The 138833-nt window shown below is 53.3% G+C and overlaps 5 protein-coding genes, 1 long non-coding RNA gene and 1 other non-coding gene across 9 annotated transcripts; 3 read left to right on the top strand and 4 right to left on the bottom strand.

Annotated features, from left to right (window-relative positions):
• The first annotated feature begins 1363 nt into the window (after positions 1-1363).
• Positions 1364-5860, top strand: LYNX1 (Ly6/neurotoxin 1). Its single transcript, XM_089775978.1, has 3 exons — positions 1364-1689; positions 3920-4024; positions 4965-5860. The coding sequence occupies exons 1-3, from the start codon at positions 1638-1640 to the stop codon at positions 5171-5173; spliced, it is 366 nt and encodes a 121-aa protein (XP_089632104.1). The 5' UTR covers positions 1364-1637; the 3' UTR covers positions 5174-5860.
• Positions 5861-9309: 3449 nt separating this feature from the next.
• On the bottom strand, positions 9310-9500 carry LOC149525225 (small nucleolar RNA SNORD17). Its single transcript, XR_016349002.1, has one exon. It is a non-coding gene; the product is annotated as a small nucleolar RNA SNORD17 (small nucleolar RNA).
• Positions 9501-25417: 15917 nt separating this feature from the next.
• Positions 25418-39136, top strand: LOC102458620 (ly6/PLAUR domain-containing protein 2-like). Its single transcript, XM_006125935.5, has 3 exons — positions 25418-25576; positions 36942-37061; positions 38669-39136. The coding sequence occupies exons 1-3, from the start codon at positions 25525-25527 to the stop codon at positions 38878-38880; spliced, it is 384 nt and encodes a 127-aa protein (XP_006125997.2). The 5' UTR covers positions 25418-25524; the 3' UTR covers positions 38881-39136.
• Positions 39137-50960: 11824 nt separating this feature from the next.
• Positions 50961-60517, bottom strand: THEM6 (thioesterase superfamily member 6). The gene is made up of 2 exons (XM_075920011.2): positions 59794-60517; positions 50961-53406 (listed from the first exon to the last, which is right to left on the bottom strand). The coding sequence occupies exons 1-2, from the start codon at positions 60298-60300 to the stop codon at positions 53293-53295; spliced, it is 621 nt and encodes a 206-aa protein (XP_075776126.1). The 5' UTR covers positions 60301-60517; the 3' UTR covers positions 50961-53292.
• A 5422-nt stretch (positions 60518-65939) lies between these two features.
• LOC102459241 (ly6/PLAUR domain-containing protein 2-like) lies at positions 65940-73975 on the bottom strand. The gene is made up of 3 exons (XM_075920012.2): positions 73827-73975; positions 68877-68996; positions 65940-67909 (listed from the first exon to the last, which is right to left on the bottom strand). Exons 1-3 carry the CDS (start codon positions 73876-73878, stop codon positions 67704-67706), a joined length of 378 nt encoding a protein of 125 aa, XP_075776127.2. The 5' UTR covers positions 73879-73975; the 3' UTR covers positions 65940-67703.
• A 1779-nt stretch (positions 73976-75754) lies between these two features.
• On the top strand, positions 75755-102385 carry LOC102458457 (uncharacterized). 2 transcript variants are annotated; one of them, XR_012901176.2, is made up of 3 exons: positions 75755-75828; positions 101362-101444; positions 101829-102385. It is a non-coding gene; the product is annotated as an uncharacterized LOC102458457 (long non-coding RNA). The 2 variants fall into 2 exon arrangements; XR_012901175.2 differs by having other exon boundaries at positions 75763-75828; positions 100236-101444.
• Positions 102386-102525: 140 nt separating this feature from the next.
• Positions 102526-109714, bottom strand: PSCA (prostate stem cell antigen). 2 transcript variants are annotated; one of them, XM_014574990.4, is made up of 3 exons: positions 109506-109714; positions 106413-106520; positions 102526-102888 (listed from the first exon to the last, which is right to left on the bottom strand). In XM_014574990.4, the coding sequence occupies exons 1-3, from the start codon at positions 109579-109581 to the stop codon at positions 102674-102676; spliced, it is 399 nt and encodes a 132-aa protein (XP_014430476.3). In that variant the 5' UTR covers positions 109582-109714; the 3' UTR covers positions 102526-102673. The 2 variants fall into 2 exon arrangements, with proteins under 2 accessions (XP_014430476.3, XP_075776128.2); XM_075920013.2 differs by lacking the exon at positions 109506-109714 and adding an exon at positions 106874-107010.
• Positions 109715-138833: the final 29119 nt, after the last annotated feature.

Here is a 138833-nt window from a genome sequence, read left to right on the forward strand (position 1 = left end):
TCTTCTTCCAGCCTTTTCTTCTTTCCTTCTGCTTCTGTGGGGATGTCTCGTGTTCACTTCTTGGATGAATTTCTCGTAGCCCAGGCCATGCTCTGTTGCCTACAGAAATTCTGCACCAAGATGTCACAGTCCTGCTGCACGTGTGGTCGATATAGGCAAAGGGGTGCTCGGGACGACTGCAGCACCTTAGTCTACTAATAAAAGAAAGTTGTTCTTCACACAGCGTGTAGGCAACCTGTGGAACTCCTTGCCAGAGGAGGCTGTGAAGGCTAGGACTATAATAGAGTTTAAAGAGAAGCTAGATAATTTCATGGAGGTTAGGTCCATAAAAGGCTATTAGCCAGGGGATAAAATGGTGTCTTGGCCTCTGTTTGTCAGAGGCTGGAGAGGGATGGCAGGAGACAAAAATCGCTTGATCATTGTCTTCGGTCCATCCTGTCTGGGGCACCTGGTGCTGGCCACTGTCGGCAGACAGGATACTGGGCTAGATGGACCTTTGGTCTGACCCAGTACGGCCGTTCTTATGTTCTTAAGTTTGTCCTGCTGCCTATACAAAAGGGAAGGAGGGTGCTGGGGGGCCTTCCTCCCCTTACCCACTGTTGCAGGTGTGGGCTGAGGCTCAGAGGGCGGCTGTTGTCAGGTTTGCAGTGCTGCTGTGATTGGCTGGCGTCGTACGCAGGGGGTGGCCCTCTGGCACGTGTCTGGGAGTCAGAGCAGCTGCGTGCCACCTTTTGCACCTCCACCGAAGTGAATAGAAGTGAAGCAATTCTTCCTGGGGCTCTACGTCGAGGGAGCGCCTCCACGTTATCGGAGCCTGCCTCGGACTCATTTTGTGACTTCCCCGTCATGTGGACGCGCTAGTTGGAAATTGTTATGTCAGGAGTTTTTAATTTCGAAAAGTTATTTCACAATAATTTCCTAGCTGAGGCATGCCCTTCCGGAGAGACGATGAGTCTGTTCTACAGCCTGAGCTGGGAGCCACCTGGCTCAGAGGTCCCCGGTTCAATTCTGCCGGTCGGCCTTTCACGAAGTGTGCTGCTTGGGGCGAGGATGTGGCTGGGGCTGCACTGCCCAGTGGGAGGGCAGGAGGCACTAGGGCAGCCTGCCTAGTGCTTGTGGAGGCTGGGGTATTGGAAGATTGACTGGTGCCTGCCCTGCAAACGGGTGGGGAGGGGCGGCTTACCATCCACCTGTCCTGTGCTTGGGGGCTGCACTTGGGCCGCCTGGCACTTAAGGGTTAGGGCGAGGCTGGTGGTCATGGAGAGGGTGCTCCAGGCTCCAGTGGGGGGCGGGATTAGCTTCCCCCAGCTGTAGGTTCACCTGCCGCCCCTGATCATAATGGGGCCTTTCCTAAAAGGAAATGCAATGAAAACTGGATGTAAAAATCCCCTCTTGTTCCTTCTGCTCACCACAAAAGACAATAATGCAAGCCCAGGAGTCGTAAAAGGAGAAGTAAACAAAAGACTCACTTTATAGGCAGATACGTATGGATGCGCCACACCCTAAGGAACCACCCAGCGGCACAGCCCACCTGAGACCAAGCCTTTAAAACGGCTGTCGTTGTTTGCCGAGACAATCCATCGTCCCCACCGGAGCAGCTGCCGTTTCTCTCTGCCAGCGGAGAGGGACCCAAAGAGATGAAGGCTTTTCTCGTCTTTCTGCTGGCCCCCATCCTGTGGGCGGAGCGAGGTGAGACTTTTAAATGCTTTTTAGCACCAATCCCCCAAACACCAACACCGATGGGTTTGATCCAAACCCCGCTGAAGTCAGGGCATTTCCTTCCCCACAGGAAGAGTTTACAGAAGCTGGGACGGGGAGGGAAGGGACGGGTGAACCTTACGGGAGAGTTTCTCATTATTTGCACCTTCTGCCAGCTCCTCCTCTGTCCTCGGACACATGATTTCTGCAGCTCTTGCTCTTCTCTGTGCAGTCCGTGTTCAGTCCACCTTAGACAGCCGTATTCTTTATCCCCAGATAGAAATGCTCATCTTCTTGATGAAAGGTCCGTGAGTTTCTTTTGCCCCCTGTCCATTCTGGTATCTGAAAAACCACAGGAAAAGAAAGGTTTTTTTATAGATTTTAAAGCCAAAAAGGACCATTATGATCGCCTGGTCTGGCTTCTTGTTTAACACCAGAAGAAGAATTTGGACCCAGATGTGGTAATTGTACTTCTCATGTAGCATTGTTCCTCAGTCGCGCAGAAAGCGCTTTACAGAGGTGATCAGAATTATTGTCCCGGGGTGAAAGTAACTTAATGTTTCTTACAGCTCCTGCCCTATTGCAACCCAGGTCCCTGCCTGCTTTTTCAATAGCTCCCTGCTGGCTTCTGCCGCAGCGCAGCCAGCTCTTGCAAGAGCTGCTTCCTATCGCCTCCGCATTGTTCCCAGTGATTTCTGCATAATTTCTTTTTGAGCGAGAGCAGGTCTTTAGAGAGACCTCCAGCCTTGGTTTAAAGCATGGGATCCCTAACTGGGGGGCGTGCCCTCCTGGGGGGAGGGTGTGAAGGAATTCCGGGGGGGGGGTGCAAGGCGACCCAGCCCCCTCCCCCCCAATCCTTTTGCTATTTTTGTTTTTCGGCCCTGGTCAGTTCCTTTTTTTTCTTTTTTTTGCTCAACAAGTTTTGCTGCTGGGGGGCGCGTGGGGGGCGTGAGGGTTTCTCAAAAATCAAAAAGGGGGCATGATGCCGAAAAGTTTGGGAACTGATTTAAAGACACCAAATGATGGGCAATCCAACACGTCCCTAGGAAATCTGGTCCCATGATTGGTTATCCTCCCTGCTAAAAAATAGTGCCTTAATTCTAGTCAATTTCCAGTCTACAGTCTTCTTTCCATCCATTGCACCTTGTTATCCTTTTTACTGCCCGTGTAAAGAACTGTCTCTTCCCCATGTAGGCTCAGAGTCTCTGTTATGGGTGGACAGGATAGAGGTCTATAAAATCAGGAATGGTGTGGAGAAAGTGAATAAGGAAAAGTTATTTACTTGTGTCCATAATATAAGCACTAGAGGCCACCAAATGAAATTAATGGGCAGCAGGTTTAAAACAAATAAAAGGAAGTTCTTCTTCACACAGTGCACAGTCGACCTGTGGAACTCCTTGCCTGAGGAGGTTGTGATGGCTAGGACTATATCAGGGTTTAAAAGAGAACTAGATAAATTCATGGAGGTTAAATCCATTAATGGCTATTAGCCAGGATGGGTAAGGAATGGTATCCCTAGCTTCTGTGTGTCAGAGGGTGGAGATGGAGGGCAGGAGAGAGATCGTTTGATCATTACCTGTTCAGTTAACTCCCTCTGGGGCACCTTCATTAGTCACTGTCGGCAGACAGGATACTGGGCTGGATGGACCTTTGGTCTGACCCAGTCTGGCCGTTCTTATGTTTTTATGTTCCAGCCACCTTTCATTCTCTTGCATAAACGAAAGAGATCGTCTGTGTTCTTACGTCTCTCGCTGTAACCGCAGGTTTTCCGGACCCTGATCATTCTTGTTGCTCTTTTCAGAACCTTCCTCTGTTTTCTGCCCTTGGCCAGTTGTTACCCTGATTTGCTTCGCTCTTTCGTTTTTCTTTCCTGCTTTTCTTTGCGCATCTCAGTAACGTTACCAGCGCCACTTCGTTTTCTGGGGGTGACTCTGACCCCTGCACAAAGGTTCCGCACCACTTACGTCTCGGTTCTGTTCTCGGTTTTACCTCGGTGTGGCTCCCTGGATGGCAGAACACCGATTTGCAGCGGCTGCTGTTTGTGGAGAGTAGCGGGTCTGATCCTTCGCAGGGACATTCCTGCTGCTTTTTGTGCAATTCTAGCTGTGGGGCAAGCAAGAATGACATTTCTCTGGGAGAATAAGGCCGAGGTCCTAGCCAGTCACAGGGAGGAAACTGTTTCTCTAGCAGTCGGAGACGCCACGTTCTCTTCTTTCCACAGCTGACTCGCTGCATTGTCACGTGTGCAACAGCATGACTGTGGAATCCTGCACGAATCCCGTTAACTGCTCAGCAACCGATAATTTCTGCACGACATTTCTGAGATGTAAGTCCCAGCGTTAGTGGTGACTAGGGTCATATTCTGGGGTGGATCCATGCAGGCAGCTCCCTAAGCCCATGTGGAACTAGTTGCAAGATCAGAGCCTTGCTTAGTGAGCAGCTGATTAAGGGGAAGGAGACAAGAAAGGGGGCAGAAATGGTCCCATTAAGAATACCCCATGTACTGGGTGCTCCATCTGGTGCAAAAGTGGCATCAGGGATCTCTGCTTTCTGCTCCACGTCCCTACTGCAGAGCATGGTGGTGGTTGGGGGGGGGGTCATGCCCAACATCTCCTGCACCGTGGCTATTTACTTGTTCCCATAATATAAGAACTAGGGGCCTCCAAATGAAATGAATGGGCAGCAGGTTTAAAACAAAAGGAAGTTCTTCTTCATGCGGTGCACAGTCAACCTGGGGAACTCCTTGCCTGAGGAGGTTGTGAAAATTGCCTACACTACCCAGAAGTTCATGAGGAGCTGGGGCCATGCTGTGTGGCATCCTGGCAGCTGGGGAAGGCTGGGGCCATGTGGCGTGGCTCTCCGGTGGCCTGGGATGGCTGGGGCCATGATGCATGGTAGCCCTGGCCCTCAGCTGGGGTTGGGAGGAGCTTGCGGGGAGGATGCGAAGGGGCATGATCTCGGAGGAGGGGTGTGGCTTTGGGCAGAAGGGGCGGGGCTTCGGCTGCCTTCCCCAGCTGAGCCTTCACAGTCAGTGGTCACCAACCAATCGATCAGGATCTACCAGTAGATCTTGGAGCCTTCAACAGGGGATCCTGTCTAGTTTGGCTGGGAGGCTATCAAGCGCCGGTACTTCAACTGTCCCTGCCCATACTATCCTGCTGCTCCTGCCCAGAGCTTCAGAGCTGCCCTCTGGGAACCCCCTGCTCTAAGGAGTCACTTGGGAACTTCTAAATGCTGATTCCCACCCCCTTCTCTTTCTTATTTAGATAATTCCACTGCTCCCTATCGCCTGGAAAAGACGTGTTCCCCGACATGTCTGTTCCCCACAATCCCTGAAGCTGTCGCCAGGCTCAAGTCTTCGTTTCTCTGCTGCCAGGAAGATTTGTGCAATGGGGCGGGCAACGTGAGACTTGCCTGCCCGGCGCTGGTCGTGGCCTTCCTGTCCCTTGTCCCCTTTGCCGGGACCGGCCTGTGACTTGGTGGGCCGAGAGAGGCTTTCCTGGCCCCACGAGATGCGACCCCTACTCTTTGCAACGCACCCCTCTGGGGTCGACACTGGGCCTTGCCTACCAAGCATCACCTCGGATCCCATCACCCATGTGCTTCTCTACCAGCTTTCACGGCTCGGTCGCCGGGCGGAACCTCACGCTGCTCGGGAGACCGGACGGTTTTCTCTCGCGTTCATGGGGTCACACATGTAGGAACTCAGCTGGCGTGGGTGCAAGGTACTGTAGGCAAGGGGAGGCATTGCCTTCTCCAAATTGCCTACACTACCCAGCGGTCCATGAGGGGCTGAGGCCATGCTGTGTGGCAGCCAGGGAAGGCTGGGGTCATGCAGCGCAGGTCTCCGGTGGCCTGGGATGGCTGGGGCCATGACGCATGGTAGCCTTGGCCCTCAGCTGGGGTTGGGCGGAGCTTGCAGGGAGGCTGTGAAGGGGCACGATCTCGGAGAAGGGGTGTGGCTTTGGGCGGAAGGGGCGGGGCTTCGGCTGCCTTCCCCAGCTGAGCCTTCAGTCGGTTGGACTGTGCTGCGGCACAGCCATTTTGGATCCATGATGGGTAGCCGGGACACACAGACCAATGTGATCTAGGGAAGGTTCCTTTATTGTATCCCGTATGATCTGGTGAACTTGCTGAAGAAATAAAGCTTGGGTCTCCCTGATGTTAATGCCCCCGGAAAATGCCTGATGAAAATAACGGCCGCTCTTGGTGATGAGTTTCATTCCGCTACATTTCTCATTAATATCCCAGCAGGGAGTGGCGTGTGGTTGATTAACAGGCGTGTACGACAGAAAACGAGCCACACGGTCCTAGAGATTGGGCCCACGCTGGAATGACTCATCGGCCGCCCCCCTTCCCACAACCCTCCTCCGACGTTCAGTGTTTTGGAGAGACGTGTACCCAAATCCCAACGGTTACCACAGCAATACAGCCGCCCCCGGCTTCCGAGGCAGGGATGGCCTAGTGGTTAAGGCACTGGATTTGGGAATAGGGGTTCAAATGCTGGCTCTGACCAGAAGCACCCTAAAAGTGGGGAGGCCCTAGGGTCCCAAACTCTAGCCCTGCTCCCAGGGCTGCCTATGGGAGACCGAGCCCTCACACCACTCCTGCTTCCTGGACCCCACCTTCACCCCAGCTCTTCTCCTGAGCCCACACTCTGCCTCTTCCCCCAGGGCCCTACCGCCATCTCTGTCCCCTCCCTCTGTCACTTGATTACAGCTTGTAAAAAGTGATGGAGCTACGGCCACTCCCCCCCAAGTCCTCCTTTCTGGCCCAGGCTCCTTCTGGGGCAAGTGGCTTAGGCCCAAATTTTCAGAGCCACTGACTATAGCAAACTGGGTAGGGCCGGCCCACAACATTTTGGCACCTGAGGCGGGGAGCTCAAAGGACGCCCCCTCACTTGGGTCAAAACTTTGGAAGGTCTCAATTTGTCCTTCTTCCTGTTCTACTCCTGTCGTGACACTCCCCCATCTCTGTGCATCTAGAGCAGAGAGACTACATCTGCACCAGCAGCAGATACAATTTTCTACTCTCTGGGTCCTAGCGGCAGCTCCTCACATCTGGCCCTGAGGCGGCCGCCTCCGTTCGCCTCATGGTAAGGCCAGCCCTGACTGTGGGGTAGCAAAGCAGCCGGGCCTCCTAGCTCTGGCAGAGGGCCCACAAGTGCAGGCTGTTGCCTAGGAGAAGGGGGGACTGCCACCCACAGATTGGGGTGGCGGGTGGCACACAGGCCCACCCACTCCATTGCATCCCAGCCCAGGGTCCTAGCAGTGGCAGTGTTGTAGCCAGAGAGGAGTCAGCTACCCCTGACTAATTCCCCCTCTGTAGTGAGCCATGCTGGTCATCGGGGAAGGGAGCCTCTGTCAGGGCTTGCAGCTCTTCTGGGGTCGGGTCTGCTAATGGTCCTGCCCAGTCCTCCGCTTCGGCAGCTCGTGGGAGGCGTCTGGCTCCTCCGCTGACTGGGCTCTCACTGAGATCTCAGGCCCACCTTTTATACATCCGGTCCCGCCCACTAGCTTCTGGTGGGAGGGTTGAGTGCCTCCTGGTGGCCGGGTGCGGTATTGCAATCCTGCTCTTGCTCCTGTGCCTGCTGGTGGCTAGGCTTGCCAGATGCTTTCAGCAAAAATACTGAAGAAGAAAAAAAAAAAAAAAAAAAAAAAGGGCGGGTGAAGAAACCAAAGCTGTTGAAAAAAAAAAAAAAAAAGGTTGCTGTGCCTTTAAATGGCACCGAGCTTCTCGTTCCCCCACACATGGCAAAGGAAAATTGTCCCTGCCCTCAGCAGAGGAAAAATGTCCCAGAGGGCTTCCGTCCGAGGGAAACAGGAAATACCGGACATTTCACATTTCCGGTGTTTTCTGGTTTTTTTTTTACCAGACGAGGGACCCAAATACTGGACAGTCCGGGCAAAAACCGGACCCCTGGCAACTGTACTGTTGACCTCGGCGGGTCTTCAGTGGCTTGGCCCTCTGGTCAAGGCACAACGTTCTTCTGGGGTACTAAAGAGACCAGTAAATAAACAGTCTGTTTGCCCTCGCTAGGGTCTTTAGCCCCAGCTCTGGGCCCTTTACATTCAGCCCTAAGTTCAGGGTCTCAGATAAGCTCCAATTCCTTACCCCCACCTGCCCCCAGCCCTTGGCCACAGTGCTGGAGCAAGAGAACAGGCCCTTCACAAGCTGAGGGGGACTGGAGTGGGGAGAAAACATACTCTTGGTGGCTAGGGAGGTTTGAGGGGAGAAAACAGACCCCTGGTGGCTAGAGAGGTTTGAGGGGAGAAAAGAGGACCCTGGTGGGCTGGGAAGGTCGGGGAGGGGGAGAGAAAACACCCCTAGCCCCCCCAGCTTCCTGCCCTGCCCTGAAGGACAAGGGCAACGCCAGTAAGTCTGCTAGTTTCACTGTAAGAGGGTCTATACGTATAACCCTCCCCGCACCACATTCTTTTGCATTTTGCATATGACAGAAACGTATTTACTAGTAGGCAGGCTCTCTCATGGGAGCAACATGGCAACCATTTTAGGTTAAAAACACCTGTTTCTTGGTTCATTTTCAATGAAAAAATATATTTCCTGGTTGGTCAGGGGTGACATGCTGTGATGGGCGAGTTTTGGAAAGTGAAAATGTTGGGGGAGGGAGGCCTAGGACGAGTGCACCTGGATGAGAATGGAGAACTTGTGAGGAGGAAAGAGAAAGAGGAAGCCCCAGAAAAGTGAACAGTGACAGAGAGAACAGAAAGCGTGGCCTTCCTCCAGCCAAGAAAGGAGACGGGTGGTGATGGGGACGCACACAGACACGGTGAAAGTGCTTCCGTTTGTTCCTCTTAATAATTTACCAAGCAAAGTGGGTGGATCGTGACGAAGAATCAAACAGCCTTTTGCGTTGGCCTCCTCATTTGAATACAGCATCTCCCCGAGTTACGAACGAGTTACGGACCAAACATTTGGCCGTAACTTGATCTGTTCATAACTCGGACCCCCTTGAGTTACATAGCGACCATGCTGTTCATAAGCCCGGATCATGTTCGCAACTTGGGGACCGCCTTTACGACCGCTCCGTGGGAGCTTTGGTCATCAATGCGAACGGTCGTAACTCAACCGTTCGCAACTCGGGGACCAGCTGTATATCGTTACTACGACCAGAATGGGCACAGGACTGGAGCCTTGTCCAGCCAGTCCCAATGATGAGACACCACCTTCATTTTCATTCCCCTTGGAGCAGGCTGGACTCCCTCCTCTACCCCACTTTCCCCTGTAGAATAAAAATGCTGAGTCTTTGAAGCTGACTGCATGAAGTGCATGTGGGGGGAGAGTTGGAAAGTAATTTAACTTACTGTAGAGACCATTAAACCACTTCTTTGTCTCAACAAATTGCTGTATGTGCAGGGATATCCTTCCATGTTTGATATAGCATGGGACTTACATTCACTCTTAGGCAAAACCCTCCAACAGGCTGAACCTCTCTAGTCCTGACTGGTGCCAAACCAGAGAATTTGCCGAACCTCAACGTCAACGGAGCCATGTAGATTTGTTGTTTTGGCAAAGTCAAATGAAGCTGCGATTTAAATGATCGCAGCTTCATTTAAATTTACATGGCTGCCGCGCTGAGCTGACAAACAGCTGATCAGCTGTTTGTCCTCTTAGCGTGCTAGTCCGGACGCTCCCCTGCCGACATCAAAGCCCTTTGTCGGAAGCCCCGGTAAACCTCATCCCACGAGGAATAACGGGGCTGCCGACAAAGGGCTTTGATGTCGGCAGGGGAGCGTCCAGACTAGCGCGCTGAGCGGACAAACAGCTGATCAGCTGTTTGTCGGCTCAGCGCGGCAGCCATGTAAATTTAAATGAAGCCGCGATCATTTAAATCGCGGCTTCATTTGCCTTTGCCTATGTGTCTAATCTACATGCCTCTGACGACAGAGGCATGTAGTCTAGACACAGCCTCAGGGTACATCTACACTGCAACGCTATTTCGAAATAACTAGGGCTGTTCTGAAATAACTTCATCCATGTCTACGCAGCAGGCAGTTATTTCGAAATAGTGTCAAAATACTGGCAAGCTGGAGGACTTCTTACTCTGACTCCTGTACCCTCCTTGTACGTGGAGTAAGGGAAGTCGGAGGAAGAGTGCTCTATTTTGAAATAAGTGTGGTGTAGACTCTTCCAATTTTGAAATAAGCTATTTCAAAATAAGATACACAATTGATGTAGCTCAATTTGCGTCGCTTATTTCAAGGGAAGCCCTGCTGTGCAGACGTGTCCTTAAAAGACAGTTAGGGGTAAATTAGAGCTAAATAACAGCACATGACACTGAGAACCAGGACTGGTGGCTGTCCACAAACTTTAGGGCTCATCTAGACTACGCTGAAGTTTTGAAAGGGGATAAGCAAATTCTGTGGGAATTTGCATATCGTCTTCCAATCTCACTTTTGAAAGCAGAGCTTTCGAAAGTGAAAGTAGTCAGGATGAGTTTTTTCCGACAACCCCCCCTTTTTCGAAAAGCCGCGTAAACCTCAAATGCCCGTGGAATTTGCATATCCTCTTTCGAAACTTCAGCATAGTCTAGACATAGCCTATGGGACTGCAGGAAACTTGGCCACACCCGTGATAAGTGGGCATTCAGCTAACTCCAATCATGCCGGACTGTGGGTGTTGTTGGATCAGAGAGTGCCAGACTAGAGAGGTTCAGCCTGTAGTTTAGGATCTAGTGTCATCGCAAATGGTGCATGGTAGGTAGGGCACAAGAACGGGTCACACCACGGCCAGCGAGGCATCTGATCCTGGTCTGGATGCCAGTGATCGAATTCCCATCAGCTTCCATGGGCGCAGACGCAGGGGACAAGGAAACACATCGGATGTGCAGAACTGAAGTAGAGATGCTACCAGCACTGTTCCCAAGGGCGTGGGTGGTGTCTGGCCCCTGAGACCAAGGTCCCATGGACATGTGGCTGAAAGAAATGAGCCCCTAATGTTCTGATCCAGCTGGAAGGGTCCTCCCCAGCTGACTGTTGTGGGTCGGTCCCAGAGGAATTTTTCAGAGAGCTACACAGCCCATAGGACTCACCCACGGACAAGTGATGGGCAGGAAGAGGCTGACGGCAGAGGAAGACAAATGCTACCGAATCTGATGCATTCTCTCTCCCAATGGGTTCTCTCTAAGGACAGGAAGCCCTGTCCCCAGCCACCGCATTCATTGGTAGACGATCCTCCGACCACTGCAACGTCCGCTCTTGGAGCAAAGTTGGTTCTTTTCCCCTTTGCACCAGACCAGCTTTCCCAGGACTAGGTTTGTGTGGTGGACAAACCACCTTATTTAGCTTCTGGGACGGGTATCCCACCGAAACCAGGCTATTAGCCAGGATTGCTAGCACTGTCTTGCGAGGACCTCTTACTTCCAGCAGATGGAGACAGAGGACAGGGCTTCAAGGCCGTGTGCAAGTTGCTCTCTAGCTGCCACCATGGAAAACGGTATGTGGTTGGTAGAATCGTAGACGCTACAGGCGGAAGAGGCCAGTTGGGTCATTCAGCTCCTCTTTCCTGGAGTCAGTGTGGTGTACTCTCTCCTTTTTTGTCTCTTCCTCTTTTATCTTTAGCAACGTGGCTTCTGCTGCTTCCTCTGGGGAACGATCCCAGAGTTGTATCGTTCTTACACATCTCCTGAGATTCAGTCTACATGTCCTTTTATCCATTTCCCACCCCCTTTGCTCCAGCTGTAGCCTCCCAAATCTATGTCGCACTCCCACCCCACCTACTCTTGTTAGCTGTCTACACTACAGAGTTTTGTCAGAAAAATGGCCGTTTTTCCGACAAAACTTGAGGAACATCCACATGGCCATTGCGCTCTTCCACAAGAAAATCGAAAGAACAGAGGGGTTTTTCTGGCATTGGTAATCCTCATTCTATGAGAAAGAAGCTTTTTTGTGAAAGAAGGGAAGAGGGAGGTTTTTTTCGGAAGACAAGGAAAGAGGAAAAAGCACAGGTGTTCTGGTGGCCATTCCATCCATAGCAATCACAGCTTACATGCGAGAGAGCGTCCATTCTGTCCGGACACTCTCTTTCGAAAAAGCAGATCCCTTTTTTTATACACTTTTGGGCTACGTCTACACTGGCACCCTTTTCCAGAAATGCTTAAAACGGAACAGTTTTCCGTTATAAGTATTTCTGGAAAAAGCGCGTTTACATTGGCAGGATGCTTTTCCGGAAAAGCACTTTTTCCAGAAAAGCGTCCATGGCCAATGTAGACGCACTTTTCCGCAAAAAAGCCCCAATTGTTATTTTCGCGATTGGGGCTTTTTTGCGGAAAAGAAATCTGTGCTGTCTACACTGGCCCTTTTCCGGAACAGTTTTTCCGGAAAAGGACTTTTGCCCGAACGGGAGCAGCTAGTTTTTCCGAAAAGCACTGATGATTTTACAGTAGATCGTCAGTGCTTTTCCGGAAAAGCAAGCGGCCAGTGTAGACAGCTGGTAAGTTATTCCGGAAAAGCGGCTGCTTTTCTGGAATAAGTGGCCAGTGTAGACACAGCCTTGCAGTGTGGACACTCTCTTTCAGAAGAAGTTTTCTCAGAAGATCTCCCAGCAGAGCCAGGCCCAGTAAGGCTGCTAATACAATCAATCCTAGTATCTTTATACCCTTAACCAAACAGTCTGAAGTCAGGGCATCCAATTACAGAAATCATCAATTAAACTAGGAAAAACAAAGCCTTATCAGCAAGATGGTGGACAGGTTCAAGGGAGTGAATCTTCCTTCTCAACCAGCCCAATTAACACATTCCAACAGCCCATCCTGTAGGCCTCTCTCTGGGGGTGACAGAAAGTTCACTCTGGTCTACGAGCTAAAGCGAGACGCTGAAAAGGTTTCTGTTATACAAAATGGCTTCTAGCTCAATATGGAAATGGTTTCCACAGAATCAAGTTTCGATCCTTATTGCCGGTATCTTTCTGGTAAGGCCGCACTCAGAAGCAAAGGTCAGTGTTCCAGCTACGGCGGCGCATCTTCCATCCCCAAGCAGCATTATCACATCACGCCCCTCCCGCCCCCGCCCGCCTGGTGTTTCTGCTCCTGAGTCTTCTGGGCCTTTCGTTGCACTGCTGCACCACGTCTAGAAGGCTGTCGGGGACTCCCCCCCAGAACAGCCTGTACAATAGGTGGGAAGCTTTGCCGTCAGCAAATGAAATTAATGGGGAGCAGGTTTAAAACTAATAAAAGGAAGTTCGTCTTCACACAGCGTGTTGCCAACCTGTGGAACTCCTTGCCAGAGGAGGCGGTGAAGGCTAGGACTATAATAGAGTTTAAAGAGAAGCTGGATAAATTCATGGAGGTTAGGTCCATAAAAGGCTATTAGCCAGGGGATAAAATGGTGTCCTTGGCCTCTGTTTGTCAGAGGCTGGAGAGGGATGGCAGGAGACAAATCGCTTGATCATTGTCTTCGGTCCACCCTCTCTGGGGTACCTGGTGCTGGCCACTGTCGGTAGACAGGAAACTGGGCTAGATGGACCTTTGGTCTGACCCAGTACGGCCGTTCTTATGTTCTTATGTCAGCAGAGGGTGGAGGTCTGAGAGCAGCGCCTGTTGCAAAAGAAAGAACAGCCCCACAACTCTCGGCCCAAGGAAAGGACAGCGCGTTTTCAGCATTGTTCTGGTATCCGTCCGCTGACACAAGCCCTCTCTGGCATTTTTTCTCGGACCCACCTCCGTAGCCACACGCTTCTCGGGATCGTGAAGGGCTTTTTATCACTTCTGCTTCCCTGTACTTGACCACGTGACTCCTGTTCCTCTTTTACGTTGAGGAAGAAAACCCAAGCCACTCTCCCGTTCCCCGTTTCGCTCATCTGTATCGCGACCTCGGCTGTTACTTGTGTCTTGGGTAGCCAGCCCATACACAGCTGGATCAGGAGCGTACACATGGTTTAATATGTCTGTAGCTGTAAGCACTGTTGGTTGAAATGAATAAGAACATCAGAGTGGCCACACCAATGGCCCATTGTGGCAGTGGGGAGGGATACCAGCCTCGCACTGTGAAGGCTGAGCCTGATCAAGCCCACCTGGCTGAAGAAGCCCCGCCCCCATGACTCTACTGGGCATGCTCGGACTGCAGCACAGGTATAAAAGCCTGGAGGGAGGCTCAGTCTGGCCTGACGGCCGGAAAGGAAGGACCTCAGAGAGAAGCTCCTGCCCAGCACCAGCCAGATGATCTGACGGGAGACAGCAGAGACTTGCGCGCTAGTTGGGACGTCTCCCCTGCAGGGTACGAGGGAGAAGCAGCCCCTAGGGAAGTAGTGGCCCAGTGGGCCCTGCCTCAAAGGGCCATCTGTTAACTCTGTTCAGGGACTCTGACCAGTGGGCCAGCAGACCTGGCCTTAAAGGGCCAGCAATTTACTTTGTATGGGGACGCAAGCTTGTGGGCCACCAGGCCTGGGTTTAAATGGCCAGCAAGCAATTCTATACTACGAGCTCTGGTTGAGCAGCTGGTTAACCTCTGGGGTAGAGGTCCGGCTACAGGCTAGAGGGAGCACGCAGGGCGGGCTGAAAACCCGCAACATGGGGGCAGGCGCCCCGTGATACCCATCTAGGCCAACATCCTGTCTTCCAACAGTGGCCAATACCAGGTGCAGCAGAGGGAGTGAACGGAACAGGAAATCATCAAGTGATGCCTCCTCTGTCGCTCATTCCCAGCTTCTGGCAGAGACTAAGACTACGTCTACACTGGCATGATTTTCCAAAACTGCTTTTAACGGAAAAGTTTTCCATTAAAAGCATTTTCAGAAAAGCACATCTAGATTGGCAGGATGTTTTTCCGCAAAAGCACTGTTTGCGGAAAAGCATCCGTGGCCAATCTAGACGCGGTTTTCCGCAAAAAAGCCCCCATCGCCATCTTTGCGATCGGGGCTTTTTTGCGGAAAACAGTACTGTGCTGTTTACACTGGCCCTCTTGCGCAAATGATTTGCGCAAGAGGGCTTTTGCCCGAACGGGAGCGGCACAGTATTTCCACAAGAACACTGACGATCTTACATGAGATCGTCAGTGTTCTTGCAGAAATTCAAGCGGCCAGTGTAGACAGCTGGCAAGTTTTTCCTCAAAATCAGATGATTTTGCAGAAAAACTTGCCAGTCTAGACACAGCCTAAATGTAAAAAGTAAGTTGTCAGGGATAAGAGGGAAGGTCTTCTCTTGGACTGATAACTGGTTAAAAGACAGGAAACAAAGGGTAGGAATAAATGGTCAGTTTTCAGAATGGAGAGAGGTAACTAGTGGTGTCCCCCAAGGGTCTGCCCTGGGACCCATCCTATTCAAATTATTTATAAATGAGCTGGAGAAAGGGGTAAACAGTGAGGTGGCAAAATTGGCAGACGATACTAAACTGTTCAAGATAGTTCAGACCAAAGCAGACTGTGAAGAGCTTCAAAAAGATCTCACCAAACTAAGTGGTTGGGCAACAAAATGGCAAATGAAGTTTAATGTTGATTGATATAAAGTAATGCACGTTGGAAAAAAACAATCCCAACTATACGTACAATGTGATGGGGACTCATTTAGCTACAACCACTCTTGAGAGAGATCTGGGAGTCGTTGTGGATAGTTCTCTGGAAACATCCACGCAGTGTGCAGCAGCAGTCAAAAAAGCAAACAGAATGTTAGGAATAATTTAAAAAGGGATAGTGAATAAGACAAAGAATATCTTATTGCATCAATATAAAACTACGGTACACCCGCATCTTGAATACTGTGTACAGGTGTACTTGCCTCATCTCAAAAAAGAGATCTTGGCATTGGAAAAGATTCAGAGAAGGGCAATAAAAATGATGAGGGGTTGGGAACAGGACCCATAGGGAAAGAGATGCAAAACACTGGGACTTTTCTGCTTTGAAAAGAGGAGACTACGGGGGGATATGATAGAGGTCTACAAAATCATGACCAGCATGGAAAAAGTGAATCAGGAAAATGTATTTACTTGTTCCCATAATATAAGAACTAGGGGTCATCAAATGAAGTTAATAGGTAGCAGGTTTAAAATAAACAAAAGGAAATTTTTCTTCACACAGCGACAGTCAACCTGTGGAACTCCTCGCCAGAGGATATTGTGAACCTTTAACAGGGTTCAAAAAAGAGGTAGATCGATTCATGGAGGTTAGGTCCATCAATGGCTATTAGCCAGGATGGGTAGGAACGGTGTCCCTAGCCTCTGTTTGTCTGGAAATGGTGCCTCAGGCAGAAAGGAGCTCTTCCCTCTAGGTGCAGCCATCCTCCAGGGGTGAGGGAGGAGACTTTGCATGCTCCACCGCTCTCAGGTCCTGATTGGCCTGAGGGCAGAGGAGTGGCAGGGTGGCCGTGGGCTGGATCAAATGACTTGGTGGGCCAGATCCAGCCCCCAGCCCCTATCTTGCCCACCCCTGATCCAGCACAATGGGACACTGATTTCAGCGGGGGCGGTCAAACTATCTGGAGCTTCAGAGGGGTGGCCGAGTTAGTCTGTAACAGGGAAAACTTTAACAAATAGTCTGGCAGCACTTTAAAGACTAACAAAACACGTGGATGGGATCATGAGCTTTTGTGGGATGATCAGATGCCAGCGATGATCTGGAGGGGATCTCTACAGCAGACGGGAGGTGTTCAGAAACATGTCAGCGCCGTATCCTCCGGTGGCAGAAGGTTTATTTGTGGTCGGCTGATATTGCAGAACCTTGGCATAGGTTGGGGGAGAGAAGGAAACCATCTCAGTGTGAATTAGCACTTCCAGTGTTGAAATGGGGCTGTGGGACTGATTCTGTTCACCTCCTTATGTTTCAGTACTCCCTCTCCCCCTTCCTATTAGACACAGATGAGAGGTGCCGAAACCACAAAACAAATACTATGTGGTCTCAACAAACAGAGGAGGCACTCAGCAAAGTGCCTGAGTCATTAAACTTCTTCCATTCAAAAAAGAGAGGCTTAACTGAGATCAAATGCCAGTCATGCAAATGAACCCGCCCATCTAGCCCGTGTTGTTCTAGACCTTTGAATCCCAGCACCTCAGTCAAACCGCCCTCTCCGTTCATTCTTTTCCAAAGAACGAAACTGACACCACAAGGGCATTTCCACTTTGCAGTGAGGGTTGTAAAGTTCTCAGCGTGGCAGGTGGGAAATCAGACATTCTGGAGCAGGGAAATTCTACACCCCAGTAAAGGGGACACTCATGAGGTCATCGAGTCCAACCCCCTGCTCAAAGGAGGAACAACCCCATTTCAATCATCCCAGCCAGGGCTTTGTCAAGCCGGGACTTAAAAACCTCTAGGGATGGAGATTCCACCCTCTCCCTAGGTATCCCATTCCAGTGCTTCACCACCTTCCTTGGGAAATAGTTTCTCCTAATATCATAGAATCATAGAACACTAGAATTTGAAGGCCCTCAAGAGGTCATCAAGGCCTCTTGATGACCTAGGGGTCATCAAATGAAGTTAATAGGTAGCAGGTTTAAAATAAACAAAAGGAAATTTTTCTTCACACAGCGACAGTCAACCTGTGGAACTCCTCGCCAGAGGATATTGTGAACCTTTAACAGGGTTCAAAAAAGAGGTAGATAGATTCATGGAAGTTAGGTCCATCAATGGCTATTAGCCAGGATGGGTAGGAATTTGCCTCATGGCAGGGCCAAATACTGTCTAGACCAGTGGTTCTGAACCTTTTTCGGTCCACGTACCCCTTGGTCTCAGCTAAATACATCACGTACCCCACTCAGTAATAACCTTTTCTTATAACTTAATGTGAATAATCAAAACTACGGGTATCTTATAAGACATAAATATCAACACATTTTCGTTTTAAAAATAAAACACTAAAAATTGCAGAAAATGTCCATTTACAAATGGACAAAGCACACTAGTCTCACTAAGGGTGTGTCTGGACTACCTAGTTTTGTCGACAAAAGTGGACTTTTGTCGACAAAACTATACCAGCGTCTACACTACCGCTGAGTTCTGTCGACATAACGTCGACAGAACTCAGCAGTTTTGTTGACGCTGGTAAACCTCATTTTACGAGGCATAACGCCTTCTGTCGACAGAACTCTGTCGACAGAAGGTGTTATTGCCTGTAACATTGCGTCCAGACTACGGAGTTCTGTCGACAAAGCAGCTGGCTTTGTCGACAGAACTCAATGTGTCTGGACGCTCTTTGTCGACGGAAGTTTTGTCGACAGTATCTGTCGACAAAACTTCCGTCGACAAAACGCGGTAGTCTAGACGTACCCGAATGCAAACATTGCTGCTGCTTACTATTAGCCAATATTTCTATCCTAGGCGTCGTTTTTGAGAGAGCCACACACATATCATGTTCTGAATTTAATTTGTTCCTCGCTTTGGTTTTTATCGAGGCAAGCACCGAAAAGCCTGACTCACAAAGGTAAATTGTGACAAATGGAACTAAAACTCGGTAAGCTCATTTTGTCAGAATGGGAAATGCCTCGCCACGTTTACACCATTATTGGTACAGTGTCATTGATTCGAAGTCGACGTGAAGTTTTGGATTATTTCTCAATTCGAGAAGTTTGTCTTTTGCCAGGTCGGTATCACTAATTTGTTCAAGAGACACTGTGAAGGGGCTCCTCACCCAAATGCCAGCTGCCAAACCAGTTAGGATAATTCCATCGATGGCGATTTTAAAGATTTTCCAAATGTATAATAATACTTTCACGAACTCTTGGTTCCACTGGAATTGGCTGTACCGGATTGGAAGTGATTTCATCAAAGAGAGGAAAACTGGCGAAGTTACCACCCTTCTTCCACAGAGAGTTAATTTCTCTTGAAAGGATTTGATCTTCTCTTTGGCCTCCAAAGTAATCATATTACAACCTTGGAATGAAATGTTCAGTGAGTTTAGGATTCCAAATACATCTGCAAGGTGATTTCCTCCACTGCTTGTTTGAGGATATCTTCTGATGTGTCCTTGATTCGATCATGAATGGTATCAATTGATAATGAGATCTCTGCTATTTTTTATTTTGCTTCTGTACTGAACATTAATTTGATCATTTCGATGGCACACGGTTTCACCAGGGTCTCGGCGATACTATGGGGCTTTTTTTCTTTGGTGATCCGTAATGCCACTGATAACTAGCCTCCAGGGCTGGTTTCTTCATGGGAGTAAATCAGTGCTGGATGAGAGTGCCTTGTGATTCAAATCGTGCTCGTTTGATTTTAAAAACAGCCTTTGGGTCATTAACATTTTGAGGATGAACAGTCTGCAGATGTTCTTAAAGTTTGGATGGCTTCATATACCCATTACTGAGTACCTTTGAGCAAAGGAAGCACGGGTCTCATTAGTAATAAATATATCAAGAAAGTGCATGAAAAATGTTCGAAAAAATGTAGCAGTATAAATAAAGATACTATCTACTACCATACGAAAAAACCACTAAACATAATACACACCTTTAAGTAACCCACACTGAATTTATGAAACACTTGTAGAATACACCTGTATGTGCCTACGTCTGTCATTAATAAGGAGCGTCTGACAGTTATTTCTGTGACAAGCGACGAAATAAGTCGACTAGTACAGATTAGTTTGCCAACGTCGGTAACTGCAACTACGCATGCCCACAGCTGATGCTACGCATCGGATCAGGCGACAGATTCAAAATAATTAGGTAGATGTTTACGCTATTATGAGTCAACTGTATTACTCACTATATTATTTTCTTAAGAAAATAATAAAAAAACCTTAAATTAATTTGTTTTTTTACATAATTTTTTAGTATTGTATGACTTTTTTATTGAAAAAATCAATAAATTACCTATACTTGAACCTTACATACCCCCTGACAAGGCTTCATGTATCCCTTGAGGGACCATAGACCCCTGGTTCAGAACCCCTGGTCTAGACCATCCCTGATAGACATTTATCCAACCTACTCTTATATATCTCCAGAGATGGGGATTCCACCACCTCCCTGGGCAATTTATTCCAGCGTTTCACCACCCTGACAGGCAGGAAGTTTTTCCTAATGTCCATCCTGAACCTCCCTTGCTGCAGTTTAAGCCCATTGCTTCTTGTCCTATCCTCAGAGGCCAGGAAGAACAATATCCAACGTAGACCTTCCCCATTGCAACTTGAGACCATCGCTCCTTGTTCTGCCACCTACCCCCACTGAGAACAGCCTCTCTCCATCCTCTTTGGAACCCCCCTTCAGGAAGTTGAAGGCTGCTCTCAACCCCCCTTGCTCTTCTCTTCTGCAGACTAAAGAAGCCCAAATCCCTCAGCCTCTCCTCATAAGTCATGTGCTCCAGACCCCTCACCATTTTTGTTGCTCTCCACTGGACACTCTCCAGGGCACTCACATACTTTATTACAGTCCCTTATTGAACTGACAAGAGTGGCTAAGAATTTACTGAAGACCCTTCAGAAATGTCTTTCATGAGCCCTGTAGGAGCTGTAGTTGGCGCAACCTCAGTCAAAGTGAAGGAGACTGCGTGGAGATATGTCACTTCACACCAGCGGACGTTCTGAGACTCATTGAAGTCTTGACTCTTTTAATAGTCTAGGGTATGTCTACACTAACCCCCTAGTTCTAACTAGGCAGGCTAATGTAGGCATTCGAAGTTGCAAATCAAGCCTGGGATTTAACTATCCCGCGCTTGATTTGCATCTTCCCGGACGGTCGCCATTTTTGAAATTTACAAGTCCGGACTAAATGCCCACGGCTACATGTAACAGGGACCCGGTAGTTCGAAATAAAGCGCTAGTTCGAACTACCTGTTATTCCTTCTGGAATGAGGTTTAGCTTATGAAATGCACCCCTTCAGCTTATGAAATGCACCCCTCATGTATCGGAACCCATGGACTAACGAAGGCTCCAGCTGTGTAGTTATCTGGCAGAACTACACAACCGGGTCTAGTAGCCAATTTTTGGAAATCTGTAAGAGGAACTCATGCAAAACAGAAGCAACGCACCTTCCGGACAGAAGATATTAAGTCCCAGCATTTTGCTTAGCATGACACTTAGGGTATGTCTACACTACAAAGTTAATTCGAACTAACAGCCGTTAGTTCAAATTAACTTTCATAGGTGCTACACATACAAACCGCTAGTTCGAACTTAATTCGAATTAGCGGAGCGCTTAATTCGAACTAGGCAAACCTCATTCTACGAGGACTAACGCCTAGTTCGAATTAAGTACAGGCAGTCCCCGACTTACGTGGATCCGACTTATGTCGGATCCGCACTTATGAACGGGGCTTTCTCGCCCCGGAAGTCGGGGCGAGAAAGCCCCGTTGGTAAGCTGCTCCGGTGCCCCTGGTCTGCTGGAGACCGTCTCCAGCAGACCAGGGGCACCGGGCGGGTTCCGGCGCTTCTGAGGCTTTGCCAGAGCAAAGCCTCAGAGGCGCGGGGAACCGCCGCTGCTGCCGCTTCAATCTGGGTGCCTGTGGTCTGCTGGGGACCGTCCCCAGCAGACCACAGGCTCCCAGACTGAAGCCTCAGCCGCGGCGGGGTCCCTCGCCTCTGAGGCTTTGCCAGAGCAAAGCCTCAGAGGCTCTGCTCCCCGTGTCCCTGGTCTGCTGGGGGGGGGCAGCTAGTGTGCTCCCCCCCCCCCCCAGCAGACCAGGCTTTTGTTTTGGACTCTGGGGCAGAGCAGCTGGGGCGCTGCCGATTGGTCCTGCAGCGCCACTCTGGGCACTACTGGACCAACCCGGCAGCACCCCAGCTGCTCTGCCCCAGGTCCTGATTCAGCCGCTGCTGGTCAGTTTCAGCAGCGGCTGAATCAGGACTCTGGGGCAGAGCAGCTTGGGTGCTGCTAGGTTGGTCCAGTAGCACCCAGGAGCGGCGCTACTGGAGCAACCCAGCAGCACCCCAGCTGCTCTGCCCCAGGCGTCCCCAAGTCAGCTTCTGCTGAAACTGACCAGCGCTGACTACAGGAAGCCCCAGGCAGAGTTGCTCTGCCCCGGGCTTCCTGGAATCAGCTGCTGATCAGTTTCAGCAGCAGCTGACTTGGGGACGCCTGGGGTTCTTAAGTTGATTCTGTATGTAAGTCGGAACTGGCGGTCAGTTTCAGCAGTGTCTGAATCTGGACGCCAGTTCCGACTTACATACAGATTCAACTTAAGAACAAACCTACAGTCCCTATCTTGTACGTAACCCGGGGACTGCCTGTAGTTTGAATTAAAGGCTGTGTAGCCACGTAATTCGAACTAGTGGGAGGCTAGCCCTACCCAGCTTGCCCTGGCGGCCACTCTGGGCACCACCAGGGAAACTCATCTGCCCCCCTCCCGGCCCCGGAGCCCTTAAAGGGCCACGGGCTGGCTACGGTGCCCGTGCCAGGTGCAAGCCTGCCAGCACCCAGCCAGCAGACCCTGCACCTGGCACGGCACGAGCCAGCCACCCGCTGCCACCCAGCCCTCTGCCTCTTCCCGGGACCAGGCTGGCAGCTCTCAGGAGCCTGCCCGGAGCCACAAGAGGTGGGTGCCTGCCTGGTCTAGTGCGGAGATCGTGGACCTCATCCAGGTTTGGGGGGAAGCCTCCAACGTCCACGACCTCAGCACTAGGCACAGGAAAGTGGCCGTCTAGGGCAGGAGAGCTGCCAGCCTGGCCACACAGGAGCAAGTCTGCATGAAAATCAAGGTTTTCCAGTGAGACCCCCCCAACCCTGAGCCCTGAGCTTAGAACATAAAAACATAAGAATGACCGTACTGGGTCAGACCAAAGGTCCATCTAGCCCAGTAGCCTGTCTACCAACAGCGGACCACACTAGGTACCCTGGAGGGGATGGACCGAAGACAATGACCAAGCCATTTGTCTCGTGCCATCCCTCTCCAGCCTTCCACAAACAGAGGCCAGGGACACCATTCCTACCCCCTGGCTAATAGCACTCCATGGACCCAATCTCCATGACTTTATATAACTTCTCTTTAAACTCTGTTCCAGTTCTAGCCTTCACAGCCTCCTGCAGCAAGGAGTTCCACAGGTTGACTATTTGCTTTGTGAAGAACAACTTTCTGTTACTAGTTTGAAGCCTGCTACCCATTCCTTTCCTTTGGTGTCCTCTAGTCCTTCTATTATGGGAACTAATGAAGAACTTTTCTTTATGCACCCTCTCCACACCACTCATGCTTTTATAGACCTCTATCCTATCCCCCCTCCGTCTCTTTAGCCTCTCTTCACATGGGACCTGTTCCAAACCCCTGATCATTGTAGTTGCCCTCCCCTCTCCCACCCTCTCTCTTCCCCTCTCCCACCTCCTTTTCCCAGTCTCCCCCAGTTTTGTTAAATAAAGAGCGTTTCTATTTTTTAACACACGTGTCCTTTATTTTGTACATCAGGAAGGGGGGCAAGGGAGGGGTAAGTGGAAGGAGGTGATGGAGGAATGGGGTACGACCCCCCGATGGGGAGGACTGGGCTGGCTCTGCGGGCTCCTTGGGGTGGAAACTCTCCTGCAGCCCCCCTATTGACCCCTCAGATGACAGCCTGCAGCAAGTGCAGCTGGGCTGATGGCCGAGTGCTGTGATGTGCCGAGTGTGGGTACTCCGGGCACTCCAAGCCAGGACTGCTTTGCAAGCGGGGAACCCCTGAGAACTGTCTGTCCGGGGTGGGGGTCGGGTCCCTTTAAGCACAGCCCTCGGCTAGCCTGAGACAGCAGCTCCACGCTCTGAGTCCTATTCTGATGCCCTGCCGGCACTGCTTCCAGCCATCCTTAACCCCAGTTCAGGGTCCACTCAGTGTGTACATGCTAGTTCGAATTAGCAAAATGCTAATTCGAACTAGTTTTTAGGTCTAGATGCACCAGTTCGAATTAGCTTAGTTCGAATTAACTAATTCAAATTAAGTTAGTTCGAATTAGTGCTGTAGTGTAGACATACCCATAGAGATGGTGCATGTGAGACACAGAGAAGGCAGAACTAGTTGAGAAGACAGGGGAGTGTGGTAGTCTCTTATCTGGGTAGGTCCTAAGCTAAAGGCAGCCAGTGCAGATCATGGGACTCTGGGTGAATATGTTCATAAGAAATTCCCTTTAACTGCAAGTCACTGCACTAGCATGAGTCACAAGGTGGTTTTATATGAGTAAACTGATCATTTTTTGTACCAGATAACCCAGGCAGTGCACAGTTAACCTGTGGAACTCCTTGCCAGAGGATGTTGTGAAGACCAGGGCTTTAACAGGGTTCAAAAAGAACTAGATTCGTTCTCGGAGGATTGATCCATCAATACTTACCAGCCAGGATGGGTAGGAATGGTGTCCCTAGCCTATGTTTGCCAGAAGCTGGGAATAGATAACAGGGGAGGGATCACTTGATGATTCCTTGTTCTGGTCACTCCCTCTGGGGCACCTGTCATTGGCCACTGTCGGCAGACAGGATCCTGGGCTAGGTGGACCTTTGCTCTGACCCAGTGTGGCCGTTCTGATGTTCTTAGGCATTTCAGCATCAGTCTTGTCTTTCTTAGCAGACCCAGTGTGTGAGTTGATAGTTGGGGGGAGGGGGGGGGGCGACGTTTCTTTCCAAGAGTGACATCTCAAAGTTGATAGCATAAGCTGTGGTTTACAGCCAAAGCTAAGTTCAACCCTCCGGCTATGTCTACACTGGCACCCTTTTCCGGAAATGCTTAAAACGGAACAGTTTTCCATTACAAGTATTTCCGGAAAAAGCGTGTCTACATTGGCAGGATGCTTTTCCGGAAAAGCACTTTTTCCGGAAAAGCGTCCGTGGCCAATCTAGACGTGCTTTTCCGCAAAAAAGCCCCGATCGTCATTTTCGGGATTGTGGCTTTTTTACGGAAAACACTACTTTGCTGTCTACACTGGCCCTTTTCCGGAACAGTTTTCCGGAAAAAGGACTTTTGCCCGAACGGGAGCAGCATAGTATTTCCGGAAAAGCGGCTGATTTCTTACAGTAGATCGTCAGTGCTTTTCTGGAAATTCAAGGGGCCAGTGTAGACAGCTGGCGAGTTATTCCGGAAAAACGGCTGATTTTCCGGAATAAGTGGCCAGTGTAGACACTGCCCCATCTAGCCCCTCTGAGGCACACGACCTCATGCTGGGAGTTCGAGCCCTGTTTAGGAAGCCTGTGGCCCGGGACAGCTATCCATTCAGCAACGCATCACGTGACCTTGATGCTGGAGGGATGCCCATTCTGTCCCGCCCGCTCCATGCCAAAGGAGATTTGGAGTCTCACACTCAAGTCTCCAGTTCTATGGGTGCAGCCCTCCCCCTCTCCCTCCCCCGCCCACCCGCCTGCCTGCCAGTCGGAGCCCAAGAGCTGAATTCTGGAGCAGAATTCTAGCCACCGATCGCTGGAAGCACAAATTCTGGGCTAAGGCCTTTTGGGTGTGTTTTAGAGGCTCAACGTAGAGGACGGTTGGAATTGAAACATCTGCTGCCATGTTCCCGGCCTTCGTGCCCCATGCGGGTCTCGCACTGTCTGTCACTTCTCCAGGGTCAAAAATGGGGAGGGAAGTCTTACGAGTCCCTTTTGTCTTTACAGACATTGCTCGGCTCTGCCGCTAGTTGGGAAAGAAAAGGAGAAAGCCAGCAAGGCAGGTAGTAAATTGGAGATTCCGGGGATTAGATAACGCCACCGGCGGATCATACCTTCTTGCAAAGAACAGGGGCCTAGTTATTGTGCACGGCTCAAATCCTTCTGGTCTTACCTAAGCGTGAACAATCTTTACCCAAAAATGCATAGCAAAGCAGGAGGCGGGGCTCGGGGTTTAGAGATTTAATCCCTTTCTTACTCAGACTCGCTTTTCCAGTACAGCTGGATCCCTGAGGTTAAAAAAAAAAAAAGATCAGAATCAGTGAAAGGAAAAACCCATCCAGAGGGTGCATTGAGAGAGACACCAGCAAGGAGTATCCAGCTGCAAGGAGCTACCTAAGATGAAGGGGCTTTTATCTGTGCTGCTGGTGGCCGTGGCGTGCATGGAGCTAGGTAAGATTCTGCGTTGCTAACCAAGCCCTGGCAGTGGCAGATTTGGCGTTAGCAAGGCCCTGGGCTCAGACTCCTTTTTGGGCTCCCCTCACCCTCCCGGACCCCGCCAAGAAAAAGAACGTTCACACTTTCTGGCCTCTGCATTCTTTTTTCTTCACCTTCTTTCTATATTATAAGTACTAAGAAGGAAATGAAAATGCGGGAGGTGCCTTTTTTTTTTTCCCCACAGACCTCTTGAAAATTGCGGAGGGTCTCAGTGGACGACTAAACGATCTTTCCAAATATTCTTTGGGCCATTAGCTAACTGCTGTGAAGGGCTTTGGAGAAGAGCGCTTTATAAAAAACGCAGTCTCCGTGGCTGCAGAGACAGCTTCAGGCGCCCCTGGGACCCTGCGCTGGCTGGCCTGGAGAAGTGGGCAGAGACCCACATGTCAGCTACCTAAAACTGAGGGGGGGGCACAGTTCCATCGGCTATCACAGCGCCCAATTCTCCTCATTATGACACCCTTTTCAATACCTGAAAACCTCTGTTATGTCCCCTCTCAGTCGTCTCCTATCCAGACTAAACAAGCCCAATTCCTTCAGTCTTTCCTCATAGCCCATGTTCTCTAGACCTTTCATCATTCCTGTTGCTCTTCTCTGGACCTTCTCCCGAGTATAACACGCTTTTATTTTATGGCGAGGTGCATGAGAAGAGTGTGACGTAGTGGGGGTACCTGGCTGGTTTCTATGCTGCTGGCTCTGGGGTAACCCCCACTGGCTGCCGTGGGTACCACGACCCAGCAAAACAGGATGAGTCACTATGCAAAGGGACCTCTCAACCAGTATGGCCAGACACCCCCCATGGAGAGGAACAAAGGAAGGGGGAATGCTGCCCTGGCTGGGGGGCAGGGCTGGAAGAGTGTGGGTTAGTTGCTGGCTGGGAGCATGGAGGAGACAGCCTAGGGAAAGGGGCTGGAATTTAGGGGCTCAGTCTCCCCCATCTTAAGGGGGCCTGAGGCATCCTAGCCCAGCTCTGTGACCAGGTTCCATCTGTGCTGTGCTGTATCCTGGAGAGGCAATAAACTTCCTCTATTCCACCGGCTGGTGCAGTCTGGTTGTGCCATTTCGGGGTGCAGGAGACGGGGGACCCCCAACGCGCCGTCTCAAAGAGTCAACAGCTGGTCTCACCAAAGTTTATGTTGTGTCTGGCAGTGCGGAGCTGGTGACAGGAGACTTTGTCTGTGTCTGTAGGAGGGAGGAGAACAGAGGGAGAGGAAAGGTTGTGGCTGTGGGGAGGGGGGGCAAGAAATGAGGACGGGAGGGTGGCAAGCCTGTTGAGAAAATGTGTATTTTGCTAGTTGAGGGGAAATCGAATAGGGGCGGTGTGGAGTCCATGTGATTCCTGGATCACAAGCCTGCAGGCGTTTGGGAGAGGCGACTGCAGTGGCATTCTGCTTTGTCCAATCTTCAGCCTCTAACTGGTGCGTGAAGAGGTTGTGATCTGCTGGCCGGGGTGGTGATCCACACAGGCAGAAAGGGTCAGGGCCTTGTTTCTCCCCTGCACGTCACACAGTGGAGGAGAGGTGGCCTGCATCGGAGCGTGGTGCCCGGGGGCTATGATCGCCGTCTCGGATCCGGGCCGGGTCTGAACCATCCCCACAGCGACAATAGGAAAGTTAGGACTAAGTGCTCCGTTGGAAGAACATGAATTGGGAAATTGGAGGGTTCGTGGCTGACCAGAAGAAACACGATTAGCCCGGGCACTTCCCTGCATCTATGGGAGAGGGGCCAGAGGAGTTTTCTCACAAACATAAACCTGTCAGCGATTTGGAGCAGAAACCCTGACTGGGCTTCCTCACGCCGGCCCTGCCTCAAACCCGCCCCTCCGACCATAGGTGCCAGCTCTGGGCTAGGAATGTAAAATCCATTTAAGTCGTTAACCAGTTAAATTTAACCAGTCCGGCTGCTTCCGGTCCCACACTGGACTGCTGGCTCCCGTGTGGCTGGGAGCAGGCAGCCTTGTGCTGGGCAGAAGGGGGCTGGAACCGGCAGCCTTGTGAGGCTGGAGCAGCGCTCTGTTTGTAGTGGGATGCAGCCGGGGGCTGTTCCCGGATAACAGTTTGAAGCATCACCCGTTACTGACTTATAGCAACGAAAATCTTGTCACTTTTACTCGTCGGGTAGCTAATGAAGGACAGTGGCTGAGCTGACATTGCAACGCCAGGTTTAGCGCTTTGTTAAATCCGGGAAGGGTATCATTTCGGTTTCAAAGCGAACAGGCAGACCGCGAGACGCACGGCAGAGTGGCGGGCTCTGCGTTTGAAAGCCTGGGGAGCAGCTGGGTTCACTTTTCTAGGGGATCTTATTGGGGTGGGCTCTGCCTGCGTTTATGGAAGCCTCGTGTTAGAAGCAGGGGGTCTGGCGGGTTGGCTGGTTTTCAGAGGGCCTTTCTCCTGAGAGGAAGTTTATCTAGAGCAGCGTTTCTCAACCTTTTTTTGGTAAAGTACCCCTTTAAAAAAATTATGAGTACCCCCAATGCACCCACCCCTCCCCCAGAGACAGGCACCCCCAGCCCCCCTTCTCTAACCCAATGCCCCTCCCCTCCCCCAGAGCCGGGCCGGGCTCACCATGTGGGGCTGTGCGCTCCCACCCCAGCCCGGCACCCCCCTACTGGGGTGCCTGGGAGCAACTCCCCCCCCCCCGCTGCACCACTGATGCAGGGGGTCCTTTGCAGCAAGGCTTATTGTGCTGCTTCACCGCCTCTTAGCTCCTCTCCTCAGCGCCATGGGGAAGGGGCGATGGGGATGCCTTGTACTGAGCTGCTAGTGGGGGTGGGGGTGATGCACATCTCCAGGGTCAGCCGCCTTCCCCGCTGGAGCACCCCAGGGAGGCTGCCGGAAAGGAAACGAACTAGGAGAGGCAGCCGTGGAAGTGAGGTTTTTTTTCTTCCCACCCAACCGCTTCCCCCCAACTTGGAACTGCCTTGGGTCTCACCGGAGCCGCCACCACGCGCTTTTCCTTCCAGCGCTGGGTAATGTGCGCAGAGCAGCTGTTAAAGTCCGGGCGCATGGCCCCGAATGTTCAATTTGACGGGCACGTGCAGCTGCCCCCTCCCTGATCCCCTTTGCAGGGCAAAAGCCCGGACGTTTTTTACTCATAGACTCATAGGGTATGTCTACACTACAGAGTTAGTCCGAACTAACATAGTTCGAATTAGTTAATTCGAACTAAGCTAATTCGAACTAACGCATCTAGAACTAAAAACGAGTTCGAATTAGCGTTTTGCTAATTCGAACTAGCATGTCCACATTGAGTGGACCCTGAACAGGGCTTAAGGATGGCCGGAAGCAGTGCCGGCAGGGCATCAGAGGAGGACTTAGAGCGTGGAGCTGCTGTCTCAGGCTAGCCGAGGGCTGCGCTTAAAGGGACCCGACCCCCACCCCGGACAGACAGTTCTCAGGGGTGCCCCGCTTGAAAACCAGTCCTGGCTTGGAGTGCCCTGAGTGCCCACACTGGGCACATCACACCACTCGGCCATCAGCCCGGCTGCACTTGCCGCAGGCTGCCATCTGGGGAGAAGGGGCAATTGGGGGGCTGCAGGAGAGCTTCCACCCACAGAAGCCCACAGAGCCAGCCCAGTCCTCCCCATCGGGGGCTCGTACCCCATTCCTCCCTCACCTCCTTCCACTTACCCGTCCCTAGTCCCCCTTCTTATTGATGTACAAAATAAAGATAACGTTTCTTCCAACATTGATTCTGTCTTTATTGAACAAAACTGGGGGAGACTGGGAAAAGGAGGTGGGAGAGGGGAAGAGAAAGGCTGGGAGAGGGGAGGGCAACTAACATGATCAGGGGTTGGAAACAGGTCCCAGATGAAGAGAGGCTACAGAGACTGGGACTGTTCAGCTTAGAAAAGAGGAGATGGAGCGGGGACAGGATAGAGGTCTCTAAAAGCAGGGGTTGGGTGGCGAGGGTGCATTCATAAAAGTTCTTCATGAGTTCCCATAAAGAAGGACTAGAGGACACCAAAGGAAAGGAATGGGTAGCAGGCTTCAAACTAGTAAGCGAAAGTTGTTCTTCTTCCCAAAGCAAATAGTTAACCTGTGGAACTCCTTGCTGCAGGAGGCTGTGAAGGCTACAACTAGAACAGAGTTTAAAGGGAAGTGAGATCAAGTCATGGAGGTTGGGTCCATGGAGTAGTTTTAGCCAGGGGGTAGGAGTGGTGTCCCTGCCCAAAGTTTGTGGAAGGCTGGAGAGGGATGGCACGAGACAAATGGCTTGGTCACTGTCTTCGGTCCATCCCCTCCAGGGTCCCTAGGGTTGGTCGCTGTTAGCAGACAAGCTACTGGGCTAGATGGACCTTTGGTCTGACCCAGGACGGCCATTGTAAGCTCAGGGTCGGGGGTCTCAGTGGACCCCCTTGATTTTCATGCACACCTGCTCCTGGGTGGCCAGGCTGGCAGCTCTCCTGCCCTAGCCGGCCACTTTCCTGTGCCTAGTGCGGAGATCATGGACGAGGTCCACGATGTCCGCACTAGCCCAGGTGGGTGCCCGCCTCTTGTGGTCCCGGGCAAGCTCCCGGGAGCCGCCAGCCTGGTCCCGGGAAGAGCGGGAGGGCTGGGGGGCATCGGGTGGGTGGCTCTGTGCCGTGCCAGGTGCAGGGTCTGCTGGCTTGGTGCTGGCAGGCTTGCACCTGGCACGGGCACCGCAGCCAGCCCGTGCCCCTTTAAGGGGTCCGGGGCCGGGAGGGGGGCAGACGAGTTTCCCTGGTGGTGCCCAGAGTGGCCACCAGGGAAACCTGGGGAGGGCTAGCCTCCCACTAGTTCGAATTAAGGGGCTACACACCCCTTAATTCGAACTAGCTAGTTCGAACTAGGCTTAATCCTCGTAAAATGAGGTTTTCCTAGTTCAAACTAAGCGCTCCGCTAGTTCGATTTAAATTCGAACTAGCGGAGCGCTAGTGTAGCGCCTATGAATGTTAGTTCGAACTAACGTCCGTTAGTTCGAACTAACATTGTAATGTAGACATACCCATAGACTTTAAGGTCAGAAGGGACCATTATGATCATCTAGTCTGACCCCCTGCACAGTGCAGGCCACAGAATCTCACCCACCCGCTCCTAGAATAATCCTCTCACTTATATCTCAGATATTGAAGCCTTCAAATACTTTGAAGACCCCAAGATGCAGAGAATCCCCCAGCTGTGATCTGTGCCCCATGCTACAGAGGAAGGCGAAAAACCTCCAGGGCCTCTGCCAATCTACCCTGGAGGAAAATTCCGTCCCGACCCCAAATATGGCGATCAGCTAAACCCTGAGCATGTGGGCAAGACTCACCAGCCAGACACCCAGAAAGTTCTCTATAGTAACTCCTATCATCCCTCCATTGACCTATTTACCAATGCTAATGAATGGTCAATTAGTTACCAAGATCATCTTACCTCATCAAACCATCCCCTTCACTTGACATGCCCCCTAGACTTCTCTCCCGTATCCCTAAGGGCACACGTACCACTGGATGAGAAACACTAGTCTACAGCATGTTAGGGCATGTTTATCCTGTGTTGAAATGTTTCATCTTTTTAAATAATTTGAGACCCATGTTCTCTTGTGGAGCAAACATCTCGTCACAGACTAGTCCTACCCTGAGGCCTGCCTGAGTCCCCTCAGGCCCACACAAACCCACGGGCTCATTCTATCTCTCTACACTAAGGGTATGTCTAGACAACAACCAGTTCTGTTGCGAAAGCAAGCCGCTTTTTCGAAAGAGAGTGTAGACGCTCTCTTTTGAAAAAGCAGTGTGGATGCAATTGCGCCTTTTTTCGAAGGCGTTATTCCTCGTCAAACGAGGTGTACGGCCGTCGACAAAACTGCCGCATTCTGTCGACTTACTGTCCATAGAACGCGGCGGTAGTGTAGACGCAGGTATAGTTTTGTTGACAAAAGTCCAACCTAAGCGTGAACATACCATGAGATCTTACCCAGCTGGCTCAAGGACTCTTCTGTGGTAAGTGCTTAGCCAGGAGCGGCCTGAGGCCGGCTGCGGCAGCTGGCGCCCCAGGCGGAGCGCGCGATTGACGCCCCCGCCTGCAGGGCCATAGAATCATAGAATCATAGAATCATAGGACTGGAAGGGACCTCGAGAGGTCATCGAGTCCAGCCCCCCGCCCTCAAGGCTGGACCAAGCTCCGTCTACACCATCCCTGGCAGATGTCTATCTAACCTGTTCTTAAATATCTCCAGAGAGGGAGATTCCACCACCACCCTTGGCAATTTATTCCAATATTTGACCACCCTGACAGTTAGGAATTTTTTCCTAATGTCCAATCTAAACCTCCCCTGCTGCACTTTAAGCCCATTACTCCTTGTCCTGTCCTCAGAAACCAAGAGGAACAAATTTCCTCCTTCCTCCTTGTGACACCCTTTTAGATATTTGAAAACCGCTATCATGTCCCCCCTTAATCTTCTTTTTTCCAAACTAAACAAACCCAGTTCATGAAGCCTGGCTTCATAGGTCATGTTCTCTAGACCTTTAATCATTCTTGTCGCTCTTCTCTGTACCCTTTCCAATTTCTCCACATCTTTCTTGAAATGTGGCGCCCAGAACTGGACACAGTACTCCAGCTGAGGCCTAACTAGTGCAGAGTAGAGCGGCAGAATGACTTCACAAGTTTTGCTTACAACACACCTGTTGATACAACCTAGAATCATATTTGCTTTTTTTGCAACAGCATCACACTGTTGACTCATATTCAACTTGTGGTCCACTATGACCCCTAGATCCCTTTCCGCCATGCTCCTTCCTAGACAGTCGCTTCCCATCTTGTATGTATGGAACTGATTGTTCCTTCCTAAGTGGAGCACTTTGCATTTCTCTTTATTAAACCTCATCCTGTTTACCTCCGACCATTTCTCTAACTTGCTAAGGTCATTTTGAATTATGTCCCTATCCTCCAAAGAAGTCACAACCCCACCCAGTTTGGTATCATCTGCAAACTTAATAAGCGTACTCTCTATCCCAATATCTACATCAATGATGAAGATATTGAACAGTACGGGTCCCAAAACAGACCCTTGAGGAACTCCACTTGTTATCCCTTTCCAGCAGGATTTAGAACCGTTAACAACAACTCTCTGACTACGGTTATCCAGCCAATTATGCACCCACCTTATCGTGGCCCTATCTAAGTTATATTTGCCTAGTTTATCAATAAGAATATCATGCGAGACCGTATCAAATGCCTTACTAAAGTCTAGGTATATGACATCCACCGCTTCTCCCTTATCCACAAGGCTCGTTATCCTATCAAAGAAAGCTATCAGATTAGTTTGGCATGACTTGTTCTTCACAAACCCATGCTGGCTATTCCCTATCACTTTATTACCTTCCAAGTGTTTGCATATGATTTCCTTAATTACCTGCTCCATTATCTTCCCTGGGACAGACGTTAAACTGTAGTTTCCTGGGTTGTTCTTGTTCCCCTTTTTATAGATGGGCACAATATTTGCCCTTTTCCAGTCTTCTGGAATCTCCCCTGTCTGCCATGATTTTTCAAAAATCATAGCTAAAGGCTCAGATACCTCCTCTATCAGCTCCTTGAGTATCCTGGGATGCATTTCATCAGGACCTGGTGACTTGCTGACATCTAATTTTCCTAAGTGATTTTTAACTTGTTCTTTGTGTATCCTGTCTTCTAAACTTACCCTCTCTCTGCTTGTATTCACTACGTTAGGCACACCTCCAGACTTCTCGGTGAAGACCGAAACAAAGAAGTCATTGAGCATCTCTGCCATTTCCAAGTTTCCTGTTACTGCTTCTCCCTCCTCACTAAGCAGTGGGCCTACCCTGTCCTTGGTCTTCCTCTTGCTTTTAATGTATTTATAAAAGGTCTTCTTGTTTCCCTTTATGCCTGTAGCTAGTTTGATCTCATTTTGTGCCTTTGCCTTTCTAATCTTGCCCCTGCATTCCCGTGTTGCTTGCCTATATTCATCCTTTGTTAGTTGTCCTAGTTTCCATTTTTTATAGGACTCCTTTTTTATTCTGAGATCATGCAAGATCTCCTTGTTAAGCCAAGCTGGTCTTTTGCCATATTTTCTGTCTTTCCTACACAGCGGAATTGTTTGCTTTTGGGCCCTTAACAATGTCCCTTTGAAATACTTCCAACTCTCCTCAGTTGTTTTTCCCTTCAGTCTTGCTTCCCATGGGAACTTACCTACAAGTTCTCTGAGCTTATCAAAATCTGCCTTCCTGAAATCCATGACCTCAATTGTGCTGGTCTCCCTTCTACCTTTCCTTAAGATCATGAACTCTATTATTTCATGATCACTGTCCCCTATACTGTCTTCCACTTTCAAGTTCTCAGCTAGTTCCTCCCTATTTGTTAAAACCAAATCCAGAACAGCTTCTCCTCTGGTAGCTTTTTCAACCTTCTGAAACAGAAAGTTGTCTCCAATGCAGTCCAGAAACTTATTGGATAGCCTGTGCCCCGCTGTGTTAGTTTCCCAACATATGTCTGGAGTGTATATGTATAAATGGAGTGACATCATCGGCAGGCGCTCCGGCGCCCCCGTGATGTCATCATCAGGGGCCCCGGGGGCGGCGGTAGCCGAATCTACCTATAGCCACGGGCTGCCCCTGTGCTTAGCACTGGAGAAAGTGCAAAATAAAAACAGCCCCTGACCTGAAGAGCTTATCGTCTGGGGGTCTGATTCTCACCTCAAGGGTTATTTATACTCATTTATATGGGGCCTTCACACCACTCTGGTAATGTAAAGGGCAACAGCATGGGGACTCTAGCAAAGTCCCCTCTAATCTTTTCTATCCATGTGTGGAATTTTTCCGTCCATGTGCAGAATAATTTTATGAGCACTGAGGCAAATGTGAATGTGCACCACCTGTAAAAATAAGGACCTAGCTGTGGGAGCACTGCTAATCAGCTGGGCAGCATTTGAATGTCTCCTGAGAGGCCGCAGAAACAGCCAGCTTACAGGGAACGCAGGACTCCCACCGTAAATCAGAATTGAGCCCCAAAAGTGATTGGCCCACCTGTGTAATGACGTCTGTGTAAGTCAGTTCAGCCCATCTATTATTCTGGGTCTGGTGAGCTGGCCGAGGTTCCTGCCTCTCAGATAACTGTCTCAGAGGGGCCGCCGTGTTAGTCTTTATCTGCAAAAATAACGAGGAGTCCTGTGGCACCTTAAAGACGAACTGATTTTATTTGTTAGTCTCTAAAGTGCTACCAGACCATTTGTTGTTTTTTTCTGTAACTCGGCTACCCCCAAAGCTTCCAATTTTATTTGGGCATGAACTTCCGTAGGCAAAATCCCACTTCATTAGATGCACTTACGCTCAGATAACTCTGTAAGACGGGGCTTATTAGCTAATGGTTACAAAGCCGAAAGACAAACCTCTTTGAAATGATGCCCTCCAGGGAGTGGATTTACCCTCCCCCCCATCATCCCTGGAGGCAACTGCTCACTAGGCTGGTGTTACAATGAAGGAATGGCATCTGGGTTGAGAACATCACTCCGTGCATCAGCCAGGATGTATAGGGAACTATCATGTGCCACTGTACCGTGGAATCGAACCTGGCACCTCTGGAGCTTAGTGCATGAGCCTTGATGCATGAAGTAAAAGCCAGCCGACTTGCGGGTAAGGCTGTAGAGCAGTGATACTCAAACATGCAGCCCGTGGTGCAGTTTGTGTTTACGCAGGGCTCAACACATGGCCCGCGGTTGGGAACCAAAACAAAAAAGCAGTCAGTAGAGTGGTCTTCTGTTGGTGTGTTTTAGTAGTTAAATTCCTGGACTGTCATTGCTCACTAAAAGCGCTGTCCTATGGGGGGAAATGGGGTAAATGTTGCATTTTATTAATATCAGCAGAACTGACTTAAATGGGGTCTGCGTGTTGTGTAGTCTGGCCTTAATCTTTGTATTCATGCCTGTCAGTGTGAAAGAAATTATTTGTATATATATTTGCATGTCTATGCAACCACACTTAAGTTGCATCCCTAGGCAAGTGCTGTGAGTATCATTGTGGTCCCTGGGGCTTCCAAAGTTGAGTAGCTCTGCTGTAGAGCAAACTCCTTGCTCTCTCTGTAAGTGGCCTCAGAGCCACTACATGGGACAGTGAACCACACCCAGCAGGTGTGTATTTTACACTACAGCACCACATTCTGATGGTAACTATACACACAGGTGTGACTACCTGCCCTTTCCTGATTACTCTTTGCAGCCAGTCCACAATCATATCCATTTAAAAACATTTTTTTAAATAATACAAATCCAAATTGTTAAGTATTTATTAAATAAGTTAAAACCTTCATCTATAAAAGGTAAAAATATAGTCAAGGATGTAGCGGTACTACCAACCAATCATCTATGATAAAAAAAGAAAAAAATACAAAGTATTCCATGGAGGAAGGAACAATCCATTTCACACACACAGAATGGGAAGCGACTGTCTAGGAAGGAGTCCTGCAGAAAGGGATCTAGGGGTCATAGTGGACCATAAGCTAGGCAGGAGTCAACAGTGTGACGCTGTTGCAAAAAAAGCAAACATGATTCCGGGACGCATTAACCGAAGTATTGTGAACAAGACACAAGAAGTCATTCTTCTGTTCTACTCTGCACTGATTAGGCCTCAGTTGGAGTATTGTGTCCAGTTCTGGGCACCACATTTCAAGAAAGATGTGGAGAAATGGGAGATGGTCCAGAAAAGAGCAACAAAAATGATGAAAAGTCTAGAAAACATGGGCTATGAAGGAAGACTGAAAGAATTGGATTTGTTTAGTTTGGAAAAGAGAAGACACAGGCTATGTCTACACGGCAGGTTTTTTCCAGAAAAAGATACTCAAATTGCAAACCGCAATGTGCAGATTTTTTTTCCTCTTGCTTTTTCGGAAGAAGCTTTTCCTACATTTGTCCCGTCTACACGGGGCCAAATGTCAGAAAAACCTCCTCTTTCAGAACATCCCTTCTTCCTCAAACAATGAGGAATACAGGGATGCTGAACGAACACACCCGCGTTTTCGGAAACTGTTCTGAAAAAGCAGACACATTTCCTGGATGCAGCTCAGTTTTTCCAGGATACCAAACTCTGCAGTCTAGACATAGCCTTAGAGGGGACACAAGAGCAGCTTTCAAGTGCCTAAAAGGTTGTTACAAGGAGGAGGGAGAAAAAATATTCTCTTTACCATCTAATAATAGGACAAGAAGCAATTGGTTTAGAGCCATCATGTCGGGAGTGGCTGAGAACACGTGTGTCTAGATAAGTGTTCATTTTTAACATTCAGGGAGTGGCTGTTTCTCTAATGGGGAGACATAGGGCGTTGACAGCACCTGTGGATCCCCTGACGCCAACCCCTTTTGTTCCTCTTTGCAGCCCACGCCTTGCAATGTTACACGTGCCGGGAGCCGACGAGCGCCTCCCTGTGCATGACCGTCAGCAACTGCTCCAGCGACGACACCATGTGCAAGACAGTGATGTACTCGCTGGAGGAAGGTAAGGCCGAGAGTCCCAGAGAGAGAAACATGGGCTCCCAGTTGGGGAAGGGAAGGGAAGGAAGTTCATCTCGCCCCAGCCCCAGGGATAGACCTACTCATAATGTCGCTACTCATAATGTCTGGTCCCCTGGCAAATCACAGGAGCAACCCTGGGGTCCCCCAACCCTGAGTTAGGGACCCCAGCTCCTGTTCAGCGGAGGGGGAGAGACAGACGCCTTAGACTGACATTGACAAAAGCCGGCCCCTTCGGCAGGGAGACATCTCTAGCTGACGAGAGGGGCGTTGCTAAGCCTCTCTTGGCAATAGGTGTAGGGAAGCACCTATCTTGGCTTTTGATCCACAAATGGGAACCATCCGCAGCTCCGTGTGTGTCGGGGGGGGGGGAGAGGAGAGAGGCCTGATTTAATGCTGCTTCCAAGATGCTAACTTCTGTCCTAGCAAGTAGCATCTTTATGTGGCATGTAGGAGACCCAACTTCAAGTTCCTTCTTTTCTAGCAGGGGAGAAAGAATGTAAATAGGTCCCTCCCCCCTTGCAGACAAGTTCTCTAATCACTGAGCGTGGGGGCATTCCCCTCGGGGCACACTCAATTTTCCCTCTAATTCTCTCCCCCCCATTCATGTGTGGAATACATTTTGTTCTGTGCACCCAGGCATGGGCAGATGTGCACCACCAATAGAAACACTTGTTGCCAGCTGAGGGTGCTCTGGCATTTGGAAGGAAGGCATGACAGAAGCTGACAGACCGGCACCTACATCTCCCGTCTGCCTGGGGGGATGCTTTGCACCTCTGAGGATGAGCCTGCATCGGCCGATAGCTGAGTGCTGAGTAGACGCTTTTCCGGAGTCTCTTCATATTGGTTCTTCGAGAGGGTTTCTGGCTGCCCCTAGGATGAGCACACGGGCGGAGGTTGAAGGGCCATCTGGGGGAGGCAGCTGAAGCCCCGCCCCTTCTGCCCAAAGCCACACCCCTTCTCCTGAGCCCCAGGCCCAGACCTTTCCGGGCAGCTGGGCAGTGTAGGCAGTTTTGCGAAGGCAACGCCTTCCCTTGCCTCCATTATCTGCCGCCCATGGATGAGCAGCCTTGAGAGATGGGTTGTTCCTGCAGGGACACCCAGTGGACTGACACAAAACCAGGAGCACGTTCCAGGTATTTCCGCTTTGCTCGTGGCTGCCCATGTGGAACTGAGCCGGAGGCAGAGACGGCTCAGCCCCCAAAGAGGCAGAGAGACTCCCCAAGGAAGGTGTGAGGCCTTTCTCTACGTAGGAGGCCCACACCAAGTTTGGGCGTTAGTTCCTAGCTGGTCCAACCCCTGAACCTTTCTGGAATTGGAGCTGAATCCAGAGCACTGTTCCCTCTAAGCTGAGCGCTTGGACAGCTGCCCAGGAGAGATAGCAGAACACCCACAGCTGGCAGCATGTGTGTCTCTTGGTGGTGCACACTCACACATGCCTCGGTGCGCAGAAGAAAATTTATTCTGCACATGGATGGAAAAAATTAGAGGGAGGCCCAGTTCTCCCTGAAGGGCTGGAGACCCTCCCATCCCTCTCCCCCTGAAACCTTCTTTTCATACCCTTTCCTTCTCTTTTGCCTTGAAATGTTGCAGTTTACCCCTTTGTGGGCGACTCAGTCGTGGTCAGGGAGTGTGCTCAGAAATGCACCGCGTCCGATGTGGATGAAATCGGGAGCACTCGCCCTACCTTTTGCTGCACCACTGAGCTGTGCAACGTGGATGGGGCGGGCAGCCTACGAACCAGCTACGTGGTGCTGGGGATTTCGGTCACGTTCCTCTGCCTCCTCGTCACGACTGGGCTGTGAGGAGTTGGGCCGGAGTCTTTCCCCGAAGAACCACGCAACAAGAGAGCAAGCCCCCTCTGGCTGACCTTGCCAACCGGTGGCCTTGAGCACGTGTAGGAAGACACCTCTTTGCTGTCTTAGAAACGGTGGCCGCTTGGAAGGCTGTGATCTTCTGCATTCCTGTCCCCACTGATCAAGAAGCCTAGCACAGGAACCGCACCACCCTTCCGCCACCAGCTCCTTGCTGCATTAAATTAAATGCTAATCTGCTCTGGAATGTCTTTGTGGTGTCAATTAGGTGCGGAAAATTCCACAGCGCACCCAGTTACTCAAGACTGAACTATGTGAACTGAAGCGCTTGATCCGCTTCAATTTCACCGGCCCCGACTCGACCTCCATCCTTGTGAAATGACCAGTTTGGGAAGGGGGGGGGGGGTGAAATTCACCTGTCTGCAGAGAGCCCATGCAACCCCTAGCCCCATGTCTAAATTTCATTCTTGCTCCATGAAGGGCAGGGGGGATGCTACCCTAGCTCAGAAGCATGAGGCAGGAGTCTGACCCTTGATATGCCAATGAGCTGAGGGAAGGTAAATTCTGATTTTTGGGTCCCGATTTAAGAGGAATACTAAGGTGTTGCTTAATCAACCCCTGGTCTACATGAGGGAGTTATTTCAAAATAACCCTCCCTTATTTCGAAATAACACGCAGAGCACCCACACGACCAAGCCCGTTATTTCAAAGTAACGGGCCGGTTATTTTGCAATCTGTACTCCTGCTTTCCTCGGGGAATAACACTAATTTTGAAAGAGTTCTTTCGAAATCGCGACCGTGTGGATGCTGCTATTTTGAAATAATTACACCCCAGAGTCATTCAAAATAATTACTCCCCAGTGATTCCCAGTGAGGTGGCGCATCCACATTAACGGACTCATTTCGAGGCTTCCCCATGGTGTGGACACGCTATTTTGATTTTACTTATGTCAAAATAATTTCCTAGGGTAGACATGCCCTCAGTTCTCAGTGCAATTCTGCAGCGTGTATGCGACTTGGCGGGACTTCAGCATGAATGCTATGCCGAATCCAGGCCTTATTTCAGAGTCCGGGTCAGAAATCCCTACTTTTGGTTTACAACTCTCCAGAACATGCTCTGGTTTTCTCTGTCCCATCCCTGCGCTGTTTCACGGAGCTCTGACCTCTTCTGCCCTTTCACATCATCTCAGCTGAGCTGGTGATGCGAGAGCCTTCTCCCCTGCAGCCGACACCTTCTTAAATCTCTCTCCACCTCATCCACTCTCCAACTCAATGGCAAGGATCCACTGAAAAAGGTCCCTTCTCCTGGCTTCTCCTCCTTCCCTCATTTCCTGGGAACAGTTACAGGCAGTCCCCGGGTTACGTACAAGATAGGGACTGTAGGTTTGTTCTTAAGTTGAATTTGTATGTAAGTCGGAACTGGTACATATTGTAGTGGAAACTCTAGCCAAACATTCCTCCAGAGCTCAGTTTTATTCTCCCACACCTCACTTCCCTCAGTCCTTTATTCTCAAGCTGAGGTGTCTGCTGAGAAAAGCCGCTCCGCGTCTCCCTGGGCTGTTGGGGGGGGGCCGCTAGTTTTGCGTCTCCCTGGTCTGCTGGGGGGGGCGCTAGCTTCGCGTCTCCCTGGTCTGCTGGGGGGAAGCAGCTAGTGTGGGGTTGCCTCACCCCGTTTGTAAGTAGGGATCCGATGTAAGTCGGATCCATGTCACCCAGGGATTGCCTGTACTTCATTCCATATTGAGGGGAAAAAAATAAAGCTGACTGACAACGGACTGTGTGAACTCATGGGACAGTGATAAGACCCTCAAGGGAGACTCGTGGGCTGGTCAGTCCACTCTCCTTCACCTCCTGAGATGTTCCCCTTGGTTAAAGGATGCACTGACACGGCTCAGCTGCTTGGTGAAATTCGTCCTTCTGCAGAGAGCCCGCCCAAGGGCTAGGCGCTTCTGGAGTCTATCGGGGACTTGAGTGATAGCGATGCAGCTGTGTTAGTCTGGTCTAGCTGAAACAAAAGACAGGACTGTGTAGCACTTTAAAGACTAACAAGATGGTTGATTAGGTGATGAGCTTTCGTGGACCAGACTCACTTCCTCCGATCAATATGTGGCAGAAAATCGGCACGACCATATATACCAAAGTGATACAATCAAAAAAACGAACACATGTGAAATTGACAATCAAATAGAGCGGTGATTAGACATGGTTCTGGCCCTCGGCATGGGATGCATTTCACTGGGAAGATGGCGTCGATGTACAGCGCCTAGCGCGCTGGGTTTCAGTTCTGTGACTAGGGCTCCTGGAGCTAGGGTAACACTAAATTATTACGAAAAATACCATGATCCAGGGGAAGGAGGCTGCACTCACAGAGAAGAGTCCATCAATGAAACAGGGAAGAGAGATCCGGCCAGGAAATCAGACACCCCCCACGGAGGGCACGCACTGCTCTGTCATCGTGGGTCTCCTTAGTGAGCCTCAGGGTCGGGGAGGGACAAGGCGCTTCCAATGCACAGGCACGTGGCTCCCGTGTGTCTAACTTGCCCCCGACGTGGCTGTCATTCCACCTTTCCAAAGCAGGAAAACTGCCGTGGAGGGCTCACGCTGCTTTGCAAGACGAACAGGGGAGAGCCGGCCTGTTAGTGAGCTGAGAGGTACAAGTCTGGGACTTTTCAGCTGGGAAAAGAGATACCTGGGGGGGATATGCCACAGGTCTATAAAGCCTGGACTGGTGAATAGGAAAATGTGATTTACTCTTTCCCATTACTCAAGAGCCAGGGCTCATCTGGGGAATGAACAGGCCGCAGGTTAAAACAACCCAGGCCCACTAATGGGGAGCAAAGGGGGAAATGCCTGTGGGCCAAGCCATTTACAAGGGCCTGGGATCCCGGCCAGTGCAGCAGCAGCTCGTCCGAAAAGCATCTTTTACATAAGAACATAAGAACGGCCGTACTGGGTCAGACCAAAGGGCCATCTAGCCCAGTAGCCTGTCTGCCGACAGTGGCCAGCACCAGGTGCCCCAGAGAGGGTGGACCGAAGACAATGATCAAGCGATTTGTCTCCTGCCATCTCTCTCCAGCCTCTGACAAACAGAGGCCAAGGACACCATTTTATCCCCTGGCCAATAGCCTTTATGGACCTAACCTCCATGAAATTATCTAGCTTCTCTTTAAACTCTATTATAGTCCTAGCCTTCACAGCCTCCTCTGGCAAGGAGTTCCACAGGTTGACTACACGCTGTGTGAAGAAGAACTTTCTTGTATTAGTTTAAAACCTGCTCCCCGTTAATTTCATTTGGTGTCCTCTAGTACTTCTATTATGGGAACTAATCAATAACTTTTCTTTATCGGCCCTTTCCACACCACTCATGATTTTATAGACCTCTATCCTATCCCCCCTCAGTCTCCTCTTTTCTAAACTGAAAAGTCCCAGTCGCTTTAACCTCTCCTCATATGGGACCCGTTCCAAACCCCTCATCATTTTAGTTGCCCTTTTCTGAACCCTTTCCAAGGCCAAAATATCTTTTTTGATTCAGTCTCAGAAGACTCAGCAACAGAGACTCATGTTAATCTGGCAACCCATCTGAGACTTTGCAGAGTAGTCCTGTAGCACCTTAGGCTATGTCTAGATTTCTGTTTCCCAATTTTATTTGGTCACGGAACCCTTTTAAACTCAAAAGAATTTTGCTGAACACTAAAAACAGTCTTATATATGGAGCTGAAAAACTAGACCACAAATGAGTCAGGATAATAATAAACAAATGCTAAACAAGGTCATGAGAGCAACACGAATGAACATTGTTTTCAATAAAACGCATAAATGCTTAAATATTAATTATTATTATTTTTAAATCATAAAATCTTCTTGTAATGGAATTTTCTTGTGGACCCCTTATTTTCACTTTGTGGAACCCCAGGGTATCCCGAAATAGCAACGCCGTGTCCAAAGAACATATCTGCTATTTCATAAAAAATTTCGAAATACTGGACGCGCTCTTTTGCCATCCCTGTAAACCTCGTTCTATGAGGAATAAGGGATGGTTCGAAAGAGCACTTTATTTCAAAATTTGGTGGCGTGTGGATGCGCCAAATTTTGAAATAGCCTCTTTTGAAATTAAATCGAAAAAAGATACGGAATTAGTGTACTGCAAATTACGTATCTTTTTTTGATTTAACAGTGCAGTCTAGACGTAGCCTTAGAGACTAACAAATATAGATAGATAGTATCGTGAGCTTTTGTGGCATAATCCACTTCCTCAGGTGAGTGGAGAAAAAAGAGAAAAAAAAATTTGAATCAGAAAAAGAAGGGAGAGGGGGAAAAAACCCCATTGTCAATAGTAGTGCTGGAGCTTAAGGAGGCGAACTGAGTGGATTGTAAGGGTACAGCTACACAGCAGCGTTATAATAACAAAGAGCGGGTCTACACAGCAAGCCGTTATTTCGAAATAATGTTGAGCTGGAGGACTTCTTTCGCCAACTCCTGTAACCGTCAACTCACGAGGAGTAAGGGGAGTTGGAGAAAGAGCGTTCTTCCTTCGACTTCCTGCTGTGTAGACAGCTCCACAAGCCGAGTTAAGCTATTTCGACTTTAGCTAGGCAATTGATGTAGCTGACAATGTGTAGCTGAATTTGACTTTTGCCCTGCAGTGTAGATGGACCTTACGTGTTCCATACTTTTGATGCTATTTGGGTGTTGACTATAATGGCCCATCCAGCTCATTCTTTGTTCAGCTCCTGATAGGGTCAAATTTGCATGCAAAGACCAGTTCCGCAGTTTCTCTGTGTAGTTGGTTCCTGAAATTCCTTTGTAGAAGAATGGCTATCTTTAAATCCATTAACGAACGCCTACACACGTACGGCTCAATTCATCTCCATTAGCTCCAGCACTGATATTGGCTGGGGTTTCCCTCCACTTCTTTTTCTGCTTTAAATTGGGAGGCTTTTCACTTTTTTATCCACCCATCCGAAGAAGTGGGCTTTGCCCACAAAAGCTCTTAATTCAAAGACACTTGATATGCCCCATGCAAGTTCTGGGGCTGGATTACTGGGCCCTAGAATCTGCCTGGGGCATATCAAAAGCCTCTTTGACTCAAGAGATCTGCTTCAGCTTTCCCCAGAGCAGACCGGTTGGTCCGGGAAAGGGAGGGGAGCCACGGTGCGGCTGCCTGGGAGCTCATCTGAGTGGGTGGGGGGGAGGAGAGGTGTTTGGGGCTTCTCTGAGTGGGGTGGGGGGTTTGTGGCCCTGGCCGAGGGAGGGGGTCAGGATCCCATTGGTTTCTGCCCTGGAACCCAGAATTGCTGTCGATGGGCCTGACACAAACCTCGCACAATGGTCCATCCACGTGTGTGGTTGTTGCCAGGGAATGTTGTGAAAGCCAAGACTCTAACAGGGAGGGTTCAAACACGAATTCGAGATGCCCATGGAGGACAGGTCCAGCAATGACTAGCAGCCAAGATAGTCAGGGATGAAGCTTTCTGCTCTGGGTGTCCCCAGCCTCTGCTTGCCAGAAGGTCTGAGTGAGTGACGGGAGATGGATCCGTCTATGGATGTCCAGCTCCGTCCATTCCCTCTCGGGCACTAGCTTTGGCAAGAGAGGACACTTATCAAGTTTGCGGATGATCCCAAGCGGGGAGGGGCTGCACGTGCTTTGGAGGACAGAGTCAAAATTCAAAACGATCTGGACAAACTGGAGAAACGGTCTGAGGTAAACAGGATGACGTTTAATAAGGACAAATGCAAAGTGCTCCACAGAAGAAGGAACAATCCATTTCACACACACAGAATGGGAAGCGACTATCTAGGAAGGAGTCCTGATGAAAGGGATCTAGGGGTCAGAGTGGACCACAAGCCAAATATGAGTCAACAGTGTGACACTGTTGCAAAAAAAAGCAAACATGATTCTGGGCTGCATTCGCAGGAGTGTGGTGAGCAAGACAGGAGAGTCATTCTCCCGCTCTACTCTGCGCTGGTTAGGCCTCAGTTGGAGTATTGTGTCCAGTTCTGGGCACCGCATTACAAGAAAGATGTGGAGAAATTGGAGAGGGTCCAGAGAAGAGCAACAAGAATGATGAAAGGTCTAGAGAACATGAGGTATGAGGGAAGGCTGAAAGAATTGGGCTTGTTTAGTTTGGAAAAGAGAAGGCTGAAGGAGGACATGAGAGCGGTTTTTCAAGTACCTAAAAGCGTAGCAGAAGGAGGAGGGAGAAAATTGTTCTCCTTGGCCTCTGAGGATAGGACAAGAAGCAATGGGCTTAAATTGCAGCAAGGGAGGTTTAGGTTGGACATTAGGAAAAACTTCCTGTCAGGGTGGTGAAACACTGGAATAAATTATCTGGGGAGGTTGTGGAATCTCCATCACTGGAGATATTTAAGAGCCGGTTGGACAGACACCTGTCAGGGATGATAGACGGTGCTTGGTCCTGCTGTGAGGACAGGTCCCTTCCAGTTCTAGTGTTCTATGACAGGTCACTGCCAGACATCCCAGTGGGGGCTGCTGTGCGTGGGCGCGTCCTTATTGTGCTCCACACTGTGCGTACCTGCCGGCCTGCCCCTCCTACTGCAAACCCAGCCCTTCCAATGACAGCCGTGACCCGGTTACTGCCTCGGGCGCTTTCTTACCCCCCTCTCCCCAAGCTGGAATCCAGGAGCAATCACAGTTGCTGGGCCAGGGACAGATTACAGCCCGGGGGGATGGAGCAGGGGGCGACAAAGAACGGATCAGCTGGAAGATCACTGCCAGGGGGTCATTACGACTTTGCGGCTGCACAACCGGAGACTCAGAAGGAATCTGGGAGGTACAGCCTGGTTCCAGGGCCGAAAACGCCAGCCAGAGCGAATGCACCTTGGGGAGAGTGCAGCGTGTTCCGCACCAGACACAGCAGCTCACACGTGTGCTTATTGACACGGAGTCAAAGCAAAGGCATCCGGCCTTCTCCCGCCCACTGACACCACCCCATTCGTGAACCCTCAGCTCCACTTTCCACACCACCCTAATACTTAGCTCTTTCCAGCCGCAAGTCTCAAGGCCCACCCTAAGGCTGAGTAATACTGAAATAGTTGGGGAAACTGAGGCACAGGCACTAGCCCAAGTTCACACAGCTGGGGAGTACGGAGGCCAATCTAGAACCCTGGTCTCCCCAGCTTTTCAGCCAGTGTCTTCTTTCTGAGATACCCCACCACAGCGTATTCCATAGGCCCGCTCCAAGAACCAGATGCAGGCGTGTGCATGTGTGGCCAGGGTCCACGTTCCTGGCTGATGCGTGAGCCGCCAGACAGCTTACGTTGGCATTTCTCCCTGCTGGGTGCATCAGTGCTGTCTCTTATCACACCTTCGTCCAATCCACGCTCGTGTCACCTGAACCTCGCTTCTCCCCCCCCCCCCCCCATGCTGGTTTTCAAAGCCCTGCAGCGTGTGTTGTCTGCGCTGGACGACTGACGCCCTGTGAATTTGTCTTTGCCCTGCGGTGGTTGTTACACAAGACCGACACGCCCGGGAACATTGTAAATTGACCGTGTCATAGCACCGAAACACAAATACCTCAGGAGCCGGATTATCTTTTTAGAAGGTCAACGTGTGGTGTTCACTGAAGAACTTGAGCACCGTCATCAGCCTGGCTAGGGTGAGCTCCTGAGGGGAGCTGGGTGCTGGGATTTCTAAGACAACCCCCCCAGCTCCCTAAGCCTTAGATGTAGGACATGAAGTTATGCTGATGCCATCAAAAAAATCCAAAGGAAATCTCTCAGAATCAAAGGCGCTTGAGGTAGGTATGGATGGTACAGGTGGCATCTCTACGGACTGGAACTCTCTTGGTCTGGACCACAAATGTTCCAGGACCAGAGAGTCCCAGTGAGCTGGGGGTGGGGGGGGAGCTGGAAGACCGGCCGGATGGGGGAGGGGGTGACACATCCCAGCTTGGCTGTAGGGGAGAGATGGGAAGTCTGGTGCATGGCTCAGCCAGGCTGCAGGGGAACGGGGGTGAGAGCTGGTGTACGACTCAGCTGGGCTGCGGGGGGGATGAGGAAGCCCTGTGGCGGGGCATGGGGTGGGGCCAGCAGCATGGGGGCCAAAAATGACCTCCCTTGGTCTGGCAAAATCCCCCTTCGGGGACCGGCCGGGTCCTAAGGGTGCCAGACCAGGGAGGTCCGACCTGTATACTCTCGTTTCTTATGTCACAACCGTCACTATAGTATCTGAGCCTACAACAGGATGTCTCCTTCCTGGGGAACAGCGACTCTGAAACTTACCTGGGGGATCATGAGTCCGGAGTGCAATGTGGTGGCCAAAAGGGCTCGTGATCCGTGGGGGTACCAACAGGAACATCTCCAGAAGGTGTTAGGAAAACTCGCTTTCAGAGCAATCTAGTGAGCTTAACAAAGAGCAGGGCACAAATTTGAACAGAGAGGGTGGAGAACGGTCGGCCGGGAAGTCTATCGCTGGGGATTTTTAAAGACTGGATATTTGGACCCAAAGAAGGGTTGCTTTAGCTCACACCGGGATTAATTCAGAGAAGTCCTACGGTCCAGGTTGTGGCTCTCAAACGTACTCGAGCGCGTGCCTGTTTCTCTGTATTTGTAGCTTCCTCCCAGGGCCGGATTAAGACCTTTAGAGGCCCTAAGCACTGAACAGATTATGGTAACTCCCATACGTAATTCAAAATAACAACAATACTATACCGTAAAATCTCATTTTTTTTTGGTGCCTCTGCTTTCCTGGTGCCCTAAGTATGTGCTTAGGCTGTCTATTGGGTAATCCAAACCTCCCGCTGCCACACATCCCAATGGGGGAGGGCAAGCTGGGATCTATGCATGGCCCACGAGACATGTTTGCCAATGCCTGTGCGCAGGCTGGCCACGTTCCGCTGGTTCCCCTCCGTGTTGCACTTTTCCGACTGGTGTTACAGTGACACACACGTGAAACGCAGTCAGGACTCACTTCACTTCCCGTGCGTGAGCCGCACGCTCCCTCGGCAGCCAAGCACCGCGCTGCTACGGCTCCATCGGCCCACCCACAAGCCCGCGGCTGCCACTTTTGCTCTGCCTTCGGAGCTGGGCGGCGGCTTCTCATTCCTCCCCCTCCGGTGCCCCCCCCCCCGATATATTTTGTGCCCCTCTCAGCCGGAGAACCTCTGGGTGAGATGATCACAGGGGTGCCTTCTGGTCTTCTCACCTCTCATTTCTGGTGTCTCCCGTCTGCTTTTCATCCCCCGTTTGACAGACAGAGATTTGATTTGTCTAGCTCGGGATGGGCAGTCATTTTCCGTGGCGGGGCACTTCAAGACTTTGGTGAGTGGTCAGGGGCTGCACTTGTCTATGGGTAGGGTTACCAGGTAGCTTCAGAAAAAATACCGGACACACTTGTGGGGGGAGGGGGGAAGGACCAGCCGGGAGGGGAGCGGGGCTGGAAGCAGGGCTGGCGGGGGAGGGAGGTTGGGGGCAGTAGGGCTGGCCAGGGGAGATCAGGGGGGCAGTCGTGGGGAGCAGGGCTGGCCAGGGGAGACCAGGAGGAGGAGAACCGGCCGGCAGGAAGCAGGGCTAGCTGGGAGGGGTTGGGGGAAGCAGGGCTGGTCGGGAGGGGTCGGGAGAAGCGGGGGGGGGGGGGAAGAGAATCAGCCGGCGGGGGCGGGACTGACCCAGGCACATGCAGATCCCAGGGCGCTGCCCGTCCTGCGCACGGTCCCGGCGAAGCGCGAGCGAGTCTGGTTACGGCTCCACAAGGCGCTAGAGCAGCGCTCAGGAGCACAGACAGGGCTTCTCCTCCTCCCCAAGGCGTCACTCCTACGTCAGACGCAACCAGAGGCTCCCGGCGCCGCCCAGCCACCCCTCCGCCCCGCCAGGCTTCCATCAGGCGCCCTGCTGGGAAACCAGGAAATACCGGACACTGCACATGTCTGGTATTTTCTGAATTTTTTTACCGGACAAAGGGCGCAAAAACCGGATTGTCCGGTTGAATCCCGGACACCTGGTGTCACGTTGCTGAATTGGAGGGAAGCAGCCAGATCGCTGCTGCACCCCTAGGTGGGGGTGTTGGCCCCAGAAATTGGTGTGGGGGGAGCCATGTGGGGTATTGAATGGGAGATTATTGTTTGTTGATCTTATGTACACTATTTATGTGAGTGTATAATGTCTGTGTGTGTAGGTAGGAATCTGTAATCTGTGTGGAAGCTGAATATTTCTGTGAATGTGGTTAAGCATTGCTATGGACAGGCTGAGTAGCAAAGCCCTGTGGAACAATGGTTCTCAATGGGCTATGGACACACCCAAAGAATGGGATTTGTCACCTGAGGGCAGCCAGCAGGGAACACAGAGATTGGCCTCTGACCAGGTGACTTGCTGCAGACTAGAAGAGGCCAGGAAGGAGGTATAAAGAGGCCATGTGGTCAATGCCATTTGGTTCTCAGCTCAGCACTTCATCCCAGAGGCAGCATTGCAGGGATTGAAGAGCCCAAAAGACCTGTGAACCCATCCTGATTGCAGGATGTGCAATAAGAACTTTTAAACCAGCAGCTGCAACATCTCTGCTAGAGCCTGCATCGAGGACTGGGAGATTCGGTGCATGTAACGTACTGTACTTTAATAACCTTACTCTCATGCTTTTCTTTCTTGTAATAATAAACCTTTAGATATAGATTCTAAAGGATTGGCCCAGCCTGATTTGTGGGTAAGGTCCAGAGGGTAAATTGACCAGGGATCTGTGGCTGGTTTCTTGGGACCGGACAGAACTTGTTCGGGGTAGGTGGGATTGGGTGCTAGGACCCCCCACCTGTGTATGAGGCCCGGGGCCATCTGGGGCACGGATATTGCTGGGGTGTCGGAGGGGTTTTGCTCGGGAGGCTTCAGGCAGGCAGCTGAAGCGCTCTGTGAGACTGGTTTGTGGCCTGTGTGGAGAGGTCGCCAGTCAGGGGGACTGTAAAGAGCCCCGGATTTGAGCAACTCGCCCTGAGCGGACGCCCTAAGCTGTGCCCAGACACGGCCTGGTCTGTCACACCTGGCAACCCTACCTATGGTGTTAATGGGGGACTGAGGGGTCTGGGAGGGAGCTTGGATAGGAGACGGGGGTGCAGGAGGAGAACTGAGGAGTTGGGAGCAGAGGCTGCTGGCTCACACTGCCCCTTTCCTCCCTGCCACGTAGTAACCTCACGGCCCTCTGAGGAGCCCTGTTTCCTAGTCTGACAACCCCTGCTCCAAACTCGAGAGAAGCTGCCCCTTTGGCTCCCCCGAGAGGACCTCACAGGGCTGAAGACCCTCAATTATGCTCTTAGTTTTATCCCCACCAACAATGTTCATTCCTCCCCCACCCCCTCGTTCTACATGGCCGGGGAAATTTTGCCCCGTGGCATTTCTCGGGTTACCACGTGCCTGCAGGGGTAGAGTCACGTTTTATCGGCAGATCCAAATTTCACCCTCTGCTGGAGTGAATGGGGCTTCTGCCCAGCGTGGTCTGGACGTAAAACGGATCCCCAAGTATCAGTGCTGAGACGGGATTCCCATACAAAGGCCAGGGAAGTCCCGAGCAGCAGGCCTGCCACGGTTCTGTTGCAAATCGATTTGTCAACTTCCCGATGCCAGAAAACCAAACTCCCTTGCCGCTGCCCCACAGGCCTCTTCCTTCCTCCCGTCTCTTGCTCTCCCGCATCCTCTCTCCCGTTGCTCATTTTCCGGCCCAAAGGGGCATGAGTATCATTTGGACCGATGTGTCCTGCTAAGGGCGGGTTTGGTTTCTTACAGGACACGAGAGCTGGCAGCAAAATAGAAAAAAAAGGGGAGGGGGAGAAGGGAGGCCACTAAAGATTTGAAATGTCACAAAGGATTCCATGGTTCTTTTCCCCCCGCTTTCCGCATGGTTCGTCACAGGCTCTGTGGGTTTTGTTCAAAAGTTACAGGCGACCCCTGCACTTACGACCTCATTGGTTCCTGGAGAACCGTCGTAAGTCGAACCGTCGTAAGTCGAACCGTCGTAAGTCGAACCCTTTATTCCCATAGGTGCAATGTTATAAATGGGGGTTCCGCTCCCAGAACCCCATTTCATGACAAAAAAAGCCAAAATGGAAGTGGAGGAAAAGGAAACAAGCCAATGATATGTGCTCTAACAAACATTTATTAACTTAAAACAAACATTCAATGTGAAAATAAAGCACAGAAAATATTGTCATCTTCTTAACTTGGGGAGGGGCTGCTGCATGTCGCTGGGGGCCCGGGGTCAGCTGGGGATTCCCCGGGCTCCCCGCGGCCTTTCCCTGGAACCCGGTTTGCAACTACCTTGAACCGTACTTAGCCATCCAATCTTTCTCCTACATTGGTAGGTGCAAACGTGATTTTCAGTCTTCTAGTGTGTTTTTAGATAGACTTTTACATTTTTTATTTTTGTCTCTTTGGTCAGGGGGTGCAGGAGGCCTGCCGAGGGGGTGAGAGCTGCGGGGGAGGGGAGGTGCCGAGATGCAGGCTGGTGAGGAGGGGTGGGAGCCGGAGGGGAGCTGGGGGGCCATGAACTGTGGGGGTGCCAGGAACCGCCAGGGAGGTGGCTGGGCTGCGAGCTGGCGAGAGGGGGTGGCCTGGCAACCTGCCGGGTGTGGGGGGGGAGGGGCAGGTGGGGGGAGCCATGAGCCGTGGGGGTGCTGGGGGGGGGGGGGTGCTGGGATGCAGGCTTGCAAGGGGGGCAGCTTGGCAACCTGCCTGGCGGGGTGGGGGTGGGAGGAGCTGGCGGGACTGGGCTGCTGGGGGGGGGGGCACTAACCACGGAGGGAGGTCGGGCTTCTGGGAGGGCCGGGAGCCAGTCGGCGACCTGCGGGGGGTGGGCCGGGAGCTGCGGGGGGAGGGCCGGGATGCGGCCTGGTGGGGGGGGGGGGTGGCCTGCCAAGAGGGCCTCGAGCTGCGCAGCATGGAGGCAGGCAGGCCCACGAGTAGGAGATGGTGGGGGCAGCCTGCCGGAGGTGCGGGGGGCCCGGAGGTGCCGGCTCACAGGCAGGCGGGGCTGCCTGTAGGAGCTGGGGGGCCTGCTGGGAGGGCGGGGGGTAGGGGGAGAGAGAGCAGGCTCCAGAGCTTGCAGGGTCACCTGTCTCGACGAAGAACCAGGCAGCAGAGTACATCTGCCGGAGCTGGCGGGACTGCTGGCGTGTGAGCAGGTGGGGGATTTTTTTTTTTAAAGGCCGTAAATACGGGGGGGTCATAAGTAGGGTAGTCGTAGGTCGGGGGTCACCTGTACTGTAATTTTCTGTAGTTCGCAGATCAGCCACACTTCGAAGCATAAGCCAGTCAAGTGCTCGTTAGAGGAAAAAGTTAATACAGGATGTAGAAATCTTCCATTTACAATCGGAGTACAATCCATACAATACAATCAACCAGTTAACAATCCGAAAGGAAGTTAGTGTGTAGTTACACCGTCAAAGGGGACCTGAATTCCCTGCGTCGGGCTTTAAAACAGGTTGCAACGCCTGGCTCGTGTCTAGGCTACGACCAGTTGTTTTTGCCTGCACCTCCAACCGCGGGTACCAAGAAAGGGCATGGTGGGCCCAGCCTGGCTGGAGCAGCCCCCGCCGGTCCCCATTTAAATGGTTTACCAGGTAAACGTCACATTTCACCGGTTAACTGATTACACGGGACTGTGCATCCCTAGTAGGGAGGTGGCATCTCCGTTTCACAGCTGAGTAATCTAGGGCACAGAGAACGCTTGCCCGAATTCAGCGGCAGTGCCGAAGGCTCCTCGTCCGACCCGATCTATTTCTCCCAAACACACTTGTTCTAGCCCTGGCGATCACATTCCCTCGGTCTGCAGAGGGAGACGACACATGCATGTGCCGAATTCTGATTTACTAGCCTCACGTCAGCCTCCCCCCCACGGCACGGCTATAGTTCCCTGCAGGCACCTAGGAGAACGGGGCTGGGTCCCTATCCTGGGGGGTTTTAATACTGCTACTGGGTATGGGCACCTGCAGGCATAAGCCAGCACGGTGGGGGTGCCCATCTCTTCTGCAACAGACCAGCAGGATTTTTGCTCCCCGGGTGTTTTATTGAGCAGTCCTGAGCTGTCTGCCGGCAGCGTTAGTGCCTGAGTGTGTCCCAGCTGGGCGATCGCAAAGGGTTATGGATACAGAAGAGGCATCAGCACATCAGCCGGTGCGGGTGGATGTTTCAGTTTCTTTCCCCAAGACCCAAAGGGGCCACCCCCCACTGTGCTGGGGATCTAGGCCTGACCCACCCGGCCACCCCGGAGCTCCGTGACTCACTGGCCAGAAAGGGCTTTCACTGACTCGGCGGAGCTCCTGGGGGTCCCACCGCTTGGCTGGTTGCTCTGGCGAGTGGATGGAGCTTTGGGGCTGTCTCGTAGCCGCAGCGGCTGCAGCAGGAGCCACAGCTGCGAGTTCGAGACTCGGTCCGGTCCGGAGACAGAGGGGCCAGGAAAACGGCGTCGGGTTACTCATATTTGCGGGGCGATGCCAGGCCGCTTTCCGCTCTCAGCTTCTGGCTGCTGGCTTCGTTGTAGCTCACCCACAGCTGCACCTCCTCTGGGAGTTCAGGGGAGTCCATCTGGAGGAAACAGAAGCAGGAGAGACTGGTCCAGAGTCCGGGTTTTACAGATTCCCTGCCAGCGTCCAAGCAACTTAACCCAGCTGGTCTCAAAACCGGTCTCAGCTCCACTCCACGGACCAGGCCCCTTCCTAGCCAGTGCTTGGTCTCCTCCAAAATTTTGGATACCATAGAATGGCAGGACTGGAAGGGACCTACGGGCTATGTCTACACTTGCGGCTTCTTGCGTGAGAAATATGCAAATGAGGCTAACCATGGAATATCGCCGAGCCTCATTTGCATACCTAACGAGCCGCCATTTTTGCAGAAGAAGCTCTTGCGCCAGAAGGAGCTGTCTACACTGCACCGTCTTGCGCAAGAAAACCCCTCCTGCGCCGTGCCGTTCTTCCTGAAAATAATCAGCGTCGCGGCATTGCGCAGGAGGGTTTTCTTGCACAAAAAGGGGCCGTGTAGACAGCTCCTTCTAGCGCAAGACACTCTTCTGCAAAATGGTGGCTCATTAGGTATGCAAATGAGGCTCGGCGATATTCCACACGTAGCCTCGTTTGCATATTTCTCGTGCAAAAAGCCACCCTAGAGGCCATCTAGGCCTGTGCACTGCACTTAGAGTGGGACTAAGTACCTGGGGCTATGTGTATCAAGACCATTCTCATTAAACTACTGAACACGCTGCAAGACTGAAATCAGGTCTTTAAAAGGGAACCGTCTCGGGCTACCAATCTTGCCCATTTTCTGCCGGCTGCTCGTGTGTCTTAACTTTCCAGATCCCAAGTTAGGTCTGCTCAAAAAAGAGCTAGATAGATTCATGGAGGTTCGGTCCATCAACGGCTACGAGCCAGGATGGGTAGGAATAGTGTCCCTAGCCTCTGTTTGTCTGGAAATAGGTGACAGGAGAGAGATCACGTGAGGATTCCCTGTTGTGTTCCCTCCTCTGGGGCACCTGGTGCTGGCCACTTTCGGCAGAGAGGACCCTGGCCTAGATGGACCTTCGGTCTGACCCAGCGCTTTGTTAAAGAGGGGAAGAATCATAGAATCATAGAATAATAGGACTGGAAGGGACCTCGAGAGGTCATCGAGTCCAGCCCCCCGCCCTCAAGGCAGGATCAAGCTCCGTCTACACCATCCCTGACAGATGTCTATCTAACCTGTTCTTAAATATCTCCAGAGAGGGAGATTCCACCACCTCCCTTGGCAATTTATTCCAATATTTGACCACCCTGACAGTTAGGAATTTTTTCCTAATGTCCAATCTAAACCTCCCCTGCTGCACTTTAAGCCCATTACTCCTTGTCCTGTCCTCAGAAACCAAGAGGAACAAATTTTCTCCTTCCTCCTTGTGACACCCTTTTAGATATTTGAAAACCGCTATCATGTCCCCCCTTAATCTTCTTTTTTCCAAACTAAACAAGCCCAGTTCATGAAGCCTGGCTTCATAGGTCATGTTCTCTAGACCTTTAATCATTCTTGTCGCTCTTCTCTGTACCCTTTCCAATTTCTCCACATCTTTCTTGAAATGTGGCGCCCAGAACTGGACACAGTACTCCAGCTGAGGCCTAACTAGTGCAGAGTAGAGCGGCAGAATGACTTCACGAGTTTTGCTTACAACACACCTGTTGATACAACCTAGAATCATATTTGCTTTTTTTGCAACAGCATCACACTGTTGACTCATAGTATAATTTAATTTTCAAAGCAAACAGCCAGACCACGAGACGCGCGGCAGAGTGATCGGCTCTGCATTTGAAAGCCTGAGGAGCAGCTGGGTCCAGTTTTCTAAGGGACCTTTGTGGGGTATAACTGGGGCGGGATTAGCCCCCCACAGCTTGTTTGGGCTCGGCCTGCGTTTGTAGAAGCCTCACGTTAGAAGCAGGGGCTCTGGTGGGTTGGCTGGTTTTCAGAGGGTCTTTCTCCTGAGAGAAGTGTATCTAGAGCATGATTTCCAGAGAGGTTTCCTCCTGGGAGAAGGACTTGCTTAGGGCATGTTTATCCTGTGTTGAAACGTTTCATCTTGGTAAATAATTTGAGACCCCCGTCCTCATGTGGAGCAAACATCTCGTCACAGACTAGTCCTGCCCCGAGGCCTGCCTGACTCCCCTCAGGCCCACACAAACCCACGGGCGCATTCTCTCTCTCTACACCGAGATCTTACCCAGCCGGGCTCAAGGACTTAGCCCCAGAGAAAGTGCAAAATAAAAACAGCCCCTGACCTGAAGAGCTTATTGGCCGGGGGTCTGATTCTCACCACTGTTTATATGGGGTCTTCACACCACTCTGGTAACGTAAAGGAAACCACAGACTGGCAGGAACGGAAGGGACCTCGTGAAGTCATCTGGGCCCACGCCCTGCACTCATGGTGGGACTAAAAATCAGGGGCTGAATGTATCAAGACCATTCTCACTAAAGTACTGAGCACGCCGTAAGACTGAAATCAGGTCTTTAAAAGGGAACCGTCTCGGGCTACAAATCTTGCCCATTTTTTTCCCGGCTGCTCGTGTGTCTTAACTTTCCAGATCCCCAGCGAGGTCTGCTCAAAAAAGAGCTAGATTGATTTATGGAGGTTTGGTCCATCAACGGCTGTTAGCCAGAATGGGTAGGAATAGTGTCCCTAGTCTCTGTTTGTCAGAAACCAGGAATGGCTGACAGGGGATGAACTGTTCATCCCCTCTGGGGTACCAGGTATTAGCCATGTCGAGGCCAGGATACAGGGCTGGCTGGACCTTTGCTCTGACCAGTGTGGCCGTGCTTACGGACACAACATCCTTACTGGGTGATGCTTCCGGGTACCGGTAAACCAGTACCTGGGAGCAGCCCCACTGCGGGTTAACTCTGGGGCTGCCAGCTCCTGTTTCTGGCCCTCCCATGCGCGGGGGCAGGCCGAGAGGGCTAGCAGAGGCAGCCCCCCTTGCAGGTGGGGGGGCTGGAGTGGTCCCCTTTTGGGATCCCAGGCTTAATCAAATAACCAAATAGAAGGCTTAAGCACATAACTGGTCCTGCCATGGGGGCAGGGGACTGGACTTGACCTCTCGAGGTCCCTTCCCGTCCTAGTATTCTATGATTAATCAATTACATCTTCATTTCACATCCCTAATCAGAGGAATTCTCCAGGAGGGAAAGCCCACCCTTTTCTCCCCCCCCCCATCCCTGTCTCATGGGTCTGGATTTGCAATGTGTCCTCCTCACTCCCCCCCGGACTATGGGGGCCAAGCCTGTGTTTGGTAAGTTTCTCCTTCAGCGTGGCGTGCTGCCCCAGAGCAGGGTGTGGGCTCAGCCTGGTAGCTCTTCACCAGAGGGAAACTGGGGGGGGGCAAATCTCCCCTCCCCTGCAAGGCAACTGGGGCAGACCATCAGGCCGCTCCCTTCCCAGACAGAGACCACATCTCCCACGGCCTTTATAAACCTCCTCAGGTTTCAGGCCCCACCCACTCAGCCTGGGGAACTCATTGCCACAAGATACCATTCGCCAGATTCCACAGAGAGTTAACCAATGAGAAGACGCAGCTTTGCGACAGTAAATAGAGATCTCTTTGAAACCCTAGCAGTTCTCAGATATAAGCCAAGTGCTAAATACTGGTGATTAGGAGAGGGCTCTCCTAGGGATAGGTTAACCCATAACTCCCTGCTGCAGGGTTTCTTGCACCTTTCTCTGAAGATCTGGCTCTGGGCGTTATCAGAGACCAGACCAGGGGTTGGCAAGTGGAGTGTCAAGATTTAACTTATTCACTTCTATTCACAGATCCGCGTGCCCCCAGACCGAGACCCTGTGGGGGCAAAGCCCCCAAGGGCCCCAAGCCTCCACCTGCATCTTGTGTGTACAGGGTCCTCAGCCCCATCGCTGCCTCCGCCCACCATCGCCAGGCGCAGCTACCCTGCTGCTGGGGAAGGGGGAGGGTGCCGGCTGCTCGCGCACCACGAGAGCCTGTCCCGCCTGGCCAGGCCCCACAAAACCCAATCTGCAGCCTGTCAGGTGGGACTTTTCCAGGGAGGGGGGCGGTGCGGTGCTCCTCCACGCGTGGCCCATGCTGGGGGGCGGGAGGGAGTGTGAGTTTGCTTTCTTCACCCCTCCCCCCCCGTGTTGGCCCCCTGGAGCTGGTGCTGCAGCCTCGCAGCTGTGCACTGGCCACGAGGCTCTAGCACTGTTTCTTAAACCGTGTTCCGTGGCACACCAGGCAGTCGGAGGTGTGCCACGGAGAACAACAGAGCTCATAAATAGCCACCCTTAAAGGGGCAGGCAACTTTTTTTTTTTCGCGCTCAACAAAAAATCTTTGGTGTTCCTCATAAAAAAAAAAACCTATTGCTTGGTGTTCCAATCACCAATGATCCTCGCTCAGAACAAAAATCACACACGGGCTACAAATCCTGGGCATTATTTCTACAGGTGAGGATTGTTTTTAGCTGAACGGGCCACGCGTGGCTTGCAGACTCGTCGCAGCTGGGGCTGCCTCGGTGTTGTTTGTGCAGCACCGAGCGCAAGGGGTCTTCATCCACAACTAGGCCCTTTAAAACCTTGTGCTGAGGCAGCGGGAGGGCTGGCTGTCCCGGGGTGTGGGAGAGGACAGGGGATGTGCAATCGGAGCGCCAAACAGGAGGGCTACAGTAGAAAGCCAGCCTGAAGCCGGGAAGGGCTAGGGTCAGGAGCAGCACTATACCAGGGAGGAATCACCCGAGACCCAACTGGAGCTGGGCCCGGGGTTGCAGCTGCCCACAGCTGCCTGGGGCTGTGAGCAAGGGGGCTTAGGATCTTGCCCTGGGCATAAGGAGGGAGGCTGTGGCTAGCAAAACGTGGCTTTGCAGAGGGCAACAGAAGAGGCCACCAGAGGCGTTTGTTGGCAGGGGAGGGGAGAGTTCATTGGCATCAAAGATAACCAAGAGCATTCAAGGCACATTGCTAGCCTGGAGCCCTGCCCAGGACTCCTGAACTCTGAGCACAGCTGCATGGTTTGTTGTCTGCGCCAGCCGTATCCTGGTTTCTCTCCCGCCACCCGCCTGAGACTAAATATTTCCCTTTCCGGCAGTCCTGGTGCTATGCTGGCAAGGGTGATCCTAAGGGTGCGGAATGGGTGCTTAGTTTCCTGGCTGCATGCCGGTGCTGGCCAGAGCTGCCCTCTCGGTCGCGAGGCACTAAAAAGGGACCACGACCGTTACTGGGGGATTGTGCGGCGGAGGGTATCTGTTTCACCAGGGGGCTCCCTGCGCCACAGAGGGATCACAGAATCCCAGGGTTGGAAGAGACCTCAGGAGTCATCGAGTCCAACCCCTGGCCCGAAGCAGGACCAACCCCAACTCGATCTTCCCAGCCAGCACTTGGTCAAGCCGGGACTTAACCACCTCTAGGGATGGAGATTCCACCCCCTCCCTAGGGAACCCAGCCCAGCGCTTCCCCACCCTCCTAGGGAAATAGTTCTTCCTAATACCCAACCTAGACCTCCCCCACTGCCACTTGAGACCATTGCTCCTTGTTCTGCCATCTGCTGCCCCTGAGAACAGCCTCTCTCCATCCTCTTTGGATGGCGGCTACCAAACGCCGGCTGTGAATACTGTGTACAGATGTGGTCCCCTCACCTCAAAAAAAGATAGTTTGGCCTTGGAAAGGGTTCAGAAAAGGGCAACTAAAATGATGAGGGGTTTGGAACGGGTCCCATATGAGGAGAGGCTAAAGCGACTGGGACTTTTCAGTTTAGAAAAGAGGAGACTGAGGGGGGATATGATAGAGGCCTATAAAATCATGAGTGGTGTGGAGAGGGCCGATAAAGAAAAGTTATTGATTAGTTCCCATAATAGAAGAACTAGAGGACACCAAATGAAATTGACGGGGAGCAGGTTTAAAACTAATAAAAGAAAGTTCTTCTTCACACAGCGTGTAGTCAACCTGTGGAACTCCTTGCCAGAGGAGGCGGTGAAGGCTAGGACTATAATAGAGTTTAAAGAGCAGCTAGATAATTTCATGGAGGTTAGGTCCATAAAAGGCTATTAGCCAGGGGATAAAATGGTGTCCCTGGCCTCTGTTTGTCAGAGGCTGGAGAGAGATGGCAGGAGACAAATCGCTTGATCATTGTCTTCGGTCCACCCTCTCTGGGGCACCTGGTGCTGGCCACTGTGGGCAGACAGGATACTGGGCTAGATGGACCTTTGGCCTGACCCAGTCCGGCCGTTCTTATGTTCTTTGCAGGGCCGGCCTTAGGGGAAATGGTGCCCTGGGAGAAACTGTGGTTTGGTGCCCCTGAGGGTACCTATGTCCCCTGGCACCCCTGAGCTCCCCAGCCCCCACCTTGTGCTCTCCTCACCACTGGCCCCTGAGTTGCGCCCCTTCGCCCCTAACCTCGGCACGGCGCCGCTTTCATCCAGCCCCCAGCCCCGTGCTCCCAGTCCCCCCGCGTGCCCGGCCTCACCTGCCCCTGGCCCAGGTGCTGCATGACCTGCGCGGGGCTGCAGCCCTCCAGGTGCATGCGGAAGAGCAGCAGGGCGCAGACGAAGCCGTCGCGGGCGCAGACGAAGCGCTGCTCCAGGTAGAAGGCGCGGGCGTCCCAGCCCAGCAGGCGGGTGCGCACGGCGAAGCGCTGCCCCAGGTGCAGGGAGCGGCGGTAGCGGACGCACGAGGCGGCCAGCAGGGCGCGGCCCCCCAGGGCGCGCAGGGCGGTGGAGATGCCGATGCGCGTCAGGTGGGCGCAGCGGGCCAGGTCGGCCTCGCGCAGGTAGCGCGCGTTGTTCATGTGCAGCAGCCAGTCCAGGTCGGAGGGCAGCACCCGGCCCGCCCAGCTGTGCACCCCCAGCGGGTCCCGCAGCCGGGGCTGCAGCCAGTGGGCGCGCAGCAGCGCCAGGGGCAGGCGCAGCAGGTACCAGGCGTCCAGCAGGCAGAAGAGCGCGGCCGCGGCCCCGGCGCCCAGCAGCAGCAGCATGGCCGGGAAGGGGAGGGAGCCGGCTCGGAGCCGCGGCTGCTTCCTACGGCCGGCCCCCTGCACCGCCCCTTGGCCCGGGAGCCGCGGGCGCGGCGCCCTCTGCCGCCCCGCCGCGCCCACCGACGTGCGCTGGAGCAGGGGGCTTTCCCCGCTTCCCGAGCGGCTCCCACTCCCCTCCTGATAATAGCACCCCTGCTGGCGATGCTGCTTATTGCAGCGCTGGGCTCCGATGCCCACCCCCTGCTACCCCCCCCCCCACTTATTGCAACTCTGCCCCCTCGTCCTCTCCCAGCCGGAGGGGCGAGGAGTCCTGCAGAAGCGCTTCCCCCCAGGCCTGCCTGCGCTCCCGCCTGATCTGCGGACACGAGTCAGCAGGGCGCCCCTGTAGCCGAGACGGCGAAGGGCACACGGGGCTGCGTTAGGAGGAGCGTTGCCAGCAGCTCTAGGGCCCCTGCTATAGAAAGGGGGAGGACGCATTGGAGAGGGTCCAGCGGAGGGCGACCAAAACGAAGAGGGGGCTGGAGCACATGACCCAGGAGGAAAGCCTGCGGGATTTGGAGGCATTTAGTCTGCAGAAGAGAGGGGGGGGGGGGAGGGTTGTAGCAGCCATCAGCTTCCTGAAGGCGGGTTCCAAAGAGGCTGGAGAGAGGCTGTTCCCAGTAGTGTTGTTGCATAAATTGTGTCAGGTAGCAGAAGGAGGAGCAAGGGGGGAGGTTGCAGTGGGATAGGTCTAGGTTGGATATTAGGAAAAACCAGTGCTTTTTTTGGGACGGTACGCACCAGTACGGCGTACCGGCAACTTTTTTTGGGAGCCGCTTGACCCCGGCACAGCCTCCAGCCAGCCCTCGGAGCACTCGTGCCGCACCAGTATTTTCTATTTAAGAACGTTTTTCTGCTTTTCCTGGGCCCGGCTCAGCGCCTGACGGAAACCCGCTTGGGACATGCAGCAATTGAAGCGTCCCACCTCCTGAATCTCCCCTCCCTCCTCCCCGGTCTTTCTGGTTACTCCTTGGCGCTTTTTTTTTTTTGCTTGACAAATTTTTATCCAATTTTTGTCTGGGATTTTTTTCGAAACCATCTGGCAACCCTAGTAATAGCCCTTTTTTTTTTTTTTTTTTACAAAGTGGGGAAGCGCTGGGCTGGGTTCCCTAGGGAGGGGGTGGAATCTCCATCCCTAGAGGTGTTTAAGTCCTGGCTTGACAAAGCCCTGGCTGGGATGATTGAGTTGGGATTGGTCCTGCTTTAGGCAGGGGGCTGGACTTGATGCCTCCTGAGGTCTCTTCTAGCCAGGGTCGGCCCGAGGTATTCTGGTGCCCGGAGCACGGGCGTGTGGCACTGCCCCCGGGTGCATAGCGCATGCACGGCCCGGCTACAGCCGCTGGTGCGCAGCCTGGGGCCCATCCTTAGGGCGCAACGGCCCGGCCCGGCCGTTGCTGCTGGCGTGCAGGCCGGGCCGTGTAGGGTCGGGCGTTGCTGGCCGGCTCCACGGGGATGCGGGCAGGCCGGTGCTGCGGGAGCCGGGCGCGTGGCGCCTGATGGCAGCTGTAAGGGACGCCGTGCACCCCTTACAGCTGCCTCCGTCCGGCCCTGCTTCCAGCTCTAGGATTCTGTGATCTCAGACTGGGCTGTTCTCCAGAGGCGGCTTGCGTGCTAAAGCCAACCCCTCTGGGTAGAGATAAGCACCGTGCTCGCCCAAGGGCCTCAGCCCGGCTCCCTGAGATTGGCTGGTGAGAGTCTGAAGCGGGAAGGGCGTCTGAGCTGCTGTATTAATTCTGAAGGGATGTTCGGGCCAAAGGTCTGAGCCCAGCCTCTGTGCAACCAGCCTCTGCCAGTCTCTGTACAGCAGCCTCTGTGCAACCAGCCTCTGCCAGTCTCTGTACAGCAGCCTCTGTACAACCAGCCTCTGCCAGCCACTGTACAGCAGCCTTTGTACAACCAGCCTCTGCCAGCCACTGTACAGCAGCCTTTGTACAACCAGCCTCTGCCAGTCACTGTACAGCAGCCTCTGCCAGCTTAAGACCCTGGCAAACCCACCCTGGAATTGTGGTTGAACTTTTTATTAGAGATCTAAAAAAGAAGGAAAAACAGTTCAAGCATTTGGCGGGTAAGGTATTAACTCAGGTTTTAGTTTAACTTCCCTCCCTTGTTCTTTTTTCTTTAGCAGGAAGAAGCGTTTAGAAGGAAGATCCTCTTGTTTGACAGCCTTTTAGCTGCTCTACATTACAAGATTCTCTGCTGGGAAAGAGACGGGCTGAGAGCTGTTGTTCAAATCAAACCCCACCATTTCCTAGACGGCAAATCAAGCCACCACCTGGTGGATTTGAACCTGGGACTTCTGGAGCTGACTATAGGAGCCTCACCCCTTTGAGCTAAAAGCCGGGTGTCTCTCAGCCCCTGCTGTAGGGGTCTCTAGTTCGTATCTGTTGCGGTGGTCTAAGTGCCACTGCATGGGTCAGTGAACTACACTAGGGCTTGGTCTACACTGGCGAGAACTTGCGCCAGAAGTATGCAAATGAGGCTAAGCGTGGAATATCGCCGAACCTTATTTGCATATTTAATGAACTGCCATTTTTGTGGGAGAGGCTCTTGCACCAGAAGGAGCATCTACACGGCCCCTTCTTGCGCAAGAAAAACCCTCTTGTGCCATGCCGCTACGCTGATTATTTTCAGGAAGAACTGCACGGCGCAAGAGGGGTTTTCTGGCGCAAGAAGGGGCCGTGTAGATGCTCCTTCTGGCGCAAGAGCCTCTTCCACAAAAATGGCAGTTCATTAAATATGCAAATAAGGCTCGGCGATATTCCACGCTTAGCCTCATTTGCATATTTCTGGCGCAACAACCCTCCAGTGTAGACCCAGCCTAGGTGTGTGGGTTATACAAACACACATGAAAGGGGAGAGTTATCCCTAGGGCACGGTGAGTCTGGGCCCGGTGCTTTGGGAGGTCCCACGGGCTAGGGCGTGGTCCGTCCTGGAAGTGTCGGATTCCTCACGTCCGCCCGCGAGGGGCAGTTCTGCTGCCGGCAACGCTCACTTGCAACCTCAAGTGACCACTGCTCTGAGACCTGGCAAACTCATGCCGGGATTGGGCTGTTTAGGGCAGTGCTTTTAGCTGCGTCTTTCCAGTCCGAGGCCAGGTGGGGGAGTGCGGAGACCAAGTCTCACATCCCTGGTGCTATTTATGAGCTGGCAGAAGCTGGTAGCTGGGCTCCGGTCACCTAGAAGATGTCCTCTTTGGTCAGAGCATCTTTTGGGAGATGGCAGTCAACTTTCCGCAGCTAGGATGGCAACGTTCATGCCATTTTTCTCCCCATTTTCTCCCCTACGTCTCTGTCCCAAAGACCCCCAAAGGGAGCAATGGGTGGAAGAGCCCATCGTTTTTCTGTTTTGTCCCCCAATTAAGCCTCATTTCCGACATTCCAATTTCGGTTTATTCATTTTTGTTCCTCGGTTCCTCCATTTTTCCGAGCATGATCTTAACGCAGCCCTTGGCCGGCCTTTTTCGTTTGGACGAAGTCCCGTCCTTCTGCGCCTTTTCTCAGCAACATTGGTTATTAGAGGTGGTTGTGACCGCCTGTGAACTTTCACGTTTTACCGCTGGGCTCACAATTAGGGTACATGTACAGGCCCGTGGATTACAACAGACCTCCTGCCTAACGCTTCCCTGAAGTTTTGACAAGAGCAGCCCTTTTAGGAAAAAAAATCCATTTTTGACCGCAACACCGAATCAAGCACGGCTCTTGGCAAATTGTTCCAGTGGCTAGTTTCCTTCCCTGGTAAAAAGGTGCCCCTTATTTAGTCCAGCTTCAAATACCAGCTGCTGCATCATGTTAGACGATGGTCTGCTACAGGCTACACCTTTGTAAACTGGGACTCTCTGAACTGGCTACATGCATGAGATTAGACGAAGGTTTCTAACCATTAGAGAAGTGAGGTTGTGGAACGGCCTTCCAAGGGAAGTAGTGGGGGCCAAAGATCTATCTGGTTTCAAGACTAAACTAGATGGGTTTATGAAGGGGATGGTTTGATGAGATAATATGATCTTGGTAACTAATTGACCATTCATTATCAGTGGGAAATAGGTCAAGGGAGGGATGATAGGAGTTACTATAGGAAACTTTCTGGGTGTCTGGCTGATGAGTCTTGCCCACATGCTCAGGGTTTAGCTGATCGCCATATTTGGGGTCGGGAAGGAATTTTCCTCCAGGGTAGATTGGCAGAGGCCCTGGAGGTTTTTTGCCTTCCTCTATAGCATGGGGTACAGATCACAGCTGGAGGATTCTCTGCATCTTGGGGTCTTCAAAGTATTTGAAGGCTTCAATATCTGAGACATAGGTGAGAGGATTATTCTAAGAGGGGTGGGTGAGATTCTGTGGCCTGCACTGTGCAGGGGGTCAGACTAGATGATCATAATGGTCCCTTCTGACCTTAAAGTCTAATAGTCTATGAGTCTATGTTCCACGTTGGATCAGAGAGTCCTAGGATGCCGCTGGGGGAGCCTTGGAGCTCCGTTCAATGTGGGGGGGGGGGGGGGGGGTGGCTAGTGTGATGCAGGGTGGGAGCCAGGAGTCCAGCGCAAGCCTGTCTGGGCTGAGGGGGCAGAGGAGGGGCAAGGAGCCCAGCATGCAATTCAGCTGGGCTGCCGGAGGGGCCCAGGAAGTCCAGTGGGGCAGCAGGATGGGGAGGGAGGGGGCAGAAATGACCTCACCTGGTCCAGCAAAATCCCTCATCCAGGACCAGTCAGGTCCCAAGGGTGCCGGACCAGGGAGGTCCAGCCTGTAATTGAAATGCCCCTAATCAAATGTTAGTTCTCCATGGTCAGATTGTTGGTCCCTACTGACGGGGGCAGACAGTCCTTGGCCAAGGATTTAGAGCAGGATGGGTGAACATGACTCGAATGCTTCCACAGAGCTGCCAGTCCGAGTGGTTGCCCCATTGGGAGTTCAGGACCCCCGCCAGCTCCCCCCTTTGACAGAACATGGCAAATCGCTTTACATGTCCGGATCACGCAGCCGGGAGACGGCTCACGTCGCTGCATCGGTCCTGGGATCTGCACCTACAGAGCCGACAACGCTGGGCTCCAGTCTGTAAAGCGTGGAACGGGAAAGGGGAATTAATCAGGGACCTTCTTTTGAGAAAGACGGAGGCCAGGTTGGTCTGCTCTGGGGTCTCGAATTCCGACTCTCTGGGGGCTCACTGATATGAAAAGGAAGGACAGCAGGAACCCCTGGACAAGACCTTTTTTCGGACTGGGGAAGGGGGGCAGTGCGCCTCCCACCAGGGTAATAAAAAGCATGTCACCCTTGGATCCCAGCATTCTTTCCAAAGGTGTGTCCACGCAGTTGTCTCCAGGTGACAGCTGGGGAAACTGAGGCACGGAGCCGTGAACCTGTGATTTGAAAAGGGTCGCCCAGCAAGTCACCGGCAGAGACAGGAGGAGAGCGGCCGGTCCCCTGCCCTTGCCGCAAGCTCATGCTGTCCCCTCTTGTGGGACTCCAAACACCCAGCGCAAGGACCGGCGCGAGACAACAGGCAGTGAGGATGGAACCAGCAGGTTTCTGGTCAGTTTCTAGGGGTCAGCGATCAAGGGAGCGAATCTGGACCTTCCCCCACATGGGACAGCAACACAGAGGAAAGGCCGGTCTACGTGAAACCATTTATAACAGGAATTCAGGTGAGCTGATGCCCAGACCTCCTTCCCTTACCTACGCGAGTCGGCCTGTTGATTTCCGCTCGCCCGACGCAAGATCCGCCATGGGAAGGAGGGCTGGGTGAAGTTCAAACCCCAGACAGGGCAGAGCGAGGAAGCCCGGCCAGCCGTTCCTGCATGGGATCCGGTTCTGCCGGCTCGAGTTTTGCAGCAGACAGAGGTGGGGCAAATGATCCTCGTGCACGTTGCTTCGCAGCAGAAAAGACCCGGAGGCCGGATTCCAGCCAGGGGAGACGCTCAGCCCCCGAAAGGCTTCACTGGACTCTGAAGACTGGCTCCGACCCAGTCCGATGTGTTTCCTTCTCGCGGGGGAGGGAGGTGCTGGGAGCCAGTTGGGCGCGTGTCTGGATTTTAACGCCGTGGGAAGGAAAGGGCTCCGACTGCTCTGTACGGGTCCGCCCCTGCAGCTCTGCTATGGCCCCTGGTCCCAGCCCTGGGCCTCTCTCGAGCTGGGCGGTGGGACGGGCAACTGAGACAAAGGCTCCGCCCAGCCCTCCACCTCATTTCGCTCGTGGGCCTAGGCCCTGGGAGGTTAAAACCGGTGCTGAGAAAACGGGAGTGGAGGTTCACCCACGGGACAGGGGATGGCTACATTACAGTGGTGTGGGGACAGTTAAAAAAGGGGGAGTGCTTCCCCCCTTACCTCTGTCCACCCCCAGAGCAAAGCCCCAGAGCAAAGCCCCAGCATGTGGGGCCAGCATGCCAGGATCCCGGGCATGGGGCTGGCAGCAGTGTATGGGGCTCAAACCAGGAGCCTAGAATGTGGGGCTGGAGGCAGAGCCCCTGGTGTGTGGGGTTGCATCTGGGAACCTGGTGTGTGGGGCTGGCAGCGGAGCCCCTGGCATGTGGGGCGGCAGCTGGGAACCTGGTGTGTGGGGCTGGCAGCAGAGTCCCTGGCATGTGTGGGGCTGGTAGCAGAGCCGCTGGTGTGTGGGGTGACAGCTGGGAACTGGTGTGTGGGGCTGGCAGCGGAGCCCCTGGCATGTGGGGCAGCAGCTGGGAACCTGGTGTGTGGGGCTGGAAGCAGAGTCCCTGGCGTGTGTGGGGCTGATAGCAGAGCCGCTGGTGTGTGGGGTGACAGCTGGGAACCTGGTGTGTGGGGCTGGCAGCGGAGCCCCTGGCATGTGGGGCAGCAGCTGGGAACCTGGTGTGTGGGGCTGGCAGCAGAGCTCCTGGTGTATGGGGCTGACAGCTGGGACCCCAGGCACTAGCCCAAGAGCCCCCCACATCTCTTGTACCTGTGCCACATTGAGCTATTTATGGCACAAACCCAGCAGGGTTGCTGTTCCATGCAGGATTCCCTGCATGAGAAAACAGGCTTTAGGTGAGAGTAAGGGGGCACCCCGAGTTTCCCCTGCTGAAACAACACCAGCCTGGCCTGGCTCCCCGGGGATGGATCAGCTGGAGAGTTTGTGTAGTTCTTCAACTGCTGGCCAGAGCCTTGTCCCCCAGTCCCTCTGTCCCCCGACCTTTTCTGCCCTGCAGGGCGGCTCTGCCTCTCCCACGCCCCCATCCCCTCAGGGGCGAAGCGGCAGGATGCGATCAGCGCGGAAGGAACGTTTCCCGTGGGCTAGCGGCGAGGAGCAGAGCCAACGGGCCGTTCCATTGCCGGCATGGAGAGAAGAAGCCACAGTGAACTGACGAAGTGTCTTTCCCACGGTCTCCGCGCTGGGCAGCATGACCCGGGGGTGCTGCACTAAGGCATGACCCGAAAGAGGGTCCAGAGCGCGGCGGCTGTGACCCCCAGGATGCTGCCTCTCACCCCTGGCGCTCCGTCCGTGTTGCACAGGTCGGTGGAACAGCACGAGTCGGGGTGGGCCTCCCCGATTCCATCCGGGTCGGACGGCACGCACGTTTCAGCGCAGGATTTGGACACGGTGATGTTCCCGAAAAAGGGGTAACCTGCGACGGGCGGATTAGGGGGAAAAAAAGGGGAGAAGGAAACGGTGAAGGGGGGTTTGTAGCTTGAGGGGCCGGCTTTCCTTGATTTTACACTGTCTTGGAAGGAGAAAGGGGCCTTCACAGGGGAAGCAAATTATCCAGAGGAGCCTTAGTGCCAGTAAGAAAAAGTTCATTGGCTTTAGCCAGTGGCTGCAACTCAGTGGTACCCACGGTGCGCTGCCTATGTGCATGGGAAGAGGCAGAGTCGCTGGGCCCACGTGGCATGGCATTCCGACCCCGGCATCAGCTGGCATTTCCGTCCTCTCCGTGGCCTGATGCTGAACTATGCCAGCCTCAATTAAGGGCAAAGTCCCTGCCCATTACGACAGGGCACAGCCAAATGAGCTGTATCGCGGCCTCTCCAATAGCGATTCAGGCCAGCGTGTCGGATCAGAGCACGCAGGAGACGCTAGGCTTGTAAAATCCCGTTTAATTAGTTAACCGGTTACCTGTTAAGTTTAGCCAGTTAACTGATTAAACGGCAACCCTGCAGGGCAGGAACAGCCCTCGTGGCAGGCCACAGGTGAGGGGCTGTTCCCGGTGACCGGTTACCCATTATACCGGAGACACTGCTGTACAACTAGCATGGGCATGGTGTTAGTCTCTTTTGTGAACGATCAGCGCTGGGCAAAGCTTCTGTGAAGCCAAGAGAATCCAGATCCCCCCAAGATAGAGGGGCAGGAGAGCTGAGATAGAGGAGTCAAAATCATCAGAGAGAGACCAGAGCCTGGCTTGCCAGCAGGGGAGACTGTAGACGTCTCTCCGGTACATTGAGATTTGAACTTCCCCACCGGGGTTCCTCAAAGACAGTGGAGGGGACAATCCCACGCTGGGTGGGGCAGGAGGGTGCAGGAGAAGTTCTAATGGAGTTCCATGCGGGGTGCATCTCCCTGGCCGTGTTTCTTTGCAATGATTGGAGGAGACTTACCGGAGTCTACGGAGAGCACAGTCGTCTTGCAGGCCGTGGCTTTCTCCGAGCAGTTGGTGACAGTGGTGCACGCGGAGAGGTCGGTGGGTTCTTTGCAGGTGTAGCATTGCAAGGTCAGGGCTGGCAAGAGGAACACAAGGTCTATCCCCTGGAGTCTGCCATGCCCACTCCCACTCCTCTGAGGAAGCGGGTCTGGCCCACGAAAGCTCGTGACCTGATAACGCTGCCAGCCTCTCTAAGGTGCCACAGGACCACATGTTGCTTTTACAGTTCCCGACTAACACGGCCTCCCTCGCCCCGAGTCTTTACCCCTCAGAATAGGTCTGAGCAGGCGCAGAGTCTGGCTCTGTTTTTCTGTCCGCTCTGGAGAATCCGCAATCGCACTAAATGGACGTGGAGGGGGGATGTGGAATCCTGGTTAACCAGTTTAACCCCTTTGGTTAAGTGCTAAAGTGGCATCCTGCAGGCAGGGAGTTGTGTGTAAGTCAGAATCATAGAACCATAGAGCTGGAGGAGACCTCAGGAGGTCATCCAGTCCAGCCCCCTGCCCACGGCAGGACCAATCCCAACTAAATCAACCCGGCCAGAGCTTTGTCAAGCCGGGATTTAAACACCTCTAGGGATGGAGATTCCACCCCCTCCCTAGGGAACCCAGCCCAGCGCTTCCCCACCCTCCTAGGGAAATAGTTGTTCCTAATATCCAACCTGGACCTCTCCCATCACAACTTGAGACCATCGCTCCTTGTTCTGCCATCTGTCCCCACTGAGAACAGCCTCTCTCCATCCTCTTTGGAACCCTCCTTCAGGAAGTTGAAGGCTGCTCTCAAATCCCCCCTCACTCTTCGCTTCTGCAGACTAAAAAGACCCAACTCCCTCAGCCTCTCCTCATAAGTCATATGCTCCAGCCCCCTCATCATTTTGGTTGCCCTCCGCTGGACCCTCTCCAATGCGTCCACATCCTTTCTGTAGTGGGGGGCCCAGAACTGGACACAATACTCCAGATGTGGCCTCACCAGAGCTGAATAAAGGGGAATAATCACATCTCTGGATCTGCTGGCAATGCTCCTCCTAATGCAACCTAATATGCCATTAGCCTTCTTGGCTACAAGGGCGCACTGTTGACTCATATCCAGCTTCTCATCCACTGTAACCCCCAGGTCACCTGAAATAATTCTGGTGTTAGATTAAGGAATGCAAGAAAGAACAAAAGCAATGTTCCCCCATTTTGGGGTGAATTTTTCTGTGCGTGTTCTTGGCAGAGAATTTTATGTGGTTAGTTATTTTGTAGACAAACTTTGGTTCTGTCATCGTCGGAGTTGTGTGTGTGTGTAGGTGTGTGTGTGAGTCTCTAAACCTGGGGTGGGGAACTTGCGGTCCGGGGGCCATATGAAGTCCACGGTCCCCCTTCCCCTAGGCTGGCCCCCCCCAGCATTGGGAAGCCCGTGGTGGTCCAGCCCTCCCCCACTATCTCTCTGTGGAGCCTGGAGCACACAAAATCTACTAGCTTGCCCCCCTCTCAGGCTCTGGTGTGCAAGGGGAGTGCGGGGAAGGTCTTTCTGCTTTTCAACCGGGGGCCTCATCAGCAAGGTTGGGTTTTTTGGGGGTTTTTTTGCTTCTCACTTGTGTGCGTCCCCTGACTGATTTTTCCTGAGCTCAGAATACAGGCCAGTGACTTTCAGGTTTACGCCAGCATGACTTGATGACAGGGTTGGACCCGAACCCTCTAAAGGCCCCCATGAAGGTTTGCTCTTGCTGGATCCAACCATGGAGGGTCTTATGGTGGGTTCCTAATATGCTGAGAGCAGCTATTTGCACAGTTAAGATCTTTGACCTGCAATCTGAGTTCTTTCCCATGTCTCCTTTTTATAAACGCTAACAGTTTGCAGGTTACAAAAAAAAAAAAAAAAAAAAAAAAGGAAAAAGAAAAAGAAAAAAAAGAAAAAGGAAAGAAAAGAAAAAGGAACATAGGTTTCTACTGCCCCCTCCTGGTGAAAACGTAGAAGGGAATGATTTCTGTTGCTCTACGAACAATTCTTCTTTGCCTCATACCTAGGTAGTAGTTATGGCTGGAATTTTTGACGAATCCAAAAGGAATTAGCGATCCAGGGTATCCCACCTCACAGGGTCCTAGAGCCCGGACTACGGTCCCAAGCTGGAACATCTACATCACAATTAAACAACCTCTTCACCCGAGCCTGAATCAGCCGGCATGGTCCAGCTGTGGGTTTTTCATTGCAGTGTAGACATATCCTCGTGGAACAGGGCTAAAACTGCAGTGTAGGGGTTCAGTGGGGCAGCCCCATCTTCAACCAGAGCAGGAACGTCTCTCACGGTTTCCCAACCAATGGCTACGTCTACACTGGCGTGAATTTCCGAAAATGCTTTTCACAGAAAAGTTTTCCGTTCAAAGCATTTTCGGAAAAGCACGTCTAGATTGGCAGGATGCTTTTCCGCAAAAGCACTTTTTGCGGAAAAGCGTCCATGGCCAATCTAGACACGGTTTTCCGCAAAAAATCCCCGATCGCCATTTTCGCCATCGGGGCTTTTTTGCGGAAAACAGTACTGTGCTGTCTATACTGGCACTTTCGCACAAAAGTCTTCCGGAAAAAGACTTTTGCCCGAACGGGAGCAGCATAGTATTTCCGGAAAAGCACTGATGATTTTACAGGAGATCGTCAGTTCTTTTCCAGAAATTCAAGCGGCCAGTGTAGTCAGCTAGCAAGTTTTTCCGCAAAATCAGATGACCCAAATATGGGTCACCATTACAGTTCAAAAGGGTTGCCACGTGTCTCCCCAGGTGGTTCTTCTCCCTCTCCCCCATTTTTGAATTGCCTTGGGTCACCAAGTCTTCCTGAATTGTCCAAATGAGTCCCTATCTGGAAAAGGTTGGGAATCGCTGGTCTACATGGATAATTTTAGCTCCAGGTGCAAGTCCTGTGAGTCTGAGCCAATAGGCCCGGGCTTTGAGATTCACTTGTGACTTTTTCCCCCACCCCCCAGTATAGACGTACCCATGGTGACTTGATTTGGGATTGGGCCTGATTCTGGATTCACACTGAATTCACATTGATGTCAGTGGAGTAACATTTACACCAGGTTAAAGAAGAGAGTCAGCCTCATGTTTTGTGGCAAATGGATCCTTCCCAGAGGAGCAGAAAGGGATTCCTGTCTTGGAGGGGGTCAGGGAGGGAACCAAAGAACACAGAGGAGAGGTTACAAAACTAAGGACCAATCCAATGGTGAGGAAAGAGGCCCTGGAAAAGCCGAACAGTGGCATGCAAGGGGCAGTGCTGTGCTCTGGCCTACAGACCAGTGGTTAGTGCTCCAGAAGGTGGTTCTGTGCCCAGCAGAGCCCTGTCTCACTGCAGTCTTAGGCAAATCACTTTCCCTTCCCTGGTCCTCAGTCTTTCCATCTGTAAAATGGGAGGGGGGGGAGGTGTTGATACTGACCTGTCTCTGAGTGGAACTGGTATTTGCGGCCCCATTGAATTGAAGGCCAGAGCTGACCCAGAGGGAAATGACTGAGCAAGTAGAATAAGTTACAAGGAAAGGGAATGAACCAAGAAACATGGGGCAAGAGCCTCCGATGGTGTAACTCGGTGTCGCTGTGGTGACGCATATGGAGCGCTGCTGATTTAACGGAGGGGAGGAGCTGGCCCATGGTACGTAAAGCAGTTCAGCACACGGCTGGGGTTGCTTCCCCAGAGGTAGGTGAACTCAGGGGAAGTAGCGCAACTCAGGGGTTTTCCTGTTCATTTCATTGGGTGACCCCTAGTTCTTATGTTTCAGAGGTAGCCTCTTGAAACATACAAAGTAGGGGGTCACCCAATGAAATGAATAGCTAGCAGGTTTGAAACAAATCAAGCAAAGTTTTTCTTCACGCAGCGCACAGCCAACCTGTGGAACTCCTTGCCAGAGGATGTGGTGAAGACCAGCATTTTAACAGGGTTCATAACAGAACTAGATAAATTCATGGCGGTTAGGTCCATCAATGGCTATTAGCCAGGCTGGGCAGGAATGGTATCCCCAGCCTCTGTTTGTTAGGGAATGGGTGACAGGGGGGGATTGCTTGATGATTCCCTGTTGTGTTCCCTCCCTCTGGGGCATTGGCCACTGACGAACGGACCCTGGCCTAGATGGACCTTTGGTCTGACCCAATTTGGCTGCTCTTATGTTCTAAAGACTCCAGGGGTAACTGAAGCCGCAGCAGAGGTGTCCAGAGAACCCCCCAGCAGGCGGGGAAAACTCAGCCCGGCTTTTCAGTGCCAGGGACGCCCGCTGCCAGGGCGTGTGACCGGAACTGAAGGGTCACCAGCCTGGATCCCACCCGAGGCCCATCTGGGCTGCGCCATCCCTGCCAGCGCCACCGGCTTGAGGGGAAGGCGCAGGACACACCGGAGAGGGCACATGTAGGGATCCCTGAACGGCTCATTCTAACCCGCTGAGCTAGAGATGAGCTGAAGCACGGAGTCCGGTGGGGGGTGTTAGCACGGACTGTCCTCGTCTGGCCCTCCCCATCGTCGGGCCAGCCTGGTTGGATCCCATCCTTGCTGGCAGTTCCAGGGCCTCCTTCCCGGCACGGCCCAGTCCTGCCGCCCCCCCAAGGGGTCGTGGCTTTGGAGCAGAGAGGAGAATCCCTCCCCAGCCCCGTTACTTTGCTAGTTCTTGAACCAGTGCCGAGAGAATGCGAAGGGGCCCTGCGAGGCGGGACCGCCCTGAGCTGGCGGCGTGGGCCACCGGCTGAGCACAGGTGTGAATGCCTGCACCGGGTGTGGGGCAGGGCAGAAGAAAAGCCCCTCCCCACCATCAGGAGCATGACCCCCCCCCCCCCACACACATTTCCCTTCCCCCGAAATCTTCCTCTCCTCTTGCCTGATCCTTTGTCAATCCCGTGCCAAGCCCTTTCCCCTCCCCGGGCTGCCACGCTGGGGCCTCGCAGCCAAATCTCACCTTGCTCCACGCAGACCAGGCCGGCCAGCAGTGCCACCAGGAGAACCTTCATCCTGAGCAGCCCCGGAGAGCCGCAGCCGCTCCCAGGGAGCTCGCCAGGTTTCCCCTTCGCAGGGAATTCCCCGGCCGCGGCGGGTCCGCCCAGAGCCTGCGCCAGGCCGCGGAACAAGTTCCTCGAGTGAGGTCACGGTGGCAGGGCCCACCCCCGGCCTCCACCCCCGCCAGGTGCACCTCCAGAGGCTCGCCAGGGCCGGACCGTGGGCAGCACAGGGGGGCTCTGTCCGGGGATCCTGCATCGATTTGGGGGCGTCTGTCGGACAAGAGCAGGGGGGTTCCCACAGCTCCCCCCTTGCACCGGCGGGACTCAGCACACCAGCTCTTTGGGCCCCCTCCTTGCTTGTGTGGGCAGCGGGGGGCACCGGAGGGACCCGGGCCCCGGCGCAGACCATCTTTAGAAATGCCGGGGAGCAGGGCATGAAGCAAGCACACCCAGGCAGTCCCACAGTCAGCCGGCGAGGCTGGGACGTGGGCGAGCGGCACTCCACCACAGACTTCCAGTGTGACCTTGGGTGGGTCACTTAGCCTTGCCGGGCATCATCTTCCCAGCTGCTGGCTGGTCAGCGTTTGTGCCGCACTGGGAACGGCCCCTGGGGATCCCTCACCCGGGGATCCCAGCCCCTCTCGGTCAGGTATGGACCTAGCCTCAGGGCCCTCACCGCCCTCATGCTATGGTGCGGGAGGGGTGCCGAGACATGGTGAACAAAGCTCACGTCGCCCATGGGCGGTCAGTGACCCCGTGGCTTGGGGAGGCATGCCCCCCCCCAGCCACGCCCACCAGAGCCCATGCTCCCCCCACGCATGCCGTGGCCTGATGGTTCCTGCCCAGCCTCCCCCCCTCCCTGCACCCTTACAATGTGACTCCTGGCCCTTGCTACCTCCATGCCCCAGGGTGGCACCCCCCCAACCTCCCGTGGCCCCAGAGCTCTGGAGAGCCGGTGGTGGTGTGGTCCCAGCCTGACTCAGCCCCAGAGAGCTGGCGGGTGGTGCAGCCCCAGCCCCCAAGCTCCAGAGAGCCGGCTAGCAGGCACGACACGGGGCTGGGCATGGGTGGGACCAGATGAGGCAGCTGGGGAACATAAGAACGGCCAGAATGGGTCAGACCAATGGTCCATTTAGCCCAGTGTCCTGTCTGCCGACAGTGGCCAGCACCAGATGTCCCAGACAGAAGGAACACAACTGGTAATCCTCACATGATCCCTCTTCTCTCGCCCATTTCCAGACAAAAAGAGGCTGGGGACACCATTCCTACCCCTCCTGGCTAATAGCCATTGATGGACCTAACCTCCATGAATCGATCTAGCTCTTTTTTGAACCCTGTTAAACTCCTGGCCTTCACCACATCCTGTGGCAGGGAGTTCCACAAGTTGACTGTGTGCTGCGTGAAGAAAAACTTCCCTTGCTTTGTTTTAACATAGGTACCCACTGCCCATGACGTCATCTGATCTCCAGACCTGGCCCTTGACTGTCCTTCCTCCCTCGAGGAAGCCTTGTTCAGAAACCAAACCTTCCTCCTTCCACGCTTGCCTGGTGGGAGCCCTTATGTGCGAGGGCCCAGCCGACTCCCGTGGCTCTGAGCAAGCCTCGACTATACTTAGGGAGGTCCCGGTGGCGAGGAAAACCCAGGACTGGTCTATACCAAGTCTCCACCTGCTGCAACGTCCCAGGCAACAGTCAGAGCGGGGAGTCTGCTTGGGGTCTGTCCTGGGAGGGTCTTCTGGGATTTGCTACTGTCCTGATCACGAGGGTTAGGCAGCAGCCTGGAGACTAAGGGGTTAACTATACCTAAGCCAGGTAGAGTTGGCCAATAGGAATGTAGGTAGGAATTCCAAACTGGGACAAAGGAATTTTGGGGTTTTCCTTCCTTTGGTCTGGGCATTTTCTCTCCAGCTGCTGAGGGAGACAGACAGAATGTCTCCCTCTAAGAAAAGACTCTTCCCTGTATGTAAGTAGGGTAAAGTTTAGATAAATCCGTTTGATTGTTTTCTGGTTTGGGAAATGGGATCTGGTCTGTGCAATTAGAAATTTTCTTGTCCTTTGTAACTAAGCTCCTGGCCCATGCTCGGGACTTCTCCCTCTCCCCCATGAGGATATTACTTTGTGACTTTCCATCTAGTCATGATGCTTGCAACAAGAATATTGTGGTGATAATAAAAGTTCTTTCTCTTTTCTTTTTATTAACCTGGCATTGGTTAATTTTTGTGTGTCCTGGTTTGTACTTTAGAGGCGAGATTTCCCTAGTGATCTGATTTTCTTTTCCTTACTTGGGTGGTGGCAGGGGATTTTATCCTCAAAATCTAGGTTGTTAAGATTTTGGGGGGACATTTTATACCAAAGCCTGGAAAGATAAGGGTACTTTTGCGGGCCCCCACTTCTGCATTTATTGTGCCAGAGTGTGTTGATCACACAGCGTGTAGTCAACCTGTGGAACTCCTTGCCAGAGGAGGCTGTGAAGGCTAGGACGATAACAGAGTTTAAAGAGAAGCTAGATAATTTCATGGAGGTTAGGTCCATAAAAGGCTATTAGCCAGGGGATAGAAATGGTGTCCCTGGCCTCTGTTTGTCAGAGGCTGGAGAGGGATGGCAGGAGACAAATCGCTTGATTATTGTCTTTGGTCCACCCCTTCTGGGGCATTTGGTACTGGCCACGGTCGGCGGACAGGATACTGGGCTAGATGGACCTTTGGTCTGGCCCAGTACAGCCGTTCTTATGTTCTTTGAGTGGGGAAGAAGCCTTGACAGCTATTCTGCAGGGGAGGTGCCGGGGGTCGGGCCTCTACCCAGAAGCAGCGCTGGGGAGGGGCTGCCCCCGGCCTAGCATCTCCCTGGCTTTCCCAAGCCCACAGGCTAGACAACGGTGGTGGAATGGACCGACGGGGGCAAGTTTCAGAGCCTCCAGCCTCGTGCCAACGCGCCGGCAGCCTCGCGCGTCAGCCGCATGTTTCATAACAAGGAAGGATTTTAAAAATCTGCCCTGCTGGGACGGGACTGTGGTGGGCGGGAGCCAAGCTGCGGTTGCCATGGGAGCAAGGACTTCAGACTATCCGGGCGGGTTGCGTCCAGACCTGGTGTCTCTCCCCCCTCCCTGCCTGCTCCGTGAAGCCCTTTGCACCAGAGCGAGCACAGGACGGGTGTGTGGGACACGCCGGGGGTGAGGCCTTCGTCAGCCCGGAGTGCGGTGCCATCCCTGGCCTCTGGCTCCGGGGCCCAAGAGCAGGGCGTGCCGGCTTGACGTAGAGCCGGGGGCACCTGGCTGTGCACAGCTGCTCTTCGGGAGGGCAAGACAATGGCTGCTTTGTCGTGGGCGAATGGGTCTCTCTGCTTGCAGTCGAGATGCGTCAGCACCGAAGGGGCTTGACCAAGCATCCTGCTCAGCAACTTTCACTGGGTTTCCACCCTCCAGCTCCCTCCTGTTTCCCTGTTCGGTACCTTCGTCCCCTGCCCCGGCCTGCTGGGTGTCCACACACAGCACTGGTCACTGGCTCTCCTCTCTTAACAGTGAGCATAAGAACGGCCACACAGGGTCAGAGCAAAAGTCCACCTAACCCAGTGTCCTGTCTGCCCACAGTGGCCAATGCCAGGTGCCCCAGAGAGAGTGAACAGGACAGGGACTCATCAAGTGATCCATCCTCCGCCATCCATTCCCAGCCTCTAACAAACAGACTAAAGACACCATTCCTACCCATCCTGGCTAGTTGCCATTGATGGACACATCCTTGTCTAGTTCTTTTTTATGCCCTGGTATAGTTTTGGCTTTCACAACATCCTCCAGCAAGGAGTTCCACAGGTTGACTGTGCGCGGTGTGAAGAAAAACTTCCTTTTGTTTGTTTTAATTCTGCTACCTATTCATTTCATTTGGCGACTCCTGATTCTTGTGTTATGGGAAGGAGTAAATAACTCTTCCTTACTCACTTTCTGCACATCCGTCATGATTTTATAGGCCTCTATCACATCCCCTCTTAGTCGTCTCTTTTCCAAGCTGAAAAGTCCCAGTCTTATTAATCTCTCCTCATATGGGACCCGTTACAAACCCCTAATCATTTTTGTTGCCCTTTTCTGAACCTTTTCCAATGCCAAGATCTCTTTTTCAAGATGAAGCAACCGCATCTGCTCACAGTATTCAAGCTGTGAGTGTCCCAGGGCATGTCTACACTTTTGAAAGAGGGATGTAAATTAGTCAGATCAAAATCGCAGATGAAGCCGGGATTTGAATTTCATGTGCTTCATTTGCATAACAACAGCTGCGTGTTCTTTCTAATATGGGTGTTTTGAAAGTGAAACCACTATCTAGATGTGGTTCTTTCGGAAAAAAACAAACAAACCCTTTTTCGAAAGAAGCGGTAAACCTCATTTTTTCAGGCATTACGGTTCTTTTGAAAAAGGATTTTTTTCCGAAAGAACCGCGTCTAGACACTTTCGAAATACCCTGGCTCTAAAGAACGCACAGCTGCCATTATGCAAATGAAGCGTGGGAAATTCAAATCCCGGCTTCATTTGTAATTTCAATCTGCCTAATTTACATCCCTCTTTCGAAAGAGGGATATAGTGTAGACATAGGCCCATGGACATATAGAGAGGCAGAGGTAGTCTCTGTCTTATTCTCTAATCCTTTCTCTATACGCTATTCTTTCTTTTATTCTCTATCCTGTGCATATTGAGGAGCCTTTAACTCTGCTGGATTCCGGTGCCTGCACTTTTAGGGCCAGATCCTCAGCTGGAGTAAATCAGTGTAGCTCCCTTTACTTTAATAGACCCATGCAGATTCACACCCGCTGAGAATTGGACCCTTATTTTCTGTGTGCTCTACAGAGCAGTGCCTAGCCAAAAAAAAGTGTGGCATTAGGTGAGATGAGTTTGGTGGGTCTCTCCACTCGCTACCCGTCGGATGTTTCTCCGTATGAGTTTATTCAATGCAGTGGTCTCATCGGGGGAGATGCCTTGAAGCTACAGCAGCTGGAGGGAGTGGAGTTCAGAAGGAGGGCAACTGACAAAGTGAGAGGGAGAAAGGATGGTCCAGTGGTTAGCCCTAGCTATGCTGAGATAAGCCCCATGCCTCTTGCAGAGGGGGCATTATGATCTCGGCGTGGTAGGGAACTTAGATCTGCAGGAGCCAGGCTGTGGCGTGTACACTTGGGGAGGGTACCACGTAGACCCGGGGACAATGCTTAGCTGTGAACGCACCCAGTGAACAATTCGACAGCCTTGCTTGTGGTTAAGGCCTTCCCCTGGGAGGTGGCAGGTCCCTGGCACAGGGGGACTTGAACCCGGGTCTCCCACATGGATACACGCCCAAGCCCCTAGGCTAAAGGTCACAAGGCCGTGGCCCCTTTCCGCCAGCCCTAGTGACGTTTCAGGAGCGCAGCTTGGTGCCTGCATGCACCGTGGTTCAGTTGACAGCCTGTTCTGGTTTGTGACGTGTTCCTGGGCTCTGGCTGGAGACAGGTCTCTGGACCCCTCTCACGAGGCCGTCGGGCCTGGCCCTGCAGCCGGGGGCGCTGCACGAACCTGTGCCCAGGTTCAAGGACATGGGCACGAGGCCTCCACAGGGCAAGGTGGCGGCCGAGCAGGCGTTCAGGGGTCACGGTGGGGCCTCAAACAGGATCCTACGCCGGGTGCCTCGGATCCTCACCTTTCCAACGGGGATAACAGCCCTGCCCCGCCTCATGGGGGAAGCACACATCCATGCACATGTGTGGGATGCTCAGAGACCGTGACCCTGGGGCCAAATTGGCCCCTTCCACAACCAGCGCAGGCGTGGCCGGGAGTGCTGGAATGGATGGATGGATGACTGGCAGAGCCGCCTAGGGCAGGGGAGCCAGCAATGTGGCCGTTCCGGATCGGCTGCGCCCGCACGGCTGGGTAATTGCTCAAGAGGCCTCGCTGCGCTGGGGGAGGCGGAGAGGGAACGGCTGCAGGCCTGTGTGTGCAGATCTGCACGTGGGCTCCGTGCCGGAGTAGCCGCCGGTGCTGCCAGGCCGGTGGGAGATACGTCAGCTGGGCTTTCCAGCAGACAGCTGCATGGGCCGCACTGTGACGGGTCGCAGCAGACCCCTTTCGGGGGAGGGGAAGGGGGAGCTTCCCGAAGTGCGGATAAGGCCGCTGTCACTCCCTTTCCTGCTCTCTGAGGTTTCTCATTACCCAGTCCTGCCACTGGTTTCCCCCAGCCAAGGCCCCGAGCTTGTACAGACACCGAAGGATCTAGAGCAGTGTTTCGCTACTTTTTTTTGTATAAATGTAAGGGGACTGTTAGCCCCTTACTAAAACTCTGTGGGAGTTTTTGGCTTGCCAGCTCGCAGTATCTGAGGGGGAAGGGTCCATGAGACTGACAGACCCCAGAGACAATGGAAAGCAGCCAACACTCCAGCTCAGCCTGATTGACAAGTTGGACAGGCCAGTGAGGACAGCAAGAGGCCAGGACCCGTCCTCCCTGTGAGCTGGGATTGTTCTGGCTCTCTCTGAGCAAACAGAGAGCTGAGACACTGCCCAAGGGGGGCGAGCAGTGTGCAGAAGAAGTCCTGCAAAAACAGGGAGCTGAGAGACAGCCCTAGCAAAGCAAGCTGTGTGCTGAGGGGCAGTTTTGGCAGCAGCTGAGCCAGACACACACAGCTCAAGGAGCGCAGACCCTGTGTTGAGCAGCAGACTGGCCGTGCTCAGAGAGCCAAAAGGAACAGAGAAGCAACGCAAGGAGCTAGAGACTGGCCACGCAGCACAGCCTGCAGCTGGGTGTGGTGAGCAGCTGGGAACTGCAAAGTGTGGGGAGAGGCTCTGGACTGGGAGAGGGGTCTGGCCACTTAGAGCTTGAGGCTGTGTGGTCACTGCCAGAGCAAGCGTGTCCAGCCCGCAGCCCCCCCCGCAGCACATCCAAGGCCTCTTAGGGGCCTCTAAGGAAGAGACTGTGGACTGTCCTTACACTCTGCAGGCTGCTGTTTTGATGTCCCTGTGCTACAGAGCAGGGCTGTGTGTTCTCATTTAACCATTCTCATTTTTTCTTATTCTTTTTTCTTTAACCAGTTGATGTTTAATAAATTGTATTTGCTTTGAACCTTATGAAGTGATCACTGGGCCAAGAAGGCCTGCAGTGTGAAGAGAGCACCTCGGAGTGGGGACACCCTAACTCCTGCCCCTAGTGACTACAAGGTCGGGGATTAAGCCCCAGGAAACCTGGGCCCAGCCTTGTTGGGGTTTCGAGGGCTCTGCTCCTCAGGAGAGTGGAGGGGGAGCCTCAGGGTCAGGGAGCCGTGGGGTAAAGGAAGTGGGAGCGGGGACTCAGATCCTTTCGCTGGTCCATTTCACCGGGGTGTATAGAAGCCAGGAAAGTTCCCCACAATAGCGGGACCATTCCCCCGCTTACATAAAGTACCCCTTAAAAATATTATAAGTACCCCCTGTACCTACAGTTTTGAGACACACCCAATTTTTTTCCACCATTGCAACACATTTGTTTAAACAACTTAATTGTAGCCGGGCGGGCGATGGAATTTTTGGGTGTAAAAAGGACAAAAAATAATAAAGCGCTGTAAAACGCCAAACAAAAATCCCGTTTTCTCCAAATTTCAGTTGAGTTGCCGTAACCCTCCAGACTTCTCTCAGGTACCCCTAAGGGCACTCGTCCCACTGGTGGAGAAACGCTGATCGAGGTGGTGCTTGGTCCTGCCGTGAGGGCAGGGGACTGGACTTGATGACCTCTCGAGGTCCCTTCCAGTTCTAGAAATGTAGCCGTGTTAGTCTGGTGTAGCTGAAACAAAAAGCAGGACTATGTAGCACTTTAAAGACTAACAAGATGGTTTATTAGGTGATGAGCTTTCGTGGGCCAGACCCACTTCAGATCAAATAGTGGAAGAAAATTGTCACAACCATATACAGGCAGTCCCCGGGTTACATGGCTCCGACTTACATCGGATCCCTACTTACAAATGGGGTGAGGCAACCTCGCACTAGCTGCTTCTCCCCAGCAGACCAGGGAGACGTGAAGCTAGCGCTCCCCCCAGCAGACCAGGGAGACGCAGAGCGGCTTTTCTCAGCAGACACCTCAGCTTGAGAATATAGGACTGAGGGAAGTGAGGTGTGGGAGAATAAAACTGAGCTCTGGAGAAATGTTTGGCTAGAGTTTCCCCTACAATATGTACCAGTTCCGACTTACATACAAATTTAACTTAAGAACAAACCTATAGTCCCTATCTTGTACATAACCCGGGGACTGCCTGTATACCAAAGGATACAATTAAAAAAATGAACAGAGTTCTGTGATTCTATGATTCTACGAAACCCTTCAGGTCCAGGGAAAATACAGTTTTGGGCCCAGCTTCCTGGGTTACCACTCCCCACATGGGATCAGAACCCCACATGGATGATTTGGGTAAGCCCCCTTTAGCAATGAAAGGGGGACACACACACTGATTGCCCCTGTCCCCCCAGGTAACAATCACTTACATTGGGCTTGAGAGAAAATAAAAGTGATTTTATTAAGTATAAGCTGTAAGATGTAAGTGGTTATATGGGGGAACAGGCTGAGCAAAGTCGATTACAGACGTAAAATAACAGAAAACGCTGAGCTACTTCTAACACTGAAACCTCAGTACAAACCTGTTACAAACTCCCCCTCAGATTTCTCTTATCCAGCTCAGCCCCCAAGATAAGGGAACTCTCCCTTTCCCCAGGGGTCTCTGGTTCACTTCTGCCGGGTGTGCCAGCCAAAGACCCCGCTAAGCTTCCCACTGGTTTATGGATTCCCTTTACATGGGGAAATTACCTGGCCAGCCCGTACCAGAGAGGGAGGACATGTGACTTCCTAAGACCCACCACTGCTACGACTTAAGAACAAAAGGCTCTCTGCATATGATTTGCCCAGACACTGAGGTATCCCAGCATTGGAAACACCCTTGATGGTTTTTCTCTGCATATTTAAAACCACAAGGCAGTCCACACTCCATGGCTGTGTCTAGACTGGCCACTTTTTCCGGAAAAACAGCCGCTTTTCCGGAAAAACTTGCCAGCTGTTTATACTGGCCGCTTGAATTTCCGCAAGCACACTGATGATCTCATGTAAGATTATCAGTGCTTTTTGCAGAAATACTATGCTGCTCCCGTTCGGGCAAAAGTCTTTTTCCGAAAATTTTTTGCGCAAAAGGGCCAGTGTAGACAGCAGAGATTTGTTTTCCGCAAAAAAAGCCCCGATGGCGAAAATGGCGATCGGGGCTTTTTTGTGCAAAACTGCGTCTAGATTGGCACGGATGCTTTTCCACTAAAAGTGCTTTTGCGGAAAAGTGTCCGTGCCAATCTAGACGCTCTTTTCCGCAAATGCTTTTAACGGAAAACTTTTCCGTTAAAAGCATTTGCAGAAAATCATGCCAGTCTAGACGTAGCCAACATGAATAAACACCGGCCAAACACTGGCACGTCCTCCAAAGGAGCTAGCGATTGTTTTGCTGGGGAAATGCTATCGAGATTGCTTTCCCATTCTATGTTTGTACTAAGGATGTAAAATTTCAATTAATTGGGTAATCGACTGGTTGATGCAATTTGCATCGACTATTTGATTAGTCAATAAGGGCGCCGCCCCCTTTGAAGTGTAGCAACAGCCCCGGGGATGTTCAAAGGCGAAAGTGCTGTGGGGAGCACGGGACCTGCAGGGACTCAAGCAGTCCTCGTTGGCCCCGTGCTCCCTGCGGCATTTCAAAGAGGCAGTGCCGCATGGAGCCCGAGGTTAGCTCGGGTCTCTGAGTCTCCCGCTGACCCTTGGCTCCACGCGGCACTGCCACTTTGAATTGCCACATGTAGCCTGGGCCAGCTGGGGACTTGCAGCTGATCCTGGACTGCACGTGGCATTTCAAAGTGGCAGCACTACGTGGAGCCCAGGGTCTGGCCCTGGGCTCCACATGGTGCTGCTGCTTTGAAGGAGCTCCTTTTCTCCCCTCCCCCGTTTGCTGCCTCTTTTTGATAGAGGCAGCAAGGGTGGGGTGGAGTGACTAGTCGACTAGTGTGTCGATTAGTCATTCACATCTCTAGTTTGCACAGCACCTAGCGCAGTGGGATCCTAGCCCGGACAAGTGCCTCTGGCTACTACCACGACACAGATCCTAGATTCCACGGCCAGAAGGGACCACTCGGAGGATCTAGTCCCTCCAACAATCCACGCAGAGCAGGTTGTGATGGAATCTCTGGAATAACTTCCTGTCAGAGCTGTAGGACAATGGCACAGATGCTTTGGGATGTCATGGCAGCTCCTTCCCTGAGCTTTTCCAAAGGAGGCGGGAGCCATCTGCCTCGGATGGCTTAGGCACAACAAAACCTGCATTTTGGCCTGGATGGCCCTTGTGGTCCCTTTTAATTCAATGGTTCTGTGAATGGAGTGGCCAATATGGGCCATAGAACTCCCCCGAAGAATTCCTAGAGCAGATATTTTTTTTAAAAAGAAGAAGCCTCCAGGCTCGATTTGAAACTTGGCAATGATGGGTAATTGGGTCATTGTTCCAAAGGGGAAATTACCCTCCCTCTCAAAACTGTGCCTTATTTCCAGGCTGAATTTGTCTAGCTTCTGCATCCAGCCTGTGGATCATGTCAGACCTTTCTCTGCTAGATTAAAGAGCCCATGATTAAATATTGGTTCCCCATTTAGACACTTAGACTTGGATCAAGTCATCCCTTTACCTTCTCTTTGTGAAGCTAAGTAGATTGAGCTCTTTGGCCTGGTCTACACTACAGCAGAAGTTAATTAAGTAGATGGAGACACTGTATCTTAAGTCACGTTTTTGCACCGTCCACACAGCAGTAGGTGGACGGGAGCTAATGCTCCCATCGGCTTCTCTTACCCCTCATGCAGAGCAGGAGTACTGGTGCCAATGAGGGTGGACTCTGAGTTTGATTTAGAGGGTCTATACCAGACCCACTAAATCAAACACTGCAAGATCAACCGTGGCAGCATCGATCTTCCGCGGAGTGTGGACATGGCCTGAGCCTAGCACTATAAGGCAGGTTTTTAACCTTTCTTGTGTCTATTCTCTGAAGCCTTCAATCTATCCACCTCCATTCTTGAGTTCAGAACTGGACCCAGGATTCACCAGTGACAAACACAGAGGTAAAATAGCCCATGACCCCAAATCTTTTTCAAAGTCCCTGTTTCCCAGGGTAGCATCCCCTGTCCTATAGGTTCTTTGTTCCTCAATTTGTAGCCACTACATTTAGCCATATTCAAACTCAGCCCAAAAGAGATGGCTGCGAGTCACTCTTAGCCCATGGCAGCACCATGAAACTCCTCAGACAGGCATGGTGGGGCTGTTTTAGATGAAATACGAGTGCTACAAATTAATCATTCCCTGGTCCAAGATCGACGAGGAGTCCTGTGGCACCTTATAGACTAACTGAAGTGTAGGAGCATAAGCTTTCGTGGGCAAAGACCCACTTCGTCAGATGCATGTGACATGCATCTGACGAAGTGGGTCTTTGCCCACGAAAGCTTATGCTCCTACACTTCAGTTAGTCTATAAGGTGCCACAGGACTCCTCGTCGCTTTTGCAGATTCAGACTAACACGGCTACCCCTCTAATACTTGGTCCAAGATGCCACTCAAGCCAGGAGAGGTGGCACGCAGTCGAGTCTGCAGAGATAACTTTCCCTAAAGGCCCCATTCCCACACTGCTTCTGGGGCGAGGTGTTTGTTTCCTGAAATGGATTGTTGTCGATAGTGCGGCTAGGACAGCCCAGCTACAGAACCCTGCTAGGGAACACTGTTCCCTGCGTAGGATATAACGGTACAAACAGCGTTATCACCTGGATGCCGGTTCCAACCACTAGGGTCCTGCTCGATGTTTCGGATACTGTCTAGGACAGTAGTTTTCACTCAGTGTTGCGCAGAGCCATGGAAGTCTGTAGATGATTTCCAAAGGGGTCTGGCTCTTTTCCATCCATGTGCGGAATAATTTTATGCACGCACCAAGACGTGTGCAGAGGTGCACCACCAGGAGAAACACCAAACCAGGCAGCATTGGAATGTCTCCTGAGTGGCCGCACCAGCGCCTGGCTTCCAGGGAACATTAGTCTGAGCCTCCCACATTTTTTAGGGAGTCGGAAAAGGAAATAAGGCTGAAAACCCCCAGGCTGAGGCATCAGATCTGGGAGACGTGCTGCTGCCCCATCTCAGCAATTGGTTTGACTGAACCGCTGCCGATGGCACTTTTCTTCTAATATTTGCGGCCGGAAGGGACCGTTTTGAGCATCTGGTCTGGTCTCCCATATAACACAGGCCAGACTGTGTCCCCCGTGATTCCTGCTGGGAGGAGACTGTCCCTTCTTAAGACAGGATGAGCTGGTTGTGGAGCCGGTGAGTGTATTTGATGAGGACACCCAAAGTGGACAGTCAACCCTGACTCAGCTGTAGTCGACTAGCGACTCGACTAGTCGCTCCCTCCACCCCCCTGCTTGCTGCTTCTATCAGAGAGAAGCAGCAAGGGGGAGGGGAGAAGGAGCTGGCGCTGGGGGGACTCAGCTCAAAGCCGGTTCCTTCAACACCGTCTTCGGGGTGCTGCCTGCTTGTCCCCCTCTCCCCCCGCCCTGCTACCTCTTTCAGAGGCAGGGGATACTGCTGCGAAGCCACGACCCCATTGGCTCCAGAGCCGGCTCAAGTCGCGACCCCCGCCGCGGCTCTGCAGAGCGGTGCTTATCGACTAACGGTACAGCCGGCACCCGTTGTATCGACTATACGACGAGCCAGATAATCGCATTTTAATACCCTTAATTCAGCTAGCCGGGAAGAACCCCTGGCCACAGCATCAAGTCACCCCAGTGTTTAAAACCTGGCAAATGCTCCTGGCTTGTCTGCATGGGTGTTTCCACCTGAGCGCCCCCCCGGTTGTGGCCGAGCTGGGGGTAATTGGCAAGAGAAGCCTCCCCCGCCGGAGCTGGTGGCACCTTGGTGCAGCGAATGGAGCCTGACAGCCAGACGGGCCCCTCAAAATCTGTCAGCCACCTGGAGCTTGCTGCCTTTGGGGAGGGGTTAGGAGGTAGGACCGGACGGAGGCTCTCTCAGGCGGACTCTCCAAGCCCTCTGTGTCTTTCCTCGCTGGCTGGGATTTTACCAGGAGACCTGGATGCTGCCTAGGAGAGACAAGGGCTTTCAAGGCCTGGCCGGATGAGATGTTCACTCAGGGTATGCCTCCACTGCAGAGTTTTCTCGGCCCAAAAAATGCGAACGAGGGGCTCATTTGCATGAGTCGCGATCTCATTTGCATATTTTTGCCGCTCCGTTTTTGCACAAAAACAAGCAGTGTGGACGTTTTCTTGTTGCGCACACCCCCCTTTTCCCGCAAGATCGGTCTACCTCCTTTTTGGGGGCATAAGGATCTTGCGGGAAAAGAGTCACAGTAGCTGTAGCCCTCCCAGGCCTGAGATGGGACAGGGTCTGGGGTGCCCTAACTGGTCCCATCTGTAATAAAGACTCACTTTCTCCATGGGGTGGACATAGCTATGCCCTATTACAGTCGCTGCCACAGAGGTGCCACGAAGGTCCTGAGCCTCTGACTTTGATTACTCAGGGCGTGGTCCTCACGCAATAATGAGCTTGTTCCTCAGGGAGGCAGGTTCCTCCCCACCTCAAAGGAGACGGTCTGGAAATACTTAGAGTGCAAACAAAACCCAAAGCTTCAGAGCTTTGGAGGAACGCCCTGGGAGCGGGCAGGCGGGTCTGTATCCTCCAGGCCGACAGCCTAAGCCGTGGCTGGCAGGTATCAGGACAGGAGGCAGGACGGTTCTTTTGGGCTCAGCGCCAGGGCTCAGCCAGCAGCCCAAAGGCCACAATGCAACGTGCGACTGAGGCCAGGTCTCCCCTAGCAAGTTTACAGAGGCACAGCTGTACAGAGTCATTACACGTGTGGGTGCCTCATCTTTAAAAAAAAAAAAAATCTTGGCATTGGAAAAAGTTCAGAAAAGGGCAATAACCATGATGAGGCATTTGGAACAGGTCCCATATGAAGAGAGATTAAAAAGATTGGGACTTTTCAGCTTAGAAATGTGCAGATTAAGGAGGGATACGATAGAGGTCTATAAAATCATGACTGGTGCGGAGAAAGTGAATAAGGAAAAGTTATTGATTTGTCCCCATAACATAAAAACTAGGGCTCACCAAATGAAATGAACAGGCACAGCCGTTAAAAACAAAAAAAAGGAAGTTTTTCTTCACGCAGCGCACAACCAACCTGTGGAACTCCTTGCTAGAGGATGTTTTGAAGACCAGGACTTTAACCGGGTTCAAAAAAGAGTTAGATAAATTCATGGAGGCTAGATCTATCAATATTTATTAGTCAGGATGGGCAGGAATGGTGTCCCTCGTGTTTGTCAGAGGCTGGAAGTAGATGACAGGGGAGGGATCACTTGATGATTGCCTGTTCTGTTCATTCCCTTTGGGGCACCGGGCATCGGCCACTGTGGGCAGACAGGGATCTGGGCTAGATGGACCTTTGGTTTGGGCATTCTTATGTTCTTAGCTGCCCTGTAAGAGCGTGCAGCTGGTGGGAGAGAGCTCTCCTCCTCAAATGAGTGGTGGTAGCTCTCTTGGGCAGGAAAACGTCTGGCGACATAGCTCTGTGCACACTGCAGATTGAACCTCTGTAGTCTGGCACCCTGCCCGGTCTCAAATCAGAGAATTTGCTGAACCATGGGAGGTCAATTTTGTAGTGAGTGGGCCTCTTTATTTTTGTTTCACTGAGGCGAACAAATGGCTTAGCGCTTGCAAAGCTGCTTAGTAATGTTCGACTGTACCAATACACCCTAAGTAAGCCAACACCCAGCCGAAGCTTGTCAGCCATCTTCATCACAAAGTGTCAGTGTTGTTACACAATGTTATCACATTGGCACAAGGAAATAAGTAGATGCAGCGTAAGAACGACGCTTACACTTAGCAGCATTACCAGCACGTCCACCGCTTGTTGGGCTCTGATGCTGAGGGGTGATTAAAAGCTAAATAACAGCACAGATCACTGAGCGCCGGGATTGTGGGCTACCAACAAACTTTACGGGACCGCGGGAAACTTGGCCACACCCAAACTAAGTGGACATCCGGCGAACTAAATTGATGCCGGACCACGGAGGTTGCTGGACCAGAGAGTGCCGGACGAGAGAGGTTCAATCTGTAACTATTATGCTGGCAAAACTTACGTTCACATCTCTGAGCAAGTTACATTTTGCTGACATAAGTACTCTTCACGCAGGGGTGAGGAAGCTTCTTTGGGTCGGGGGCCACTGACCCTCAGAAAAATCAGTCGGGGGCTGCATGCCAGTGAGAAGCTCCTGACTGAGACGAAGGACCCTCTCCACATTCCCCTCCCACACCAGAGCCTGGGGGGGGGGGGCAGGCTAGTAGATTTTGTGTGCCCCAGCCCTGCGGGTGAGTGGCTGGAGCGCCAGTGTAGACTCCCCCATACTGAGCCTGGGGGGCCGGACCCACGCAAAGCAGGGGCCGCATCCGGCCCCTGGGTCTGAGGTTCCCCACTCCAATGGAGACATTTGCTGGCAACCCCCCTGTGTATCCTGAGTGTCCTCTTCTCTCTCTCTCCTCTTTACCATTGTCTAGACCCCTGGCCCACCTCCCTACGCCCAGTCCAGCTGTGCACATGGGGAGCAGAATTTGGCAGAGGGAGGCAGGTGAATCGGCCACCGGCACGCTAAGCCGCAAGGCAGGTCTCGCTCCAATGAGCTGTCTTGCTCGAGGAGGGCGCGGTGGCTCCAGATGAGTTGCTTGGGGAAGCAGCTTTTGTGTCCTTACATGACTGTCTTGGGTGGAGGCAGCTGGCTTGGGGCAGTGAAGAGTAAACGCTCCTCAGCCCTGATTGGCAGGTCCCTGGGAAGCCAGCTGTGAACTATCCCCTTTATTTTAGCAACCCCCAGAAAGGAGCAGCAGGATCTGAGGGAGATCGTCTATGTATGTCAGGGGCTGCTGCAGAGGGGATCATAGAACACAAGGACTGGAAGGGACCTCGAGAGATCAAGTCCAGCCCCCTGCCCTCACGGCAGGACCAAGCACTGGATCATCTCTTAGGGTATGTCTACACTACAAAGTTAATTCGAACTAACGGATGTTAGTTCAAATTAACTTTGATAGGCGCTACACTAGCGCTCCGCTATTTCGAACTTAATTCGAACTAGCGGAGCGCTCAGTTCGAACTAGGTAAATCTCATTCTACGAGGACTAAGCCTAGTTTGAACTTACTAGTTCGAATTAAGGGCTGTGTAGCCCCTTAATTCGAACTAGTGGGAGGCTAGCCCTCCTCAGGTTTCCCTGGTGGCCACTCTGGCCAACACCAGGGAAACTCTATTGCCCCCCTCCCAGCCCCGGAGCCCTTAAAGGGGCACGGGCTGGCTACGGTGCCCGTGCCAGGTGCAAGCCTGCCAGCACCCAGCCAGCAGACCCTGCACCTGGCATGGCTCGAGCCAGCCACCCGATGTCCCCCAGCCCACCCCCTCTTCCCGGGACCAGGCTGGCGGCTCCCGGGAGCTTGCCCGGGACCGCAAGAGGCGGGCACCCGCCTGGTCTAGTGCGGACATCGTGGACCTCGTCCACAACCTCCGCACTAGGCACAGGAAAGCAGCCATCTAGGGCAGGAGAGCTGCCAGCCTGGCCACCCAGGAGCAGGTGTGCATGAAAATCAAGGTGATCCACTGAGACCCCCGACCCTGAGCCCTGAGCTTACAATGGCCATCCTGGGTCAGACCAAAGGTCCATCTAGCCCAGTAGCCTGTCTGCCGACAGTGGCCAACCCTAGGGATGGACCGAAGACAGTGACCAAGCCATTTGTGTCGTGCCATCCCTCTCCAGCCTTCCACAAACTTCGGGCAGGGACACCACTCCTAGCCTCTGGCTAATACCACTCCATGGACCCAACCTCCATCACTTTATCTAACTTCTCTTTAAACTCTGTTCTAGTTCTAGCCTTCACAGCCTCCTGCAGCAAGGAGTTCCACAGGTTGACTCTTTGCTTTGCCAAGAACAACTTTCTGTTACTAGTTTGAAGCCTGCTACCCACTCCTTTCCTTTGGTGTCCTCTAGTCCTTCTATTATGGGAACTAATGAAGAACTTTTCTTTATGCACCCTCTCCACCCCACTCATGCTTTTATAGACCTCTATCCTATCCCCCCTCAGTCCCCTCTTTTCTAAACTGAGAAGTCCCAGTCTCTTTAGCCTCTCTTCATATGGGACCTGTTTCAAACCTCTGATCATTTTAATTGCCCTCCGCTCTCCCACCCTCTCTCTTCCCCTCTCCCACCTCCTTTTCCCAGTCTCTCCGAGTTTTGTTCAATAAAGAGAGATTCTATTTTTGACCACACATTTTCTTTATTTTGTACATCAGGAAGGGGGGCTATGGAGGAGTAAGTGGAAGGAGGTGAGGGAGGAATGGGGTACGAGCCCCCGATGGGGAGGATTGGGCTGGCTCTGCGGGTTTCTGGGGGTGGAAGCTCTCCTGCAGCCCCCCAATTGTCCCCTCTCCCCGGATGGCAGCCTGCGGCAAGTGCAGCCGGGCTGATGGCCGAGTGGTGTGATGTGCCCAGTGTGGGTAGTCTGGGCAATCCAAGCCAGGACTGCTTTGCAAGCGGGGCACCCCTGAGAACTGTCTGTCCGGGGTGGGGGTCGGGTCCCTTTAAGCACAGCCCTCGGCTAGCCTGAAACAGCATCTCCACGCTCTAAGTCCTACTCTGATGCCCTGCCGGCACTGCTTCCGGCCATCCTTAAGCCTGGTTCAGGGTCCACTTAATGTGGACATTCTAGTTCGAATTAGCAAAACGCTAATTCGAACTAGCTTTTTAGTCTGGATGCGTTAGTTTGAATTAGCTTAGTTCGAATTAGCGCTGTAGTGTAGACATACCCTGAGAGGTGTCTGTCCAACCTGCTCTTAAATATCTCCAGAGATGGAGATTCCACAACCTCCCAAGGCAATTTATTCCAGTGTTTAACCACCCCGACAGGAAGTTTTTCCTAATGTCCAGCCTAAACCTCCCTTGCAGCAGTTTAAGCCCATTGCTTCTTGTTCTGACCTCAGAGGCCAAGGAGAACAAGTTTTCTCCCTCCTCCTTGTGACACCCTTTTAGATACCTGAAAACTGCTAGCATGTCCCCCTCTGAGAATGAAGGGAATAAAGGGGGCGTCTGGCCGGGAGATGGGTGCGGGAACAGGATGAGAGTGGAGGGGGCGTCTGGCCGGGAGGTGGGTGCGGGAACAGGATGAGAGTGGAGGGGGCGTCTGGCCGGGAGGTGGGTGCAGGAGCGAGCTGAGAGTGGAGGGGGCGTCTGGCCGGGAGGTGGGTCCAGGAGCGAGCTGAGAGTGGAGGGGGCGTCTGGCCGGGAGGTGGGTGCGGGAGCGAGCTGAGAGTGGAGGGGGCGTCTGGCCGGGAGGTGGGTGCGGGAACAGGATGAGAGTGGAGGGGGCGTCTGGCCGGGAGGTGGGTGCAGGAGCGAGCTGAGAGTGGAGGAGGCGTCTGGCCGGGAGGTGGGTGCGGGAGCGAGCTGAGAGTGGAGGGGGCGTCTGGCCGGGAGGTGGGTGCGGGAGCGAGCTGAGAGTGGAGGGGGCGTCTGGCCGGGAGGTGGGTGCGGGAGCGAGCTGAGAGTGGAGGGGGCGTCTGGCCGGGAGGTGGGTCCAGGAGCGAGCTGAGAGTGGAGGGGGCATCTGGCCGGGAGGTGGGTGCGGGAGCGGGCTGAGAGTGGAGGGGGCGTCTGGCCGGGAGGTGGGTGCGGGAGCGGGCTGAGAGTGGAGGGGGTGTCTGGCCGGGAGGTGGGTGTGGGAGCGAGCTGAGAGTGGAGGGGGTGTCTGGCCGGGAGGTGGGTGCGGGAGCGAGCTGAGAGTGGAGGGGGCGTCTGGCCGGGAGTTGGGTCCAGGAGCGAGCTGAGAGTGGAGGGGGCATCTGGCCGGGAGGTGGGTGCGGGAGCGAGCTGAGAGTGGAGGGGGCGTCTGGCCGGGATGTGGGTGCGGGAGCGAGCTGAGAGTGGAGGGGGCGTCTGGCCGGGAGGTGGGTGCGGGAGCGAGCTGAGAGTGGAGGGGGCGTCTGGCCGGGAGGTGGGTGCGGGAGCGAGCTGAGAGTGGAGGGGGCGTCTGGCCGGGAGGTGGGTGCGGGAGCGAGCTGAGAGTGGAGGGGGCGTCTGGCCGGGAGGTGGGTGCGGGAGCGAGCTGAGAGTGGAGGAGGCGTCTGGCCGGGAGGTGGGTGCGGGAGCGAGCTGAGAGTGGAGGGGGCGTCTGGCCGGGAGGTGGGTGCGGGAGCGAGCTGAGAGTGGAGGGGGCGTCTGGCCGGGAGGTGGGTGCGGGAGCGAGCTGAGAGTGGAGGAGGCGTCTGGCCGGGAGGTGGGTGCGGGAGCGAGCTGAGAGTGGAGGGGGCGTCTGGCCGGGAGGTGGGTGCGGGAGCGAGCTGAGAGTGGAGGGGGCGTCTGGCCGGGAGGTGGGTGCGGGAGCGAGCTGAGAGTGGAGGGGGCGTCTGGCCGGGAGGTGGGTGCGGGAGCGAGCTGAGAGTGGAGGGGGCGTCTGGCCGGGAGGTGGGTGCGGGAGCGAGCTGAGAGTGGAGGGGGCGTCTGGCCGGGAGGTGGGTGCGGGAGCGAGCTGAGAGTGGAGGGGGCGTCTGGCCGGGAGGTGGGTCTGGGAGCGAGCTGAGAGTGGAGGGGGCGTCTGGCCGGGAGGTGGGTCTGGGAGCGAGCTGAGAGTGGAGGGGGCGTCTGGCCGGGAGGTGGGTGCGGGAGCGAGCTGAGAGTGGAGGGGGCGTCTGGCCGGGAGGTGGGTGCGGGAGCGAGCTGAGAGTGGAGGGGGCGTCTGGCCGGGAGGTGGGTCTGGGAGCGAGCTGAGAGTGGAGGGGGCGTCTGGCCGGGAGGTGGGTGCGGGAGCGAGCTGAGAGTGGAGGGGGCGTCTGGCCGGGAGTTGGGTCCAGGAGCGAGCTGAGAGTGGAGGGGGCATCTGGCCGGGAGGTGGGTGCGGGAGCGAGCTGAGAGTGGAGGGGGCGTCTGGCCGGGATGTGGGTGCGGGAGCGAGCTGAGAGTGGAGGGGGCGTCTGGCCGGGAGGTGGGTGCGGGAGCGAGCTGAGAGTGGAGGGGGCGTCTGGCCGGGAGGTGGGTGCGGGAGCGAGCTGAGAGTGGAGGGGGCGTCTGGCCGGGAGGTGGGTGCGGGAGCGAGCTGAGAGTGGAGGGGGCGTCTGGCCGGGAGGTGGGTGCGGGAGCGAGCTGAGAGTGGAGGAGGCGTCTGGCCGGGAGGTGGGTGCGGGAGCGAGCTGAGAGTGGAGGGGGCGTCTGGCCGGGAGGTGGGTGCGGGAGCGAGCTGAGAGTGGAGGGGGCGTCTGGCCGGGAGGTGGGTGCGGGAGCGAGCTGAGAGTGGAGGAGGCGTCTGGCCGGGAGGTGGGTGCGGGAGCGAGCTGAGAGTGGAGGGGGCGTCTGGCCGGGAGGTGGGTGCGGGAGCGAGCTGAGAGTGGAGGGGGCGTCTGGCCGGGAGGTGGGTGCGGGAGCGAGCTGAGAGTGGAGGGGGCGTCTGGCCGGGAGGTGGGTGCGGGAGCGAGCTGAGAGTGGAGGGGGCGTCTGGCCGGGAGGTGGGTGCGGGAGCGAGCTGAGAGTGGAGGGGGCGTCTGGCCGGGAGGTGGGTGCGGGAGCGAGCTGAGAGTGGAGGGGGCGTCTGGCCGGGAGGTGGGTCTGGGAGCGAGCTGAGAGTGGAGGGGGCGTCTGGCCGGGAGGTGGGTCTGGGAGCGAGCTGAGAGTGGAGGGGGCGTCTGGCCGGGAGGTGGGTGCGGGAGCGAGCTGAGAGTGGAGGGGGCGTCTGGCCGGGAGGTGGGTGCGGGAGCGAGCTGAGAGTGGAGGGGGCGTCTGGCCGGGAGGTGGGTCTGGGAGCGAGCTGAGAGTGGAGGGGGCGTCTGGCCGGGAGGTGGGTGCGGGAGCGAGCTGAGAGTGGAGGGGGCGTCTGGCCGGGAGGTGGGTGCGGGAGCGAGCTGAGAGTGGAGGGGGCGTCTGGCTGGGAGGTGGGTGCGGGAGCGAGCTGAGAGTGGAGGGGGCGTCTGGCCGGGAGGTGGGTGCGGGAGCGAGCTGAGAGTGGAGGGGGCGTCTGGCTGGGAGGTGGGTGCGGGAGCGAGCTGGGATTGGAGGGGGCGTCTGGCCGGGAGGTGGGTGCGGGAGCGAGCTGAGAGTGGAGGGGGCGTCTGGCCGGGAGGTGGGTGCGGGAGCGAGCTGGGAGTGGAGGGGGCGTCTGGCCGGGAGGTGGGTGCGGGAGCGGGCTGAGAGTGGAGGGGGCGTCTGGCCGGGAGGTGGGTGCGGGAGCGAGCTGAGAGTGGAGGGGGCGTCTGGCCGGGAGGTGGGTGCGGGAGCGAGCTGAGAGTGGAGGGGGCGTCTGGCCGGGAGGTGGGTGCGGGAGCGAGCTGAGAGTGGAGGAGGCGTCTGGCCGGGAGGTGGGTGCGGGAGCGAGCTGAGAGTGGAGGGCGCGTCTGGCCGGGAGGTGGGTGCGGGAGCGAGCTGAGAGTGGAGGGGGCGTCTGGCCGGGAGGTGGGTGCGGGAGCGAGCTGAGAGTGGAGGGGGCGTCTGGCCGGGAGGTGGGTGCGGGAGCGAGCTGAGAGTGGAGGGGGCGTCTGGCCGGGAGGTGGGTGCGGGAGCGAGCTGAGAGTGGAGGGGGCGTCTGGCTGGGAGGTGGGTGCGGGAGCGAGCTGAGAGTGGAGGGGGCGTCTGGCCGGGAGGTGGGTGCGGGAGCGAGCTGAGAGTGGAGGGGGCGTCTGGCTGGGAGGTGGGTGCGGGAGCGAGCTGGGAGTGGAGGGGGCGTCTGGCCGGGAGGTGGGTGCGGGAGCGAGCTGAGAGTGGAGGGGGCGTCTGGCCGGGAGGTGGGTGCGGGAGCGAGCTGGGAGTGGAGGGGGCGTCTGGCCGGGAGGTGGGTGCGGGAGCGGGCTGAGAGTGGAGGGGGCGTCTGGCCGGGAGGTGGGTGCGGGAGCGAGCTGAGAGTGGAGGGGGCGTCTGGCCGGGAGGTGGGTGCGGGAGCGAGCTGAGAGTGGAGGGGGCGTCTGGCCGGGAGGTGGGTGCGGGAGCGAGCTGAGAGTGGAGGAGGCGTCTGGCCGGGAGGTGGGTGCGGGAGCGAGCTGAGAGTGGAGGGCGCGTCTGGCCGGGAGGTGGGTGCGGGAGCGAGCTGAGAGTGGAGGGGGCGTCTGGCCGGGAGGTGGGTGCGGGAGCGAGCTGAGAGTGGAGGGGGCGTCTGGCCGGGAGGTGGGTGCGGGAGCGAGCTGAGAGTGGAGGGGGCGTCTGGCCGGGAGGTGGGTGCGGGAGCGAGCTGAGAGTGGAGGGGGCGTCTGGCCGGGAGGTGGATGCGGGAGCGAGCTGAGAGTGGAGGGGGCGTCTGGCCGGGGGTGGGTGCGGGAGCGAGCTGAGAGTGGAGGGGGCGTCTGGCCGGGAGGTGGGTGCGGGAGCGAGCTGAGAGTGGAGGGGGCGTCTGGCCGGGGGTGGGTGCGGGAGCGAGCTGGGAGTGGAGGGGGCGTCTGGCCGGGAGGTGGGTGCGGGAGCGAGCTGAGAGTGGAGGGGGCGTCTGGCCGGGAGGTGGGTGCGGGAGCGAGCTGAGAGTGGAGGGGGCGTCTGGCCGGGAGGTGGATGCAGGAGCGAGCTGGGAGTGGAGGGGGCGTCTGGCTGGGAGGTGGGTGCGGGAGCGAGCTGAGAGTGGAGGGGGCGTCTGGCCGGGAGGTGGGTGCGGGAGCGAGCTGAGAGTGGAGGGGGCGTCTGGCCGGGAGGTGGGTGCGGGAGCGAGCTGAGAGTGGAGGGCGCGTCTGGCCGGGAGGTGGGTGCGGGAGCGAGCTGAGAGTGGAGGGGGCGTCTGGCCGGGAGGTGGGTGCGGGAGCGAGCTGAGAGTGGAGGGGGCGTCTGGCCGGGAGGTGGGTGCGGGAGCGAGCTGAGAGTGGAGGGGGCGTCTGGCCGGGAGGTGGGTGCGGGAGCGAGCTGAGAGTGGAGGGGGCGTCTGGCCGGGAGGTGGGTGCGGGAGCGAGCTGAGAGTGGAGGGGGCGTCTGGCCGGGAGGTGGGTGCGGGAGCGAGCTGAGAGTGGAGGGGGCGTCTGGCCGGGAGGTGGGTGCGGGAGCGAGCTGAGAGTGGAGGGGGCGTCTGGCTGGGAGGTGGGTGCGGGAGCGAGCTGAGAGTGGAGGGGGCGTCTGGCTGGGAGGTGGGTGCGGGAACAGGCTGAGAGTGGAGGGGGCGTCTGGCCGGGAGGTGGGTGCGGGAGCGAGCTGAGAGTGGAGGGGGCGTCTGGCTGGGAGGTGGGTGCGGGAGCGAGCTGAGAGTGGAGGGGGCGTCTGGCTGGGAGGTGGGTGCGGGAGCGGGCTGAGAGTGGAGGGGGCGTCTGGCCGGGAGGTGGGTGCGGGAGCGAGCTGAGAGTGGAGGGGGCGTCTGGCCGGGAGGTGGGTGCGGGAGCGAGCTGAGAGTGGAGGGGGCGTCTGGCCGGGAGGTGGGTGCGGGAGCGAGCTGAGAGTGGAGGAGGCGTCTGGCCGGGAGGTGGGTGCGGGAGCGAGCTGAGAGTGGAGGGCGCGTCTGGCCGGGAGGTGGGTGCGGGAGCGAGCTGAGAGTGGAGGGGGCGTCTGGCCGGGAGGTGGGTGCGGGAGCGAGCTGAGAGTGGAGGGGGCGTCTGGCCGGGAGGTGGGTGCGGGAGCGAGCTGAGAGTGGAGGGGGCGTCTGGCCGGGAGGTGGGTGCGGGAGCGAGCTGAGAGTGGAGGGGGCGTCTGGCTGGGAGGTGGGTGCGGGAGCGAGCTGAGAGTGGAGGGGGCGTCTGGCCGGGAGGTGGGTGCGGGAGCGAGCTGAGAGTGGAGGGGGCGTCTGGCTGGGAGGTGGGTGCGGGAGCGAGCTGGGAGTGGAGGGGGCGTCTGGCCGGGAGGTGGGTGCGGGAGCGAGCTGAGAGTGGAGGGGGCGTCTGGCCGGGAGGTGGGTGCGGGAGCGAGCTGGGAGTGGAGGGGGCGTCTGGCCGGGAGGTGGGTGCGGGAGCGGGCTGAGAGTGGAGGGGGCGTCTGGCCGGGAGGTGGGTGCGGGAGCGAGCTGAGAGTGGAGGGGGCGTCTGGCCGGGAGGTGGGTGCGGGAGCGAGCTGAGAGTGGAGGGGGCGTCTGGCCGGGAGGTGGGTGCGGGAGCGAGCTGAGAGTGGAGGAGGCGTCTGGCCGGGAGGTGGGTGCGGGAGCGAGCTGAGAGTGGAGGGCGCGTCTGGCCGGGAGGTGGGTGCGGGAGCGAGCTGAGAGTGGAGGGGGCGTCTGGCCGGGAGGTGGGTGCGGGAGCGAGCTGAGAGTGGAGGGGGCGTCTGGCCGGGAGGTGGGTGCGGGAGCGAGCTGAGAGTGGAGGGGGCGTCTGGCCGGGAGGTGGGTGCGGGAGCGAGCTGAGAGTGGAGGGGGCGTCTGGCCGGGAGGTGGATGCGGGAGCGAGCTGAGAGTGGAGGGGGCGTCTGGCCGGGTGTGGGTGCGGGAGCGAGCTGAGAGTGGAGGGGGCGTCTGGCCGGGAGGTGGGTGCGGGAGCGAGCTGAGAGTGGAGGGGGCGTCTGGCCGGGGGTGGGTGCGGGAGCGAGCTGGGAGTGGAGGGGGCGTCTGGCCGGGAGGTGGGTGCGGGAGCGAGCTGAGAGTGGAGGGGGCGTCTGGCCGGGAGGTGGGTGCGGGAGCGAGCTGAGAGTGGAGGGGGCGTCTGGCCGGGAGGTGGATGCAGGAGCGAGCTGGGAGTGGAGGGGGCGTCTGGCTGGGAGGTGGGTGCGGGAGCGAGCTGAGAGTGGAGGGGGCGTCTGGCCGGGAGGTGGGTGCGGGAGCGAGCTGAGAGTGGAGGGGGCGTCTGGCCGGGAGGTGGGTGCGGGAGCGAGCTGAGAGTGGAGGGCGCGTCTGGCCGGGAGGTGGGTGCGGGAGCGAGCTGAGAGTGGAGGGGGCGTCTGGCCGGGAGGTGGGTGCGGGAGCGAGCTGAGAGTGGAGGGGGCGTCTGGCCGGGAGGTGGGTGCGGGAGCGAGCTGAGAGTGGAGGGGGCGTCTGGCCGGGAGGTGGGTGCGGGAGCGAGCTGAGAGTGGAGGGGGCGTCTGGCCGGGAGGTGGGTGCGGGAGCGAGCTGAGAGTGGAGGGGGCGTCTGGCCGGGAGGTGGGTGCGGGAGCGAGCTGAGAGTGGAGGGGGCGTCTGGCCGGGAGGTGGGTGCGGGAGCGAGCTGAGAGTGGAGGGGGCGTCTGGCTGGGAGGTGGGTGCGGGAGCGAGCTGAGAGTGGAGGGGGCGTCTGGCTGGGAGGTGGGTGCGGGAACAGGCTGAGAGTGGAGGGGGCGTCTGGCCGGGAGGTGGGTGCGGGAGCGAGCTGAGAGTGGAGGGGGCGTCTGGCTGGGAGGTGGGTGCGGGAGCGAGCTGAGAGTGGAGGGGGCGTCTGGCTGGGAGGTGGGTGCGGGAGCGGGCTGAGAGTGGAGGGGGCGTCTGGCCGGGAGGTGGGTGCGGGAGCGAGCTGAGAGTGGAGGGGGCGTCTGGCTGGGAGGTGGGTGCGGGAGCGAGCTGAGAGTGGAGGGGGCGTCTGGCCGGGAGGTGGGTGCGGGAGCGAGCTGAGAGTGGAGGGGGCGTCAGGCCGGGAGGTGGGTGCGGGAGCGAGCTGAGAGTGGAGGGGGCGTCTGGCCGGGAGGTGGGTGCGGGAGCGAGCTGAGAGTGGAGGGGGCGTCTGGCTGGGAGGTGGGTGCGGGAGCGAGCTGAGAGTGGAGGGGGCGTCTGGCTGGGAGGTGGGTGCGGGAGCGAGCTGAGAGTGGAGGGGGCGTCTGGCTGGGAGGTGGGTGCGGGAGCGAGCTGAGAGTGGAGGGGGCGTCTGGCCGGGAGGTGGGTGCGGGAGCGAGCTGAGAGTGGAGGGGGCGTCTGGCCGGGAGGTGGGTGCGGGAGCGAGCTGAGAGTGGAGGGGGCGTCAGGCCGGGAGGTGGGTGCGGGAGCGAGCTGAGAGTGGAGGGGGCGTCTGGCCGGGAGGTGGGTGCGGGAGCGAGCTGAGAGTGGAGGGGGCGTCTGGCTGGGAGGTGGGTGCGGGAGCGGGCTGAGGATGGGAAAGTCTTGGCATGAAAGGTCTGGGGGGCGCTTACCTGGCTCCATGCCAGGTGGGGGTGGCCCTGGGGCCAGGTGGGGGCAGCCCTGGGGCCGGGTGAAAGCCTCCAGGCAAGCAGTTTCCTGCACTGCCGGGGGAGCGATAGTGGGTTTGCCCTCCCCCACAGGAAGCTGGTGCTGGTGATTCAACCTCGAGTGGGGGCGGGTGTGGGGCTGGAGCGCCAGCGCAGTCTCCCCACTGCGGAGGGGGTGATAAGCTTCGAGTGCGGCCCGCTCACAAGCCGGGTGCAGATCACTAGCGGTCCACAGAGCCACGGCCTGGAAGGCTGCGTTTGACTGAGGGAACGGGTGGTCTCACCTGGCCTGGTGCTCACATTGCTCTCCCTGTAGGTCCCAGCCCCCGCTCGGTGACGGGCCCTGGCTACCTGACCCCTGAAGCATGTGGCACATCCGCTATGAAGAAAACCGTCCGTGGGAATGGCTGACTCTGGCTCTTTCTCGCCGCTGGGCCTCGCAGAGGCAGCAAGGTTAATTCTGCATCAGTGTCCATTCCCCGGGGTCTCGTGGCGTGTCAGAAATATCGGGCGGGAAGGGACGTTGGGATGTCACCACGCCCAGCGGCGCTAAGGCAGGACCACGGAATCCTAGACCAGCCTAGAAACCAGACCGAGGAAACCTAGACCTGACGGGTGTTCATCCAACCACTTCTTAACAGCCTCCAGTGGCGGGCGTTCCCCAACCCCCCTGGGACGCCTGTTCCAGAGTGACCTCCCCCCCCCCCCGGCTAGAAAGTTTGTATGAGGAAAAGGTAAATAAGAGAACCCCCATTTGCCTTCTCTGTCCCATTCATTCATTTCATAGAATCTTCCTATGTTGGAAGAGACCTCAGGAGTCATCGAGTCCAGCCCCCTGCCCAAAACAGAACCAACCCCGACTCCATCATCCCAGCCAGGGCTTGGTCAAGCTGGGACTTAAACACCTCTAGGGATGGAGATTCCACCCCCTCCCTAGGGAACCCAGCCCAGCGCTTCCCCACCCTCCTAGGGAAATAATTTTTCCTAATATCCAACCTAGACCTCCCCCACTGTAACTTGAGACCATTGCTCCTTGTTCTGCCATCTGTCACCACTGAGAACAGCCTCTCTCCATCCTCTTTGGAACCCTCCTTCAGGAAGATGAAGGCTGCTCTCAAATCCCCCCTCACTCTTCTCTTCTGCAGACTAAACAAACCCAAATCCCTCAGCCTTTCCTCATAGGTCTCCAGCCCCCAAATCATTTTGGTCGCCCTCCGCTGAACCCTCTCTAATGTGTCCACATCCTTTCCATACTGGGGAGGCGGGGGGGGGGGGGGGGGAGTGTCAGAACTGGACACAATACTCCAGATGTGGCCTCCCCAGAGCTAACTAAAGGGGAACAGTCACTTCTCTAGATCTGCTGGCAATGCCCCATCTAATGCACCTAACATGCCATTCAGCTTACACCTAGTTTCTACACTTCTCATGGCTTCTCTTATTAGCTTCTTCTCGCTACGAAATGGTTCTCCTCAGCCCAGTGTCTCCTCTGACAGAAATCCCACCGCGCTTTTCATCATGGTTGCAGGTAACTGGTCCCTGCGGGGTGCAGGGCGGGCCAGTCAGAGGGGCAGAGAGGGGACATGAGGAGCACCCCATTTAGCAATTAAAACGTTGGCGGGAACCTGGGGGCTGGGCACCTCCTGAGAGCTACCACAACTCACCTACGATCACGATTATGTGCAGGGTCAGAGAAGGGGTATGGGTGCAGGAGAGGATTCTGGCCTGGGGGTGGTGTGTAGGAAGGGTGGAAAATCTGGGGCGTTGTGGCCTGGGGCGGGGGTGGGAGGAGGGTATGGTGGGTTTTGGTGGTGACCTGGGGCAGGGGCTTGGGGTACAGGTAGGCACGCAGCAGAAGGATTCTGGCCTGGGGGAATTTAGTGATTTTCCAGCACTGGCTTCTCCCTTGCAGCTGGCCCATGGCACTGGGTGTGTGCATGCGTGTGCATGCCTGCCTCAGCAATCAAGCCGGTGTGATGCAAATAGGCCCCGGGTTATTTATTCTCTCCGCTCTTCCTGGTCGGGTGCATGACCCTGTAGCTGCTGCGAGGAATCTCCCCGCCAGCCAAGCGGCAGGGGCTTGTTCCAGTCCCCGGCCTGAGGAGACAGGTACCCGGGAGAGAACCAAAGGGAGACGGGAGGGCGACTTCTGCGGGTGCTACCGCCACTCAGAACCGCGGCAGCAGGCGAGGGGGATGGCTGCAGACGCGCCGCGCTCTGGGGTGAAAATATCTGCCGGGACACGGCCCGGGCGGGGGAGGGAGGCTGGCAAGGGAGGAGTTAACAATTCATCCAGGCAGCTCGGTATTTCCCAGGCGCGAGCGCTGCGACGCTGAAGAGACGTCGCGGTAGCGGGTTCCCCCCGACAGGCCAAGGTTTCCCTTCCATTACTGTTATCATTTATTATTTGTACAGCCGCAAGGAGCCAGCCTCCCTGACCAGCCCCCCCGGCTCGGTGTGTACAATTCATGCCTTCGGCTTGGCGATCCAACAGTAAACGGCGCCTCACACAACCCGCCCCCCCCCCGACGACAGCCGCGAAGCCCAGGGACTGCCCACGTCGGTGTGTCAGACACAACCCAAGAGGCGCACACATGGACACACACTCGGAGCTTCTTTTGCTTCATTTACAGCCGGCAGGAAGCTCTGGCCAAGGGAAGCGTTGGCGCCCGGCGGGAAGCGCGCGCGCGACCGGAGCGGGAAGCTGGGGGGTTAGCGGCCTCGGCAGGGCGGGGACAGGAGGCCCCTCCCCGCGCCTCACAGCCCGTTCCTCAGGAGGACACAGACGACGCTGGCCGCCAGCCCCGCCGCCAGGGTGGGGTAGCTGCCGGCCACGCTGCCCGCCCCGTTGACGTTGCAGCCGTTGGTGGTGCAGCAGGAAACGTTCTGCTTCCCCACGGTGAAGTCCTGGAAGCGTTGCTCACACGTGGCCGCGCACTCCTTGTTGATGATGCTGAAGAGGCCCACCACGTCTGGAAGGGAGGCAAGATGGTTTCACTTTGGGCAGAGGTGCGGGGGGTGCGTGTGTGTCTAGGTGGGTTGCGTGTCCCTGCCCCCATGCCAACCCCTGCCCTATGCATGCCCCAGAAGCACTCCCTCTGCCCCCCATCCCCAGAGCTACCCAGAAGGAGGTGGGGGCAAAAGGGGTCTCTTGCCCTGGACCCCTACTTGAGCGGGCCCTCGACCACGGTGGTGTGGTGGCCCGGGGCACGGAGTTGCATCCCTGCTCGGGTTTGGCCCCGCCGCCCCCTCCATTACGAGGGGCCAAATCAGAGCAAGTGGCCCTGCAACTGGGGTCCTGGGGCCGCTGCCCCCTGCGGCTCCGGGGGCCTGAGATAGAGGGGCGGCTGGGCCCAATCCGACTGGCGTGGCGTCCCCCAGGCACCTGGTTGTGATGCCTGGAGCGGGAAAGCAGGCCCCGCCCCCAGGACAGGAGCTGCTGCTGTGGGGCATGTGTGGGGCAGGATTTTTTTCCTTCCACCGCCCCCCCCCCCCTCCCATGGCCTCTCCAGGACGGGTAGAGCACAGGATGGGACTTGGCCAGGGAGGGAGCTGGGAAGGAGGTGGGGGAGCGCTGCTCTTCTTGAGGGAGTGGCTCCCCCCCCCCGGGAGTGGGAACTGTGGTAGGTGCTGTTCCGTTAGCCCCGCCCCCTCCCACAGACATAAAAGGAGCGTGAAGGGGGCGGAGCTAATTCTGTCCCAGCACAGAGACAGCCTGGAGGGCTGTTCTTGTCCCTTGTCTTCCACCCCCTCTTAGGAACTGGAGGCCTCTAACGACGGGCTGTCGCCGGAGCCTTATTCCAGGTCTCCATCCACAAGAGCTACAGGCCTGGAACTCGGGATGAGAGGGATGCTGCCCAGGGTCAGATTCAGACACACTGAAGCCCTAAACTAGGGGTTGGGAACCTATGACCTGGGGGCTGGATTTGGCCCCCAGCTTGCCTGGATCTGCCCCCCCGAGGCTCAGGGCTCCACCCCCCAGCATCAGGTATCTGGCACTGGCACTCCAGCCCTGCGGCCCTCTCCCACCCAGCCCCCAGCCCCCCCTCCGCTTCTGCATCCTACCTCTCGCCCAGCCCTCCCAACCCCTCGCCCACTCCTGTGCCCTCCCAGACCCCATCCCCCAAGGCCGCTTCCCAGCATCCCCCTCCCACACACTGAAATCCTCATTTTTGGCTGCCCAAGACCACTAGCTTGGGCCCCCCAAGGTTTTGATGTGCAAGGGGAGTGTGGAGAGTCAGGGATTTTTTTTGGGGGGGGTGAGGGTTTGCTTTTCATTTCTGTGCAGCCCCCGACTGATTTTTCTGTGGGTCAGCAGCCTCTGACCCAAAAAAGTTTCCCCGCTCCCTGCCCTAAGCTATGTCAAGTGTAGGAGACCCCCACGGCTTTACCCACAAGTGTATTATTCTAACCGAAAGGACGCTGACAATAGGAATAATAACGTTTTCTATTTGCGCCTATACCGGAGCACAGGGTGCAACGAAAACGAGTACATTTTGGGGGGCTGAGGCCCCTCATAAATCTGAGGCTGGAGTTTACCTAGCTTGTGCATCAAGCCAGCACCAGTGGAGTTTCCGTTATATATGGGGTCACCCCTGACAGAGGGGCAGAGCCGGCAGCCTGAGGGCAAGAGAGCTGGGGGAACCCAGTAAGTTACTGGGGGGACAGGCTGGTTGAGGGAGGGGCTGTGGGGGGGGGGGGGTGCTAGCGTTGTGAAAATCATTGCAGTTGGTGGTTTTTTTGTCTTCCATGTTTGAATTTAAAATAATAAAACACAGTCAAGAGTCTCTCTCTCACTCTCTCTCTGTACCGGTGGGTCCCCCCACATGCGGCCGGTGGGTCGCCCTAGCCAAAAGTCAGGGGACCGCCGTGTGGGGATTCAAACACGACGGCAGCCAAGTCTCGCTGGACTGCGACCCCTAGAAGGAGCCTAGGCCAAGGGATGACAAAGGGGGCGGAAAGAACATAAAGCCCGAGGCCATTTTGGGGTCGAACTGGCTTGTAAACAAATCCAGTTTCATTGCCCCTGGTGGCTTGACTCACAGAGCAGCAACGCTTTTGCCTTTCTATTTGGCCGAGGATTTCAGAGCCAGAACGAGACCCCTTGCAGGGACGGGGGCTCGGCTGTGGTAAGCCCTGTACAAACACAGAGCCGGGGACAGCCCTGTTCTCCGTTAGAGACACGTCTGGCCTCGCCACATCCCTGTTACCCTTTCACAGACGGGAAATGGAGTAATTAATTCAGGGGCTAAGCAATTTGTCAAGAGACAAAGGATCGGATTCAGAGCTGAGCCACTCTCCGTTGGAGTCACTTAAACTTTTCTTGGCCCCTGAGTGTGTAAGTTACAGCAGCTCGGTCTTCCTGACCAGCGTGCTCTCTAATTTTGCTCCATCCATGTGCAGAATAAATTTTGTGTGAGGCATGTGCGGATGTGCACCACCAGGAGAAACACATGCTGCTGGCGGTGGGTGCTCTGCCTATCAGCAAGGTGGCATTTAAATCTCTCCTGGATGGCTGCCCAAGTGCTCGGGATGTTAGTGGACGGAGAGCTGGGAGAGTTTAAGGGAGAGAAGGCTACAAAGACTCTAGCACTTACAGCGCACAACTGCACTGATGCAGCCGCACGGCTGTGGCATTACTGGGGCAGCTGCTGCAAGCCGGCAGCAGCTCCTGTCTGCTTAATGACGCCACCTCCCCAGAGCAGGGGCGACTGGTGGGTGGGTACACAGGGGATCACTGGGCATGTGAGCCCCCGCCAGCCTGGGGAGGAGCTAAGACAACCCTAAGCCCCGCCTCTCCCTTCCCCTGCCCCGCCCCCAACCCATCCTTATTCCGCCCTCTCTCCTCTTCCCCGCCCTTGCTCCGCCCCATCCCGCCTTCTCCGCCAACCAATGCGGTGCAGGGGAATTAGTAGAGCTGGGGGGCGGGGTCTGGCGCCGGCAGCAGGAATCCAGCCCCCTTGCACTCACCGGCAGCGGCAGGGGAAGCGGAGTCACGCGGCTCCCCGAGAGGTGAGTGCAGAGTGAGCCGGGGCCGCCTTGCTCCACTTCCCCTTCCGTTGCCGGTGAGTGCAGAGCGGCTGTGGGCATCAGGCCCTCCTGCTAGCCCCGAGCCGCCCAGAGGCTCTGGCCCCGCTGGCTGCTGGCCCTTGTCCCCTCCCTGCCCTTACCTCCCTTACCCCCCACCTCCCCATCCCCAGAGCTCCGGAGAGCCAGTGGGAAGACACGGCCACAATCTGCCGTGGTGTACTCCGGAGAGTCAGCCAGCAGGCATGGCTCAGGGCGGGGCATGGGTGGGAACAGGGGAGGTAGTTTGGATAGGCAGTGTCTCCCCTTGCCTCGGATACCCGCCGCCCCTAACATCGGCACTTCTCTTCCTCTAGCTCCCCACACCCGGCAGTGGCACCCGGCCAGGGGTCTCTGAGAGAGGGTCCTAGGGGGGTGGCTCTGGGTTGGCCCCGTCCGTGACGGCCACTGAATTGGACCGTTGCCTTACTGATCACGTCCGTCTTGCACGCTTTTGTGCCATTGGCACACTCCACCAACGTCTGGCAATTGGAGTTGCTGAGCTGCGTCTTGCACGTGTAGCATTTCAGTGAGCCACCTGCAGGAGGGGGAGAAGTGTGAGCAGGAGAGCCGGGCACACTCACAAGCAGACTGGGTGAGTCCAGCGGAAAGCCAGGCTTAAAAGCACCCGCCTCCCGCTGCCGCCCCTTCTCCGTCTTTCCCGCCGGTCACACCTCAGAGACTCGCATGTCAGAACGGGGCAGGAAACGGACAATTTTTGACAGGATTGGTCCCTCAAGTTAGTGTCAAGAAGAAGGACTGTCGGGTTTACGAATGGTGATTTTTGTTAGTGGTAAAGGAAAGCAGGGCTGCTAACAGGGATGGATGGCGGAAGGCCCCAAAGGTAAGGACCGAGCCGACATTCACGTGAAGGACTGTGACTTTTGATACCTGCTCCCTGAAGAGGCTGTCTGTAACCCACACACCTGCTGGGTGTGGTGCTCTGTCCAAGGTAGGCGACTTCTAGAGAGAGAGGCGTTTGCTCAACAGCCATAGCTGAGCGCCAGCTGGCTTTCAGCTCAGGCTGTAGCGACTTCTGCACTGAGATCCCAGGTCTGGTTCTGCCTGTTGGTGTTACACCTGCCCACACCTGTCACCTCCCCGTGGAAGTGAATCCTAGTGGGTAGAACGGTGCTGGGTGAATTTGCGGAGTTTGGGCATGTGTGAGGGCCCGAGGGGAACATGATGCAACGCTGTGTAGTTGCACAGCACCGTACAATGGCGCAATGATGCAAAGATCAGCAATCACGATTCAGAGTTTGTTTCCCAGGAACCTCCCAGTCCAGGGGAGAAGGGGATGAATTTAACCCATTCATTGCCAGGCCTACATGGCACCTGCTGCTCTGCCAACTGTGCTGCGGAGCTAGGTGCTTTCAACAGGTGAGTTCCACCTGGAGCGCATGGCCGGTGCATCGTCTGTTGGGTGTGTTGTTGCCCGCACACCTGCTGGGTGCGGTTCGCTGCCCCGCGCTCTGGCGCTGAGCCCACGTACAGAGAGAGAAAAGAATGAGTTTGACCTGAGGACTTTCAATGAATGTGCCTGCTTTACTCTCTGCGGGGAGCTAGATGGATGGAGATTTCTCTTGGGGATGGCCCTAGATCGAATGGCAGCCCCCTCTGTTTGTCAAACTTTTCAGAACTTCCTTTGGGTATGTCTACACTAGCCCCCTACTTCGAACTAGAGGGCTAGTGTAGACATACCCTTTTTTATTGCCTTTGTAGCCCATTTCACGGATTGAGGGGTGACATCCCACCCTGTAGAGGGTGTGGGAACAACATTCTCGGAGGTTCAAGGACAATCTAGCTCTCTGACAGACTGGCAGGGTTCACGAGCCTCTAGGAGGTCAGTGAATAATGACCCCACATAGGGGAGGCCTGAAACCTTTTCCTCCGGCGCTTCTCCGGCCCCCCTCTCGCACAGTGTCCAAGCACCTTGGGATCTTTAGTGCACTGACCGGGACAACCCCCCTTTATCTCTCTTTTTCAACTCTAGCTCCCTGACCACTAGGCCATCCTACCTGTCCACGTGTGGAATTTCCGGGAAGTTCCATTCTGCAGCTTCCCCTCCCAACCTTGGCTTTGATCCACCAGCACAATCAGAGTGGAGGGGAATCACAGAGCCACCCATTTCTTCCTGCTCCCAGGAGGGACTGGCTAGCCGGCACACACCCCGAATGCCAGGGGAGATGCATTGATTCGCCTATATCCTATGTAGCCTCCCCTGGAGGGAGGAAGGTTCCCATACTCCCTTGGGTGCAACTGTCCGCGTGGGATCTGAGCTGGGAATTCAACCCCCAGCCTGTGCCAAATGGGTTTCTCTAGCCTCACCCCTCGCAATGGATTTTCTGTATGGGGTGGAGGGGAGGGGGAGGAGGGATTATACTCGGCACTAAGGAGACAACCTGCAGGATACAATGAATCCAGAAAGCCCATCTAATCTCCTGCCGACTTTGCAACGATCCCCTTGGTTCACAGGCTCGGCTCAGTGGGAGCTGAGCTCACAGCTTTAAGGCAACCCCTCCCCTCCCCCCCCCGCTGAGGCTCTGCAAATGAAGCGTGGATTAGCATATTGCCATGCTTCATTTGCATAATTAATTCGGGGCCGTTTTTGCGCAAGAGGCTTTTGCGCAAAAAGGAGCTGTGTCGCTCGCGCCTTTTTGTGCAAACCCCCCCTTGCACAAGAGCCATTCTCTCTGAAAACATGAGAAAGAACGGCTCTTGCACAAGAGGGGTTTTTTTGCGCAAAAAGGAACAATCTACACAGCTCCTTTTTGCACAAAAGCCTCTTGCGCAAAAACGGGCCCTAATTAATTATGCAAATGAAGTACGGCAATATGCTAATTCATGCTTCATTAGCATAAGCTTTTGTAGAAGAAGGGCGCAGTATAGACGTAGCCTGAGAAACCAGGGTAATATGTGTGTGCATAACCACCGCTAGGCAGATTTGAACCTGAGACCTTAGTGTAGAAGTCTCTACAGCTTGAACTATAAAGCCAGCTGGCTCCCGGTTTAGGCTGTAGAGCTCCCTTGTTCTTATCTCTCACTGTAAGTGGTCTAAGTTCCACTCCATGGGCCAGTGACCCATACTAGGGGTGTGGGTTACATACATGTGCATAGATAGTTTGCTAGTTTCTAGAAATGAGCACTCATTTTACATCCCACGCACATTAACTCCCATCAAGAAATCAGAAAACCATCCTTAGCCTCATCTGGACAGGTCAGCTGCCCATAAAAACATAAGAACGGCCAGACTGGGTCAGACCAAAGGTCCATCTAGCCCAGTATCCTGTCTGCCGACAGTGGCCAATGCCCCAGAGGGAACAAACAGAACAGGTGATCAAGCGCTCCACCAGCAAGTGGTCCAGGAGAAAGCCAATCCACTATTTCTGGAGCTGGAGCCAGGGGCTTCATTATTTCTTTGCTGCAAACAAACTGTGAGCATCTCTCCAGACAGCCCCATAGCACCTTACCTTGGTGGTAAGGATACGGGCTCGGGTACAGAGGAACCTCCCGGATGTCTTACCTGGCTGTGTGCACAGGATGGCAGCCAGCAGGGTGATCAGAAAAGCCTTCATCTTCGGAGGATGAGTCCAGCCCATCGAATACGGGACACCTCCTCCCGGGGTGTTTTATAGCCTGGTTCAGTTATCTCATCAACCGCAAGGGGCTGGGAGGTTTCACTGGCAAACCGCTGGGTCTCTGAGTCATAGCCCTGATATTTGTGTGCCTCCCCTGCTGGCCTGTCCCCATCATGCTGTATGCTCAGATGCGCCTCTTCTCACTCTAATTTCCTCATTATCCTGCGTGTTTGGGCGAGTGGGTCACACCTTCGCAGAGAAAAGCAAAGCACCTGAAAAAAAGGATGGCCTTCGGGTGACCCTACCTGGGCAGGGGAGGTATTTACTGCTCAGTTCTGACTAATCTTCCCTTGAGCGCTACACCCATCAAGGGCCGGGATTTGAGGCAAGGAGTTCCACAGGTTGACTGCACGCTGGATGAATAAAATCCTCCTTTTGTTTGTTTTAAACCTGCTGCTTGTCAGTTTCATCTGGTGACCCCTAGTTCTTAGGTTATGGGAGCATGTAAATAACTTTTCCTCATTCACTTTCTCCACACCAGTCATGATTTTATAGACCTCTATCACATCCCCCCTTAGTCTCCTCTTTTCTAAACTGAAAACTCCCCGTCTTTTTAATTTCTCTTCATTTGGTAGCCGTTCCAAACCCCTAAACATGTTTGTTGCCCTTCTCTGAACCTTTTCCGATGCCAAGATTTCTTTTGGGAGATGCGGAGACCACATCTGTAGGCAGTATTCAAGATGTGGCTGTGCCAGGGAGTTACGCAGAGGCGGTAAGATTATCTCTGTTTTATTCTCTATCCTTTTTTTAATGATTCCCAACATTCTGTCTGCTTTTTTGACAGCCGCTGCCCACCGAGTGGATGTTTTCGAGGACTGTCCACAATGACTCCAAGAGCGGACACCGTGGTCCGAGCCAGACAATGACACCGCGTTCCGAGCCAGACAATGACACCGTGGTCTGAGCCGGACAATGACACCGTGTTCCGAGCCAGACAATGACACCGTGGTCTGAGCCGGACAATGACACCGCGTTCCGAGCCGGACAATGACACCGCGTTCCGATCCAGACAATGACACCGTGTTCCGAGCCGGACAATGACACCGCGTTCCGAGCCGGACAATGACATCGTGGTCTGAGCCGGACAATGACACCGCATTCCGAGCTGGAACTCCAGAGACAGCTGGGTTCAGTCCATGTGGCTAACCTTTGGCAAATTGTGATTTTTTCCCTGTGCTCCGCACCTGCAGGGGTGCTCCGATGGGGAAGGGCTCTGATGTCACGAGGAGAGTCCCATGGATGCCTACAGAACAATAGATGTTTCTCTTGTTTGTTTGAATCCTCCGGTGCTCGTTGAGACTTGATGGCTGAGTGACACCTGGAGCAGAACTAGGCTTTCTCCCTGAGCGCGTCCTGCGATGGGAACCCCACCCAGAAGGTAGATGCCATTCTCAGGCTGGATTCACATCAGGCCCTTGGGCAACTCACAAATGCTAAGAAACACTTTTCCCATTGTAGAGGAAGGTTAGTTCTTTCTGCAGGTTGCATGCTGATTTTAGTGAGTTGATCAGACAAGGCATTCCATTCCGTGCACCATTGGCAGGTTGTTGTTTTTTTTAAAGAGGTCAGTGTGAAAAGAAAACGACTGGTTTCCAAAGTCAATTGCCTGCAGGTTCCTGCTTTCTTTTGAGCTAATCTCTCCATCTTCAAAACACAGCTCTCTTACAAAGCCTCGCCTTTGAGCTGGGGTCTGCTTTTCCTTTTGGGTTGTTTTTTCTAACGAACAAAAAGGTGTTGGCGCTCATGCAGCATGTAGAGCGTGCACAGTCGCTTCTGGATGGACAGGGCCATGTTCAGCTGGTGCAAAGCCAATGAAGTCAAAGGGAAAACAGTCCCACATGCTGTACGCCAGTGAGCTGGAGGGGGGCACATGCCGTGCCAAAAGCGGCTCCCGACAGTGGTGTTTCCGTGTGTGTGGACGGACGCATTGTTCATCTTGTGTGTAAGACGTGAGCTTGGAGGTTGGGGCCCCAGTGCCCAGCTGATGGGGAGAAGGGGGCACCCCCAGCCAGGTGTCAATGTCCCAACAAGGCATCTTAGGATGGTCCTATGGAGAGACCAAACCAGACTTCCCAGAATTCAGTGGGAGATGGGCATCCCTGCCAGATGCATCCCAGCCGGTCCAGTAAACCAGACCTATCCTGTATGTGTCGCCGATGGTACCATTGGTGATAATTTGGTAGGGACTTTATCTAGGACATGAAGAACGTACCATCAGTTCCCTGTTCTGCCCCCAGACTTTCTGTGTGTGGCATTGGGTAAATCACTCAGCCTCTCCCTGTGCCTCAGTTTCCCATGTGTGCCCCACTGCAAGTAACATCCTACCGCAAACAGAGGTTTTGCCCTGAAAAGGGAGCCATGCCAGAGATTCTAGAGGCTTCGCCCTTGCCGTTGATTTTACATGGAAGGCACTCAGATACACCAGTGATAGGTGGCAGGGTAAAGCGGAAAGCTAGAAACATAGGCAGATCAAATTTCCCTAATTTGAGGGGGACCACTGAGGTCCCCAGAAACCAAGGAGTTGGGCTCTATAGAAAGCATCTCAAAACAATGACTCTCCTATGTCCTTGCCCCGGTTTCATCCCAGATTCCAACCCCAATATTCCAAAAAGTCCCCAAGAGTAAGGGCTAGTTATTCTGAATAATGGAATCTCGATTGGGAGCAATAGAGCATAAGGGGCAGGAACTGGCCATGTGAGTCCTATGGAGAGCCCCACTGCGAGCCACCTCTCCCCCAAGCCGAACAGAGGCAAGAAACGCCTTCCCCCATGCCTTAGAGGGGTAGAACCACCTACTCCTACCCCGCAGAAGGTAGAGCCACCCCCCTCCATGCCCTGCAGATGGTAGAACCATCTCCCCCCATACGCTACAGTGGGTAGAACCATCTCCCCCCATATCCTGCAGATGGTAGAACTATCTCCCCCCATACGCTACAGTGGGTAGAACCATCTCCCCCCATATCCTGCAGATGGTAGAACCATCTCCCCCCATATGCTACAGTGGGTAGAACCATCTCCCCCCATATCCTGCAGATGGTAGAACCATCTCCCCCCATATGCTACAGTGGGTAGAACCATCTCCCCCCATATCCTGCAGATGGTAGAACCATCTCCCCCCATATGCTACAGTGGGTAGAACCATCTCCCCCCATATCCTGCAGATGGTAGAACCGTCTCCCTCCATACTCTACAGGCTACGTCTAGACTGGCATGATTTTCCGCAAATGCTTTTAACGGAAAAGTTTTTCCGTTAAAAGCATTTGCGGAAAAGAGCGTCTAGATTGGCACGGACGCTTTTCCGCAAAAGCACTTTTGGCGGAAAAGTGTCCGTGCCAATCTAGATGTGGTTTTGCGCAAGAAAGCCCCGATCACCATTTTCGCCATCGGATCTTTTTTGCGCAAAACAGTTTTTAGCTGTCTGCACTGGCCCTCTTGCGCAAAAACATTTCCGGAAAAGGGCTTTTGCCCGAACAGGAACGTCAAAGCATTTGCGCAAGAAGCACTGATTTCGGACAGTAGAACATCAGTGCTTTTGCGCAAAATCAAGCTGCCAGTGTAGACAGCTGGCAAGTTTTTGCGCCAAAGCGGCCGCTTTTGCAGAAAAACTTGCCAGTCTAGACGCAGCCTACAGTGTGTAGAACCATCTCCCCTATACTCCACAGGTGGTAGAACTACCTGCCCCATAGCCTATAGGGGGCAGAACCACCTCCAGAGACTTTGGGATAGTTTGTAACTCTCGTCCAGTGCCCCAATGCTCGGAGTCACCCCCCTTCCATTTCTGCCAGGTGGGGGGAGGGCCAGGAGGCAGGCAGGGGTCTGCAATCGGTCCAATGAACATATTGTTATGCCACGAGCCAATGGTGGGCAGATCCCATTGCAAGGTTAGAACCCAAGCAAGACTGGGATGTGAGGAGTTTGGGGCCAGGTCGCCGGCTGGCAGCAATTGGCCGCTCCCCACTGCCTTGGACAGAGCTGCTGTGATATATGCCATCTGGCTCTGTCTCTCCATGTTCAGTCACATCTCTACACATGTACATAAGAACATACAAACAGCCATACTGGGTCAGACAAAAGGTTCATCAGGCCCAGGATCCTGTCTGCCAACAATGGCCAATGCCCCAGAGGGAGTGAACAGAACAGGGAATCAAGTGATCCATCCTCCGCCGTCCATTCCCAGCTTCTCACAAAGTTTAGGGACACCATTCTTACCCATCCTGGCTAATAGCCATTGAGGACCCATCCTCCATGAAATTATCTACCTCTTTTTGGAACTCTGTTAAAGTCCTGGTCTTCACCACATCCACCGGCAAGGAGTTCCACAGATTGACTGCTTGAAAAATACTCTCCTTTGCTTGTTTAAAACCTGCTGCCTATTCATTACATTTTGGTGATCCACTAGTCTGGTGCTGTATGGAATTCTTCTTCTTCTTCTCATTATCTTGCAATGAATCATGACAGTTGTGCTATGTATGGTATCTAAAAAAATGTAAAAACTTCATTTACAAGTTTGATTCCTATCAGAAAGGAATGAATAACGATATCGGCTGTCTTGAACGTTACCTTCCTCATCCTATTGACTTAACCAACCAACCTAACAATGGGTACTTATAGGGGTGCTAATTGTTCTTATCGGCCTCTTGTAACTTGAACAGTCTAATTCAGTACTTTTTTCTTTTTTTTTCTCTCCTCCCCTCCTTTTTTCCCACCCGCCTTCCCTTTTTTATTCTTGGATCTGGACTTTTAATACTCCAGTCATCTGAAGAAGTGGGTTGTACCCACAAAAGCTCATGATACCAGCTACGTGTTTTGTTAGTCTTTAAGGTGCTGCTAGACTATTCATTGTTTTTTAAGTTTTTACAAAAATGCTGTAATTTGCCAAGTAAGATAATCATGTTTATATGCGCATATCACCGTTATATTATGAGCGATAGATATGCAGGGTATGTGTCCATCTCCAAACTTGTGCTGTGTTTCTGGCTGACACTCCGAGAGAGATTGGTATCAGCACTGCCTACCTGGTATGTTGGCCTATCGAGGGTCAGCAGCAGGACAATTAACTCATGGGAAGGCACCAAGACCAGTCCTAATCAATTGGTGGCTCCGGGTGACTGCTCGGCTCGCCCGTAGGGATCCAAGATGGTTTAAAAAAATATACCGGACAAAAATTTGTCAAGCAAAAAAAAAAAAAAAGAGTCAGGGGAGGATTCAGGAGGTCGGGCCGAAATGCAGTCACAGCCCGCCCCTAAGACCGGCTCTGGAAGGCGCCTAGAGATACACCAGGGCTCTGTCTAGACTGGCCAGTTTTTCCGGAAAATCAACTGCTTTTCCGGAAAAACTTGCCAGCTGTCTACACTGGCCGCCTGAATTTCCGCAAAAGCACTGACGATCTCATGTAAGATTGTCAGTGTTCTTGCAGAAATACTATGCTGCTCCCGTTCGGGCAAAAGTCCTTTTGCGCAAAACTTTTGCGCAAAAGGGCCAGTGTAGACAGCTCAGATTTTGTTTTCCGCAAAAAAGCCCCGATTGCGAAAATGGCAATCGGGGCTTTTTTGCAGAAAAGCGCATCTAGATTGGCCATGGATGCTTTTCCACAAAAAGTGCTTTTGCGGAAAAGTGTCCGTGCCAATCTAGACGCTCTGTTCTGCAAATGCTTTTAATGGAAAACTTTTCCGTTAAAAGCATTTCCGGAAAATCATTCCAGTCTAGACATAGCCCTTATGACTCAGGCTTTTCCAGGCCATGTGCGGTGAAGCTTGTGTTTGGGACCAAGGAAGCACACCCACATGGCAGAAGAATGCAAAAGGCAGATGCATTTTGACTTCAGTCCTGATTCTTAGCTCTGGAGTAAATTGTCTACAGATGGAAGTGTTGAACAGAGGCCTGAATGACCCACCCAAGCTGTGAATGCGTTCCGGAGGGACGTTCAAGCCAGCAAACTCACCAATATTGCCAAGATACTGCTACACAGACTTGTATTCTTGTATGTATCTGAGTTCCTTATAATTTAACAACTCTCTTCTTGTTCTTTCTTTTTTCTTTAGAATAAGCCTTTGGCTTTCAGCCCGAAGGGGATTGGCTGGCAGCATGGTTTTTTTTGGTTCAGATCCAGTCTAATATTGACCCATCAATGTGGCTGGATCACGGGGTTCAGAAGAACACATTGGCTGTGTCTAGACTGGCCAGTTTTTCCGGAAAATCAGCCGCTTTTCCGGAAAAACTTTCGAGCTGTCTACACTGGCTGCTTGAATTTCTGCAAGAACACTGCCATCCTACTGTAAGAAATCAGTGATCTTTGCGGAAATACTATGCTGCTCCCGTTCGGGCAAAAGTCCCTTTTGCGCAAAACTTTTGCGCAAAAGGGCCAGTGTAGACAGCTCAGATTTGTTTTGTGCAAAAAAGCCCCGATCGCGAAAATGGCGATCGGGGCTTTTTTGCGCAAAAGTGCGTCTAGATTGGCACGGACTCTTTTCTGCAAAAAGTGCTTTTGCGGAAAAGCGTCCGTGCCAATCTAGACGCTCTTTTCCGAAAGTGCTTTTAACGGAAAAACTTTTCTGTTAAAAGCATTTCCGGAAAATCATGCCAGTCTAGACGCAGCCAATGTATAGAGAGCAGAGTTTTAAAATTAATTTCTCACTGTGCAGGTGGAACCTCGCTAGTCCAGAACTCTCCAGTCTGGAAACATCTGTGGTCCACCATGATTTTAGTGGTGTCCACTTTTCCTGGGAGTGGCCAAGTTTCCCGCGGTCCCATGACGTTTGTTTACAGCCACCAGTCCTGGCTCAGTGTTCTGTGCTGTGATTTGGCTCTAATTGACCCTTAAAGAGCCCAGTAAGCAGTGAAAGTGTTGGTAATGCTGCTAGAGAATGTTGACCTCCCGTGGTCTGGAAAATTCTCTCGTTTGGAACCAGTCGGGTCCCGAGGGTTCCGGACTGGAGAGATTCACTCTGTACTGGATCTTGGTGCTGATCGGGGGCCAGAGACATGTGATGCAGTAAAGGGGGTTGGGTGACTGGTTTTTCAGCTTCTTGAGAACCAGTGTGGGGAATCAGAAACCCGGTGCGTGTCTCATCGGTGTGTTTAACTTCTGCGTTATCCGTGAGAGCTGGGAGTATCTTTTGCAGCCTGCCTTGCCCTTGGCATTTCTACAGAGGGCTGTCCCAGGCACGCCTAGCCACACCACACCTAGTTCTCGTGTTCTGAGAAGGAGTAAATAGCATGTCCAGATCCCCTTTCTTCACACCAGTCGTGAGTTTGTCACATCCACCCTTTGTCGCCACTTTTCCAAGCTGAAAAGTCTCATGAATCTCTTCAGACAGAAGTTGTTCCAAGTCCCTGATCCCCTTTGCTGTCCCTTTCGGAGCCTTTTCCAGGCCCAATCTATATTGTTTTGAGATGGGGTGACTGCACGTGCATGCAGCACTCAAGATGTGCTCCCGCCATGCTGAAGAGGCAGTATGTGTTCTGCTCTGTCCCTTTCTGGATGATTCCCAACACTCAGTGGCTACGTCGAGACTGGCATGATTTTCTGGAAATGCTTTTAACGGAAAAGTTTTCCGTTAAAAGCATTTTCAGAAAAGAGCATCTGGATCGGCACGGACGCTTTTCCGCAAAAGCACTTTTTGTGGAAAAGCGTCCGTGCCAATCTAGACGCGCTTTTCTGCAAAAAGCCCCGATCACCATTTTTCGCGATTGGGGCTTTTTGCGGAAAACAAATCTGAGCTGTCTACACTGGCCCTTTTGTGCAAAAGGACTTTTGCCCGAATGGGAGCAGCATAGTATTTCTGCAAGAACACTGACAATCTTACATGAGAGCATCAGTGCTTTTGCTGAAATTCAAGTGGCCAGTGTAGACAGCTAGCAAGTTTTTCTGGAAAAGTGGCTGATTTTCCTGAAAAACTGGCCCGTCTAGCACAGCGAGTGTGCTTTTCTGATGGCTGTGTTTGGAGAGCTGGCCACAGAGGTGCCAAGAGCTGTTTGAGAGAGCATAGGGTGGAAGCAGGGATGTTCCTGGAGGGTTGTGAGGCCTGGGGTGGGCATGACAAACACCCTTCCAGGACCATTGCACCAGCCACCCCATAGTGCTCCTGAAGTATATATGGAGATATACCTATCTCATAGAGCTGGAAGGGACCTTGAGAGGTCATTGAGTCTAGTCCCCTGCCCTCACAGCAAGGCCAAGTACCATCCCTGACAGATTTTGCTCCAGATCCCTAAGTGGCTCCCTCAAGGATTGAGCTCACAACCCTGGGTTTAGCAGGCCAATGCTCAGACCACTGAGCTATCCCTCCCTCCTTGCAAGTATAAAGCTGGCGTGGTTGCATCCATTTGCCGTACCCTAGATACAACTCTGGACATAAGACAAAAAAGTCCAATACTCTTGCTCCACAGAGTGGCTCAGGGTTAATGTGACAATCATGCGTCTCCCTCCTGGGAGGGGCACGTGGAGCGGCGCACGATCTGAACGTCCATTTTTGCTTCCGTCCATCTCCGCTTCCCTACCCTGCAGGTGCCCGGTGCAGAACCAGCCAGGGATCGTCTGCACAGGACACGAAGGAAACACACAGTTAAAGGCACCAGCAGGACACGAAGGAAACACACAGTTAAAGGCACCAGCAGGACACGAAGGAAACACACAGTTAAAGGCACCAGTCTACTTACCACAGGGCTACGACAGACGAGCACCATCAGTATTACTTCTGGAAGGTGCACACAGCCCCATGTCTTTACCAATGGTGAGGCACATGCCCTATCTCCCCTTTATCATAACTATTCACCTGCCCCCGTGTCCCCACTCCGCATAGAAGGTCGGACAGACACGGGCCTTCTCAGACGATAAGCACTTTGCCAGGTAATGCTAACTCATCCAAGTTGCCTCTGTATAAATCCATGGCACGTCCAGATTCTGAATACTGCGTACGGATGTGGTCGCCTCCTCTCAAAAAAGATATGTTGGCATTGGAAAAGGTTTGGAAACAGGCAACAAACATGATGAGAGGTTTGGAACGGGTCCCATATGAAGAGAGATTAAAAAGACTGGGACTTTTCAGCTTAGGAAAGAGGGGACTAAGGGGGGGATATGATAAAAGTCTATACAATCATGACTGGTTTGGAAAAAGTGAACAAGGAAAAGTTTTTTTATTTGTTCCCATAACATAAGAACTAGGGGTCATCCAATGAAATGAATAGGCCACAGGTTTAAAACAAACAAAGGAAGTTTTTCTTCACACAGCGCACGGTCAACCTGTGGAACTCCTTGCCAGAGGATGTTGCGAAGACCAAGACTTTAACAGGGTTCCAAAAAGGACTAGTTAAATTCATGGTCCATCAATATTTATTAGCCAGGATGGGTAGGAACGGTGTCTCTCACCTCTGTTTGTCAGAGGCTGGAAATGGATGACAGGAGAGGGATCACGTAATGATTCCCTGTTCTGTTTACTACCTCTGGGGCATCTGGCATTGGCCACTGTCAGAAGACAGGGCACTGGTCTAGATGGACCTCTGGTCTGACTCATTCTGGTCATTCTTATGTTTTTATGTTCTATAAATAGAAGAGCTAAGTGTCAGCTAGAAGTATGACTGAGGGAGTGAGAAATGAACCAAGGGAATGTACGTTAGAATGTAAATAGTAGCTCTGATGTGAAATTAATATTAAAATATGAAAATCTGGCTGACTATTAGGAACTGTTCCCTGAGCGTGATGGTGCTTAGGGTGTTTCCATTGTAATCTGAGGAGCAAATACTTCACTTTATTTATCTTAGCACAGCTAAAAATAACTGGGCAGATGAAATGGGAAGGGCTTTAGCATGAGCTATGCAAGCAACCAGCTGGAATGGGTTACCCACTTTCCGGTGGTCATATTGGGGGGTCCTGTGAAAGCCTCCGTATTTCTGCACCTCTGCAGCAGAGGGGAAGCCAAGTTAGTCTGTAACTGGAAAAACTTAAAAACAACGAATAGTCTAGCAGAACTTTAAAGACTAACAAAACATGTTGATGGTATCATGAGCTTTTGTGGATACAGCCCACGTCTTGAGATGAATGGAGTATTAAAAGTCCAGTTCCAAAATAAATGGGAGATGGGAAGGGGGAAGGGGCAGGAGAGAAGGAAGGAAAAAAACAAAATAGTGAATTAGTGTATAAAGCTGATAGAGATGGTGCAAATTATACCTTAGTGTATAAAAGTATGGTACACCCATATCTTGAGTACTGTGTACAGATGTGGTCTCCTCACCTCAAAAAAGATATTTTGGCCTTGGAAAGGGTTCAGAAAAGGGGAACTAAAATGAGGAGGGGTTTCGAATTGGTCCCATATGAGGAGAGGCTAAAGCGATTGGGACTTTTCAGTTTGGAAAAGAGGAGACTGAGGGGGGATAGGATAGAGGTCTATAAAATCATGAGTGATATGGAGAGGGTGAATAAAGAAAAGTTATTCATTAGTTCCCATAATATAAGGACTAGAGGACACCAAATGAAATTAATGGGTAGCAGGTTTAAAACTAATAAAAGAAAGTTCTTCTTCACACAGCGTGTAGTCAACCTGTGGAACTCCTTGCCAGAGGAGGCTGTGAAGGCTAGAGCTATAACAGGGTTTAAAGAGAAGCTAGATAATTTCATGGAGGTTAGGTCCATAATAGGATATTAGCCGGGGGTAGGAATGGTGACCCTGGCCTCTGTTTGGCAGAGGCTGGAGAGGGATGTCACGAGACAAATTGCTTGATTGTTGTCTTCGGTCCACCCCCTCTGGGGCATCTGGCACTGGCCACTGTCGGCAGACAGGCTACTGGGCTACTGGGCTAGATGGACCTTTGGTCTGACCCAGTACGACTATGCTTATGTTCTTATTCTTACGTACCCATTGTTTGGTTGGTTAAGTCATTAGGATGTGGAAGGCAGTGTGCTAGCCAGGTAATATCTCGATCCATATCTTTGTGATGGGTCCCAAACTTGTAAATGACATTAAGTTCCAACACTTCCCTGTGTATTTGGCTTGCGGAATTGGCCTGGCAGAACAGGGTGACTTTGAGATCCATTAATGAGTGCCCAGGCAGGTTAAAGTGTTCTCCAGCAGGTTTCTGTGTGTTGTCTTTTTGGATATCTGATTTGTGTCCATTAATTCTTTCCTGTAGAGACTGTCCAGTTTGGCCAATATCCATGGCAGAGGGGCATTGTTGGTATTTGATGGCATAGATCACATTAGTGGATGCGCCGTTAAATGAGCCACTGGAGCAGGAGTTACTCCTCTGGATACTTTGGATATATGTGCAATTCCCGCTCCGTTCCTGAAGATGGCAAACACACACCATTTTAGATACCAGCAGGTAGCATGAACATGAAGCCATACATGGGTGAAAATGTGTGCATATCTTTCATCCCTTCCTGTGTTTTAAAATTACAAGTCCACTTAATTGTGCATAATATACAACCATCTATTTCTCCTGAGGCTCTAGGAAGATCTACAAATCACTCAGGCTTTGCTCTTGTGGTTTTTGTTGCCACTACGGAAATCTGGATAGAAATCGATCCTTGTATCTTTCCATTGAAAGGAAGGTTTATTCGCCAGATAATCCATAGGCACTTGGCATTATCCGTTACTCAAGGAGCTCGGTGCTTTGTTTCATGGTGTGATGTCACTGGTTACAACGAGGTAGGATCTGGCTGCAGAAGACGTCACAGGAAGAAGTCTTAGGCTATCAGGGTGAGCGGTTGTGCCTGGAAATTTGGGGTAGCCCAGGTGTGTATCAATGAAAGAAGTATGCTTTGCATTCCAACGTTGGAGTAACAATCAGAGCAGGTGGCTTGTAGACATTGCAGCAAGGCGGGCCAGACGGCAGAGAGAGAGATGCTTAGGACTTGAGGAACAGCCTGGGATTTCTCAGAATGTTTCTAGAAGTGCAGAAAAATCACAAAGGGGAACTCGAATTCTGTTCTACACACTGATCTCAGGGTTCGGATTGGCTTCCAGACCTGGAAAGGGAGTCATTAGAGGAACTCTGGTGTGGTTACATCGTGTAATAGCTACACTGAGCTATAGTGTTCGCACAGTTACTGTAGGGCTGGGAAATCCTTCTTCTTTAGAGATTGAGCCAACGATCTTTGGCACTGGTGCATGCGGTAGGATCACCCCCTCTGGGAGAGAGCCGGATCTCACAAGCCTCTGACTCTCTGGATAACGCCTATTAGGGCTAAGAGACACGGTATCATAGAATCGGAAGAGACCTCAGGAGGTCACCAAGGTTCCAACCCCCTTCCCAAAGCAGGACCAAGTTCAACTAAATCTTCCTAGCCAGGGATTTGTCAGGTGGGGATTTAATGCAGCATCAGCACTTTAGTGTTTCGTGTGTGCGAATGTATATAAAGTTAAAGACACACAGGGAGAAATAACACACAGTCATAGAACACTAGAACTGGAAGGGACCTTGACAGGTCATCAAGTCCTGTCCCCTGCCCTTACGGCAGGACCAAGCACCATCTGGATCATCCCTGACAGGTGTCTGTCTAACCTGTTCTTAAGTATCTCCAGGGACAGGGATTTCACAACCTCCCTAGGCAACTTATTCCAGTGTTTCTCCACCTGGATAGTGAAGAAGTTTTTCCTAATGTCCAACCTCAACTTCCCTTGCTTCAATTTAAGCCCATTGCTTCTTGTCCTACGCTCAGAGGTCAAGGACAATTTTTTCCCCCAGGAAGGAAAGAGCTGTGTCAGAGCCTGCAGTGGCCGGGACTCAAACCTAAACCAACTGTTTAGAAGACAGCCATGCTAACCACTATACCACCAACACCCCCCTGCTCATTTCACAAGACACCTGTTTGACCTTGAGTGTTCCCACAAAGGTCAGGGGAGAGTCTGACATTCCCAAATAGGAGCCTTTGTCTTCCATGCCCAGGCTCTCTCTAGCCAGCCTGACCAGCGTGGGAGAACCCCCCCGCTGCATCACACATGGTCCTGCTGGAAACTGGGACATCAAGGTATCACAACTTGATGCTCACTGTGCCTGGTAACTGGCAGGTAGCTAGCTTGATTTCGGAGCGTTGTGGGTCTGGGAAGCTCTCCAGAAGGTGGTGCTGTTGCACCATCCCTGGTGCCCCGGTGGTTTTGGGGATAAGAGCAGCCCGGTGTAGCAAGCCTGTTTGTTCAACATCCCAGCCACTCCCGCCCATCAAAAATGCATCTGACATTTTTTGTCATTTTGCTAATTGCTGCGCTCGTTTGGTTGTAATAGATTCGGTGCGTGGGATCCCTGCCAGGGGCTGCAGAGGAGCCTGGCGCGTCTCCGGGTGGTTGGCAGGAGGAGACGGGAAAGGACTTTCTTTCTTGGAGCTCTGCTGTTGGGGGAAGTGGCAGAAGGCAGGAATTCTGCCCAGCTCCCTGGGGTCTCACCGTGCTTTCCTGGCATGGGCAAAGCGTGAGCAACCAAGAGCAGAAACGCCTGGCCCAGGCACACACAGTGGCTGATCGGGGAACAGAATCCAGACCCCTGGGCGCTCAGGCGTGGGTTCTAACCAGCAGGGTGCCTCCTACCTGTGCAGGGCTAGTGATGCTTTTGATCACCCATGTTCGGAGCAGGTTGGGTGGCATCTAGGGTTTGATTGAGCAGATTTTGTAGAGTGAGGGCCGATCTCACACATGGGACAGCCAGAATGCCCTGGCTGGGGTGTGGGGCGTGAGCATCCACCCTGCACAGGGGGTGTGGCTACGTTGGCTCCTCCCCCTTGGCTCTGGCTGATGGTCTGATGCGGATGCTGGGAGGTAGTACATGCTACATACCTTAAGGCCGAGGCCAAACGTAGAAGGCTTCATAGGAATGCACAGGCGGGTACTTTTAAACGGGCAGACCTCTTAAAGCCATCACTGCTAGTGCAGGGGGAGTGAAAGACAGATGGGCAAGAGCTGCTTATAACAGCTAGGTAGATGCCTAGGTAGCCTACCCCCCTCGTAACATGGGATGGCCCGGAAGGCACCCCAGCCTCAGTTTCCCTTCTCTCCAGTGGCTGAGAATAAGTGTATTAATATGGACACCTCAACTCACAAATCACTTCCTGCCTTCTTTGACTCCAGGCTCGTCATCAGTTCTCATCCTCCAGTCTGGAGGGCTCTCAGACTTACCGCCAGACTCCCCCAGGCTCCCCTCCACTTCTGGCAGCTAGGTGGCCTCTCTTACAGCCCACCTGCAGGTCAGCTGACCAGTCACAGGAATGCTGGCCTAGTCTCTCCTGAAGGTGATAGAGAATAAGACAGAGACTATCCAGGAGCGGCTCGAGGAGAGCTGCCGGCAGCTGGCGTCCTAGGCGGAATGCACAACCGGCACCCCAGCCTCCATAGCCCTCAATGGCGTGACATCATCATTGGGCGCCGCGTTTAATGCGGCGCCCTAGGCAACTGCCGAGGTTGCCTACATCCACGGGCCATCCCTGAGAATATCGTATTGCCTCCGTATAACTCCCTGGTACGTCCGCAGCTTGAACACTGTGTACAGACGTGGTCGCCTCATCTCCAAAAAGAGATCTCGGCATTGGAAAAGGTTCAGAAAAAGGTCAACAAAAATGATGAGGGGTTTGGAATGTGCGCCATAAGAAGAGAGATTAGAAAGACTGGGACTTTTCATCTTAGAAAAGAAGAGACTCGGGCGAATATGAGAGAGGTCTATGAAATTATGACCGGTGTGGAGAAAGTGAATATGGAAAAGTTATTTACTGGTTCCCAAAGAACTAGGGGTTGCCAAATAAAATTACTAGGCTTAAAATAAACAAAAGAAAGTTTTTCTTCACACAGTGCACAGTCAACCTGTGGAACTCCTTGCCACAGGATGATGTAAAGACCAGGACTTTTACGGGGGTCAAAAAAGAACTAGATACATTTGTGGAGGTGAAGTCCATCAATGGCTATTAGCCAGGATGGGTAGGAATGGTGTCCCTGGCCTCTGTTTGCCAGAGGCTGGGAATGGGTGACAGGGGAGGGATCACTTGCTGATTCCCTGTTCTGTTCACTCCCTCTGGGGTATCTGGCATTGGCCACTGTTGGCAGACAGGATCCTGGGCTAGATGGATCTTGGGTCTGACCTAGTGTGGCTGCTCTTATGTGACGTGTGTCCTTTTGTTGATTTTCAGCAGCGAGTTTGTCTGATGTTTTAGAACTCGGGTGAAACTCCAGAGAATTGCGTCATAACGAACGCGAGAAACATCCCCCCGAGAGCAAATGAGCACCTGATGTGACTGGCCTTTTGGTGTTTCCACGTGCTGTGAATTTTTATGAGCTCAGGGCGCAGCTCGCAAGGCTAAACATTGGGTTTTTGCTGGCTTGGAGATACCCCTTCATTTTTGATGCAGGAGAAAATTGTCCAGGTGCAAGAGTGTTAAATTCACTCTGGTCTTTTTCTTGCACTGAAGAAAAGATTTTCTTCCACCTTGATGTCCTATGTCACATGGGCTACTAGGGTGATGAGGGCGGTCGGAGAAAACAGCTAGAATAGACAATAGGAATTCCAATTAATATCTGTCATTTCCTTCCGCTAAAAACAGTTTGCTGCAAAACCCATTAGAAAACCCCTGCGTGTCTCAGAGCTGTGATGCAAATAGAAGCGATGCTGGCTATTGCCCACATGAAAGGCGGCCCGTTGTGCACATGGGGAGGGCTGGATTCCAGTTACTTCTGCTGTCCCCTTTGTTTATTCTCCAGCGGGTGCGCATTACAGTGGCAAAGGGTATACATTTAGGGCAGGGGCGGGCAATCATTTTTGATGGGTGGGGGCTACTCCAACATTTTGTTAAGTGATCAAGGGCCGCACTTTTCTATGGAGGGGCTGCAGTGATCGGGAGAGAGTGGATTTCAGCATCCTGGCAAAAGGAAGAAAGCAGCAAAATACACACCCTGGACTTCAGAAAAGCAGACATTGAGAACTGATGGGCAGGATCCCCTGGGATGCTAACATGAGGGGGAAAGGAGTCCAGAAGACCTGGCAGCATTTTAAAGAAGCCTTATTGATGGCTCAGGAACAAACCATCCCGAGGCACAGTAAGAAAAGCAAACACGGCAGGTGACCAGCTTTGCTTAGCAGTGCAATCCTTGGCGAGCTTCAACACAAAAAGGAAGCTGAATTTTAGCTCATGTGGGAGAGGTGCATACACAAAGGGTATGTCTACACTAGCCCCCTAGTTCGAACTAGGGAGGCTAATGAGGGCGACCGAAATTGCAAATGAAGCGCAGGATTTAAATATCCCGTGCTTCATTAGCATGTTCCTGGGTGGTCGCCATTTTGGAAATTGACTAGCCCGGAATAATTGCTCGTGTCTACACACGGAAGTGAAACAGGAGTGGTAAGAGAGGGCTTCTTCTACGCTCTTTTTTAACAGATGTAAGCTCTCTTGCACAGCAGCTCTTGCGCAAGAGGGCAGTGTGGACACTCAGCAGGGATTTCTTGCGCAAGAAAGCCCTATGGCTAAAATGGCCATCAGAGCTTTCTTGTGCAAGAAAGCATCCACACGGCCATGGGTACTCTTGCACAAAAGGTCAGCTTGCACATGGCAGTGTGGACATTTTCTTGGGAAAGAGTTCTTGCACAAGAACCCTTGCGTAAGATGTTCTTGCACAAGAAGCCGCCAGTGTAGACATAGCTTGGGTGAACCGATTCCACTAGCCAGGCCGTCAGACCGTCAGCAAGAGGACCACAGGTTCTCACTAAATAGCCTGCTTTTCAACCAAAGAACAAGCTATACGGTGATTACTTTATCCACCACTGAAATGCACCCACTTCTGGGGTGGGATGGCTCAGCTGTTTGACAACACATAGCAACACAGCACAGTAGCTGAGACTGAGAAGTCAGGAAGTATAGCATGTCCATTGAAACTACAGGGAGATTTCAGATAGGCAGGAGAATGAACATGGCGGGAGAGGAAAGTTAACTCTCCTTCTTTAATGACCACAATTCTTTTATATCTCATTGGTAGGCTGGTAGCTTCCTGAAAACAGAGGCCTCTGGCAGCAATAGGAACTCTGAGGGTTAGGGGTTTGTTTCTACCTATTTTTCAAATCACTTAAGCAAGAGTAAAAAAAGAGGACTACGTAGCACTTTAAAGACTAACAAGGTCGTTTATTAGGTGATGAGCTTTCGTGGGCCAGATGCACTTCCTCAGATCAAATTCAAATTTGAGTGCTACATAGTCCTGTTTTTGTTTCAGCGAGACTAGACTAACACGGCTCCATTTCTATTATTAAGCAAGAGTGTCATTTTAAATTCATGCTTAAATCCACGTGACTTCAGAGGAACTCCACCAACTGGGGATCTGGCTCGGACGGTGGCTGCATTCAAGAGCCTCACCAACACGCTGGCGTTGATTGTTGTTTTGTATGTTTGGCTAACCGAGCCATTTTTACACATCTCGACTCCGGGGTGCCCGTGTGCTGGCCCAGCCGCTCAGCACATAGACATGTGAGACCCTGGTTTGGATCGCAAATCCAGGTTTCGCCTGCCACTTGATTTCTAGGTCTCTGTGTGAATCTGTGGGGCTTTGTTGCGATTTTGCCAGCTGGCTGGTGATTATGCTGTCTTTGAGAAAATTTTCTATTAAACACCTCTTGTAAACACTTTGCCAGCTTGGCCTGCCTGTGATTTATCATAACGGTTGCTGGAGCCGGCTCTTTTCCTCCTCTGCGTGGAAGAAGAGGAAACAAGCAAGGGAAATTGTAATTTTAGCCTAAGCACATGATTAAGAACTGTTGTTGTGTTTGTTTGCTTTCCTCCACGGCAGAGGAGGTTTTAGTGTTAAACCAGCTGCTGATTCCAATCTTAAGCAAACAACCATTTAATAGAGAGATCGAATTTATCTCCTTGTTTTCAAGCATGTGGACTAAGCCTCCAGGACGCTTTTCAAGGAGCTGCAAGATTTATTTTATGACATCCGCATTGTGTTCCTAGACCTTTATAAAGCACTTAAACCTGAATTCTATTGAATCATAGAACACTAGAACTAGACGGGACCTTGAGAGGTCATCAAGTCCAGTCCCCTGCCCTCACGGTAGGACCAAGCACCAGCTAAATCATCCCTGATAGCTGTCTATACAACCTGCTCTTAAATATCTCCAGAGATGGAGATTCCACAACCTCCCTAGGCAACTTATTCCAGTGTTTAACCACCCTGACAGCTGGGAAGTTTTTCTTAATGTCCAACCTAAACCTCCCTTGCTGCAATTTAAGCGCATTGCTTCTTGTCCTATCCTCAGAGATCAAGGAGAACAATTTTCCTCCCTCTTCCTTGTAATACCCTTTTAGGTACTTGCAAACTGTTATCATGTTTCCTCCCAGTCTTTTCTTTTCTAAACTAAACAAACCGGCGACATCTAGACAGGCATGATTTTCCACAAATGCTTTTAACGGAAAAGTTTTCCGTTAAAAGCATTTGCAGAAAAGAGTGTCTAGATTGGCACGCATGCTTTTCCGCAAAAGCACTTTTTGCGGAAAAGCGTCCGTGGCCAATCTAGACGCGTTTTTCCGCAAAAAAGCCCCGATCGCCATTTTCGCGATCGGGGCTTTTTTGCGCAAAACAAATCTGAGCTGTCTACACTGGCCCTTTTGCGCAAAAGCTTTGCGCAAAAGGGACTTTTGCCCGAACGGGAGCAGCATAGTATTTCCGCAAGAAGCACTGATTTCAGACAGTAGGAAGTCAGTGTTCTTGCGGAAATTCAAGCAGCCAGTGTAGACAGCTGGCAAGCTTTTCCACAAAAGCAGCTGATTTTGCGGAAAAACTTGCCAGTCTAGACGCAGCCACCCAGTTCTTGCAACCTTCCCTCTTAGCTCATGTTTTCTAGACCTTTTATCATTTGTGTTGCTTTTTTCCAATTTCTCTACAGCTTTCCTGAAATGTGGTGCCTAGAACTGGACACAATACTAGAACTGAGGCCTAATCAGCACAGAGTAGCGCGGAAGAATGACTTCTCATGTCTTGCTCACCACACTCCTGTTCGTGCAGGAGCTAATCCTATTAATTGAAGTCAATGGCACAGCTCTTACTAAGTGGCATGAGGTCAGGCTTTTAGGCTTGCTATTGCAAACGCTCACATATGTCCTTAATTTTAACCATGTTAGTAGCTCCATTAAAGTCAACAGGACGACACAGGTGCTGTGAGTTAAGTGTGTGTAGGTGTTTGCTGGAGTAGGGCCATATGCACTCGGCTAAATGTAACTGCACATTTGAAGTCAAAGCTTCTAATTAAGCATCTGCATGAGTGCTTTGCCGAACAGAGATGGGGTTACTCCAGAATTTCAATTTGTCCTCTGCTAATTAAGAAGATAGAGGTTGCGGGACTGGATCAGACCGGGGTCCATCTGGGCCTGCCGCCATGCTCTGACAGTGGCCAGAGGAGATGCGCCAAAGGAAGAAGTCACAACGCACACTGCAGTGCACAGTTATTTCTTCAGCGTGTGCAGTCGTCTAGACAAACAATGGCCTCTTGTGATGCAGTTCTGCTGATCCTACTCAGCGGCATTCATTGACAACGGGCATCATTCTTTGTGTTGCACCGCAGCTGTACAAAGGGCTGTCCCGAGGCCTCAGACACACCGGTTGGTTGCCTAGTGACACCTTGCCCAATCTGCAACCTGTTCAACAGGGACCGTGGGTGATGGAGTAGGTCAAAACCAGGCAGGTAGATTGAGGGGTTGGCGGCAGCACCTGGTTAGGGAATCTGACAGGAGTCCATTTCTCTCACCAGAGCGTTTCCGTCTTACCGTCCTGGCATGGCGGGCGCATCAAAGCGGGCGACGTGATGACAAACGTGCGACTGTGGGTTTCAGAATGGCATTGTGCGGCAGCAGGCCGAGGCTGGTGTGTACTTTCTCCAGTAACATGCAACCCCTCTCCTCTGAGATGGGAAGGAGCGAATTTTCCTCTGAACTGGGAGCCATGGGAGTGGAGCGAAGGTGCCGGGGGTTGGAGATGAGGCAGTATCCCCCAAACTGTGTATCCCCCAGTTTGGTGTGTGACAATCGTCTCCATAAAGGTGCGCAGAGCTCCGCCCCCGAATATGAGGTGGCCAGAGCTGACGTCCGCAGGGTTGGGGTACAAACAGCCCATGAGAAACCTGCCAGTTTGCGAAGAAGATGGTTGCGCGTCTGAACTTCAGCTGCTGTCTGGGGAGTTCACAGAGAATCGGTCCATCACTGGATTGGCAGGGATGCAAAACCGTGCTCTGAAGTGTTCCCAGCCTCTGTTTGCCAGAAGCTGGGAATGTGCAATGGGCGGGGGGAGGGGAGGATCACTTAGGGTACGTCTACACTACAGCGCAAGTTCGAACTAACTTAGTTCGAATTAGTTAATTCGAACTAAGCTAATTCAAACTAACGCGTCTAGAACTAAAAACTAGTTCGAATTAGCGTTTTGCTAATTCGAACTAGCAAGTCCACATTGAGTGGACTCTGAACAGGGCTTAAGGCTGGCCGGAAGCAGTGCCGGCAGGGCATCAGAGGAGGACTTAGAGCGTGGAGATGCTGTCTCAGGCTAGCCGAGGGCTACGCTTAAAGGGTCCCGACCCCCACCCCGGACACACAGTTCTAAGGGGTGCCCCGCTTGCAAAGAAGTTCTGGCTTGGAGTGCCCGGAGTACCCACACTGGGCACATCACACCACTCGGCCATCAGCCCGGCTGCACTTGCCGCAGGCTGCCATCTGGGGAGGGGGGTAATTGGGGGGCTGCAGGAGAGCTTCCACCCCCAGAAGCCCGCAGAGCCAGCCCAGTCCTCCCCATCGGGGGCTCGTACCCCATTCCTCCCTCACCTCCTTCCACTTACCCTTCCCTAGCCCCCCTTCTTATTGATGTACAAAATAAAGATAACGTTTCTTCCAACATTGACTCTGTCTTTATTGAACAAAACTGGGGGGAGACTGGGAAAAGGAGGTGGGAGAGGGGAAGAGAAAGGCTGGGAGAGGGGAGGGCAACTAACATGATCAGGGGTTGGGAACAGGTCCCAGATGAAGAAAGGCTACAGAGACTGGGACTGTTCAGCTTAGAAAAGAGGAGACGGAGGGGGGACAGGATAGAGGTCTCTAAAAGCAGGGGTTGGGTGGAGAGGGTGCATTCAGAAAAGTTCTTCCTGAGTTCCCATAAAGAAGGACTAGAGGACACCAAAGGAAAGGAATGGGTAGCAGTCTTCAAACTAGTAAGAGAAAGTTGTTCTTCTTCACAAAGCAAATACTTAACCTGCAGAACTCCTTGCTGCAGGAGGCTGTGAAGGCTACAACTAGAACAGAGTTTAAAGGGAAGTGAGATCAAGTCATGGAGGTTGGGTCCATGGAGTGGTCTTAGCCAGGGGGTAGGAGTGGTGTCCCTGCCCAAAGTTTGTGGAAGGCTGGAGAGGGATGGCACGAGACAAATGGCTTGGTCACTGTCTTCGGTCCATCCCCTCCAGGGTCCCTAAGGTTGGCCGCTGTCAGCAGACAGGCTACTGGGCTAGATGGACCTTTGGTCTGACCCAGGACGGCCATTGTAAGCTCAGGGCTCAGGGTCGGGGGTCTCAGTGGACCCCCTTGATTTTCATGCACACCTGCTCCTGGGTGGCCAGGCTGGCAGCTCTCCTGCCCTAGCCGGCCACTTTCCTGTGCCTAGTGCGGAGATCGTGGACCTTGTCCACGATGTCCGCACTAGCCCAGGAAGGTGCCCGCCTCTTGCGGTCCAGGGCAAGCTCCCGGGAGCCGCCAGCCTGGTCCCGGGAAGAGGGGGTGGGCTGGGGGACATCGGGTGGGTGGCTCTGTGCTGTGCCAGGTGCAGGGTCTGCTGGCTGGGTGCTGGCAGGCTTGCACCTGGCACGGGCACCGTAGCCAGCCCGTGCCCCTTTAAGGGGTCCGGGGCCGGGAGGGGGGCATAGAGTTTCCCTGGTGTTGGCCAGAGTGGCCACCAGGGAAACCTGGGGAGGGCTAGCCTCCCACTAGTTCGAATTAAGGGGCTACACACCCCTTAATTCGAACTAGCTAGTTCGAACTAGGCTTAATCCTCGTAAAATGAGGTTTACTTAGTTCGAACTAAGCGCTCCGCTAGTTTGATTCAAATTCGAACTAGCGGAGCGCTAGTGTAGCGCCTATTAAAGTTAGTTCGAACTAACGTCCGTTAGTTCGAACTAACTTTGTAGTGTAGACATACCCTTAATGATTCCCTGTTTACTCCCTTTGGGACACCTGGCATTGGCCACTGTCAGCAGACAGGACACTGAGCTAGATGGACCTTTGGTCTGACTCAGTCTGGCCGTTCTTATGTTCTTAAGATGTAAGAACTGAACATCCCAGCATGTGTGGGAAAATCTGCCTTGCACACGAGGTCTCCTCTTGATTTCTGTCTTTAAGGCCTGAGGGTTTAATATCCCTTCCTAAATGTCTGTTATGATCCCTCTGAATATTCTTGTAATCCACAGGAATATCCAATCCCTTTATGACTCTTGTTACATTGTTAGCTTCCGGTTCAGGGTTGTTAGGTGTTCGATTTCCTTCTCTCTCCCTGTCGTATCTCAGTCTGGACAATTCATGTGTCATTTCCTGCTCTAGGAGCAGCAATTTTCACCGATCCCGACTGGGGTTTGTGGATGCGAAAGCAATAGCCATTAATACCATATGGAAATACAAACATCTAAATTACAGCTGTATCCACCCTACTGCAGCTGTCCCAACAATATCGGAGAGATGTTGGTGCAGCCAGTGTAAATCTGCTATATATTTGAGAGAGTTTGTCTGGCTGTGTGTCTGTCTGTCTAAGAACTCCTGCTAAACAGTAAGAGCTAGGTCCACCAAATTCAGTTATGCAGCCTCCTCTTATCATAACATAAAGCAAGGTAAGAGTTTGGTTGTGCCAGGAAGATGGGCTGTGCCTGGAATGGGCTTGGTTCTCATAAATCCACACTGAAAAGAGACAGAATCCCCAGGCAGGCGAAAGGGGCTGGCTGGGTGCGTACTCCCCTCCATTGTCTGGGACTGCTCCTGCCTCAGGCCTCCCACCCCCCAGGTGCCCTTAGGGAGGGCAGGGGGCTGAAGCCCCAGCCCCGATTTCATACAGGGAACATTGCTGGATGGTCCCCTTCATCAGGGAGCGAGGGAAAGTGCCTAGCTGACTGCAGTCCTCACTCTGGCTGGGGAGCATAGGGGGCAGATGAACCTGGACCTGCCCAAGTGGGAGGACATGCACCCCTCCCCCGGCTGTGTCTGCTGGAGCAGTAGCGGCCATGGAGAGGCGCTTTTCATCTGGCCCCAAGCTGCTGTGGTGGTGGAGGGAGGGGGTGGAATCTCCATCCTTAAAGGTGTTTAAGTCCCGGCTTGACAGAGCCCTGGCTGGGATGATCGAGTTGGGGTTGGTCCCGCTTTGGGCAGGGGGCTGGACTCGATGACTCCTGAGGTCTCTTCCAGCCCTTGCATTTTCTGATTCTATGAAAGAGGACTGGGGTTGTCGTCTCTCCCCGGGGCAGCTGCATCCTGAACCCTTCCTCCCCAGCCCCGTGATTTCAAAGCAGCATGGACATTTTCATTTTATTTCCCCCAAGCCCCCAAAATTCATTGAGTTAAGGACCTGAGCGACACTGGGTAAATCTTCTAGCATTTCACATTTTCACATTCTCTAAGACAACTTACATGCCAAATTCAGGGAAGATTTCATGGATATGTTTTGGTTTTGCTTTTCAGCCGGCTGTGGAGGTGGGACACATTTCAAAACACGCTGAGGAGGCTTTCTATTAACATTTTCCAGTGATTCCTTCTCTCGTGTGAACAAGAGCAGAAAGAGGCCAGCAGGACATGAAGAGGCGTAAATCAGCATCTTTTTGAGTCAGTGGTGTTGTTGATTTACATGAGCAGAGGATCTGGCTCATACAGAGTTGTAGCTTTCATCCATAGCAAGAGGCGGCTATTGGGAACGCCTTGCTCAAGGAAGAAAGCAAGTTAGGGAAAAAAATTGTGCAGACCTGCAAAATGTTGTTTTTGCCTTTAAAATGAGCTGGTGAGTTTGGTATTCACAACAAGGGGAAAAAATATATATTAAGGGCATGAAACAATGAAATCTCAAAATCTCTTTCATTTGAGAAGAGATTATAAGGACTGGGAGGGTGTGTCTAGACTACAGGGTTTTGTCGACAAAAGTGGACTTTTGTCGACAAAGCTATACCTGCATCTACACTGCCGCTAAGTTCTGTCGACAAAACGTTGACAGAACTCAGCAGTTTTGTCGACGGCGGTAAACCTCATTCTACGAGGAATAACGCCTTTTGTCGACAGAGTTCTGTCGATAGAAGGCGTTATTGCATCTACGCTGTCATTTGCATCTACACTCTCATGTCGACAAAGCGGCTTGCTTTGTCGATGGAACTGGATGTAGTCTAGATGTTCTTTGTCAACAGAAGCTTTGTCAACAGTATCTATCAACAAAACTTCTGTCGACAAAAGCCTATAGTCTAGACATACCCGGACTGTTCAGGTTAGAAAAGAGACAACTAAGTATTTTTTTTGTTGGATAGAGGTCTATGAAATCACGATATGAAGGATGAGACTAAGGGTATGTCTACACTACCACCCTAGTTCGAACTAGGGTGGTTAATGTAGGCAACCGGAGTTGCAAATGAAGCCCAGGATTTGAATTTCCCGGGCTTCATTTGCATGTTGCCGGGCGTCGCCATTTTTAAATGTCCGCTAGTTCGGACTCCGTGCCCGCGGCTACACGCGGCACGGAGTAGGTAGTTTGGATTAGGCTTCCTATTCCGAACTACCGGTACACCTCGTTCCACGAGGAGTACAGGTAGTTCGGAATAGGAAGCCTAATCCGAACTACCTAGTTCATGCCACGTGTAGCCGCGGGCACGGAGTCCGAACTAGCAGACATTTAAAAATGGCGGCGCCCGGCAACATGGAAACGAAGCCCGGGAAATTCAAATCCCGGGCTTCATTTGCAACTCCGGTTGCTTACATTAACCACCCTAGTTCGAACTAGGGTGGTAGTGTAGACATACCCTAAGGGTGCACCTACACAGCACCCTTACCTCGAAATAAGCTACGCAATTTGTGCAATGCAAATTGTGTAGCTTATTTTGATGCTATTTTGACATTGCTTATTTTGACATTTGGTGCTGTGTAGACAGCACCAAATTTTGAAATAAGATGCTATTCCGAAACGTCCCTTACTCCTCGTGCAATGTCGGAATAATGAGCCTGTTATATGTTGATATAACAGGCTTGCTCTTGAGACGTGGAATGGCTATTTTCGGATACCAGAGGTATCCTGAAATAGCTTCACTGTGTAGATGTAACCTTAGAAAATGTTATTTACCCCTTCACTCAACATGGAACCAGAGGATGGGGGGGGGGGGAGGACTTATGCAATTAACAAGGAGCAAGTTTAAAACAAATCAAAGGAAGTTTTTCTTCACACAACTCACTGTCAACCTGTGGAACTCCTTGCTAGGGGATGTTGTGAAAACCAAACTATAACAAGGTTCTGAAAAAAAACTAGATAAGTTCCTGAAGGATAGGTCCCTCAATGGCTATTAGTCAGCATGGGCAGGGATGCAACCTAATATTTGTGGAGGCCCTAAACTGCTGACTGCCAAAAGCTGCGACCAGACAACAGAAAATGGATCACTCACAATTGCAGTTGGGTTTATTCTGCCCTGGCCGCTGTCAGAGACAACATATTGAGGTACATGGACTACGGGTCTCTCCCAGCATGGCTAGTCTTGTGTTCTTATTTGTTACTGCATGCTGAATAGCAATTGAATAGAAATGAGTGTTTGTTTGTACCACCTGTGCCACCTGCTATTTTCACAGTGCTACCAAGCTGGCCTCCCAGCTGTGTCTTGCTCAGCTGATCCCTTGTTCTTCTGCATTGTGCTTTCTGCCAGAAGACATTAGCATGGACGCCTACGATCTCAGGTGCAAGATCACGGCTGGGTTGGTGCGGCTCATAGGGGTGTGCGGGGTTTTTCTGTACAGTCTGAGTTCATACCACTGTTCCGATGCCTTCAAATGCAGGGAGCACAGAGTCGAAGCCACTTGGAAAATACACAAGAGCAACAGCCATGAAGGAGCTTTCTAATTTCATGGGCCAATTAGCTTGTAATGGCAGCTTTATTATTAATTTATTATTGGGTACGCAAGGATGAGGTGCAATGAAAACCATTTGTATCTTCACATTCCCCAGGCCAGTGAAGATCTGCAGCTACCAGCCTTCTCTCTCTGTCCCCTTCTTAATGACTTTTCAGCAGTTTTTAGGCACCTGGCTTGAAGGGGGCCTTTCTTGCTAAGCATACACCTCCTTAGAATTGGGCTCTTTTCAAGGGATCTCCAATCAGGCATCCCAAAATGGGTGAAATCTCGAATCATGTTCTACAATTTTAGATGGTTTCTTCTTAGTTCATCTGTCATTGGCTGTTCCCCACTCTGGCACAATGAATGCAGAAGTGGGGGCCCACAAAAGCCCTCCCAAACCTGATATCTACAGGCTTTGGTACAAAAACTCCCCCCAAAATCCTAATACCTGGACTTTGGAGAATAAAAACCACTGCCACCACCCAAGTATTACAAGAAAAACCAGGGAAGAGGTCACTTGGGAAACCTCCTCCCTAAAGTAAAACCAGGACACAAAAATTAACCAATACCACGTTAATTAAAAAAAAGAAAGAAATTTTATTATCAAAACAAAACCCCAGTTACAAGCATCGTTGAAATGGCTAGATAGTAAGAGCCACCAATTAATATACTCATGGAAGATCCCCCCGCCCATGGGCCAAAACTTAGTTACAAAAGAGAGGAAAAACCATTTCTAACAGCACAGACATCAGATCCAAATTCCCAAACGAGAAAACAATAAAACCTGATGGATTTATCTGGACTTTTACACATTATGAAGAGTCTTTTTCTTGGAGACAGACATGTCTTCTGTCTCTCTCAGTATCTAGAGAGCAAACTGGCTCAGAGACAAAGGAGGGAAACTCCCAAAATTCCTTTAGGGTATGTCTACACTACCACCCTAGTTCGAACTAGTGGGGTAAAGTAGGCAACCGGAGTTGCAAATGAAGCCCGGGATTTGAATTTCCCGGGCTTCATTTGCATAAAGCCGGGCGCTGCCATTTTTAAATGTCCGCTAGTATGGACTCCGTGCCCGCGGCTACACGCGGCACGGACTAGGTAGTCCTAGTCCGAACTACCTAGTCCGTGCCACACCCATGACAAGTGGGCATACGACTAACTAAAATCACGCCGGACAGAAGTAGGCAGGCCCCCGGGCAGCAGGGTTGCTGAGAGAACAAGGACTATGAAGCTATGAAGGCAGATGGTTCCTGGAGTCCAAGACCAGGGACCTTCTGGGTAAAATCAAGGTAAACTGCAGGGATGTTCTCTGTGGCTTTCCCTGCCACGTGCTTTTCACGCTTCGGCACCCCTGCCTACAGTGCGTTGGCTTTGAAGGACAATTGTGCTGTGGATCAGAGAGTTCATTTCACCCAGCCTTCCCGGGCCTGTGTGTTAACGAGCCAGATGCCGGACGTCCACGGAGGTGAAGGACTCAGTGAGAACCGCAGTAAAATAGCCTGCCCTGGCCTCCTGGTAATTCAACCAGGCGCAGAGGAAACATCTGCTCCTTCTTGGGCCGTGGGGGCAGCGAGGATGGAGTGCAGTGGCCTGTCACCATCTTTCAGCCCAAGCACAGCCGGCGGAGCCAGGCAATTAATTAGAGCCGATAGCGGCTTCCTTTCGTAGAGAAACGCGCGTTTTGCAATTAGCAAGGGGCAGTGCGTCTGCGGCTAATTAGAGGAACTGGCAGACACTTTGCAAGAAGAAATATTGTTGCTGGAAGAGTCGGAGACACCGGCCTCCCTGCTTTTTAATTTGCCTTCATAGAGAACCAGAAGATTTACCCGGCATTGCTTGGGTCTGTCAGGGCAGGGGGCTGGGAGTGTGTGGGGTGCAGGATCAGGGTTGGGGATTGAGGGGGGCTCAGGGCAGGGGCTGGCAGTGTGGGCAATGCAGGAATCAGGGTTGGGAGGTGAAGAAGGGCTCAAGGCAGGGGATGGGTGGTGCAGGGGTCAGAGCAGGGGTTGGGGGCTCAGAGCAGGGGGGTGCAGGAATCAGAGCAGGGGGTTGGGAGGTGTAGGGGAGCTCAGAGGAGGAAACGAGGGCTGCACTAGCCATCTGTCAGCTGCTCCCCTAGGGTGGTGGGCTGGGATACTTGCTGCCCCCCTGTGGTCATTTGGGGGTATAACTGTCCCTGCTCTCTCACCCCTCCCTTTCCATTTGCTGAGAAACAACTGAATTCCAGGCACATCCTATTGTCCTGGCGTAGCCAAACCCTGACCTGGCTTTAAGTAAGGAAAAGTGGAAGCAGCCTGCCAAATTTGTTAATCCTAGCTCATAGCATTTAGGAGGATTCCTGGACAAATGGACTCACAGATGCACAAACTCTCTCAAGGCTTAGTAGCGACATGTCAGTCGTTAACAAACAAATCTCTGTACTCACCCAGGGAGCTACAGCAGAGCAGGCAGCACAAGGTTTAGTCACCAGGCAAGCTTGAACCTGGTACCTTGAGCACCCAACCACAGAGCGCAACCACGTGTGCCAAAGAAGTACCAGTAAGGCCACCCCGTTACTATTTATAGTAGCAGGTTGTTAGGGTTCCAAGGCCCAGCGACTTGTGAAAGTCATGACACGAGCTCTTTCCACACAGGCGTGGTGCCTCTCAGCCTGGCACCTGGGAAGGGTCACCTCACGGGGACATTACTCTCCACGCGCATCGGTCTCTCAGCTGGGTAACGGGCTGTCCAATGTTCTCAAACTCCACCACTGAGGCATGAGAGTGGGTAGCATCCATTCAACCCGTCGGCTCGGATCCTCCGCTCTTGCAAGTCGATGGAGCGCCTGACATGCCAACGGTATTTCAATCCGTGTCGCTTGCAGCTGCCTCTCCCGCGATCTCGATGCTCCAGCTCCTCAGAAGCCTTCACAGGAGAGTCCGTTTCCAGCCGGGCTGTTCCTGGGATTGGTGAAGCCACTGACTGAGGGCACTTCATCTGCTTGGGATGCCAAAATCAAATCCCTTGCATCTCCTCTTGCCCGACTCTTTGGTGTTGGCATGGGAGGAAAATGAAGTGGGAAACAAGAGGGCAATCATGCTAGCAGCGAGGGCTCCAGCTCTCCCAGTGCTGAGGGAACAAGATGGCCACCGCCGTGAGACCTGCCAAACGTCATTCGTTGGCTTGTCTCTCTTGTTGAA

The sequence above is a fragment of the Pelodiscus sinensis genome, chromosome 2, assembly GCF_052426305.1.
Source record: "Pelodiscus sinensis isolate ZL-2025 chromosome 2, ASM5242630v1, whole genome shotgun sequence".
In the NCBI taxonomy this organism is placed as follows: domain Eukaryota; kingdom Metazoa; phylum Chordata; order Testudines; family Trionychidae; genus Pelodiscus; species Pelodiscus sinensis.

Bases quoted from the DNA above. Each gene is read 5' to 3' on its own strand.
- LYNX1 (XM_089775978.1), top strand. From the start codon at position 1,638: ATGAAGGCTTTTCTCGTCTTTCTGCTGGCCCCCATCCTGTGGGCGGAG. The intron at 1,690-3,919 runs GTGAGACTTTTA...TTCTTTCCACAG, and splicing joins CATCCTGTGGGCGGAGCGAG to CTGACTCGCTGCATTGTCAC. The intron at 4,025-4,964 runs GTAAGTCCCAGC...TTTCTTATTTAG, and splicing joins CTGCACGACATTTCTGAGAT to ATAATTCCACTGCTCCCTAT.
- LOC102458620 (XM_006125935.5), top strand. From the start codon at position 25,525: ATGAAGGGGCTTTTATCTGTGCTGCTGGTGGCCGTGGCGTGCATGGAG. The intron at 25,577-36,941 runs GTAAGATTCTGC...TCCTCTTTGCAG, and splicing joins CGTGGCGTGCATGGAGCTAG to CCCACGCCTTGCAATGTTAC. The intron at 37,062-38,668 runs GTAAGGCCGAGA...GAAATGTTGCAG, and splicing joins GATGTACTCGCTGGAGGAAG to TTTACCCCTTTGTGGGCGAC.
- THEM6 (XM_075920011.2), bottom strand. From the start codon at position 60,300: ATGCTGCTGCTGCTGGGCGCCGGGGCCGCGGCCGCGCTCTTCTGCCTG. The intron at 53,407-59,793 runs GTGAGGCCGGGC...TGTTTCCTCCAG, and splicing joins AGCACCTGGGCCAGGGGCAG to ATGGACTCCCCTGAACTCCC.
- LOC102459241 (XM_075920012.2), bottom strand. From the start codon at position 73,878: ATGAAGGTTCTCCTGGTGGCACTGCTGGCCGGCCTGGTCTGCGTGGAG. The intron at 68,997-73,826 runs GTGAGATTTGGC...TCCTCTTGCCAG, and splicing joins CCTGGTCTGCGTGGAGCAAG to CCCTGACCTTGCAATGCTAC. The intron at 67,910-68,876 runs GTAAGTCTCCTC...CGCCCGTCGCAG, and splicing joins TGTGCTCTCCGTAGACTCCG to GTTACCCCTTTTTCGGGAAC.
- PSCA (XM_075920013.2), bottom strand. From the start codon at position 106,976: ATGGCTGTTGAGCAAACGCCTCTCTCTCTAGAAGTCGCCTACCTTGGA. The intron at 106,521-106,873 runs GTATCAAAAGTC...CCCCTCCTGCAG, and splicing joins ACAGCCTCTTCAGGGAGCAG to GTGGCTCACTGAAATGCTAC. The intron at 102,889-106,412 runs GTAAGGCAACGG...CCTCCCTTCCAG, and splicing joins GTGCAAGACGGACGTGATCA to ACGTGGTGGGCCTCTTCAGC.